The sequence below is a fragment of the Miniopterus natalensis genome, chromosome 20 (genome assembly GCF_054644295.1).
Source record: "Miniopterus natalensis isolate mMinNat1 chromosome 20, mMinNat1.hap1, whole genome shotgun sequence".
Classification (NCBI taxonomy): domain Eukaryota; kingdom Metazoa; phylum Chordata; class Mammalia; order Chiroptera; family Miniopteridae; genus Miniopterus; species Miniopterus natalensis.
The window spans coordinates 22,208,097-22,332,057 of NC_142100.1; the positions used below are offsets into that span (position 1 = coordinate 22,208,097).

A 123,961-nucleotide genomic window follows, 5' to 3' on the forward strand; every position below is an offset into this window, starting at 1 on the left:
CTCGCGTTGCCAAGTGAACATAAATCCAGAGGCCACAGCTCCGGGCTCTTTGAGAAACTCCGAGGAACGGACGTCGCAGAGCCTTTCCAGGGGGCGCACGGGGAAGGGAGGGGAAACAGGCCTAAGGAGAAAGTTCCATGTGGTTCCTTTAATCACCGGGTGGGAGGGGAGAAGGGAAAGTTCAAACAGAGCCCCGCCAGCCAGGCCGAGAAGCCAGCTCTGAGCTCCACTGTTTAAGCAACTGCTGTTGGCATCACCAGGGTTTGTCTTGGCCCAAACCTGCCCTGGGAAACAAGAGAAGCTCACGCTCTTGGAATTCGCTCCCTTAACGATTCACTCGGCAACTTGGCTTCGGTGGACAATTAAAAAAAATAAAGAAAGAAGGAAGGAAAGAGAAAAGAAGGGAAGGGAAGCCATCGAGCATTTGGCTGAGTGTGTGCTCCCCAAACTCATCAGCTCGGGCTGGACTCGGCCATCGGGAGACTGTCTGTGAACAGCGGCTTCCTAGAGTGATTCTCAGTGAGATGGAGGAGCGGCGACCTGGAAAGTTCTGGTCCTAATGCCGTCTGCTGCACTCTGCAGGCCTCGGAGAGGGGCCCTGGGGAAACAATAGAAGCACCAGGTGTCACTCAAACAGTTGTCTTTTATCTGTGGCCCCGTACCAGCAGGTCTCACCCCTCATCGCATGGGGTCCTGCGGGAGACTGGCCAGGGTGGCTCTCCAGCCCCTTTGTATAGGTCCAGTGAGATGGGCCTGGGCTTTTCATAAGGCGTGGCAAAGGTCAGTTCAATCTGACAGCAACCCCTGTGACCCCCACACCCCTCTCCCCTGGGAGATCAACCTGAGGAACCCGCCCTCCACACCCCACCCCTGGGGTGCAGGTGAGCCACCCCGGAGGGTCTGCGTCGGGGCGCACAGCCAAGGAATCAGCCGACGCGGGTCTGCCTGTAGGCCCCTTTCGGTGTCCCTGCCATAGCCCCGACGTCCCCCGCCACCTCCATGGAGAAGGCACCGTCTTGCCTCCGTTGTCCCCGGTGCGTGTGAGGGAGGGAGGAATGGACACTCAGGTGCCCCCGCCTCCGGCCCCCCAGCAGGGCAGGTGGTGCGTGAACCTGATCGTGCCAGTGATTGCGCCCCCACCACCCTCCCGCTCACGGGTTTGCTTAGAGGATGCCTGTGTCTAGAGGGCCGGGGAGGCCCGGAACAGCCTTTGAAGGTACCCAGCCAACTGAATTTAATTAAACGACAGTTGCAGAAGCCAGCAGCATTCTCCTAAGAAAGGAATACGACTTCTGAAAGTCCCCCGACCCTGCCGTGCAGCCCATTTCCTGCGCTTCAGACCACGTCATAAAGCTGTCTGTGGGGTGGTTTCCTCTCGCCAAGGATCTGGCTGGCAAGGCATTTAAAAAAAATTATTTTAAAGCCAGCATCACTGTCTCATCTTTCTTAGGTTAGGCGTGTCATGACCCTCCCCTTACACTGCGTTTCTTGCTTCCCAAAGCTGCAGTTGTAGGACCTTGGCCTTTTCAACTTGGTCTCGTGGATGGCCTCAGAGGCCGTCATCTTGGAGAGTCATCCCCCCACCAGCTGAAGACTAGGGCAGCACCCCCCCCCCCGAAACCAATGTTGGTTGTGTTAGCAGACGAGGTAGGGTACAGTGGTGGCTGAGAAATATTCCTGCTTCTAAACATACTTATCGGCCATTCACTCGTCAAGAGTTGAGCCCGTGTTGTGTGCCAGGGGCTGGGGAGATCACGGTGAAGGAGACAGCGCAGCTCTGCCTTCCTGGAGCTTTATAAGGTCGAGGGAGAGAGATACTAACCACATAAGCCAGTGAAGACACAAAACAGTTACAGATTGTTATAAGTGCTAAGAAGAAAGAAACAGATGGCTGGGGAATCGTGGAGGGATATTCTTAGATAAAGTCAAAGAAAATCTCTCTGAGAAAGTGACATTCAAGCTGAGGCCTCAAGGATGAGGCTGAGCCAGACATGGGGAGAGCCAGGGCAAGAATAGTCCAGAGCGGCAGTGCAAAGGCCCTGGGGTGGGAAAAGCTTGGCAAGAGCCAGGAACTGGCAGGAGGTCAGAGTTGCTGGAGTGTCACGAATGACGAAAGAGTGAGTGGCGAGGGCTGAGGAGAGGAGGGAAGGCAAGATGCGGGGCCCTGCTGGGGCACTGGGACCACTGTAAAGAGTTTGGATTTGACTTAAGGGGGTGGGGGTGGAGGGGCTGAAAGGTACGGGGAGGTGTCCACATACAAGTGTGTCGGATGAATGTGTGATTTGTAAATAGTCTTCCACTTGGAAGCTTAGGCATCAAAGTCTTCTGCAAATCTGAATTCTCAGGGGCCTCATTAGCACCGCCACTCCGTTGGCCCTTTTCATACACTCCTAGAAATGAGCTGCAAAGAAATGGTTATCAGAAGACCCAGGCTTGGGTCTGCCAGGGCCTGCCCTGCCTGACTCCACGGGGGTACCGTGTTCACTGTGTTCTCTGCAGATGGCCTTCCTTGGAGGACAGCGTGGGATTGGATGAAGTGGGGCCACTAGAGTCGTGCAGGGGCGGGGTGGGTCCGGTCCTGGTCCCAGCCCTGACACTCACTAGCTGCACAACCTGGGTCTCTTGTTTCACGGTTGTCCAGAACTTTCAAACGAAGGAAGTAAAAGCACAGTATCTGAACGTGGTAAAGAAGGGTCGCTAACTGGGGTCCTAGGATGGATGGGCTTCTGGGATCGGTGGACCCCCTGAAATTGTGAGGTGTGTGTTGTGTGCCTGCATCCACCGGTCAGAGCGTTTCTCAAAGGAGAGGATCCAGAACTCTCCCTCAGTCTCTCAGAGACTCAGGATCCGCCAGAGGTTAAAGGATGTTACACGCCCGGCATTGGAACTGCTGTTTGCCCTCGGAGTCGCTCTCTCGCTCTGAGGTCCAGTTAAACATTTGCTCGTTCGTTGGCGGCTCGTTTCCTCTCCTGAGTGTGTAAGCCGATTGGTGGCAGGAGGCTGTCGGCACTGACCCCTCCCTCTCACCTTCCGTCATGCTAACCCCTGGCTTCCCATGGACCCGGACCGCCCGGCAGAGATCCACCAGCCCAGGGCCGAGCCCCCACGCTGTGCACGCAGGAGGCCCTTGGGTCCCTGCTGTACCGGTGGCTCAGAGTAGGTGTAACGAGCTAAATCGATGTGAGCTTTTCTTGAGCCGGCGATTGCCTCACTCCTCCCAGGTAATCAGATGTCTTAATCCAGATACGCAGCATCTGCAGGCTGCCCCGAGGAGCAATTGCTAGTGGTGGGTGGGTGGGTGGGGGATTCTGGCACCACGTTAGGTCCACGGGGAAGGTGTTCTCGTTTGCGGGAAGAGCAGATCTGAGAGCTTTTAACTTCCACCCACTCACCCACAGAAGGTTGACCCCGGATGGCTTATGCACGTCTGCGCCCCACACACATCCAGCATAAGCATAGCACCCAGCGCACTATGGGCACTTAACAAAAGCAATAAATAAATAATGGTCATTTCCAGCCCATGCACCCGCCCCGCCCTCTGGGGGATCCTAACGCAGTGCACTCGTGCCTGACTGGTTCTCCCCCCTCTTCCTGACAATACTAAAGTTAATGACGTTGCATCTTTCTTCTCAAAAGCTCCAATCACTCGGCTGTAATTATCTCTTCAACCTCCTTTCTGAGCTAGGTGCTGGCGGGGTGTTCGACAAGGAAACTGAGGCTAGGAGAGGAAATTCTTCGACACCTTCCCTACGAATGGGTGCGAGCGAGGGATTCTGGGTGGGCTTGGATCTGCACGGCGGGCTTCGACTCATCTACTTTTCTTGGCTTCCAGAGCAAAGCCCACGGTGGAGAGAAGCTATACAATCGGAAGAAGGGTGGCCCCGGGAAACCAAGAGGCCTGCTCTTGGCTCTAATTAGCTGCGCTTGTCCGATGCTCCTTCGCAGATGCAACCCTGGGTGCACTAGGCGCAGCCAAGTAGGGCAACGGGAGCAGCAGCTCTTCTTGCAGGAGGCGCATTTGCAGGCTTTGCATTTGCAGGAGCCGGCACAGGTGCAGGAGCCACCGGTGGCGCAGGAGCAGTTGGGATCCATGGCGAGCTAAAGCCGTGGCGGGAGTCCTGGGACGGACAGATGCAAAATGGATCTCTGAGACTTCGAGGAGGCGTGGCTTGCGTGTTTATTTTAAATCCATCCCCTCCTTTACATCCTTGTTAGCAACTCTATAAAATGATTCCACTATAATGTGTTATGACTAACCAGGAGTAACGTGTTACAAGATGAGAGAGGCAGAGAAAGTCAGTGAGCTAGGTCAAGGCCACACAGCTTCCATTAAAGGATGAAACTCAGGAATCCTTAAACGTCGAGTTCAAGTAGACCCTTGCAACTAATAATAGCAGACACGAATTGATCTCTTACTATATGCCAAGCATGCGCCCGGGGTTCTGTGGGGGTTGTTGGAGTTAACCCCCCCCCCCGCAACCTCTCTAGGCTGAACTCTGTTAGTGTCCCCACCGTTTACATGAAGACACAGAGGCACAGAGAGGCTGGGACTCCTCCAGCTATTAAGTGTCAGAGGAAGGCTGTGAACTTGCCCAGAGTACAGAGCAGATGCTTTTAATTATGCTTCCTGCTTACTAATTTTCAAAACATCCATAGTCATTCTTAGCCCCATTTTGCAGATAAGAAAACTGAGGTTCTGAGAGGTTTCTATTTGTGACCGCTGCTGGGGGCGGGGGGGGGGAGGTGGTCAGGATTATTGGCTGCAAAAGTTAAAGGGGCCCCCGAAACTCACTGATCAAGATGAATAATAGTATTTAATGCAATATATTTTTTTAAAACTCAACATTAATGTCCAAAGTCCGCAATGAACAAAACATGGAACATTTAAAGACAGGAGTCCGCCTTGTGTTTGCAAAACCTCACCTACTGCACCGGAATCCCAGTCCTGTCTTTATTTAAAATTTTCATAATTGGTTCACCCATTTTTTTTGGCATTACTCTTCAGTTCTTAGAAATAGTGTATTAAACTTTTATTTCTCCTGATTACTGAGATTTTTTGGCTGGCCCTTAAAGTTTGTGCCCTGGCAGCTGCCTTACTGGCCTCACCCTGCACGGGGCTCCGCGGTGCTTCCTCTCACAGCTGGCTCCTGTGGCTGGCTGTGCCAGGCCCCCTCGTCCTGGGCTTCTTTCCTCCTCGCAACAGTCCTGGGAGGCCAGCTTGCAGCTACTGCGGATCAGAGAGGTCAAGAGCTTTGTTTAAGGTCACACAGCAGAGGGGTAGCAACCCAACCCACCCAGGCCCCCTGGAGGAAAGGAGGGAGGGAAGAAGGCAGGGAGGCAGCTCCTGGCGCTGGGAAGCCGGACTGGATGACCTCGGAGTTCCCAGCACCCCGAATTCCAGCTTCCCACCATCCCACTGTTTCCCAAGAAACAGCCGAGGACTCGGTGGGAAGCTGAGCCTGAGCCCCAGCCTAGGCCCAGACGTGGGCCTGGGGAACCGGGGCAGGGGCTCCAAGGACACCTCGCGTCTGGAAAGGGTGTCCGCAGGCTGGCGCGGGCCCGGCGCCCCGCTCCCCACCCACCGCGCCAGAGTGGCCTTGGGAGCAAGAGGCCTTGTGTGGCAAGAAAGCGGTTGGTAATAAGCAGAATTGAGTTTTCATGGGGTTCGCACAGATAGAAAGAAATCAAATTAGGGCCTAATTGGCATGCAGTAGGCGGCGCGAGCTGTGGCGGGGCCGCACACCTGCGCTGGGACACCTGTCCGGCCTGCGCGGGGCGGGGGGGGGACCCCTGGTGCGCAGGAACCCTCTCTGTAGGTGACACCTTCTCCCCCGCCCTTGCTCCCCCCTCCCCCTCCCCGGCCCCCGGAGAACCCGGGCACTGCCTGGGAACACGCATCTCACCGCACGCTCAGCACCAGCCCCTCGCGTTGACCCCTCTCCTTGGAAACGCTGGAGCAGGGCGCAGGGCTTTTTGGTTTTGTATTGATGGGAAAGAAAGAGGGGTGCAGGGGAGGTGACCAGGGGAAGGGACGCGAGAGAACCGAGAACGCCGGGCTGAATCATGAATCGCAGGCGCAGCAACGGTGACACTGGGCGCAGACCCAGAGCCAGGCCTCGGCTCGATGCACCAAGGCTCCGATTTACACCGTGACTCCTGGGGCGGCGGGTGCCCCCCTTCCTCTCCCCTTCACGCGGCAGGAACCCGACGCACAGAGAGGCTGGTTGGGTTGCTTCCCCGGAGTTGCCCAGCGAGGACACCATGGAGCTGACGCTCCAGCCCAGGGCTGCGGGAGGCGACTCCAGAGGTTATGCTTGTATCCGTGTCTGCCACGAACTGTGCAAGTACTTAAATTTTATTATTATTTTTTAATCTAGTTTTAAAAGCACAGGCTTCTCCTCAGAGGCTGATGGTGTTGCGTTGGTTTTCGTGCAACACGGAGAAAGCTATAAGATGACATTTTTTCCCAAGGCTTTCCAATTCAGAATTTTCTCTGTGTCTGATGAGTCTTACATCTGCCATGTTTCCTGGTGGTGTCCTTGGAAGTCCTGTCCCTCGGCAGGCCGCGTAGATCCTGCGCCAGAGCACGCCTAGCGCTGGCAGAGCGGAAACCCAGAGAAGCGAAGAGATCCCCGCCGCTGCACAGCTGAGCAGGGTAGAAGTGACTAACCCCGGGGGGAACCAATAGCAACTCTCAAGCGTGCCGCGTACAGTATGTCTTCCAGGGAGGCATTCTTTAAAAAAAAAATTAAAAAATAAAAAAAATATTGATTTCAGAGAGAGGAAGGGAGAGGGAAAGATAGAAACATCAGTGATGAGAGAGTCATTGATCGGCTGCCTCCTGCACACCCCCCACTTGGGATCGAGCCCGCAACCCGGGCATGTGCCCTGACCGGGAATCGAACCTCTGTCTCCTAGATTATAGGTTGATGCTCAACCACTGAACCACACCGGCCACGCCCAGGGAGGCATTCGTATCCCCATTTTTAAATGTGGAAGCAGGCTCAGCGAGGTGCGATTTGGTTGCCGGGTCCTGCTTGTTTGGAAACGCTTTCTAAGTAAGAGACGGGCAGGCTGCGGGTCTGCCGCGGCCAGAGTTGCGTAAGCGCCGGGGAGGCCTCGGGAGGGTCAGGCCCCCCAGGGCTTTATCCCGCGTTCTCTCCCGTGTTCGCCACCATCATTGAATCCATTAGCCAGTTTCGTGATTGTTTCCAAAGGCATGTTGAATCGCCTGGTGTGAGATTCTTTTACTTAGAAGCCCAAATGGTCAACTCGCGGACACACATGAGTGACTTGAGCATGTCACCAGCCACTTGTCCTGGTCATTCACACCCTCAAGGGGTGCGTTGTAGCTGCCGTTAGCTGGTTAACTAGCATTCGCCCGGCTCTCAGGAGTTGCTAAACTGTAGTAATGGTGGCAGAAGGGCAAAAAAAATTGGGGCTACGGAAGAGGGGGGGCCCCTTTGAGCATCCCCGGGGAGGCAGTGAGGGATGAAGCAGTCATGATTAGTCATCAGGATGAAGCGCGATGGAGCGAGTGTCAGACAGTCCTCCTGTCTCGATGCCGGGGACTCAGGCAGACAGCCCCTGTTTGCGTTCCGGCACCAGGGTTCCTGGCGAGGAGGCCCGGAGACTCTATTAAAAAATCCCCAACAGCCGAGATTCGCCAGGATCAGCAAATCCACACAGAAGCCCTTAAATCAGCAGAATCCGCGGGCTCTCGGCGTCGGCGTCTGGTGTGCAGCACTTTTCAATTGTCTCCATTCAGCTCCTCAAGTGGATCTCACGGCTGAATGAGACCTTTCTCATTTGTCACAGGGGCGACACACTCGGGGCCTGCCACAGCCGAGTCAATCCCCACCGCATAAAGACATCAGCCCCGAGGCAGGGCCCAGCCCCTGCCCTGGGATGTGTTGTCCTAGCTAAGGATGCTGGACACTCCGGGCCCACTGAGCCGCCCCGGAAGGGTGTCACCTCTTTTGCGATTTAGCCATAGCCCTCCCAGTGCCAAGTCCGAACCTTCGAGAAACGATGCGATTGGCTCCTTAGATGGGGTCATCACAGCCCAGCAGGCGGCTGGGGGTAGGCGGTGGGGAGGCACCAGGTCAGGGGCTGTCCCAGCTGTGCCCTTGGCAGGTCAGTAGAACGCCCAGAGCCTCGGTATGAACGGCGTGATAAACCTGGCGGGTTTGAGACGGTGAGTGAGTTAGGTGAAACCGAGTCTGAGACTGAACCGTGACTGGTTCAGGATAGTACGTCCCGTCTCTAGGAAAATGCACACCATTCAGGCTTCTGACGTGATAATAATAGTAGTAGCAGTAAAAACACTATTGACACAATAGTGTGAATGTGCACACTTAATGCCCTAAGTGCACACTTAAAAATGGTGAAAATGTTCCATTTTAGGTTATGCGTGTTCTTCCACAATGTAAAACAACACGTAAGTGTTTTACCTGCACTTAAGCGGCACAACTGCATCAGGCGTCCCTACTTTAAAGATGAGGAAAGGATCTCTGAGCCACCACCAGCTAGCAAATAGCAGAGTCAGGATTTAAACTGAGTCCACCTGACTCCAAAGCCTGTATTCTTAACCTGGACATTGCAATGTCTTGTTGGCAAAGGGTGGCACTGTCGGGTGCCTAGTCCGTGGATCATAGTGGATCACCACACAGTTCATCCATTCAGTCACTGGACTTGGGTGAGTACCCACCCAGTGGGTGCCAGCGGTTATGTTAGAAACCAGGGAGGCGAGGATAGATGAGGTGCCAAGGGCACTCCGGGCACAGGCCGAGGCAGGCGCCAGGTAGAGGAATGAACAAAATGACCCGAGCTGAGTTTTGCAGAGCACGGTGGCATTTTTCAGGGAGTGGAAGAGGGGATGGCATTGGCCAGGGCATTGCGGCTGAGGGTGCATGGCTAGGATGTGGAACAGAGTACAGAGGGGCTCAGAGGACGGAGTTTAAGAGTGTGACAGGGGTGACGGTGTAAGCAAAGGAGGCTGGAAGTACCTTGTAAGCATTGGGAAGCCTCAACGATTTTGGAGCAGGGGAATGACAAGGGCATAGTTGTAGAGCTACAGGGGGAAGGTCCCACTTCACCGTTGGTGTGTGTGTGAGGGGGGGTATCGTGGTAAAAACAATATAGGGGAAACAGCCCAAATGTCTACCAGCTGATGAACAGATAAACGAAATGTGGAATATCCGCATCGGATATCCCACAGGGGAATATTAGTCAGCTGTGAAAAAGGAACGCAGCACTGACACATGTTACAACATGGATGAACCTTGGAAACGTGATGCTGAGTCAACAAGACAGACACAAAAGACCACACGTTACATCATTTCACTTCTAAGAAATAAGCAAACCTGTAGAGACAGAAAATAGATTACTGGTCGCCTGGGGCCGGGTACGGGGAGGAAATGAGACTAACTGCTCATGGGTAAGGGTCTCTTTTGGAGGGGGTGACAAAAATATTCTGGAATTAGCTCTATGCACATATTTGAGAATATACTAAAAACCGCTCAATCGTAGGCTTTAAAATGGTGAACTTAAGAGTGTAGGAATTATATCTTAATAAAGCCGTTATCAGAAAACAATAGCATGGCATTAAATGAAAGTTTTAAAAATAGAGGTCACTTATAGTCCCCCCGCCCCGGCAGAGCGCTATCTTCGATCTGTGCGCGGCCTTCTCTGTGCCCGCACCTCCCTGCTCCCGACGTCCCACAGCAGAGAGGAGCCTCTTCTGTCCCCTCCTGAGCTTGGCATTCCTCCCCGAACATTTGTCCACATTCCTGTGAGGTCACCGGAATTGTCCTCACACCCGAGATTCAGGAAGATGAATGAATTCATCCCGCAGCTCATTTTCGAGCACCGATCACGTGCCAGGAACTGTTCCAGGCGCCGTGTACTGTTTTCGTGGAGCTTATTTCTTGGTTGGGGAGACAGATGACTAAAATAATCAATGAGCAAGATAGTTTCTGAGAGTGAGGCGTCTGATACGAGCAGAAATGCTGCCAGGAAATGAGACAGCGAGTGTGGAAGGTACCTTGCGAACGGTCGGGACACAGGTGACCTTTGAGCTGAGACCTAAATGAGAGAAGATGCCAACGATGTAAATATCTGAGAGGAGGCGCTCTAGGGACAGAACACAGCAAACCAAGGCCCTGAGGCGGCAGGGTGCTTGGCACCTTTTCGGAACAGGAAGAATTTGTGTGATAGTGCAAAGGGCAGATTTGGGGAAGGAAAGAGGGGGCCAGGGGGCCAGGTAGGTGGCCATGGAATTTAAATCACCTGAAATGACCACGAACGACGCATTGGCCAGGAGCAAGGGACCAGTGAGTCCTAGCTGTTCAAGTCCAGCCCTGGTGTAGCTGTCAGATTTACCTTTTGGCCTGTGCGGTGGAAGCAGCTCCGGGCAGGCCGTAGGTCAGAGCTGGAGCCAGCCCCCTGCTCCGCGCCTGCCTTTCCCAGGTACTTTCCAGCACAGTCCTCTGGAGCCGCACCCAGAGAGCCCCGCAGGCCTCCAGGGCCCGGCTAGTGTGTGGGCAGAGCCAGCAAGTGCCAACCTGACAGCTGATGGCAGCCCAGCCCCTCCCTGCCGCCTCACCACCTGCACATCAAAGTGGCAGTGCTCCTGGCACATCCGCTTCCTCTGGCCCTAACCCCGAGGAGCTGGCACGGAGCCCCCCCCCCCCCCCCCCCCCCCCCCCCGCTCGCTGCTCCCAGCGTGGGCTTTCTCTCTCCTCCCCCCCAACCCACAGGCTCCCGCTGGACAGACCCATCTGGGTCAGGTCCCCTGTGAAACCTTCGCAGCTCCCGGATTTCTGCTTTGTAACACTCATTATTCCCGGGATTAATTACTTAATATCTGACTTTATGTTTTGACCGTAAGCTCCAGGAAGGTAGAATCCCTAGAATTTAATAAGTCATACAGTGCTGTCAATAGAAATATAACGTGAGCATGTATATAATTTAAAGTTTCCCAGCAGCCACATTCAAAAAGTAAAAAGAAACAGGTAAAATGAATTTTATTAATATATTTTATTTCATCCAATATATCCAAAATATTGTCCTTCTATGAGTGATACAAAAAATGTTAATTAGGATGTTTTACATGTTTTTTTCTCATACGAGGTCTTCAAAATTGAGTGTGTATTTTGTATTGCAGCATATTTATCTCAGTTAGGATGTTAAATTTTCATTGGAAATACTTGATCTTATTTAGGTTTCATAAAATTCTTGGGGGAGAGTAGATTCATTTACCCAAGTTGTTTCAAACATACGTAAACATTTCCCAGCAGTTGAACGAGTAGTTTTTAACTTTAAATCTAAATGAAATAAAATTAAAACGACAGTTCCTGGGGCACCCTAGCCATACTTCAAGTGCTCAGCAGGCCGTGTGGCTCCGGGCCACCACAGTGGAAAGCAAAGACGGAAAAGTGTCCATAGGTGCAGAATCAATGGATCGATAACTCCCGATTTCATCACTCACCGGTCCCAGGACGTGGGCCTTGGGTGGTTTTCGAATACACACAGATTCTTGGATGCCCCTCCCTTCTAAAGGTGGAACCTGATTTTTCTACCCTTGAGTGTGGACCAGGCTTAATGACTCACTTTTGAGGAATGGAATGTGGCTAAGTGACAACGTGCGACTTCCAAGAGCAGGTCCTACAGTGGTGCATTGTGGGTCTGTCAGCGTCTGCCCAGGCGCCCGCCTGTTCTCTGTCTTAACCTCGAGGCCCCCCCAAGAGAAGGTCTCACAGCTCACCAGTCACCGTGCAGTGGGCGGAGGGCACCCCCTTTGGGCTGCGCTCTCACAGCAAGATCACCCCTCAGTCTTAGCCTTCGGGTCAAGCCCATGCCTGGTCGAGCGGGCTGTGGTCAGGGTGGGGAGGCCATGAGGTCACGAGGTCAGCCAACAGCCAAAGCACTGAGGACAGCACCGAGGACCTCCTCGGGGCCTCAGGGGTGACCCTGGCTGGGTCCACTGATGAACGTGGGTCTGTTTCCTTGTCTGTCAAATGGCCGGTGGTAGTTGAACTTGAATCACCCCTTCTCGTAGCTCCCAGGACCCAAGGAGGTGGCTCATAGAAAAGCCCCCTCCCAACAGAAATGTCTCATTTAAATGTTATTGCTGCGACAAAGGCAGCTTTCTACGTACATCACATAGGAAAATCTAATATTCTTACTCTTTTTCTTAAAAAAAAAAAATATTTTTATTGATTTCAGAGAGAGGGAGAGAGAGAAACATCAATAATGAGAGAGCCAGCGATCGGCTGCCTCCCGTGTGCCCCGACTGGGAATCGGACCGTGACCTCCTGGTTCATGAGTCGATGCTCAGCCACTGAGTCACCGGCCAGGCCTAATATTCTTATTCTTAATCAGATCTGTCCTATTCCAAGATGCCACAAAGACAGGACACCGGGCGCATTTTAAACAACAGTGAGATGAAGGAGACGGAGTCAAGTTTAAAAAAAAAAGCAGCAGCTATTTCTTGCCTGTGGCATTTTTAGCCGGCGCATATCGTCCCTGTAATATTTCTTCTTCCTTTTTGGTTAATGGCTTGGGGGTTTGAACACTGTTTTGTTCAGCCACACGGGGAAATGTTTAATGAATCCTTGTGAATATTCATTAAATGCTGTTAATATTTTCTGGTGGGGGGGTGGGGAGACCCCACTGCCCATCCGGCGGGTCTCGCGATGGTGGCAGGGGAAGCAGCCCCCCATGGATCTGTGCTATTTGTTTTCCGTTCTGATTGCCCTATTTTCCGAGACCTCGGGTGGTTTGCAGGGGCCGAGGGTGGAGGCAGAGATGTGGACTACACTGCGTGCAGGTAAAATATAAAGAAAGCCATGGGAATGAAAAACACTGAAATATGGACCGTGGTTCCCACTGGGGGTGAGGGGGGGGACAGTGTGCACAAGTGGCCATGTGGACCTTCCGTTACATGGGGTTTTTTAATTTCTTAAGCTAGGTGGTGGTTCGTGGAAGGTGTTGAATTTTCCTTCATCCCTTGCTGTATAGTTTCCATATTTCCTAATAAATGATTAGTTTACATTTATTTTTAGGTAGGACGGGTTGTTACAGGTGTACCCTTCTTTAAGCAAGCCCACTCCGAGGATCTCACAGAACTGGAGAGTTTCCAAGTTGGAAAGTCTTCTGAGGATCTGAGGTCAGCCTCACCTCCCCCGAACAATTTCCCCTGCCCACCCTGGCAGTGTGGTGAGGTGTCAAGAATATTGGCTTGGGGATCTTTTTTATGTAAAGAGGGCCCAACTCAAAATAGCTGTAGTGGTTTGAAATCCAAAACTTCTTTGAGGTGTTCAAGAGGTGGAGCTTAATCCCCCCCCCCCCCCGAGTGTTGCCCGGCCTGTGTGACCTGTTGCGAGTGAACAGGTGTGTGATTTTAGAGACGAGTCTGTAGAGAGCATTGTGGCTTCTTCCTTTCCCTCTTGGCTCACCCGTCCTGGGGAAGGCCGGCCGCCATGTGGCAAGGAAGCTCAAGCTGTCCTACAGAGAGGCCGAGGTGGCGAGGAACTGAGGCCTCCTGCCCGTCGCCATGAGTGGACCGTCTCAGGAAAGACTCCTTCAGCCCTAGCCAAGCCTTCAGGTGGCTGCAGCCCTGGTCAGCATCTTGACTGCAACCTCGTGAAAGACTCGGAACCAGGACCTCCCAGCAAAGCAGCTCCTGGGGTCCTCGCTCCCCAAACTGTGTGAGATCATAAACGTCTGTTGTTTGAAGTGGCTACGTTTTAGGGTGATTTGTTACCTAGCAACAGATGACTTAAATGATAAGGGATTTATTATCTCACATAACAGGTTTCTGGAGGGAGAGTGTTCCAGGGTGGTTAACGCGGTGACTCATCGATGTCATCAAGGACCCACATTCGGCTGCTTGAGTGCACTGGCTTTTGTCCCACATTCGGCTGCTTGAGTGCCCTGGCTTTTGTCCCTTCATGAGCTCAAGGTGGCTGCCACAGCTCAAGACATTACATCCCTAAACAGCTGCACTGAGGGGAAGCAGAAAAGACACCTTACCCACAAGTGCCCCCGGAGACGTCCCCATATCTCATTGGTCCGGGCACATCACTTACTCCTGCCCACGGCCAAGGGGAGTGGGATCACTCTGACTGCCCGGACCAATGCCATGCCCCTGAGGTGGCCGGGGAGGTGCGCCACTCAGCTCCCCCTTCCAGAGAACCTGCTCAGTGAGGGTAGGTCTCTGACAGCCCACGGGTGCTACAACTTCGGGTCCAGCACCGTGTTCGCGCTGACACCCTGCTCTCCCCGGGCTGCTCCCAGACAGTGACTGTATATGGCGGGGGTCCCAGAGTGGGGCAGTTTCTGCCCAGCGTGGGACTCGAACTCCATGTGTGCCTGGCTGAGACTTTCTCAGATCCGCACAGCCCTCAGAGGCTCCTCCTCCCCAATTCTCCTGCCTTCCCTCCGTCCCTCCCGGGTGTCAGGCCTGCACTGCAGTCAGAAGGCTCCCCCGCCCCCTCCTGCTCCCCTCTATTCTCCCGCATAAACCCCGTACGCGGGGAACATCGGCCTGGCATGTGCTTCCCGGAGGGCCCAGACTGCGCATATCCCTGTGGGTCTGGGAACAGACCCCACTCCCCGCACACGGATGGTGGACGCCCATGCGAAGTCAGGAGAGAGGGGGCCCGAGGAGTGGCTGCTGGATAGATAACCTGCGGGGCATGGCCAATGCCAGGGGGCCTGAGTGCCCATCCCAGCCCCACCGGGACTGCTCCTGGGACCCGGAGAGCTGCTGACCTCTGTGGCCTCCGCCTCTGTAAACCCACCTTCTAGGACTGTGGGCCACTTGAGATACATGTTGAAGCTCCTAGTATATAATGACAATAACCACCATTTGAGTGACTCCTACTTTAAGGCACGACATGTTATGTGGCTTTGTTTTGAGACCTCCGTTAAAGCCGTGGAGACCAGAGAGGTTAAGCAACTTGCCAAAGCCCCCCCCCGCATGTCAGTGGCAGGACAGGTCTGGAGCAGAGACGAGCGATTCGAATGCCCGAATGTGACGCCCAGGGCGGCACGGGGCTGCCCTGCACACAAATGCCGCTGCTGGTATCGCGAGTTCCAGCCCAGGGAGGCTCGGCGTGATGAGTGTGAACATTTATTGAGCACTAGCTGTGTGCCAGGTGCTTTAAATAAATAGTCTCGTCGAGACTTCCCCACAATGTGTTGAGGGAGGGTTTTTGCAGCCCATTTTACAGCCCAGGAAACACACACAGTGAGTGCGGGGGGAGCCGGGAACCCGGCCAGGCAGTGTGACCTCAGCATAGTCCTGTGAAGGGCCGGGGCTCCCAGGCGAGGACGGCATGCTCGGCATCCCCACTGCACCTCCCCGCTCTGTGACGCTGGGCCGGCTGCGAGCATCCCGAGCCTCAGTCTCCCCCACGCTTAAGCTGGAGGTAAATAGCACCTAACTCCGAAGTTGCGCGTGCGTGCATGCGTGCGTGTGTGTGTGTGTGTGTGTGATGTAAATGAGTGCGAGTCCCTAGGACGCTGCCTGTTACGCTGGGAGACACCTAATTAATCATCGCGGGATTCCGGGCGTCGTTGACATGTATCTCAGATTTTGATCTTTACAGAAATCACAAATCTGGTTCCGATTATCACCTCGTGTGCAGATTCCTCCCCAGGATTCAGAGTCTTAGTCTCTTTATCTGGTCTCTAAAGTACGATCCAATTTACGAAACTCTGACTTAACAACTTCTTTAGAAGCCCAGCTGGCGTGTAAAACGATGCCCTCCGCAGCCCTGGGCACCACAAAGCCCGGGCCCCCGGGGACCTGCAAGGAACAGGATCTTCAGTTCTTCTGTATAATAAAGGAGCCTTTTGTACACGAGTAACACAGATCCCCTATCTGCGGGGACAATCCAGATTTTCCTGTTTGAAGCAGAGCCCCCAGCGTCCGATTCCCGCAGGGGAGGCCAGCAGAATACAAGCCAGTGGCCACAGCTCGAGCTCTCATCCAGAACTCAAAGACACAGAGCTGGGGCCGGAGCCCCTGGACTCGGCCCCCTCTTCTGTTAAATGGGCGTGAATATTTTTCTCTAGGATCCCACGCCTGGCAGGATACATGGACCCGGGGAACCTGAAAGTACTTGGAGCAGTCAACGTGGTCATTCAGCATCACTCAGCAAGAGCTCGGGGAGCAATTCCTTGAATGCGAAAGAAATAAATCCAAGACACCATCGCTGCCCTTCCCCAACAGTTGCCCTCCCCCAGAGAGCACTCGGTGCAGGATGGGGAAGTGGAGGAAAGGCTTCACTCCCACCCCACCCCCTCCATCCCGCCCCACCCGCCCAGGGCTGGTGCTCAGGACCAGACAGCGGACCCTCCTCAGATCCTCGAGGGCGGAGGCCCGAGTCTAGGTGCTTCCGCCCACTCAGGCCTCAGCCCTCGGAGGTGATGGGCCAAGTGGAAAGGATGGGGGGAGAGGAGAAGTGACGGGCCCTGGTGGTGGGGGGAGCGCGCAGGGCTCGCCTGGGACACTCAGGGCAGGGGAGCAAGCGCAGCACCCACAGGCCCGGTGTGAACGGGCCGGGCCTGCCTTCCCGTGGCTCTGCTCCGGCTGCTCCAGGAGCCGCGCTGATCCGTGTACATCCCGAGGGGGAGCCCCTCGGCTCCATCTCTAATCAGGTCGCTACTCTCATTTAGAGGGTTTAATGTACCGTCCTTCATAGTGGGACGCGCCACGTCAACCCATCGCTGCTCAGAGGAGCTGCTTTTCTGTCTCCTCTGCTCCTTTCCCTCCGCCTCTGCCCAAGGCTCTCACCTGGACCCTGGACCCTGCCCCAGCCGGTCACAGGGCTCTCCCTTTCTCCTCCCGCTGCGGTTCTAGGGTGACCATCCTAAAGCACAGATCTGCCCCTATTTCGCGCCCTTCTGTCTCCAGGCCAGCACCAAGCTCCAAGCTCCAGGCTCCAAGCTCCAAGCCAAGGCCCACTTTGGCCTTGGCCAGCCCGCCTCCATGCCTTCATCTCCTGCCTTGACTTCCCCAGCTGTCCACTAGGTGCCCAGCAGAGGCAGACAGGCTGTCTGTGGACATTGGGGCTGGATAATGCTCTGATGTGGGGCTGTCCTGGGCATTGTAGGATGTCCAGCAGCACCCCTAGGGTCTACCCAATGGGTGCCAGTAGCATCCCTGTCCCCCAGTTGTGACAACCAAAGATGTCTCCAGGTATTGCCAAATGTCCCCTGGGGGCCAAATCACCAACCCCCCAATTGAGAACCACTGCTCTGTGGGCCTGGACCGAAGAAGGGTCAGGACCACTTGCTCTCAAGCCAGGTAGACCTGGACCCAGCCCTTTGCCCTCCGAGCTGCCCAACACTGGACAAGTCACTTTGTTTTGTTTTTAATTTATTGATTTTAGAGAGTGAAAGGAAGAGAGAGAGAGAGAGAAACATCGATTTATTGTTCCATGTATTTAGGCATCTTTGGCTGATTCTTGTATGCGCCCTGACCAGGGATCGAACCCACCACCTTAGTGTACTGAGAAGATGCTCTAACCAACTGAGCCATACCAGCCAGGGGCTGGGCAAGCCATTTTAAATAAAGATGAAATGGTGCCTGTCTTCTAGAACTGGGCAATCGTCACACGAGGGATCTATGAAAAGCGGCTGCATGGCCAGCACGCAAGAAACACTGCCCGGTGTTTTCGTGCTCTGCTGTGTTCCATATCTTGGCATCACCCTTCTTCCTCTCTTCTTAGCCAGCAAACTTCGGTTTGTTCTTCAAGATTCCTCCAAGAAGCCCCCCTGAACCTCTCCCCAATCCTGGCCGGGGCCCCTCTCCCGCAGCGCTTTCCTCGCGGTCCTGAAGTTGTGTGTCTAAGAGCCGGGCTCCTGCCCCCGCCCGTGAGCCCTCGGGGCCGAGGTCCTTAGGTCCATCCGCTCAGAGAACGTCACCAAAATGCTTGACCTCGTCGGTTCAAGGCAGCGACGATGCAGATAAGGTGCCTCACCCCCAGGCCTCCGACTCGATCTCCGCAGCAGACAGAGTCAGCTGACTGTTAAGAGTCTCAGTTTTTCCATCCACACAATGGGGATGATCGCAGCCGCCTCCGGGGTCATGTTGAGGATGGAAGCGACAAGGCGCCTGCAGCTGGCCTGTGACAAAGGCACGCAGCAGACGGGAGGCGTGAAGAGCTCGCCGAGGAAAATGATTCAGGCAGCTTTTTAAAAAATTATTACTGACTATCGAAGAGCGGCCAGCGGCGGCGGTGGCGGGCGGTGTGTGTTTTCACACCGGGGAGAGTTTCCTCTCCTTTGTTTGTGGTCTTAATCTAGGAGATGGATGGGTCACACCGCTTATTTTTTTTTCCCTGTTGCGATGTACAGAAAGGTCTCCGTGTCCACGAAGGATGGGAGCCAAAGAAAGCCACTTAAGTCCCGGTCGCTGGTCTCTAGCTCGGAACCCAGGAAGAATTAATTGATAACAAGGGTCATTAATCCCCAGAGCAGGATGCCACCAGCGCAGATAGTAGAATTTCAATTACTGGAGGGTTTCTTGTCTATTAAAGCGCTCCTGTTTCTACAAGGCAGTGTTTAACCGCCGCGGCCCCCGGGACGCCTTCCCTGCCACCTCGCTGCCTACAGCTCCCGTCATCTTTTGACCCCTGGAAGCACTTACCGCCTGTGTCTTTCTTGTTGTGTGTGTGTGTGTGAGAGAGAGAGAGGGAGAGACGTCCAACTAGATCGCAGAATCCTTGAGGGTAGGAAGCTGTGTCCTGTACTTTTCTCTGTTAAAATGCCTTTGTAGGGGTTTCCATCAATACCATCCCTCTCGCAATAAAAAGAACTTTTAAAATTGCACGTGTTCATTGTAGAAAAATCCCGGCAAGCTCTGAGAAATTAAAACAATCCCCCTCTACCCAAAAGAACCCAGTGTTCACCTCTTTCCGTGGCTCTTCTTTGTTTATTTTTATTACTATCTGTAATTCTCACCCGAGGACACTTTTTTTTTTAATTGATTTGAGAGAGAGAGAGAGGGTTGGAGAGAGACAGAGAAACATCAATGGGAGACAGAAATATCAATCGGGTGCCTCCCGCACATATCCCCACCGGGGATCGAACCCACGACCTGGGTCCGTGCCCTGACCGGGAGTCGAACCCCCCACCTTTTGGTGTCTCCCACCAACGGAGCCACACACGGGCAGGGCTTCTTTGTTTATTTTTAAAATCCAGCCCAGTGTTACGTGAATGCTCGCAAACTATTCAAAAAGAGGCGGAGTGGGAAAGAGAAAGTGCCCTTCTCCCTCCTCTCCAACCCCTCCCCAGAGGTTAACCCCTGTGATCTGTTCAGCGTGAACTCGTCCGGCATCTGCCCAGCCTTTGCAGTGTGTGTATAGAGAGATCTATGTGTAGTATTTTGGGGGGAAAAAACATGGATAGGATCATGCAATGTGTATGTTTCTTTGATTTGCCTCCCCCCCCCCCCCCGACAGTAGGCCTTGGAGAGCTTTCGGTACCAAAGCTAACGTCCCATGACATCAACAAGACTGCACTCCTTGGGCCACCCCCCACTCACGGGCACTTAGGTTCCCTCCACTTATCGCGACTACAAAGTGGACATCCGGGTCCACATGTGCGAGTATTTTTGTGGGAAAGAGTCACAGAAGTGGAATCGCACGGTTACGTGATTCAGAGTCTGGTAGAGATGGTCAAATTCCTCTCCAAAAAAGGGCTGCAACGAATTATACTTCTCTTTACAGTGCGTGAGAAAACTCTGATCCCCGACCCTTGCCAACACTGGAAATGATCAATCTTTAATATTTGCGGGGGCGGGGGGAGTCGATTTCACGGGTAAGCCTGATAGGTCATCTCCACCTGCATTTCCCGGGGACGTGGAGCTCGGCAGCCTGCCCCGTGGTGCTGGCCCCCAGCCCCCCCCCCCACGTGCGCACACAGACGTGTTGAAGATGCGGCGCCACGTCGGGTGACCCGCCTCTCTTCTCCGCAGTACATCAGGAACGTCTCTGTGTCGGCGACACGTCCGCGGCCTTCTCAGCGTCTCTCTCCCGTGTCCGTGTCACCCTCGTCAATCGGCCCCTTATTGTTGGGCTCTCGAGTTGTCCCCATCCTTGGCTGTCTTTGCCGAAACCGCGGTGCATGTCGTTAGAGCTAAGGGGCGCGTGGACCCCTTTCTCGTTTCCTTGGGGCGAGCTCCGGGGAGTGGGCCGGCTGGTCAAGGGACACACCTATTTTAGGGCCTCTGCTACTTTTGCCAAAGTGCTCTCTGGAACGGCTGGCCCGCAGGTCTGCCTTCCCGCCCGCAGCTCACGAGAGTCCCTAACCAGGCGTGGCCAGATGTCCCCTGGGAGGGCGAAATCACCCCAGTCGAGACCCTCTTTCTTAGAGATGGGGTGGCTCCAATGCCCAGGCGGCCGCAGATAAACCTTCCTTTGGTTCCCTCCTCTGGTCTGACTCAGTGGTGCTCAGACCTGACTCGTCTACACAATACCTTATATTCTCCCCTTGGCGGCAGGGAATTTTCAAGGGGATTTGACTCAACCCCTTTCTGCCTTAGGTACTGACTTGAGAACCTAACCCCGCCCTTAAATTGAACTCCACAGGTGCCCTGGAGAGCCCCGCCCTGGTCACAGAGGTCTTTCCAGCACCGAATCTCTGTCGCCCAGACTTCTTCTGTGACGTCGATGATGCTGATGGCCAGTCCTGAACGCTTCCCACAGCGTCGGGCCGCCTCACTGTATCGTCACGGCGACCCTGGGAGGTAGGTGCCATTCCCGCCCCATTTCACAGGGGAAACACCGAGGCTCACACAGGTGAAATAACGTGTCCCGTGCAACATGCCTAGCAAGTGGGGGAACCCATTTGACCCCGAGTGGTCCTGCTTTCCAGCAGGAAGTGTGCCCCAGCCCTGGCCGGTGCGGCTCAGTCGGTTGGGCGTTGTCTTGTGCACCGAAAGGTTGCCGGTTCAGTTCCTGGTCGGGGCACAAGCCCGGGTTGTGGGTTCGATCTTCGGTAGGGCCTGCGCAGGAGGCAGCCAATTGATGATTGGTCTCACGTCGATGTTTCCCTCTCTCTCCCCCTCCCTTTCCCTTTCTCTCTCTAAAAATCAATAAAAAGAAAGAAAAAGTGCACCCCAGCAGAGAAAGGAAACGTCTGTAATCAGCCCGTGCGTACTGGTGGACATTTCTGCCTCCCTGATTCCAAATCGAGAGGGTGGCAAGTGAAAGGCGCAGCCTCGCGGCTCCTTGCTCCGGGCACCTGCAAGGGGCAGAGGTGGGCGCGGCAAGGGCTCTGGGCGGCGGGAAGGCAGCGGTCTTCGCGGGCGTGGAAGTGCCCGGCCTTGAGACAGGACACTGAGCCCGAGAGCTCTACGAGTGCCATCCAAGCCCAAGAGGCCGCGCATTGTTGGAGCAATTGCCACCGTAGGGTCTTGTTAACTGTTGACGCCAGTAGGGTTGCCACTTGGTGTCGGGGAATGATGTTTCTCTTGTAACTTGAAAGAATGAATTATTTTTTGCTGTTGAGGGAACCCCCCCTTGCCCTCCTCCCTCACCCCCAGGAAGACTCTTGACCCTAATAAGTGAGGGTGAGGCCCTCTGAACTTCTTGCAGGAAGTTGTGCCCACAAAGCCAAGGGTGTGATCAGATTCGCCAGGACTTTCTTGTTCCGACCAAAGGAACCAATTAGGTGACCTAATGAGAACCTTTTTTTGTCCTCTGGAAATGATAGGATGTTGCGAAGATGCCCACTATTATGTCCCTTGATGATGATCGTGTCTCCGTCCAAGGTCACATAACAAAGTACAAGACATTCCCTTGACAGCCTAGGTGTTCGTGGCCCTGTGCCCATCTCGCTTCTGGGTGGAGTAAGGCAAAGCACGACCAGGGGCCTGGCCCTCCTTCCCTCGGCAGGGAGACCTGTCCGGTGGGCCCGTGGGAAGCAGGGATCTTGTTTCCCGTGCCCTCAGCCTGAAGTTCCAGCTACAGCAGAATTCCCCCAAAGTGTGTTTCGGGGAACACTTGTCTCACAAGGGACCCTGCGGTCCATTTAGAAAAATGCTTCATTTGTAGTTTTCCATTGGCTTTTTCCAAGGACATTAGCATATCAAAGCCTCTGAGAAGTCCTGCAGTGGAGGCATCTCTTTCACTGTGATTAACCAGGTATTTCCAAAACTTACTGGACCACGGAATCCCCCTTTCATGTAAGAGTCCTTCAGCTTCCCGGGATGCCCTTCTGAAAAGTCTGCGTCTGCAGTATTTAAGTGACCTCTGCCTTTTCAGACACTTTGCTGAAAGGCCCTTTAATCAGGTCGAAGGAAGCCGAGACCATCGCAGGAGAATGGGCTTGGTGGACAGGATAGCGGGACAGCTTCTGGGGAATCTTTTCCCCCTTTAACTAACGCCCTATGTCTGTGAATTTGAAGGCCCCCAGACCTCAAGGATGCCCTGGCCCGTGTCAGGTCAGACACAGTCGCAGCGTTGGTACATGCTAGTATTTTCCAGATGGCACAGAATCGTTGCCTGACCCTGAGTCTGATGGGCACGTGGCCTTGGGGACGGTGTTGGGTTGAACTGAGAAGGGCCCTGAGGAGGAAGGAAGTTGGAGCTGGGAAAACAAGGGGTGATGCTGTCCCCAGGAGTGGCAGGCAGAATAGGACTAAGGTCGTGAGGAGTCCAAGACACACCTTGAGATCACGCCAGACTGGTGTTGCTGGTGCGAAAGGAGCCAGGCGTCACCTACATCGAGGCAATGTGGCAGCATGGATGCCTGTGTGTCCGTGTGTCCACACGCCTCCTTCCACAACCGTCTAAGGGAGCTCACTGGGCTCTGAAAAATGCAGCCAAGTGATCTTAACTGGAAGGAAGCGAGTGGGGGGAGGTGGGACAAACAGAGATAGAGACAGAAAATGGAGGCAGAACAAGGCTGGTACAAGGACGATGAGCATCGTGCCCTTGACATTTGCTGTCTTGGATCCAGCCCCCTGCTGGCTCTCACATATTAGGCTTTTGTTTGCCTATGGCTGGATATAATTTATTGAGCACCTACTATGTGTTGGTTCCGGTGCTAAACACATCTTATATTTTGTCCAAGAAGGTGACTTGGCCCACTGTATATTTTCTCCTACAAGGAAGGCTTTTCATTTTCAATATAGAGTTGAGGAAACCAAGAGGCCCAGAGACTCAGCAAGTGGTCCAAGCTTGCACAGCAAGTAGGGGCAGAGCTGGGGTTTGAGCTGGAGACCTCGTGATGCTGAAGGCTGCTTTCTTCATCCTGTGCTGTCTTACCTGAGCCCCGCACGGACCGATGACCCCATCCCTCCTTCTGTACTATTTAATTGAGACGGACGACCTTCCCCTAGAAAAGGGCATGAAACATATATGTCAATATTGAAATACTTATAAACTGAACGCTCACGCGTCCGCCACCGAGGCAAAGACATAGGACACAGCGAGCACCTCAGGGCCCCCTTGTGCGTGCCTCTCGGAAGTCCCCACCATCCTGATTCTTTAGATAATTTATTTCCATTGTTTTGCCACATATATTTACATTCCTAAACGGTTTTGTTTTGTCTAGCCTGACTTGGAACCTGATATAAATAGACTCATGCTCATAAATTATCACGCCCTCTCCCCCTTGCTCCTCTGTGCTCAACCGAATGCTGGGGCGATTCGGGCGCGCCCCTGTCGGTGGCGGGGGTGCACTGGTGGTCACTGCTGTGTCGCAGTCCGTCCCGCGAAGGGGCAGCAGCCAGTCCTTCCTCCCGCTGGTGGGCACTGAGGCCACTTCCAGACGTGGGCCGTGGGAGCGGTGACGCACTGCGAGGCGTCCGTGAGTCGTGGGTAAGGGATTCTCTCGAACACGGAGTGGAACTGCCCGATCACAGGCTGTGCTAAGTGGCCGCACGGGGGCTCCTGTGCCCCCACATCCTCACCAGCGTGTTCTGCTGTCCCCTGTCTTTGACTCACTGCGGTCACCTGCCATCTCCATCTTTCACCCATCTGTTCCTACATTCGCCAAGGCAAATGGAAAAGGCTCAGCGTGGACAACGGCTGTGCATAGGGTGGCCCCAGTGTCCCCTGGTTCAGAATCACCAAGGCAGCTGGGCTTTTCACAGCCCCCCTAGTCTCTGAGGACCACTGACTGAGAGCCTTGACACAGTTCTTTAAGTCCTGGGGTTCTTCTTTCAAACTAAATCTTATGCGACAGGCAATATAGAAAATCGATAATGATAAGGGTCTCCCAAAATAGGCTGGCTCGCCACCAGGCCCATTCTTCCGCCACTGAGCCAGACTACGTTTCCCAGCCTCCTTTGCAAGCAGGCATAGCCATGTGACCGAGCTCTAGCCAATGCCCGCAGGGGGGGCATTTCCAGGCCTGGCCCCTAGAACGCTGCCCCGTCTGCAGGCTCAATGCAGAGGATGCCGAGGCCGAGCGGGGAGCCCAGTCAAAAGCTGGGAGAGACTGGCATTTCCAGGGCATCGCGCGGAAGGCTGCCTGCCCACCAGCAGCGCCCATTCGGGATTTCACATAGTGAGCCGCAAATGTCTGTTAGGTCAGATATACCTGGGGGTCCTTTTGTTATAGCAGCTGCCATCGCCTTAGCCCGTCCCTGCTGATTGCCCCCAGGGCACCTCTGCGGAATCTCCGCCCCCGGGAAGCCCACAGGCGCAGATAAAAGGGCGCTCGCCACGTGCAGCCACAAGGCCTGGACTTCGGCTCTCTGTTCCCCCAGGAGAGGAGGGAGCGAGGACCCTACCTTCCTCGGCTTTTGTATGGATTTAATGAGATAATATATTTGGAAAGCACTCCGGGTGCAGTGGAAGGCGCCTCAGATGTGAGTTATATTTAGTTATTGATACTGCGTTTCTGCGCGTGTTACTCTCACTACATCTGCAGCCAAGCTTCTCTCCAGTGGCTCTTCCGCCGCAACTGGAGGAGCATTAACGCAGTAAATCTCAGCCCTCAGCCCCTCGCTCCCGTCTCCAGGCAGGGCTGGGCGGCCGTCCCCAGAGCAGCTGACCCCGAGCATAATGCAAATACTGCGTTCTGCTCCGGAGGCTATTTTAAGACAGGCAAGGAACAGGGCTCCCGCTCTCCCCATAAGAAATGTACATCATTCCCTGTTCTTTAATTTCCTTTTGATTAAAAAAAAAATCAGCCTATCTGAAAAATATCAGCTATCTCTCCTCTATGCTGAGAGAGATGAGAAAGGGAAAAAAAAAAAAAAGACAAATACGCTTTCTGGCCCTTGAGAGTCACAGGGACCAGTTAGGACTTTTTGCTGTGAGAGTTGTGTGGATTTTTTGGTGAGTGATGAGGGTCTGGGGATCTGATTTTAACGGACTGGCACTTGGAATTACTTGATTCTCTGGGCCGGAGAAAGATGCAGGTTTACGTTTTTCTGAGATGTGTGATGGAGGCAACAGCCTTCAAATGAACCCATCTCTGTCTGATGCCTGAAGGAGAGAAAAGAGGGGTCAGCCTCTGCTTTTCTCCTGGCCCCCAAATCTCGACCCGGACCCCTTTACCTTCTCCCAAGACCCTCCTTTCCCTCAGTCTACCTCCGAGCTATTTACATGCCCATTCATAGATCTGCACCTAGTAGGGCAGACAGTTCCCCTTCCTGCAGGCACACCCAGAGCTCCTACTGTGTGCTGGGCCTTCCTACTGTGTGCTGGCGCCCTGAGCAGACATTGCTGTGCCTGAAGCCCTGTTTTCAGCTCTGAGCCACAGCAGACTTTCTAACTGGGACTCGGTCCACTGTTCCCTATTTCCCTCTCTCAGACCAACACAGAGAAAGACTGGGCCCTGGAGTCGGAATCCCAATTCTGCAACTTCTCTCAGTGTCCAAAAGACATATTACTTTCCTAGGGATACCATGACAAATTGCCACAAATCGGGTGGCTTAAGACGACAGAAATGTATGCTCTCATAGTTCTGGAGACCCGACATCTGACATCAAGGGGTCAGTAGGTAGGTTCCTTCGCGGGGCCAGGAGGGAGACTGCGCCCTGCCTCTCCCCTAGCGTCAGGTGGCTCCCAGCGACCGTTGGCCTTCCCTGGCCTGTAATCACATCTTCAGTCTCTGCCTCCACAGTCACATAGCCTCCCTCTCTTTTGTCTCTGTGCCTTCCCCTTTCTTATAAGAACACCAGTCATTGGATTTGGGGTCCACCCTAAACTCAGGACGATTCCAGCTTGAGATTCTTAACTAATCACACCTGCAAACACAGAGAAAGACGAGGCCCTGGACTCTGACTCAGGGCCCAGCCTTCCTTTGCAGATCCCATTTCCAAATAAGGCCACATTCTGAGGTTCCCAGTGGTCATGAATTTTGGGGGTACACCACTAAACCCACTACAGTCCACTCTCTGGTTCCCCCAATTCACCTCCATCCCACATGCAATATACATTCACCCCGTCCCAACATGTGGAAATGGAGGGCTGGACAGCAGAAAACAGGGGTGATCATAAAACCTCCCGCAAAACCTCCCTCTTATGCCTGCACACAACAAGAGGAGGCGCCAACGGGCTCAGCACAGCGCCAGGCTGGAAAAGAAAGGACAGAGTACACGAGGGTCGTAGTGGCTTTTATAATTATGAAGATGACGTCCAACTGGACGGGTTTCCCAGACACCGCCCTCTTATCACTCTCTCCCTTAGGAACCAACAGGGGTTCCCATTGCCGGCTGAACAAAGCCTGAACTTGTTCTGTTCTTTCATGAGGGCTTTGCCATCAGTCCTGCACCCAAATCTCCCCTTTCTCTCTCACTCCTGGCCCCGGAGCCCAACTGGCACCTGAACTCTCCCCGCTCTTCCTTTAGGTGTCCTGTCTCCCACCAGTGTCCCCCCGTGTCTGCCTAGCGGTGCCTCCTGGAAGCCTCCCCATAGTGAAGCCGGCCTCCGGTGGGCTCACCTCACCCGCACCGGTGCTCCCCGGGGCTGCGGACTCCCACTCGCGGTTCCTTTCTCCCACGTGGCTATTTAGCTGCTCTGCCTTAGACCGTAGCTTCCTGCAGGCGGGACTGTGTTTCTGCACAAGGGCCCTAGCGCCCCAGAGCTGAGCCCATGGGCCCTGGTCTCACAGCTCTGCCCCTTTGGCAAGAAACATCACGTCTCTGCACCTCAGTCTCAGAATCTAGAAAGTAAGGGTCACTCTGTCTCCCTGTTAGGGTTCTTGGGGGTTAAGCAAAGCCACACAGCTGAAGTAGCTGGTATACCAGGGAGGCAGACGGTAAGTTCCCTTCCACAGCTGGGTGTCCCCCACTGCGTCTGGTACCTAATGGGGGGGAGGGTGTAAATGTGGATGATGGTGAGCTCTGGGGGGGGGCGCATTCTGGGGTAAATGAAGGCATAAGTGATTAGCCTAAAAACAGCAGCAATGGGTTACTATGGATCAGGTAGGGCGCTCACGCTTTCCTGGCATTATTATTTAATCCTGTTTGTATGTCACGTCACACCCAGTGGAGGTCCTGCCTTGTTACCGTGGTCAACTGAGGCAGCCCTGGGAAAAACCGTCCTGGTCAGGGTTGGACGGGGGTCTCCGCCGTCCCATGCCCCCTTCCATCCGGCACAGTAATCTGGCTGCCCACCAAAGATCCTTCCCTGCCCCCACCCCAGTGCACCTGGGGAAGTGGCCTTGGACCTGTCCCCCAGGTCCCCCAGGTGCCAAAGATCTGGCCCAGGGCAGTGGGTGGAACAGAGGGGGAAAGGGAAATGCAGGAAGATCCCCCAGAAAATGGACGGGCACTGTCCCCTCGTTGACTTGAACGTTTCTGGAGCAACCTCTCTGTGTAAGGACCTCCCCAACCTTACGGGTAGGTAGTCTGGGGAGCAGGCGGGGAAGTGGAGACACGTGATCTAGGATCAAAGGATGCGGCGCCAAGGAGCACGAAGGGAGCCTCCACCCCTCCCGCCCCCCTGGGCTCCGTAATTGCACAAAGTGCTTTCCGGTGGGGGGCAAGGGCAGCCTGCCTCTTGCTCTGGCTACGCGGGGCCTGCCAGCCCCTGGGTTCCGAATTTGGAATGCGGGCGGGCCTGCTTAAAGCAATCCCGGCTGCCTGCCGGGTGGTGCCAGAGCCCTTCCCGGACAGTCCTTTTCACATCAGCCTGCAGGAGACAGCCACACGCTGCCTTGGGCCTGCTAAGGTCAGATGCGGGAAGCCCAGGCCACCTAGGCCAGCGGGAGGGATGGGGGGGTCAGGTGGCACCTGTGAGTTCAGCCGGAGCCCCGGCCTGCTGATAACCAGCCCAGCTACAATTCTCAATGTTAATATTTACGGTTGGCGGTGTTTGCACACTTTGCACAAAACACCCCCAACAGCAGACCTTTTATAGTGTGTGCAAAGGAAAATTATCACCTTTGATTTTAATAGCTCCCCTTTCCCAGGCAGCTCCAAGGATCTGACTTAGTAAATGTTTAACCCACGGCTCCAAGAATATAGGAAATGCCGAAGGTAGGGTTGCTCCCTTATTGCAGAATAATCCACTTAGGGGGTTGTGGGGAAACGTTCAGTTACTGGAGCAGCGCAAACCTGAGTTTGAAACCCCTCCCCGCTCGCAGAGCTGCCGCGAGCCCGTGCAACGCCACTGTGGGAATCGGGGAAGGGTGCCGTTGCTTTAGATGGCCTCGCTAATTCCGAGGGGTCCTGTTCACGTATTTTGTAGGATACCCCTCTATTGGGATCTGTCTGATGGTTTTCTCATGATTAACCTGGGGTCACAGGTTTTGGGAAGGAAGACCATGAAGGTCAAGTGCATTCTTTTTTTTTTTTAAATCCTTACTCGAGGATATTTTTCCCATCGATTTTTAGAGAGAGTGGGAGGGAGGGGGGAGAGAGAGGGAGAGAGAAACATCTATGTGAGGGAGACACATCGATTGGTTGCCTTCCCCACACACCCCAACCTAAAATTTGCTGACAGCTGTGGACTGATGGAGACAACCCAGAGTGGCTGACACAAGTCCCAGCTCGGCCACCTCAGGCGGGTGCTCTTTCCCCTCTGAGCCTCCACGTGCTCATCTATCGAATGGGAGCAAAAACCCGAGGTACCTGGGACTGAGCTCCATGGGGATCGTGCCCGTGGGACGCCTGTGTGCCGGCCGGCACGCCCAGCCTAGACACGAGCTGTCACCATGCGCAGCCCACCGACTGCAAGGGTCCGCTTCATCGATTTGCCCGTCCCGGCTCCCCGCTTGGCTATGTTTCGATGTGTCCACGCGGCCTGTGACCGGCTGTGAGCGCCCGGGGGGCCAAACGCACGTCTGTTTCGGCCCCTCTGGGTCCCTGGGGAGTAGCCCGTGAGCCTTAGGAGAACCTCGACCGGGAGGGAGGCGCGGGGCTCCTGCCTCACCTGGAGCAGGCTCCTCCGCTTCAACTCCATAAACTGTGAAGGCGACAAAGCCCTTTCTGTGTTTTGTGAGAGATACAGTTTGCAAATGATCTCATTACCCCCGCGGCCATGAGCAGAGTTATGTCGGGCCTTTCTAACAAGTGGCCGTAAAACATTTTATAGGCCCCTCCGCCCCCCCCGCCCCCGCCTCTCCCCGCGCCGGGTAATATGCTCTGTTTGGGGCCGGACCCCGCGTTTCCCTCTTTCCCTTAGCTTTCTCCTTGCACTTTCTCTCATGTTAATTATATTAGTTGCCATGGAAACAGTGATGTCATTGGCACGGGAGCGCTCAATGACATCCAAAAGCACAGTTTATAGCACGGCTTGAAATTTATTCCATGGCGCGAAGCCTTGAGGGTGGTGATACGGCGAGTATATCACGGGCACCATCTGGGCGCGAGGGTGGGAAGCGGTGGGAAAGCAGCTGAGTGGCGGGGTGCTCCCCAGAACCCCAGATACTGGGGGGCTGTTATACTTGGACACCGCGGAGGACACCTTGGGTACCGAGAAGACCTATCTCTTGGCCTTGACCAACACTCACTGCCTAAGAGCGCCATGCCCCGCGTTTGTCCCCAATTTAGGATTTCAGGATCCTGCGTAGAGTGGCGCTTACAAGTGCTTACCGCAAGGTGTGTGTGTGTGTGTGTGTGTGCGTGCACGTGAGCATGTGCTAAAAGCACCTAGGCCGTGCTGTTAGCATGCAAATGTGACCAGCACATGCAGCACATGCTGGTTCGCACACAGGCCCCGCACACACGTGCCCATCTGTCCTTCATCCTGGAGGGTGTTGCATCTCCCTTAGTGATCTGTGTGCCTTGGCCCCATTCTCCAGGGCTCACTCTTCAGTGAGGTGTCTTTGACCCAGCTCCAGGGGCGGTGGGGGCAGGGCTGTGCACAGAGACAGTGGGGTTGTGGTGGAAACTGGACACCTCCACCCCCCGCACATCCTGGCCGGGGGATGTGCAGGTGTGGCCCCTGAGCTCAGCCCCCACTGGGGCCTTCCGTTGTTCGGTGGGAGGCCCACGTGTCTCTATCTGACACCAAGCAGACAGGCCTCAAGGTGAGAGCCAGTCAGCAGCCCCTTTTCCTCCCAGGGGACCCGTGGATGCGTTCTCGGTTCCTTCTCTAAGTATCGCCTTGAGTTTGCTGAGGGACCCCAGCAAACAGCCCACGGGGCTGAGGACCCCCGGTGTTCCTCGTCAGCTCTGGAGCTCTTGTGTCTGAGATCAGAAGGAAGAAGAGCCCTCAGCAAGGCTGCTTGGAAGAGCAGGGCAGGAGGGCACTGGTTTGGGAGTCAGGGGAGGGACAAACTGGACAGAAACTCCCTCTCAACAGCTTCAGTGAAGTAGGCAAATCATTGGCCCCAGAGCCCACTTCTGGGGGTTCAAGGTGGAAACTTCCCACACCACCTGCCCTAGAGCCTCAAATGGTGACACCTGATCTCTTGCTCTCTCTCGGTCTCTCCTCTCTCATCTTGGATTCAGTCTCCTGGTGTCAACAAGGCTGCTGGGAGCCACAAAATGACTTTTAAGTTCATTTTGTTCCCAAAAATGACATTGGACCAAGTTGAGTCGGGTGCCCATCCATGAGCCAATGACTATAGTGGGGCCATGGCTTCCCCTGATTGGCTAGGCCTGGGTCATGTGGCCACCTGGAGCCCCCTTAGGAGAGGATGGCTGGACCATTTGGACCAAGATGGGGTTAGGGGAATTGGGGTTCGGTAGGCAGAACCCAGAACTGTCCCCATATTGTGTTCTGTATGAGCCCCCGCTTTTAATCTAAACCCGGCTTTCCCACCTCAGACATACTGACATTGGGTTGGGTAAATCTTTGTGGTGGGAGCTGTCCTGTGCACAGTAGGATGTTTAAGAGCATCCCTGGCCCCTACCCACTCGATGCCAGTAGCATCCCTCTCCCCAAAAATATCTCCAGACATGGCCAAAGTCCCCTGGGCTCTGGGGTAGCCAAAGACTGAAAGAGTCTCCCTCCCCTGCTCCACTCCCTGCAGATGCCGGGCCACAGTGACCTGCCCTCCCGCTGTGTGTACAGCTCCCGAATCATAGCCCCAACACGTAGCTCCAGTGGGTGCAGATGTCCTGCATCGGGGGGCCACTTGTCACTTGGAGCCCCCGGCCTGGAAACGTGGGCCCCTTGCCACTCGGCTTACAGATCACAGAGCCCGGGCAGCGGGCCTTCCCTTCAGTCCTTCGAGTCAGAAATGTTGATTTGTTTCAGTAACATGAGCACAGGGGAGAGAAGAGAGGAAAGTGAGAGAGAGAGAGAGAGTCAAAAACAGTGAAGCTGAACGAGACAGAGACTGGGAGAGACAGAGACTCAGCAGGAGAAAGAACCACTGAGAAAGAAAAACAGAGACCGAGACTGAGAAAGAGAGATGGAGACGGAGATGGAAGGAGACAAGAGCGAGAGTCCTGGAGACACAGAGAGAAATCAGACTAAGGGAGAGCCAGACAGATTGAGATGAATGGAAAGAAAAACAGATCGGGAAAGAGCACAAAGAAGGATTGAGGACAGGGGAAGACGGAGGGTGCGAGCCAGAGAAAGATTTCCTTGCACGCCCCGCGCTCGGTAGCTCTCCAAGGCTTTGCCATATTTTAGCCTCGAGCCCCGGGGACCGGGGAAGTTTTCTCGTTGCAGGCCCGGGACGAGCAAGCATTGTTCCGATTACTGCTGGCATTCCCTGCTAACTGGACATTAGCCAACAGGAAATTCCTGGGACAAATCTTTCCACTCAGAGTCTTTTAAAACTTTTATTTATTTATTTTAATTTTCCTCTTTTCAGGGACCAAAAAAGAGAGAGCCGGAGAAAGGAAAAAAGGCGGGGGGCAGGGGGAGATAAAGGAATGAACCACCTGGTATAAGAAAAAACATATCTAGCAACAGCCCCAGCCAGGCCGGGGGAGGCTCAGCGGCCATTGTGCCCACCCGTCCCATTCTTCCTCTGGAAGGATTTATGACCTCACACTCCCATGACATCACAATGTGTTGCCATGGCCCCCGCTTTATTGTCATAAACAAAAGGCTGTTCCTTGGGACATTGGCTGTCTGAGCAGGAGGGGGAGAGGGCTCTGTGTAATGTGTTTTCTTGGGAAGGCAGCTTGTTTGGAAGTCTGAAAAGCTGTGAAAATAGTTGTACACTCAGTTCCCTCTGCATAGCCCCGTAGCGTCTGGACAAGGCTGGGGACAGGAACAAGAGGGCTGAAGTCGGCTCCCTGCAGGAGGAGCCTCTGGCTCGGAGTGTTCTCACTGCCAAAGAACAGCTTCCCTGGGCTTCCGTCGATGCTCCAGACAAAGTTTTCATTCATTTAGCAAGAATGCATTGAGCGCCTACTATGTGCTAGGCACTGGCAGAGCCGTGCTATGGATGGATGAAACACACAGATGCAGGCCTTGCCCCCCCCCCCCCCCCCCCCAGAACCTGCCATACTCAGCAAGTACTCACATAAATCAGCAGGAACATGCCAAATTATAGTTCGGGTTAAGTGTGCTCAAGGAAGCAAACCGGAAACGGAGGGCAGATGAGCAATCTGGGAGGGCCTCTCTGAGGAGGTGATGCTTTAGACGAGACCTGAAGGAAGAGGAGGAGTCGGCTGTGAAGAGTGGGAGCGGGTGGCAGGAACTGAGTAGGGGCGCCGGGCCAGGCAGAGTGGCCGTGGAAGAGTTAAGTTCCCACCAGGGGTCTCTTCCCACATGTTTGCAGTATTACCGTGTAGCTGACTTAAATGACAGGGCTCGTAAAGGGGAGTCGTTGCCATGAGTCTCAGCTGAGCAAAGCCTGTGGGCTCTGTTGCAGCGCCAGCACCTCCCATCTCCAGCTCGCAGGGAGCCCCGCAGACCTGCGGATCGGCCTGGGTGACAACAAATTAGCCAGGAGCAGAAACACCTGTGGGATCCCAAGTTGGTTGTGCAGGATGGAGGTGATGCTTTTAGGCTGAAGAAAGGAGGGAAAGGCTGAGAGGGAGGCGGGAGGGAGGAGAGCCTCTGGGACAGTTGTGGACACTGCCAGCCATTCAGGAGGCCGGTCAAGAGATGGACCTCCCAAGGGAGCTGAAACCCTGGGTATAGCACAGTCCAAAGATGGGGACAGGTGGTGACACAAAGGCCTGGAGAGGGCAAAGGCCTGGTGTGAGGTGGCACAGGAAGTTAAATGCAGAGCTCTGTCCCTTACCTGCTGTGTGACCTTGGGTAGCTCACTTCACATCTCTGAGCTCCCATTCCCATTGTCAAATGGGAAGGATGCACATAAGGCACGTGGCGCAGCTGCAACATAGAGGGTCGCTCTTTTCCGCATCTACTTTTCCAAGAACACAGTTATTAAATCCTGCCAGGCACAGTGCTCGGGACTTCTCCTACATTTAGCTCATTTAATGCTCATGGAAGCCCTGAGACACTGTGTCTGCTTTGTAGATAAAAAAAAGTAAGGCCAAGAGAGGCTGAGTAAGGAGCCTGAGGGCCTGGGGGCCAGAACCCTGACCTGACCTGTGGATAGAAGCGATCCAAACATTGATTTCGGTGCCGGTTGCATGACCATATATATTTACAAAAACAGATTATAGACTTAAGACGAGTGAATTAATTTATATAAATTATATCTCAATAAAGTTCTTTAAGGAGGGGGAAAGCAGGCAGCAGGTTGGGTTTGGCCCACAACCCGTGGTCTGCTGATCCCTCGTCTGAATGAGAGCATATCAGGACTCTGGATTCCCAATAGGCAAGCAGCAAGAGTGAAGTTGGTTTGGACACAATGAGGCGTTTGTTGATGCCCACACCTGAGAAGTCTAGAGAAAAGGTGGGCTTCAGGCACTGTTGGATCTAGGGGTGTAAACATCACCAGAACTCTACATTGCTCCCATTCTCAGTCTCCAGGAAAAGGCTGCCAGCAGCTCCTGTCATATTTTCCCAGGTTCAAGTCCAGAAGAAAAGAGAGTAACCTTTTTTTAAAGGCTACAGCAAAAAAAGGCACTGAGTCCCATTGGTTCTGAATGGACCGTTGGCCGTCTCTGATCCAGTCCGTGTGGCCAGGACAATGCAGTTCTGGTTGGCCACTCCTGAGTCACACGGCGCCTGGAGCTGAAGGATGCGTTTAGTGTTACCCGAAGCTCAAGGGCTGTGCATGGGGATGGTGGGGGAGCGTTAGCTCCCTAGAGGAAATTGGGGTGCTAGGCCACGGGGACCCAACAACAGAGTTCAGGAAGCATTTCCTAGGCCAATATTTTTGCTTAAGCAGTTCCAAACACCAAAGGAGTTAAATAAACATTGTTAGTCATGTTCTGTCAATGACAAATTGGAGCCCCCAAGAGTGAAGAAAAGCCCGCAGGTCACTGGCAAAGCAAACCCCGCCCCCCCCCAGCCCCCGACTATTTCACCTTTGCTCTCAGCATGAGGTTTAACTACCTGCAAGTCAAGACAGAAGGGGTCATTTATTCAACAGACGGTTGTTACAGCCAGCCATGCACACCACGTCTGTAAAATTCTCTTAGATCAGGAAATTGAAGGGCCTGGAAATTAAGGGGCAGACGTGAAGACTGTAGCAGAGCCCAGGCTGGCCCTGAGCTCTGGGGGCAGCGCCCCGCTGCCGAGACGTCCCCAGCCTTTTCCAGGGTAGCCGCAGAGCCTTGAAAAGTCTCCCCCGACGCCTGCAGAGTGGCTGTCTTCGCCTCCCCAGAAGGGGAAGCAGGGTCAGATCAAGAGGAAATCGGCAAGTCAGGGTCCTGGGTCCTCGCCTCAGCTCTGACGCTAACAAGCTGTGTCACTATGAGCAGCTGGTTTCTCTGGGCCTCTGTGTCAAGTGAGAATGAGACTGTTTTTGTCCACCTTTCACCTCTGGCAGGCTGGCTCTGACCCTGGCCCCTTTCTGTACCTGCATCGCCTCCCACGTGCCCCGATCTCCCACCCCATCCTACCTGGCTTTTCTGTTCTCACCTCTGGGCACTTGCACGTGCTGTTCCCTCTGCCTTGAACACTCTTCCTCTCCCTGCATCTTCCCAAGACTAGCACTTCTGCATCGCTGGGGGTCAGCTCAGGAAGACCTTCCCTGACCACCCCTGCCCCCTTGCTCCCCCAGGTCTCTCTTCCTCCCAGTATCTGGCTTTGCTTTCTCAGCAGAGGAGCCCAGCTCCAAGATGCTCAAATAAGTATTTATTCATTGGATGGAAACAGTTTTAGGATAAGTACGGCCACTGTCCATCTTTGACGCTCCCTCCTCACTAGATTTGAGCATCTCGAGGGCAGAAATGATGTCATTTTGTCTTTGCCTCCACTACACCTAAGGGTGCCTGGCACACAGTAGGTGCTCAATAGATGCTTTCTAGAGAGAGTAGGTAAATGTGTGCAAGTATGCATGTGAGTGCTATGGGGGCCGGGGCTGTGGCCGGGGTCACCAGGGCCTAAAAGAGTCTGACCTACGGTGAGCTCTCAGTAAATGTTTAGGGGATGGATGGATGAATGGATGAATGGATAGATGGAAGGATGGAAGGATGGAAGGATGGATGGGTGGGTGGATGGATGGATGGATGGATGGATGGGTGGGTGGATGGGTGGATGGATGGGTGGATGGGTGGATGGATGGATGGATGGATGGATGGGTGGATGGGTGGATGGATGGATGGATGGATGGATGGATGGATGGATGGATGGATGGATGGATGAATGGATAGATGGAAGGATGGAAGGATGGAAGGATGGATGGGTGGGTGGATGGATGGATGGATGGATGGATGGATGGATGGATGGATGGGTGGATGGGTGGGTGGATGGGTGGATGGGTGGATGGATGGATGGATGGATGGGTGGATGGGTGGATGGATGGATGGATGGATGGATGGATGGATGGATGGATGGATGGATGGATGGATGATTTCTAGAAGTTGCCTCCTCCACATAGGATGACCCACTGGCCCAGTTTGCCCGGGATGTAGGACTTCCAGTGTTTAACCTGGGCGCGTCCAGGATGAGTTGGTCACTGTAGTCATGATACCTGTAGGACCTGATCCTTGTAGGGCTGCACTGGTCCTACTTACTTGCTCTTATCATGTATTTTATGGCTTCCTAATAGTTTCATTCACTTGTGTCCAGTCTTCCAATGTTGCCAGAGGACAGCCCAGGTCCTGTGGGGCCTGGAGGTTTCCTGAGCCCCCCACTTTAGCCCCTGAATGCATGGCTGGTTGAAAGCCCCCCCTAGAGCCCTCTCCTCCCCCTGCCTGTCCTAGGACCTGAGTTCCGGAGAGAATAGAAAAAACATGGCTCTCAAGTGGAGAAAAAACAAGCCCCTCTCGGGCTCTGGAGATTCGACAGGACCAGGTTTGAGGGCCCGGAACCCTTCCTGGGTTCTCACGTTCCTGGCATCATCATGTCAGACCCAAGAGCAGGCAACGTGGATCCCCAAGGCCAAGAGGTTGTAGTAGTGTCTTGGGACCCCCGTAACAAATGACCACAAACTGGGTGATTTAAAACAGCTGAAATTCTCCTGTCCCAGTTCTGGAGGCCGGAAGTCCAAGTCGGCAAGGCTGGTTCCTTCTGGAGGCTGTAGGGAAAGTCCGTCCCATGCCTCTTCCCGAGCTCCTGGTGGCCGAGGCAGTCCTCGGTGTCCGTTGCTCTGCAGCCCATCACCCTGACCTCTCCTCTGCAGTCACATGGCCTTTCTCTCCATCACCTGTGTCCTTTCCTCTTCTTATAAGACACCAGTCATTAGGTTTAGCACCCACCCTAAATCCAGGATGGTCTCACCTTGAGATCCATAACGATTTACATCTGCCAAGACCTACTTCCAAATAAGGTCACAGCCTGAGGTTCCGGGTGGACATGAATTTGGAAGGACACTTCAGCTCCATACAGAGGTCCCTGCCTTGGGTCTCCCCTGCGTCTGCTGAGCACCCCCCCCCCCCGGCTTTCTCTTGCCCTTCCTCCGCAGGGCAGCCCCGCAGCCCCACGCCTCCTCCCGCCAGCCCCACGGACCCTCCCAGGCCCCTGGGAAGCCTGCGGGCTGCGTGACACCCCCGCGTGCTCGCCGGAGCCCTGCGGTGGGGGGTGGGGGTGGGAGCCACACTTGCAGAATCCCAGCGTGAGAAACAGGAGGAAAGTGCTGACTTAAAAATTGAAACCCTGACAGATGTAGCACTTTTTAGCTCTGCGATGGGCCTGTTGGCACTTGTCAGATCCCAGCACGTTTGTTAATGTGCATTTTCATCAAAGCGAGAGTCCGCTCCAGCCCAGCGCCCGCCTCACCTTGCCGCTTCTGCTGCCTTCGCTTGCTTGGGCCCGCCTGCTCGCCCCATGCCGCGGAGCCCCCCTTTCTTTATCCGACTCTCCTCGCTCCCCCCCGCCCTCCCCTGCCCCCTTCCTCTCTCTCTGTCTCTTCACATCACCCCGGCCTCCCCCCCAGCCCCCCACCGCGGCCTCTCTCCTCCTGCCTTCTTTCCTCCCCGGCTGCCCCCTCTCTGCTTCCTTAGTGCAGCGCAACAAGCGTCCGTGGAGCCACACGGGGCACCAGGGGCTGTGCCAGCGGAGAGATGTAAAGAGCAACAGGAGGGAGCTGGCACCCCCTTCCTGCCCCACCTCTGTACTCTGTTCCCCGTATCTCTCCTCTTCTGCCCCCCTCCCTTCACCTTCCTCCTGCCTCTCGGCACCTTCTCTCCCCCCATTTTTCAGGCCAGTCCACCCCGCCCCGCCCTGCTCTAGGTGCCGGGATCCGCCAGTGTCCTGTGCGCTCTGCCCCTCTCCTCCTCTCCCTGTCACCCCCCCCCCTCCGGGACCCTCCTCCCCCCGCCCATCCTCAGGCTGCAGCCTCCTGAACAGGCCGGCAGCCCCCTCCGCGTCCCCCGCTGCCCACTGCCCGCTGCCCGCTGCCCGGGCCAAGCCTGGCCCTGCTGCCGGGCGCTGCTGGAGCCACGGGCCGGAGCAGCTGATGCGTGTGGACAGACCGAGGACCCGAAAGGCCCTCGCCCGGGCGCCCCCGGCCCAGAACTGCTGATCAGCGGTTACGTCTGACCGAGCAGGAGCCGTTCTGAGAGGCTCGGCCCTGGGGGGGGGGCCAGGAAGGGCTGATGCGGTGGACGCATGATCGGGAGCAGGAGGAGGACTTCTCGGGCCTGGCCCCGAGCCCGGCCGGCTGATCGGGACGGACCTGCAGGGTCACTGGTTAGCCGGACGCGGGGTGGGGTGGGGTGGGGGGACAAGAGCACATAGAAGGCAGGGGACGCCCAGGCGCTGAAGGAAGTAGGGCGCAGGGGGCCTGGGCTAGAGGTGCGCAGGACAAGCCTTGCCAGGGCTGCTTTCCGGACTCTCCGGGGGTAACCGGGAAAGCAGCTCTGGGCTCTGGGTTCAAACCCCGGCCTGTTCATTGTGGTTGCCCCCCCATGGCCCAGTATCTATTCTATGCAAATGATGACAGGGTCACTGGTGGTCACATGGCCCGGTGCCTGCCAAGGAGACTCCTCGGAAAGTCTGTTGGGGCTTCTGGGGAAATGCCTCCTCGCTCCTAAGAAGGAGATGCTGGCCGGTCTTGCTCTGTGTCGATGTGACACGGGGACCAAGGACGTCAGGTCCCGGGGGGGGGGGGAGAACTCTCGAGGCTGATGATGCCCTGAAGCCGTAGGTAGCACACCTAGAGTGCGTGCCCTTCCTCAGATTTCTTATCATGTGACATAATGACTCTTGTCATTGTCTAGGGCCACTGGAGCCCGTCTAGGCCCTGTTGTCTGTAACTAACCCTAAGTAACAGGCCAGCATAGAACTCAACATCTCGGAGCGTCCTTGGAGACCATCAGGCCTGTGCCCCAGGGCTGCCGTGAGAATCCGTCACCCACGGCATTGAGCACGGTGCCTGGCACACAGGAAGCGCTCGACCCACCTTCTCGTAGTTAAGTTTTACGTATCGATAGGTTGTGTCGATACCTTCTCCACAGTCAGCCATCTGTGGAAGTCATCAGCGCTGTTGGACAAATATTTCTGCGTCTCTCCTCTTCTGAGCACAATACGATTGTGCTTCTCGGTCCCTTCGTGGGTGGGAGACGCCACGTGACTATTCGCAAGGCTGCTCCCACCTCCTCCTAGGACCCGAGTGCCCTCTCACTGTGTTGGCCTTGCCCGCTGCCAGCTCACCCAGGCCAGCAGTGCTCTGGCCGAGTGGCCCAGCGCTGCCTCCCGCCTCGACACTCAGAGGTGCCTAGGGCAAAGCTGCCCGGGCTCCAAAGGACCAGGTTCTCTCTCAACTCGCACACGGCTATGTCACCCCAAGGCACCCACGTGCCACCCAGGGGCAGCTGCCGATGCCGGAATCATCACCAGGCCCTCCAGGATGGTGCAGCCTGGAGCTGCTCTTTCTACGCAGCTCTTCCGACGCCATGAGTTCTTTCTGGATGATCCCTAATGACCCCTCCAGCAGCCTGGCTTTCCTAGGTCTCCCTGTACACATGGGAGGCCTGGCTGGTTCTGGTTTGAGCCCCAGCGGCAGGTGGGGCTTGCCTCGGCCCCCATGAAAAATCAGTGATTACTTAAAAAAAAAAATCAGTGTTGGCAAGGATATAGAGGAATCGGAACCCCTGTGCATTGTAAAATGGTGCATACAGCTACTGTAGAAGACAGAAAAATTCAGTCTAGCTTTCCATGACGCCCAGCAATCCCACTCCTAGGTATATATGCAAGAGAACTGAAAACATGTATGTTGAATTTGTGTACATGAAAATGTGTACACAAATGTTTATAACGTATTCATAAAAGCCAAAAAGCGGGAACAACCCAGTGCCCGACAGTGGCTGAATGGATAAGCAAAACGGGGAACATCCAGGCCATGGAATATTATTTGGCGATGAAAAGTAATGAGGCATCAATACATGCTACCAGGTGGATGCACCTCAAAGACGTGAGGCCCAGGGGAAGCAGCCAGGCCCAAAAGGTCACACAGGGTATGATTCCATTTACAGGAAATGTCCGGAATAAGAGAATCTATACGGACAGGAAGCAGATTAATGGTTTGGGGGGGGGGGTGGGGGGGGTGAGGCCCCATGAATAGCAGGTACATGGTGTCCTTTTCGGCTGATGAATATTTCAGAACTTGATGTAGGTGGTGGTTGCACAAGACTGTGAATGTGCTAAACGCCATTGAACTGTACACTTTAACCTGGTTAGTTTTATGTTACGTGAAGTTCACCTAAATTTTTCAAATATCATCATTAGAAATGTGTGTGGAGCAGGAGAGGAGGGAAGGGCAGGCAGGCAGGGGAGAGGAACTGCGTCCCCAGAAATGCCCACCTCCTGCCTGGCCCCAAAGCCCTTTCTCCTAATATCAGTCAAACACAGACTCTGACGCATAGTAGGTGCTGAACACCCATAGTAGGTGTTAAACAAATGTTTGTGCCCCCCCCCCCCGGGGAAATTCTTTTAACCATCGTAACCGCCGCACCTGACCCTTCGGACCGAAGCCTGTCTGCGCTCGGGCAGGGTGGTGTTTACCTCTGGGCCGTGGCCACAGCCTGCACTTTGGGATCTGCGCTACCAACCCTGCCCAGCTCCAGTTCCAAGCGGCGTAATTACACGTTAGGCCGCCACTATTTACAGAGCCAGCAGCCTAATTAGCTGTTTATTAGGGTCTTTCGGGCCTGCCTGGGATTTCCCCGGGTTGCAGAAGCTACGAGGTCTCCCGGCTGCACCCCCCTCTCCCTGCCATTCTGGAAAGACCTGGTTTTGGTGACCGCGGGCCAGAGTCCCCGCGCACGTCGGGAGAGCTCCCGTCTCCGAGCTCCCTAGGTTCCTGGGGCTGAAAGCTCCTCTCCAGGTGTGAGGGGAGGTGGGGCGGGGACAACAGCCGTCCCTCCTGGCCACCGATGCCCCTCCCGGCCCAAATGCGCACAGCTGCTCCCTGCCGGGCGTGGGCCGGGTGGGTGGAGAGATAAGGGAGCCGTATCCTAGATCTTAAGCTCACAGGCTAGGGCGGGCGGGGGGGAAGGCAGGGAAGTAGGTTCTGTAAGATTCTCAGCAAGACCAGCTGCGTCATTTTCTGGGCCCAGTGCAAAATGAACAGGCAGGGCCCTTGTTAAAATAGAAAAAAATCCCAAGACAATAGCAGGAGAGCATGAACGTGCGTCATGCGTCTGAGCGGCAGGCCCCGTGTGAGTGCAGGTCGGACACCCGTGACATGGCCCTGGCCGGGAGCCCTGCTAAGAGCCGACGTGAACCGAGCACCTGCTGTATGCCCGTGGCATAGAGCTCCGGGGTTAGGAACGCAGGCTCCTGGGGCACACTCCAGCTCGGGCCCTTCCTCGCTCTGTGGTCTTGGGCAAATTATGCAGCCCATGCCTCAGCTTTCTCACCTTTAAAAATACATCCTGCAAACACGGATACAGCATTGTTATCTAATCAACAGACTTCATCTGTCTCTGCAGTGTCCTTTATGACAAAAGGCAATTCTAGGTCACACGCATTCCATTGTCGTATCTCTGCGGCCTCCTTTATTCTACAAGAATTCCTCCCTTTGTCTTTCATGACACTGACTTTTTTTTTTTTTTTTTTAAGAGAACATGTTAGTTATTGTATGAAATGTCCTGCCGTTGGGATTTGTCTGATGATCTTCCCGTGAGCACATATAGGTGATACACTTGGCACATGCCGCCTGGCTGGATCGCATCGTATCGGAAAGGCACTGTGTTCTTCTCGACGCATCCTCGCACGTGGCGTGTGCCATCAATCTGCCCCTTTCTGATGATGCTGATTTACTACCTCAAAGCTAAAAGCAAGCAAACAAACACACAAAATCAGAAAAGCTTGAATTATAGTAATAGCCTCTCTAACTCCCAGCCTCAGAAGCCACTCCCCTCCAGCCATTTTTTTGCTCATACAGAAAAAAAGTCAACGGATCAGCTAGCTGGTGCTGCGTAACAAAACACAGTGGCTTCAAGTGACAGCCGTTTTATTGCTTGTGGATCAGGAACTCAGGTGGGGCCCCGCTGGGGAGTTCAGCCTGACGCGATGTCAGTTGGATTCCGGGATGTTGGCTGCGCTCTGAGGCTGGAAGACCCGAGGTGCCCTCGCTCACGTGTCCGGGTGCCAGTGTTGGCTGTCAGCTGAGGTAGTTGCTTTTCCTCCGTGTGGGATAGCTTGGGCTTCTTTACGTGGTAGCTGGGTTTTAAGAAAGTGAAAACAGAATCTCTTAGGTCTGAGGCCTCCCTTGTGCTGCATTCTAGTGTTCAAAGCAAGGCACAGGGCCAGCCCAGGAGGGGAGAAGTGGCAACGTCCATTGCAAAAGAGCATGTGAGGTGGGAGTGATTTTCTCAGCCCGCTTCGGAAGCCATCTGCCCCAGTTCCTGGAGAGAGAGCGCACCAAGGGTGCCTACTAAAGACAAGGGGCTGGGTAACTGGCCTGAGCCAGGCCTTCCCTGCAGGACTATCGGTCCACGTGCTCAGAATGTTTCATTACCGCTCTTCCATTCTGTGCACTTCCAAATGCCTTCCTTAGGTAGTTCTTGAGCACCTACTGTCAAGGCAGGGCCGACACTGCCCTCGGGGAGTTCACAGCCTAGAGGTAGGACTGACTTATAAACAGGCCATTGGAGATGTGTCAGGAACTTAGGTATGCAGAGGGTGGAACCAGAGGGAGGCATGGCTAAGTGTGCCTGGGGGCGCTGGGGATGGGAAACAGAAGGGAAATGCGGGAGCTGACTCCCAGGAAGGCGTGAAGGGGCCACAGGCCAGGCTGCTGTGTTGGGTGGGGAACCACCCCACCTGAGAATGGCTCTCAGCGAGGGAGGGAGGGTGGGACCCGGGAGAGGTCAGGGGGTAATCATGGGCTGGTACTCTAATGGTGCAATGCTGGTGCTTCTAACCGCCTCCCCTCTCTCCCCCAGGAGGCAGCCCAGGTCTCAATCCTTAGCATTGTCATCTCCAGGTAACCCCCATACAATACAGGCTAGTGAGGAGCCCGGTGAGAAAAGCGGGGAGGACCCTGTAGAGAAACTTCAGCTGGGCTAAAGAGAGGGGACGTGTTGCGTGGGAGTTTGGGGGGGTTGGAAAGGGGGAAAGAGAGAACAGGGAACCGGAGGCCAGGCTCCCATTTAGGATGCTGCCGGGTCTGGACGATAGTCCTGTGTCACAGCAGTGTTTCTGTCAATGACCGACCAGTAGAGCGGAGCTGGAAAATTCCTGCCGCCTGCTGACGTCACAGCCACCCTCAAGTCACAGAGCAAAACATTCCTCACGGGCCCGCGGCAAGGCCGGCGTAAACGAACCCGCCGCGATGCATCCTCGGCACTGTCTGCTGCTGATAAGAAATGACCGTGCCACTGGCTCACGTTTCCCACACGACGCTCTTTATCACTAGCGTAGTGCACTCTGCTTACGGGGCAACTTTGCTGGAACACGGAGGGCCTTGCCGTGCCTTAGACGGCTCGTGTCTGCCGTGTCTCTCGGTTGCATGTCGCTCTCTCGTGTCTGATTTAATCTCATGTTTTTTATACGGTAACATGCTGTGCAGATCTGGAGCCCAAGAGCAATGGGCGGCACCCTGTGCCACCTCGGCGGGTAGCGGGCCAGGCCGTCGAGGTTTGCGTGAGCGCTCCCTGTGATGTTTGCACGAAACCGTCCAGCGATGCATTTCTCGGGACACATCCAGCATGACGTGGCCCCGACGGTACAGACGGCGAGCGTGGAATTACCACTGGACGGCAAGCCCGCTGTTGTTTGCGTGCAGCTCAGCCCATAGAAGGAACCACATGGGGAACCCATCATTTATATGGCCTACATATTTTTTATACACATGCGCAAGCAATCACAAGGGAGGGCACAGTTTCAAAAGGAATGTATTCTGGGAGATCTTTACATAATTAAACCCTCAAATAATCTCAGCACACCCCGAAAGGAGTGGCGAGCGTGTCTCTCTCTCCATTAACATATTGCGAACACATGGCGGCAACGCACCGCTGTTTAAATGTCACTCGGGCCTCTCGGTTTCTAAACGATGCAATTACCGACGTCTCCTTTCAAGCTGGGGGGATCCGCATCCTTCTACGTCGTGCACCGAAGGGGGGTTTTGTTTCAGACACGTGTTCGCATCGCACGGTTTCAAATGTGTAGCCCTCTCTTATTTCGTCTCGTCTCTCTCCCGTGTGAGACCCGCTCGCCCATAGGAAGAGATTCGTTGCAGGATGGGGTGTCTTGGGGTTGAGATGGGACCTCAGGCTTTTCTGGGGAGGCCGTCCCTCTTCCTAAAGGAGACAACAGAAGCTCTGAAGGGTTTGGTTCTGCCCAAGATGCTGCAGAGGGGACACCCGACCTCAGCCCCGTGGCCCTGATCTTTTTAGTTCTGGCCAAATAACAGAGCAGTTGAGTGTTTGGGTCTTGGAGTCTCTGATTTAGCTTTCTGACCTCCAGCAAGGCATTTTTCACCCCTTTGAGCCTCAGTTGTCTCAGCTGCAAAAAAACTGGTTACTGATAGCCGCCTCGATAAGAGGTGACATTTTTAGCACAGGGCCTGACTTGTGAATGCTCCCAACAGGTAGCCATCACAGTGACGGCATTACCTGGCCCCTCTGTGCCTGGCATATCTCATATCTGTTTACGGTTGATAAGCTGTGAGACCCCCCCAGGGTAGGGCCTGATTCTGGGTTTACAGGCCGGGTGACTGACTGCAGGATGTTGGACCCCACACGACACCGAGCAACTCAATATGCCCTTGGGGCTCTTTCCTCTCTTCCTTCTGATTCTAATTCCAGAAGTCTTCTCTCTTTCTCTCCGGGGGGGGGGGGGGGAAGGAAGGGAGCCCCTAACCTCTCCCTCCTAGCAGAAGGTGTGCGGCCCCATTTCTCTGTGCCCACCCTTCCACTCGGGGTTATGCTGCTAAAAGTCCTTTACCCCCGGCACGGGTTGTGCAAAGGGGCAGGTTTGCATTTTTAAAGGCCACTGAGGAGCAGGGGCAATGCTAACCACCCAGAAAAGACTCGCTGGTGTTCACACGAACCAGGGGATTGTGGGGACTTGGTCCAACTATCCACAGAGACTTTCCAAAATGAGAATATTCACCTCCATGCTCAACTCTGTCAGCACCCCAATTCTTGGTTTCTGTGCCCTGCACAACAGCTGACAAGAGACCAGAGCTTGGAGAAGAAAGACAATTACTTTTACGATTCCTACTGTGTCTCTGACCTCGCATCTTGCCAAACCCCCGACCCCCAGCATAACGGTGACCTCCATTTTGCAGGTTAGGAAACTGCTGCTCAGAGAGGTTAAGTGACGGGCCAGAGAACACACAGCCTATGGGGGGGGGGGGGTTGCAGAGCTGAGATGCAGGCCTCATCTTTGCTGCTCCCAGGCCAGTGTTCTCTCGAATCTTTCCCTCAGGCAGAGGCTGCAAGGCCAACTCAGAGGAATGGAATGTCTGACATTCTCGGGCCTCTCCGACTCCCCCAGAAGCCCCTGGGGGATCTTGATTCATGCGCAGGAAACCGGTCCCCTCGCCCCCAGCCTGCCAGCCTCCTCCCGAAATCCACCAGATGTCCCAGCATCCACCGAACAGAACTTGCGCTCCTCTGTGCTCTGGTACGCGCGGTTCCTGAGTCTGGCTTTCCCTTTGCCTCGAAAACTCCTCCACCTCCTTAATGATCCAGATCGAATGTCTCCCTAACCCTACGAGCATAACTCACGTCTTTATTTTCTCCCAGAAAGCCAGGCTGCCACATACCATGGAGCAGGCTGTGCACCGCGTGATGCTAGAGGTGGCACTTGCATTGACCACGGTGACATGGTCTAGTTGTTCCTTTATTAGAATTGTAGCAGTATCAGTTTATAGCCACAAACCTGAGGGTGGGGATGACGTCATGTTCAGCACCACACCCGGTCTCAGCCCTGGGCCTAATGCTCAAAAACCACTAAATGAATGAATGAATGAATGAACGAACGAATGAATGAATGAATCCTACTAGATCTGACCACAACCTATAGAGACTGCAAGTGGCCCAGGACTTGCCCTTCCGAACAAATGTTTCCCCTGCTGTAGGTCGCCCCTCCGGGGACTTCAGTCACTTATCCAGCAAAGCTCCGGCTGCCCAAAGCCCTCTCAGAGCTTCTCTCCAGGGACTTCCTTGGAAGCCAGGTTCCAAGCCGCACGAGTAACCCTTGCCGATTATTTCGCAATCACAGGTCCTTTCTCACCCAAAGCGAGCCCGGCCAGCTTCATCGCCTGCCCCGCTCGTCAGGCCTGGTTCCATTTAACGCTGGGCTCTGTCCAGAAGCCAAGTCCACTCTCCAACGATGAGAAAAGTCAGGAGAAACTGCCAAGGCACCAAAGGCTAAGCGGCGGCGCCTTCCCCAAGCGGCCTGCGCTCGGCAGCTGGCCGGCCCGGGGTCTGGCCTCCCCGGCCTCCTGTGAAGGACCACGCTTGCCTCCGCGTATGCGCTCTGGCGTGTGGCTTCCAGACCTTCAGCCCTAAGTCCACACTCAGACTTGTAAGGAGCCGAGCGTTAGTTCCTGAGCGGTTACGAGGTGCTGCATCTTCTGTGAAAACAGTTGCATTTCATTCTTCTAACCGCGCAGTGCGATGGATCTAACTCTCCCCATTTTACAGATGAGGAAATTGAGGCCGGTGCTTTATGGGGCTGCTGGGGGTCTGAGACTCGGACCCAGATCCGTCTGCCTTCAGGGCCAATGTGGTTTTTATGACAAGCAGTGGCATCACCCTTTTGCCTTTCAGACTCGGTTTTCTTTGCTGTTTTACAGTCTCAGAAGTGGGAATCCGGATTTCACGCGATGCGCCCCTCATGGAGGCGGCTGCTAGCTCCTCTCTTTGCCAGCAGGACATGCTGGGCATCTGCCCCCGCTTCTCCTCTGATGGCTTTCACTCTCCCCTGGTCCTCCCTGTGACCCTGGGCACCGGGTCTCTGCTGGGTCAAGGGTGTTGTCACTAGGTAGGAAACCAGGGATCAGAATTTGGGCCACATTAACCCTAGTCTCAAAACTACGTAAAACTCATCTCACAAACTTGATTTTTATTTTATTTTTATTTTTTGGTTAGACACCACAATTCTTTACCCTTGTTTCATTTTTTCAGGAGTGTGGGTCCCAGAACAATAGTGATGAGTTTTAACTATTTATTAATTTAAAGGGGTGGCCACACTCACTGCCCACAGTAGGAGCTGAAAACCCAGGTACTCACTGCAGTGGGTTGAATGGTGGCCCCCAAAATATATGTCCATGTTCCAAACCCCAGAGCCTGTGAATGTGACCTTATTTGGTAAAAGGGCCATTGTAGATGTAATTAAGATAAAAATCTCGAGATGAGATCTTCCTGGACTATCCAAACAGGCCCTAAATCCAATAGGCAGTGTTCCTCTAAGAGACACACGGAAGAGAGTCAGCGAGAGAAGAGGCCTGTGAAGATCGGGACAGAGATTAGAGTGATGCAGCCACAAGGAATGCTGGCAGCCACCAGAAGCCAGGAGGGGCCAGGCAGGATTCTTCTCTAGAACCTCCAGAGAAGTACAGCCCTGCCAACGCCTTGATTTTGGACTCAAGCCTCCAGAACTGTGAGAGAATAAATTCCTGTTGTTTTCAAGCACCTGGTTGCTGGTAATTTGTTACAGCAGCCGCAGGAAACTAATACACTCATTTTCCCTGCTTCCCTTGCAGCAAGGGCACAGACATGTGACTCTGCTCTACCCATCAGATGCATCTTCCAAGACTGAATGAGAAGCTAATGCTGGGAGAACTCAGGAACATTTCTCTTCAGCAACTATGAGGTGTTTTCAGAGATGTCCGTGGCTGTGGCTTTAGTGGCATTGACCAGTGTCCAGAATTGTCCGTGATGACGGAGCAGATTACTGTACCTGAGGCAAAAGGGACAAGCAGCAGTTTCTTCAATGTTGGACAACATCTGGGGTGATTTAGGGTGTAGCTCCTGGCTGCACAAACTCTAAATCTAATTTGCCAGCTGGGAATCCTGCAAACTATGCCATATCCTTTGGGTACATTTCTTTCCTGATAAAATTAGCCAGACGTGGTGCCTGTCGTTTTCAGGGCTGTGCTGGCGCCGGCTCCTCTCAGCTCAGGAGAGCCAATTGTTCACTTCTCTTCCCAGCTCCTCCAGTGATGTCATCATGGTGGTAGCTTAAAATTGGCAATGAAGGGAGTATTTACACCATGGGAATTGGTGAGTGCTACAAATCAGAGCCTTTTGTTTTCGAAGAGTTAATTTATCAGCAATACCACAGGCTGTTTCCAAGCAAAATTCTGACTGATAGCCACAGAATATTTTGTTTCATCCTTGTATCCATCTTGCTACAGTGAACCATCTGAAAGAGATGAAGGGATTGTTCAAAGTCACGCATCTCCGAGGTGGTAAATCAGGGTCATGAACTGCTGATTTCACATCCTCTAGATCAATATAAGGCTAATCACTACTTTTTTTTTTTTTTTGAAAGTGAAGACTTAAAGACAGACTGCACCAAAAAGCAACAGAAAAACCATACAAACCTCCACAGTACCCGAGGGACACTGTCCATCTGGCCTAAACTGGTCCAGATCACCTAGCGTCTTGCAGAGGAGGGGTCTCCCGGGCAGATAGGGGGCAGGTCAGTGCTCAGGTTCAGAGGCATTTTGATGGGATCTGAAACACAGCCTGCTCTGCAGTTAAGCCTCCCTTGGTGCTCTCAGCGCAGAAGGAGACAGCCGACGCATTTGGAGGGGAATAGATTGCAGGTGCCATGAACAGGCGTGAGGGAGGCAGGCAGTCTCACCTTGGCGCTCTCCGAGTCCAGGGCCCGCGCCGTGGGCACTGACAGATTTACCATCCGCGGGACAGGTCGGGAGCCTCTGCGCCTGGTCTCCAGGAGGGAGATTTATAATCCCCTCACAGATGTTTGAGCGCGGCCCCAGCCAGATACCACATTCCGGGAAGCAAGGCTTCCTGTCTGAAGACACATCCTCGCTCCCGCCTGAGCCGCCTGGGAGCCTGGGCCTTGGTGACAAGAGAAGGAATCCTGTGGACGTCCCCCGGCTGGAATCACACGGCTCCGTGCCCTTGGCTTTCTCTGGACACATGCTTTTCTCTTCTGGGGGATGCCGTTTCCTGACCTCTGCCCAGAGGGCAGGCAGGGGCACCAGGGAAGCTGGCAGCAGGAGGCCACGCATGGGAAGGGTGTGCGGGGGGCACTGGTGTGTGTCCGGGGGGACAGCAGCTGCAGGGGGTGGGCAGATCCAAGATGGATTCGTACAGTAATAAAGATAAAGACCTCTTCTGTTTTGTGAGACCTTCTACGTGTTCAGATACATCAGTTTGAACCCTTACAAGAGCCCCGCCGGACATGCATCGCCCTCAGGTCACTTTCGTGGGACGCTGGGGGAGTCATTTCGCCTCCGAGGGGCCCAGTGACGCCGTGTGCTCGCTGGGCTCCTGAGGAAGTGGCCTGCACTTCACTGTTCCTAAAATGCAGCTCGAAGTCCAGGGACACCCTCCCAACCGACAGCTTGGCAATGATTTTCTCCTGTTTTTTGTTTGTTTGTTTGGGACTGGAAAACCCTCTGTTGTCACCCTGTGACATCTCCGGGGACCACCACAGTAGTTCCCGCAAGACTCTGTGGCCCATCTGCCAGGGAAGCACCTGAGAGGAGCCTGTCGTCCTCGGCTCGAGAGAGCCTGTGGGAGAGGCGTGGTGATCAGGTTCCTGAGTCCGTGCAGTGGCCTTCCCTCCCCCTTAGACAGTGGCCCCCTTGCTCTTACCGTTGAGTCCCCAGGATCGGGCATATAACAGGTTCTCTGTAAATGTTTGGGGACTGACAAAGCCCCACCTCACCGCAGAGAATCATTGCGATTGGTTGTCTCAAAAACAGTGCATTCACTGAAGGAATTGACCCAACCAACAGAGCCGCCACTTTGGACCTCCTACTACGCGCCTCATTGTCGTTCCAAGAGAGTGTATTGCTATGACATTGCTTGCTCGAGCCCCCACAGCTGAATCGTAGCAGAGATGGGATTTGAACCCAGGACTGTAGAACTCTGGGTTCCCCTCCAAACCCAGTCTCTTTGCAGCGCGCCTACTACCTCCAAGCCCATCATCTGTCTGGGGACTGTGGAGACGCAGCCTTCGTCCAGATCTTTCAGCAAGTAAATCGGAAACGTTCCATCTTGAGGTCCAACATTCTTGATACTGGGTCTCTTGGAACCTCTTCAGCCCCTGGAAGCCAGGGGACAGCGACCTCCTACCAGGAAGTCTTGTCATTGCTTCCGTAGCGCAGGTCTCATCCCTCAGCAACGCTGACTGCGAGGGCCCGGAGAGTGGGGTGCGCTTCCTTAGGTCCGTGAGCTTTCAGATTCTCAGGATGTCTGTTGCAACGAAGACATCTTTTCACGGGGAGATGACAATGATGACGACATCATAACCCTAATGACGGCCGCTCCGAGGGTCTGTGCCACCATGTGTTGGTCCTCAAACGATGCCCCTGGGCAGAGGGACCCCACCCCCATTTCCAGACAAGGAACCTGAGCTCGCTCTTGCAGGACCCAAGCCCCGTTTGACCAAGAAACCGCCTTTTATTCCCTGACGATCCGCTGCCTCCAGACAGAACTGACCTGAGAAGGGCCTTCGGGAATGTTCTAGAGGTAGCCTGCCTCCTCGGCCTGCAGACACCGACAAGGGACTCAGTTCACTTCTATCTAGAAACCAGCAGGGCCTCCTTGTGCCGTGGCCCCAGGTAAGCGGGACCCAGTGTGGGGTCGCTTTGACCTGTCAGTGGAATTCCCAGGCTAATCGCAGCTAAGCAGCGGGAAGTCCTGGCCTGAAAAGCAACCTTAGTACTTGCTGGAGGGTCCTGGCATCGCAGGGCCTCAAGAGAGGAAGGAAAAAAGAAGCCCACGTTGATTTCTAGTGCAAACCAGGTCTGAGGAGGGTGGCTGGGCTCTCGGAGCCCCCAGTCACCCCCAGAGGGGGGCGCACCCCAGCGGGGACTGTTGCCTTGGGCAAAGAATTTCCTCTCATCAAAACAAAACCCAGACCCGGTCATTTTCATCCATTCCGGCCCCAGCAGCTAGAATGCGAAGCGCGGACCCCGGTCAAAGCAGAATTCGGGCTCTGGGCCCCGGGGTGCAGGCTGCCCTTCTCTCCCTCCTCCCGCGTTTCCTCCCATCCCCTCTACCTGGGACACATGTGTGCACGCACACATGCCCACACGTGTGTGCTCACATGCATGCCCAAAACACATTGACAGGCACTCACAGACCCACCCCCGCCCCGCCCCTGCACACCCAGACACGCGTGCGCACAGGATGCTCTCGCAGACGCACCGTCCCCGTGGGTCCCGCTTTCTCTCCGCATCGTTCCCCTCGGCGTGTCCTTTGAGGCTTTGCCTGCTCATCAATCCCGGTCTCCAGTCCCTGGGACCCTCAGCCAAGGTGTCGAAATGCCCGGTGCGCCCTGAGTCTCAGAGAGGTGGAGCACGTGCCCGTCGGGTTTCGGGGACATCTGCCCCTCTCAGGTCGGCTCTCAACTTCGGCCTGCGCCCCGCACGCCGCCGAAAACCAAAGCGGAGGGAGTACATCGCGCCCGAATTACGCCCGCTGTGCGCAACGGGTCAGTCAGCCGGCCTCTGTCCCTAAAGACCGGTTCCCCTAAACACCCGTCCCCTCCCCTTAAAAAGCAAGCCTTGGGACTATTCGTCATCTCCAAGAAGCGGAAACACCCAAGTATCCATCAAGGGACAAATAAACCAAAGGTGGCCCATCCATACCGTGGAATATTGTTCAGCCATAAAAAGAAACAAGTATTGATTCGCGTACAACATGGATGAGCACTGGAAACATTATGCTGAGTGAAGGAAGCCAGGCATAAAAAAAGACACGTATTCTATGATTCCATTTATATGAAATGTCCAGAACAGGCAAACCCACAGCGACCGAAAGCAGATTGGTGGCTGCCAGGGGCTGGGGGCCGGGGGCCGGGGAGCGACTGCGGAAGGCCACAGAGTTTCCTTTGGGGGGTGATGACAGTGTTTTGGAACGAGATAGAGGTGATGGTTACACAACACCGTGAATGTGCTAAATGCCACCGAACTGCACATTTTTAAACGGTTAATTTTATATTATGTGCATTTCACCTCCGTTGAAGCAAAGTAACAGTGAGCTATGGGGTTTCCCTCACCGGCTCCCTGGAGACTCTGGATGCGACCGCAGGCCTTTCTCTCCAGGTTTCCATTCCCATTTCCTCCCTCCGGGGCTTTTCTCTTCCTCCTGCCATGTCATATTTCTTCCCTTGTCCTTTCGCTGGCTGATGGGAAGCACCGTGGCCCAGAAAGCCCGGCCGTGCTTCCGACGTGCTGCGGGGCCACAGGCCAGAGATTGCGCACTGGTGACCCCTGGGCCGAGTCTGGCCTGTGGACATATTTTCCTTGGCCCATGCAGTGTACTTAAGATATTCCGGTTGGTTGCCAACATTTCAAAACGGGGAGATTTCACGTGTCACGCACAGATCTCCAGCTTCTCTGGAGAATTTTAAGAGGCGCCAAGTTACTCTGGGACCTTATTCCCATGCGGGTGTGGGAACAGGCTGCCCCATTGGAGAGACCCCTTCTCCCCAGTTTGCCGTAGTCCCTACCATTCCTTATAGTCTCAGACAGCATCTGTTTCTCCTGGCTGGCCCCTGTGGCCCTGCAGTTTGTGACCCCAGCCTTAGGCAAATATCAGAACCTCTCCAGGCCTCCTTGGAGGGGTAGCTTAGGCAATCTTCAAGGGTCTTTTCAGCGGACACTGTGATTTCTAGCTGCAAACTTGATTTCTCTACCTGTCACTTTGCTGGTCCTGGCAGCCTACCTGGTGTGACGGTTTGGGGTTGGGGAATGGGAAGCTGCTCAAGGGTGCTATGGGTGTCTCACCTAGAACCCCTTTATAAAAGGCCCAGTGGGCCCCCGCTCCCCCTGCTCTGGGAGCGTTGGCCAGAAGAACCCCTGACTGATAGCTGGTTGGTCAGAGACACAGGTGACAACCTGCATGTGGGCTTGGTGTCTGATGTTGGGGAAGCCGTATGGAACTGAGCCCTTAGCCTGTGGGGTCTGCACTAACTCCAGGTGGACAGTGTCAGAACTGAATTGCATTGAATTGTAGGACACCCGGTTGATGGCTGAAGAACCAGGGAATCGGTTGGTGGCATTGGAAAAACACCCCAGAGAAGTAAGTCACTTGCCCAGAGTCACGTGGCCAACGAGTGGCCAAGCCAGGATTCAAAGCCAGGCCCTTCTAACTGAAACCCGGGCAGTTCAGTCGCCGAGAGGCCGCGTTGAGTGGCTGAGTGCGCCTTCTAGGCGTTGGCGTGCCATCATCTCTCTGTGCAAGACCCCCTCCTGTTTTGTTTTTATATTATTATTATTGCTCCTCTCCACCCGTCAGCTCCCCTTCAGCTGCCACCCCCAACCTCAGCACCCGTTTACTTAGCACATGCTCTTCCAGTCCCTCTGACCGCACCTCAGAGCCCAGCGCTCTGTGCGTTTCCCTACCTGGGAGTGAAAATCTACACCGTTTTGTGTGCCTTGAATTTATGTAGACGTTACTGAGCCACGAGTCCCGCTCTGTTGCCTTTTTCACTCAACGCCACGCTCTCGAGAGTCATCCACCAGGAGCTCTCACAGTCTCCCCTCCTAGGGTTGCCCGACGTAGCGAAAACCCGAAACATCAGGGCCCCGTTCAGCTGGAATTTCAGAGGAACAGCGAGTACTGTTTTCTTTAGTATAACTCTACCCCGCGCAGTGGCTGGGATACACTTACCTTAACGAGGCATCTCGTGTTCTATCCAGTAGCACTGCTTTCACCGATGAGGGAAAGGGGGCCGGGAAGGGTGAGCCACTTTCCCCAGCAAGTGGCAAAGCCAGGAGCCAAAGCTGGGCTAGTCCGAGTCTAGGAGACTCTTCCACCCTGTGGCTTCTAAGGCTTCTGGGAGAATTGAAGGAGTTGATGCACAGGAAACATTATTTAAACGTAGTAAGTCCACCCGGCCGGGCGTGGCTCAGCGGTTGAGCGTCGATCTAGGATCCAGGAGATCACGGTTCGATTCCCGGTCAGGACACATGCCCGGGTTGCGGGCTCGATCCCCACTGGGAGGCGTGCAGGAGGCAGCCGGTCAATGACTCTCGTCATTGATGTTTCTCTCTCTCTATCTCTCTCTCCCTCTCCCTTCCTCTCTCTCTGAAATCAATAAAGATATATTTTAAAAAAAGAAAAATAGTAAGCCCCGCCCTGGCTGGTGTTGCTCAGTGGTTAAGAGTGTTGGCTCACACACCAAAGGGTGAAGGGTTTGATTCCCGGTCAAGGGCATGTACCTGGGTTGCAGGTTCAATCCCCGGCCCAGTCGGGGCACGTGCAGGAGGCGACCGATTGACGTGTCTCTCTCACATCCATGTCTGACTCTCTCCCTCCCTCCCTCTCTCCTTTCCATTCTCTAAAATTCAATGGGGGGAAAAAAATCCTCATATGAGGGTTAATAAAAATAAAATGAAATAAAATAGCAAGCCCTGCCCGGTGGGAGAGGTGGCTCCTTGTTTCTGCACCTGTCCCGCCCCCCAGGCTTTCCCGTTGCCTTCAGTAGGTGCAGAGCCAGCACTTCTTCCCGGCACAGCCCTGGCCTTCAGCACAGTGCCTGGTGCGCGGTGGGTGCTCAGAAAGTGGGTGATGACTGGGTGACCATTTCTACAAGGACAAGCGACACTTTCCTCCCTGACCGCGGGTCAGAGGCCACGGCACCACGGGAGGCCCACGGCGCCCGCCCGCTGAACCCCATGGATCTGCTGGCCCCTCGGTGGCAGTGCCACCAGCGACCCGCGGACCTGCTCTGAAGCTCGCCCACAGCCCCGACTGCGAGCGCCGTGCTCCCCATTTCCATATTACTAGAAAGAGGCGGCGCTCGCCATAAATGATTCAGGGCCTGTCAGTCAACCCACAGCCCAAATGACGCGTTTATTTATTGTCTCGTCTCGGCGCGGGCTTGCCGGTGCCAGCCCCCCCTTCCGGGGCTTCCTCGCACCCTCCTCTTCTCTTTGAAGCGCGTCGGCTAATATTTTATTCATTCTCGAGTTTAACAAAGCCCGCGTGGCAACAGAAGTCAGGCTGGTGTCTCTAAGAAAAAAAAAGTGGTTGGCAGAGCCGTGCGGAGACCTTAGGGCTCCTGTTGGTCCCCGAAATGTCTGGTTCTTCTGAACGGATTCCGTCATCGCGGGGGCAGCGGGGACACAGCGGCGAACAGGACACACGCCAGCCCTGCCCTCGTGGAGCTGACATTCTCGTGATGACGACGATCGCGTCACCCTCCTGGGCCTTTCCTGAGAGGGGAGGCCTCCCAGGCCCTGGTTCCAGGTCCAATTCCTACTCCAGCAGCGGGCCCAGGCCAGAGGGCCCAGGTAGCGCATTTAAGCCTTGAATACCTTTTGAGTTTGTTCGTGTTTATGGTGTAAGAAGATAGGCTAGTTTCTTTTTTTGTTTTGTTTTTTGCATGCCCCCGTCCAGCTCTCCCGGCACCGTGTATCGAGCAGACTGTCTCTGCCACGCTGTGTACCTGTTTCCTTTGTCATAGAAGAGCTGACCACTAGCTGTGGGTTTATCTCTGGGTTCTCTATTCTGTCCCATTGACTTGTGTGTCTGTTTTAATGCCACTCCCAGTACCGTGCATTCTCGACACCCAGCTTCTAGAAAGGCCTGGAAGGATTAGGCCACAGCTGTGTTCCCTGATGGTTGGACTACAGGTGGTCTGATTGGGGTTTTTTTTGGCCTACGTGTATTTGGAGTTTTCTGCTAAGACCGTCCATAACTTGTATACCCAGCCCAAGGTAAAAAATCAAAAAGAAATGTCACGAATTTAAGTCAATCCATCGGCCGCGCTGTTTCAGCGTGTCGTCTGTCATGAATGAGTTACCCCAGGTGCTGTGGCCGAGGGGTGTCAGCCAGGGCGCACATCTCAGCTCAAGTCCTCCTGATGCCACACGGGGCTTGTGAAATCAAGGTAGGTTGCGTAAGAGCCTCGCGCCCTGGAGATGTGGGGCCGTTTGTCACCCCGAGTTGTTTTTATTGGCGTGTAAGCCGAGCCATCCTCCTTGGGAGCTTCCTGGGGCTGTAGGGGATCCCACGGCCTCTGCAGAGGGTGGACGGTGCCGGCCAGAGCAGGGCAGAGCCTCAGCCTGGGGTGTGCAAGGGACCTCCTGTCCCGAGTCAGAAACGGGTGTCAAAAGGAACTTGACGCCCGGCCTGGCATCCTGGGTGTTTGGCAGACCCGCCTGCTGGAGGTGACGCTGGGGGGGGTGATGACAATGATATTGCTGACGTTACACATCAGACAGATAGTCCTTGCTGTGCACAGAGGACGAGAATGACTGTGACGCTGAAACTGTGCAAAAACAACCTTAAAAACCAATGGGATCAAATAAGATTATTCTGTGACCTTTAACACGTGTTGTCAAAACACTGAAAACTCTCTTGCTGTTGGTTAGAAATGTTTAAGGAAATGAAATAATAGTAAAGCTAGCATGTACTTTGGTAGGCTTTAACTAATACGCTGGTCACGTTGAGAGTCGAAGTGTTGTATTTCTTTGTATAGAAACAACCAAGGATAGTTTGAGAAGCACTTGCCCTCCTCTGGTTGTTTAGCTGCTAACACAGAGGGAGCATCTTTTATACGCCTTGGCAAACTGTCCCGCTCCTCTCTAAGACTGGATCGGTTTCCAACATTTTATCCTTTGTATTTGCAATGTCATGAAACATCTTCGAGAGTCCCTGCCGGCCTCGCTTCCTCTGGGACACCTTCATCCTTTTGTCACAACCGCTCCTCTCACTGATGTCAGTAAATCTGCCTTCCCTTGGCAGCAGATCCTCGGGCGGTATTTTATGTCAGCTTGGCTGGTCTACGGTACCCAGATATTCGGCCAAACCTTATTCTGGCTATTTCTGTAAAGGTGTATTTTTTCAGAGGCAATTCACATTTAAATTGGTGGACTTTGAGTAAAGCAGATTACTCTTCATAATATGGGTGGGCCTCATCTAATCAGTTGAAGGCCTCAATGGGAAAAGACTGATCCTCCCCTGCCCCCTTCCGCAAGGAAGAGGGAATTCCGCCAACGGACGGTGTTTGAACTCAAGCTGAAGCGTTAACTGGGTCTCCAACCTCCCACCCTAGCCTGCAGGTGTTGGACTTAACCGGTCTCCACTATCTCTCTGTCTGTCTGTCTATCTAGAGAGTGTGTATACATATCCTATCTGTGTATCATAAATTTTATGTGCATCATAACTGGCAGAAAGAGGGATGGATGGATAGATAGATAGACAGACAGACAGACAGACAGACAGACAGATAGATAGATAGATATAGGTTCTGTTTTTCTGGAGAAGACTGACTAATACAAACCCCTTGACCTTCAATTCAGATCTCATTTCCGGCATCGCTTTTTCGTTTCTTTGCCGCACCGCACTTTCATCTGTGTTGGCCAGTCCCTCCTTTTCACCATCTAGCTGTGTAAAATGTCACATGGGTCATCACCGAGATAAGGAGACAGTGCAGCTCACACTTAGCTGGCCATGTGTGAACTGAATAGCAGATGCTCAGTGACCATTTCAGCAGACTTTGAAAGAAATGACAAGATCGGTCACTGATCCTGACGCGTGTCTATTATTTAAGCAGTGATTTGTGGACTGAAGAGCCAGCAGCCGAGTTTGTACTTCGTGTGAGTGCTCAGGCTTAATACACCGAGGTGAGTGAAACTGGAACCGTGTTGTTGGGGGCCAGTGCTACTTTGCAAACACGGTCCCTGACTTGTCAGGTCCATGCAGAGTTGAGGACACAGTCGCTAACGCTCCCCAGGACCGCTTCTTGCCAACCTAATCCTAAAGCCAAGGGCTTCGTGTCTATTAGCTCATCTAATAACTGGGAGATGCTCAGGGTCGGTCAGATGTGAGGCCAGAACCACTGAGTCAGCGGCTCTGCCTCGTGACCGGCCGGGGGCCACAGATCAAGACATTTCTCTGTTCCACCCATTCTGACTCCTCCATGACCTCGCGAGCCTCCAGAGCTCTGTTTCCGGGGCACCACTTGGGGAACCCTCAGCGGCCCTGGATTGGAAGCCCCGACTTGCCGCCTACTGGCTGCGTGACCTTAGGCAGGCGCCCTGGCCTCTCTGAGCCTCCGCTTGCCCATCGGTAAAAGGAAGGGTCGAGTCCGACCTCGTAAAGATCATATGAGATAATAACACGTGTAAAGTGCATCGTAACTGGCACATGGCAAGTGCTTAATAAACGTTAACCGGCCTCGCCGCCGCCGAGCAGACGTCCGGGTCCTTGCACGGAAACGGGGTTGTTTACCCGCCTCCCCGATCGAGCGGGAGCTGCTTAAGGAAAATGAACTTTGCCGTCTCTGGCCTCGGCTCCCCGCGCGGTGCCTGGCACAGGGCAGGTGCCCATTAAATGCTTGTTAAGTGAATGGATAAAAGCCAGGAAGAGCTTTGTTCCCAGCCTGCCCATGTTGAATGTAGCAGCAGATAATAGCCAATAACATTTATTGAGAAGGAGCCATGTGCCAGGAACTAATGGTGCCAGGCCCTTTATGCGCATTATCTCGCTCACTCTCCGAGCGGCCCGGAAGGTGGCTGTTAATATCCACGTATTTAAGTGGCAGAGAGTGAGGCTGGGTGTCCACCAGGTCTGGGGGACTCTCCACGTAAGGCCTCTGTCCAGCCTGGGGCCGGCGGGCCAGCAGGTGGTGTGGGGACACCGCAGGGGGGACGGGAGGGCTGGGGCCAGTGACTTTCAGAGTCCGAGCGCTCATCTGTGGGGTGCAGCCGGCCGCGATCGCGGGGGGTGCACCTGGCCTCGCTGCTCTCCGTTCAGAGAAGCTTGTCGCCGCAATCCTCCGCCTCGCCGGTCCTTAGCCACCTCCCACCGCGTCCCTTCCAGCCTCCTCCCTGCCCAAACTTGCCGAGCCCGGGTTTCATCCCCCCGGGCTCCTGCTCCCTGTTGCTGATACTTGGGCCGCGCTGGGTTTCCCAGCTGAACGGATCTGCCTTTCCCTTGACCACCCAAGTCACCGCTGAAACGATAAATTAGGGAACCAGGCGGGGACGCGGGACAGACGGCTCATCGGTCGCTGGACTGAGCTGTTATTTAATTTTATTATCATGCTTCAAGTTTCCACAAGTGGGCTGTTGGCAGGCTCCTCCCCCGCCCCACGCCAGGCCCGATGCACAACAGGCATTCAAGAAATTCTTGTTTGGCCTCGCTGTCACCCTGTCTCCCCTGGCAGACTGAGCGCTGTGCACCTCTGGAGACAGAAGGAAAGGGAGAGAGTCTGGCCGAGGCCTGCCGGGCGTCCAAGACCCGAGCCACTCACCCTGAGCCACTCACCCTGCCCACTCTCTCCCACCTCCCAGCCCCCAGGGGACCCCTAGAGCACCAGGGAACCAAGTCTAACAAGCCCTTGGCCATTTTCTCCATTGGCCAGCTTGTCTGTTTTCTGTAAATTTCTTGCGAGGAGCCGGAGGACCAAGGAAATACCCAGAACTTGGAGCTGGACCCGGGCTGCTTTCTGACTCTGCCACTTGCTGCCTGCTCGACCTGAAGTCAGCCCCTTCGCCCTTAACCTCTCTGGGCCTCAGTTTCACCCTCTGCAAAATGGGAATAATCGTAAATCCCTACCTCGTAGCGTTGTTGGGGTGATCAAATTAGCTTTTAAGGTATCCCGTCAAGTCTGAGCCACACCCGTGTGGGTCTTTTTCCTGCAAGGGTCTGTACACGTTACTCACCACATGGATGTTGGTTGGGTGTGAGAATATTTCCTGGGGCAGGTTGAATGGTAGGCATCTCAGGCTCAGTGATAAGCCTGGGCGACCGGGGGCACATCCCTCATGCCCCTCCAATGATCTCCATTGCACAACTCCCGCCCTGTTGGCACATCAGACGAGTCCTGTCTGTAATAAGTCTTTGGGGCTGGGCGTCAGTAATCCCCTAAGAAAAAGGAACCAGTGGCCTCTTAGCATCACCCCACCCCACTGCCCGGGCTCCCCTGACCCCAGGCTTCCTCCGGTTTCCCGCATGTGTTGGGCGGAGCCAGCTTCCTGTGGCCCCAGGAAAAGAAAACAGGGCGCCAGCCCCCAGGATCTCAGCTGTCTGGGGCTCGCCAGCTTACACACAGGTGATCTTTTCACGTATGATTCTCGGGAGAGGCATTAACAGAGCATTTACTACCTATTAAGTATGTGACATGTGTTCATAAATCCTCACAACAACCCTGTGAGATAAGTACCATTATTAACCCCATCTTACAGATGAAAAACTGAGGCTTAGCCATGAAAGGGATCCAGGAAGCGGCCGAGTCAGGCTCTTGGGCCCTATCTCGTGGGTACCAGAGCCCTTGCGCTAACCACTGCCCTGCACTTGCCAAGGGGCCCGGAGTCCAGACAAAGCTTATCTTGGCCCCCTGCTTAGTGGCTCTCGCATGGCTGCCACTGAGGCCAGCGGGGGCTGTGATCCCATCTGAGGCTCAACCAGGAAAAGATCCTCAGCTGTGGAAGGAGAGGGGCCGAGGGGCCTAGGGTCTGGCCTCGGAGGGAAGGGCTAAAAGATACACTTTTCGCCCAGAATAGCAACTCCCCCTGGCTTCTCTCCACCTCTCCAGGCTAGAAGGGTGTCTCTCTCCTTCTTAACCTTGACTTAACCTCACAAAATATCCTCCTGGAAATGCAAATGAAGGAACAGTGAGATACCCTTTCATGCTCATTAGATCAAAAATGGGCAAAATCCGATGAGTCCAAGTGTTGGCAAGAATGTGAGAAAATTAAAACTCATTCGTTGCCGGTTGGTGGGTTGGCCAGGGCTGGTGGATTAGAAATGTGGAAATAGTTTGTGAAACTAAAGATGCATTTTACCCCAAGCCTCAGCAAGTCCATTCCTAGAGGTGTGCCCTAGAGAAATTCTCACCTGTGTGCGCACAGACGGGCCCAACGATGTTTAGTGTTGGTAACAAACGTTAGGAAACAACGGTCTCCCGCTAAGACGGCAGATTAATACACTGTGGTTTATTTACAATCAGAATACTATCCAGCAGTTAACGTGAATGAATAGAGCCTCAACAAATAAAAAGGCAATCAGGAGGGAACAAAGCACGTTGCAATACAGATATTTTCCAGAACGGGAAAGGACCTCTGAAAGTCTCTCCTCATTAAGGCCCCGAGAACACGATAAAAAATCGTCAAAACCCACTTTTTTAGGACTCTGGAAATTAACTGACGGTGTCCGACGACTCAAAGATAATTTCTTTCCAAAAAATAGCTGAGTCTTAGTACTCTCAATGGCGGTGAGGGTTGTAGCAAATTTTTGTTCAGGGTACATCTCACTCAATTTAACACTCCACGGGGAAAGGGTTTTGTTTGGTTTGTTAATTAAAAAAAAAAAAAAAAAAAAGGCTTAGCCCCGGCTGGTGTGGCTCAGTTGGTTGGGTGTTGGGCTCGATCCCCGGTAGGGGGCGTGCAGGAGGCAGCCGATCAATGTTTCACTCTCCCATCGATGTTTCTCTCTCTCCCTCTCCCTCTCTCTCTAAAAAATCAATAAAAATAGATTTTTTAAAAGTAACAACAATGGCTTATTTTTGAGCCAGCGCTTGCTCTCTCGCCAAGGGGACCCGGTCGCGCGTTTGTGGTCTGAGCCAGGCCGGGGGCTTGTGGCCCTCGGCACCGTCTGCGCTGGGATCAAAGGGCGAGTCCGTGAAGCCTGTTTGGTCGCAGGCGGCCGGGGGCTCGGCCACGCAGCGGGCCCTGGGCAGCGAGCTTGTTTCCTTGAAATGTTGAAAATCTCCAGGCTCCGAAGGCCCCGTCACGGGGAAAATGCCTTCTTCTCTGGCTTATTTGCTCAGGGTTTAAAAGGCATTTCTGGGCTTTGGCTGAGAGGAAATTTAGCTTTCGAGCAAATCCTCGCGCACCGGCGCTCTGTAAACATCTGAATGCAGCCTGTGCGGCGAGGGGCCGGCCCCCCGGCTTTCCAGACTTGACAGCCGGTGGGCTGGAATGAAGTCAGCTTGATGTTTGTATAGCGAAGTTGGGTTTGACAAGCAACTTCTAGATGTCACTGCTGGGGTGGTCTCCCCAGTGCCCTACCGGGGGCCTGCAGGGAGGGGCACCAAGGTTAGTTGGCGTCAGTGTCGGGAAAGGATGGAGGGTCAGGTGCCGTGATTAAGACCTTCCTCTCGAGTCACCATCCAGGCGGCTTCCCTGTGAGCCAAGGACTTCTGAGATGGGAGGTTCATTTGGTCATTTCTGCAAATGTTTACTGAAGACCTATTGTGTGCCAGGCCCTGCATTCGACACGGGGGACTCTACCTTTATGAAGCTTGAGTTCTAGGAAAGGGGAGCCCTTTCCTAAGGAAACCCTAATACCAGAATTTCATAATGGGGGAAAAAAACTCTTCTGAAAACATCTGCATGAGTGAAGATAGGCTAATTGCTGTCACAACAGCCCCATTTCGCTGGGCACCCCGCTAAAGGTTGAGGTCCATGTCACAGCCCAGCGCAGCTCAGCTGGGAGGTTGGAAGAGCTTGGCTCCATGCAGTCACTCAGGGACCCAGGCATCTTCCATTTAGTGGCTGCACCACCCACGAGGGTCTCAGTCTTCCACGGACCCTCTGCATCTGACCAGCAAATAGAGGATCGTGGGCTTTTCTCAGGGCCAGGCCTGGAAGCCACCTTCCCCTCACAGTCCACTGGTCAGAATTCAGTCACACGAACCCTCCATCTATCTGTGTGCCTCAGAGAGAGGACATGGGGTTGGGTGAGTGCACAACACCATCTCTGTCACGGGATCTATGTGCCCAGGACCATGTGGGGACACCCCAGGAGTGTCCCTGGTGTCAATGGTGAGCATGGCTAAAAAGAATGGGAGTCTCACTCCCTTGGCAGTGTGGCTCAGTTGGTTGAGCGTAGACCCATGCACCAAGAGGTCGCCGGTTCGATTCCCGGTTGGGGCACAAGCCGGGTTTCGGGCTCCATCCCCAGTGGGAGGTGTGCAGAGGGCAACTGGTCGGAGTTTCTCCCTCTCACTGGTGTTTCCCTCTCTCCCTCTCCCTTCCCGTCTCTCTAAAATAAATAAAAACATTAAAAAACTAGACAACAAAAAAACGGAGCACTCGCACCCTAAGTGCCAGGCTCTCTGCTCGCATGAGCCCAGTGCCCTCCTGGCCCAGACGGCCCGCTCTGCACCCAGCTCTGTGGAATAGCCACGCCTGCTCTGGCACGTTGCCTCCCTCCTCCAAACTTCAGTTTGCTCAGCTGGAACCCAGAGATGCTAATGGCAGTGCCCACGTCACAGGCTCCTGGGAGGGGGGCGGAGGAACAGGTTCTAAGTCCAGTGCCTGCTACGTGGTCAACACCCCGTAAGCGTGCGTCATGCTAAGCGGAAGCAAGGCTTGACTTCCCTCCGCCACTCACCAGCTGGGTAATGACCGTGGCCGGGTCACCTTGACCCCTCCGAGTTTCAGTCTCTGAATCTCTGACATGAAGATAATGACCTTCCTGCCCCGAGAGTGGCGGTAGGGTTGGAAGGCGATATAGGGGGCAGGTAAAGAGCTCCCCAGGCAGCCCAGCACGTCAGGGCTCAGTGAGGGTTAGCTATAGCTGTTATTATTATTATTACTATTATTATTACGTAAACACTTTTACATGCATTACTTGGGGTAGTCCTTGCATCTCCTCCCTGAGATAGGAAACGATGGGGGAGGTTTCCCACGTGTGCATGGGAAAGGAACAGTCACACACCCAGAGAATGAATGAATGAATGAATGAATGAATGAATGAATGAATGAATGAATGATATAATGAAGGCAGGGAGGGAGGGAGGGCGGGAGGGATGAATCACCAGGACAGCGGCGTCTTCTGCGGCAGCCGGCACACAGTCTCCATTTCTCGGAGCAGCGCAGAAGTCTGCCAAAGTAAATCTGCTTCCCCACATCAGTGACTCATTTGGCAGGAGTAACCGCCCTGCGCACTGGATAGAGCGGAGAGGGGGGAGGCCACAGGTGGGGGGGGCGGGGGCGGGGGGAAGAGCTTTGCAGTGACTCAAGATACAAGAACTCGCTTTTTTTTTTTTTTTTTAAACACAAAATTAGCTTCTTATTGTTTCTCTCTGTCCTGCTCTCCCTCTCTTTTTTAACCAAAAGCGTAGCCCTGATTCACACGTGTAACCTGTTGAAATGGGGAAGTAGAGGCTCCAAGCTATTAAGTGGCTTTGGAGATAGGACCAGAGAAGGGACCTTAGAGACAGCATGACAGCCCCTCGCTGGGTGGTGGTGGCAGGGGTCCAGGGCTCACCATAGTCACGTTGTGTGTGGCAGGGGCAGGAGGTGGGGGGTGGGGGAAGAAGGGGGGCCCAGGCTGCCTTGCCTCCAGCCAAAGCTTCTTTGGTATTCCACTGGCTCTGGGTCAGTCCCAGGTCCCCTGGGGCACTTGCCCTGGCCCAGCCCAGCATTTCTCACACCCTGCTCACACCTCCTTCCCTGGCTGGGGAAGCTTCAGGGCAGAGAGGGGGAAGATCAAAGACTGAGACGTAGGTCCTAGAGAGGAAGGGACTAATTACCTACTTCTTGTCTGCAGGGGGTTTTATGAGGAGGCCTCTAGGAGGGGTTCTGTCTGTCTCCTAGAAACCATGCCAGAGGCAGTGAGCCTGGAAGAAAACAGGTTGACAGCAGACAGGGGGAAAAGGAACTTTTTGATCTCGGAAATGATGACGCTGATGCTCCACCTGAAACATGGCTCAGGTGTGCTTACTCTCCCTCTCAGACTTCCTTTAGCAGTTGACCTTGGGCAAATGACTTAGCAGCCCTGAGCTTCAGTTGCTTCACCTGTTCAAAGGGCAGGTGATAATACCTCCCACAAAGGTTATGATCAGTGATGTGAAAGTAAATGTTTAGTAATTGGCTCTCTGGAGGAAAACCCCGATTTGTAGCATTTGCCAATTACCATGGTGTAAATACTCCTGCCACGGCCAATTTCAAGCTACCAGTGTGAGGTCACTGAACAGAGTTGGGAAAGAGATTTGCAGCAGCACACACCATTATATAGTATCTTTACCATACAGACGTAATAGACATAAGTCATCTCAAGAGCATAGATCATAGAAAAATGTGGAAAATTAATTAAGAAGTGAGGAGTTTTAAGTACTTATTTTCTTTGTTTTTAATATAATTTACTTAATTGTAAGTTTATATAATTCTTTTTTAAAAAAATAACAGCAGTTATCCCTGCTCTCTCAAATCCTATACCTTGGGATACACGAGGACCCAAAGCTGAGATGGAGGGGACGAGTCTGCAGGTAACTAAAGTGCGATACAGCTTGTTGGTAAGTTTAGGGCCCAGAACATGAAGTTGAGCAAGCTTGTGTTCAAACCCCGCTTCCCCAGATGGCTCAGCTCAGTCAAGTAGCTCACCCTCTCTGTAAAATAATCCTCTTGCATAAAATAATTGTTTCCTGCTCATCCGTAAAATAATCCTCTTCGGGTTGTTGCCAGGCCTAATGAGGTAACATGGGAAAAGCTTTTAGCACAGCGCCCCGGCACATAGTAACAGCTCAATAAATGGTAGATGCTCTCAATGTTAATGTGATAATTGCGCTAATAGAGAAGCGTGAATGTCACAGGGGGAGCCTGGCACCGGGACAGATGAAGGAGCTGGGTTCAAGCCAGGCATGAGGAAGCAGGCGGGGGCTGTGTTGTGAGCTGGAAAATTGGGGGGGGTGTGCCTTGGGCAGATAAGCAACCACACCCTTAAAAAAAGAACCCCAAATAGGAACTTTGAGCTTTCCCCTTGAATTGGGTGTAAGCCCCTCTCTCTGGGGTGAGAACAAGGGACAGGAGTGTGAATTGATGAGCTTAAAAAATAAAAGCAGGTAGCCCCGGTGGTTGCGGGTCAGTGGAAGAGCATCTTCCCATGCACTAGGAGGTCGCCGGTTCGATTCACGGTCAGGGCACATGCCGGGGTTACGGGGCTCTGTCCCCGACGGGAGGGGGTGCAGGAGGCAGCCGATCCATGTTTCTCTCTCATCGATGTTTCTATCACTCCCTCTCCCTTTCTCTCTCTGTTGAATCAATTTTAAAAACCCCACATATTTAAATAAATAAATAAAAGCAGGTAAACTGATGTGAGGCACTGTCTGCCCTCTTCACCCAGCGGGCATCAGGTGTGGGGCCTCGGCCTGCAGAATTGTAGGCTCCTGGTGGTGGCACAAGGCAGAACCACCCGTATGACAGGGGACCGGACCAGAGCTGCACTTTAGAAACCATCTGGTGCTTGGGTAAGGAACAGATTTGGTTGCTCAACCCAACATGTCCTTATTGCCAAAGGCCCCACTCAGCTCAACGGCAGACATGACAGGACACTGGGAGAAGACCAGCTCATGTCCTCAGATATGAATCTGGGGGCAGCCTGGACTCTGTCCCCAGTGCTCCTCCACCAGGAGACCTTCCCTGCGGCGCCTGCAGGAACGTAAGGGCTCCTGCGAGGACAGGAGGGTGGACCGAGTGACGCAGATGGCCCTCTCCTAAGCGCGTGGGGCCCATCCAGCCCCCGAGGGCAGGAAGAGTAGAAGGAAAAGTTAGCAAGAGGGAAAATGTACTGTCCTTGCCGGGTCTGAGCTGGTGCCTCGGCCTCCGGGACGGGCACTTACCCCACCGGCTCTCCTGGGTCCAGCTTGCAGGTGCGAGATCGTGGGACTTCTCGGCCTCCACGATAGCGTGAGCCACTTTCTTATAATGTTTCTCCCTCCCCCCCATAGATATAGGTATGTGTGATATCGATATAGATCTAAATCTTCGTATAGATTTGTCTGCATCATCTATGTCACGTCCATATCTACGTCTAGAACTATCTTTACAGGTATAACTGTCTATACAGAACCCTGTCCCTGTGATGCAGACGGTCCTGCGTCTCTGGAGAGCCCTGACTAATACAGAGGCGCTTTCCCCCCTGGAAAGAGAAAGTCTGCGTCCAAGAGCTGCGTTCATCCCCTCCCGGTCCACAGGCTCTTCTCGGGTGTCTGAGTAAGGGCGGGGAGGTTGAATCAGGCCACATTCTCCGCTCGTGGGAACTGGACTTTCCCGAGGAGGCTCCTGTCCCCTGCAATTCTTTGTCCGGGAGCCTGAGTCCACAGCAATGCCACTCAGCCCAGGAGAGCCAGGGCCCGGGGGGGGCCTGCTCGCGTGGCAAGGCATCCAGTCCTCACAGGCCCACCGGGAAAGCCTGGCGACGGCAGCTTGCAGGGGGAGAGCTGAGGGTCACAGCAGTGCAGTAAGGAGCCCGGGGCACACAGCGTTAGGGGCAGCCTGCGACTGGAGGCTGTGCCGCTTGGGCGGCACCCCAGCCGTAGCACGGACCCTTCGGGGTGAGCGCGCTCTGTGCCAGGCTGGGCACCGGGAAGTGCATCGGCTCACGTCACCCTCAGGCCACCTTGCGAGGCTGCTGGCCCCAGTCTGCAAACTGGGCTCAGAGAGGCTTGAAGGGCAGCCGTGCCGCTGTGGTCCCCAGGCCGGCCGATCCTGGGTCAGACCCACGGCCGCCATCCCCAAAGCCCTCCGTTTCCCTCTCCCCGGACCCCTCTCCCCTCTCAAACCTCTGCCTTCCTGGTCCTTCCCAGCAGGGGGGGGGGGCAAGGGGGGGAGGAAGGTTCCACAGGAGGGGGGGCAGACAGGTGGGCTACCTCCCTCATCTGGTCTTCATTGTGCAGGGACCGGGAAAGAGCCTGAGTGTGTAAATGAGTGTGTAAATGAGCGTTGGTGCATATGTGACTGTGAGCATGCGTGTGTGTGAGCGTGTGTGTGAGCGTGTGTGTGGTTCTACAGGGGGGCAGGGAAGGGACTGGGTGGGAGCAGACATTCCTTGGAGGTTGGGCCAGGGCTGGGGGACCCCCTCCTCCCCTCCCCCTCTCCACACCCCTTTCCCAAGGACCCGTTAGGCAGCCAGGGACAAATGAAAGGAGTGGACGTAGGGCGGGCACGTCGCAGGGGGGTCGGCAGGGGCTAAGCAGGTCAGGGCCCTGTCTCTGCCTCCCCGGGTTCCTGCACGCCGAGGATTACAGCCCCGACTTCTGCTGTTTAATCAGCTGGTAGCAATTTAACCATTACAGCCCAGCGAGAGAATCCGAGTCATTTCCTACAGGAGGGAAGGGAGAAGACTAAGGTGGGAGGAATGCAAAAGGGGTGGGCGGCGGAGACACAAAACAGCTTTATTAAAAAGAAAAGGGGGGGGGGGGGACATGATCTGTAATTGTGTCTCAGTTGGAAATAAAGCTCCCTGGGCTGGGTGGGGAAGCAGACCCCTGGGGTGCTTGGGAGAGAGAAGCTGGGGGGAAGGTGGGCGCAGTGGGGGCGGGGGAGGGGATCAGAGGCGCTCGGATGTGAGCCGAGGGATGTGGGAAGCAGTTTTGTCTCCTGCAATGAGGGGCGGCCTGCAGACCCTGGGATGCCCTGCCCCTTGCAGGCTGTGCTGGATGCGGCCCCTCTGAAACTTGACACAGCGGAGCAATTGAGCAGGGACTGAAGGGCTCGCTCTGCAGCTCTGGTTTATCTCCAAGTGCTTGGGAAGCGGGACATTCTTTATCAAATGTGTTCTCATGCTTTAAAAAACAACCAGCACCTTCCCCAGCCCGCTCCCTTTTCTCTGGGTCCCTACTACGCGCCTCATGTGTCCGCGCCTGCACCCAGGCAGCTGCTGCCCTCCTCCAAGCCAAGCAGGAGGGAGCCGCCTGGGTGCAGAGCCCCGGGGAAGGTCCTGGAAGGACGCGAGGATGGTATTTGGGGCATAGAAAGAGCCCCCGCCTTGAAGTCCGGGGCCCTAGGTTTGAAGTCCAAGATGCCAGACTTTCAGGGCTAAAATGGGGCAGAAGCCGGAGGCAAACCCAGGGTCGCCCCCTTACATCTTGGGGTTCTGAACACCAGGCCCCAAGCCCCTGGCCAGCCAGGCCCCTCACATGCCATTCGGACCCCCTTTCCCCTGTGCCCTGCTGTGTGTGGGTACAGCCTTCCACCACCCGGACCCCCATCCCCGTCGACTTTCCGAAGCGAGTCTCTGTGAGTCACCTGAGGGCACCACGCGCCGAAATTAAAGCATTAGTTAAAATACATAAAACACGAAGCAGCGAAAGCAATGGAAACAGCTGAAATCGTACAATAAAACATGTCATTACAGCAGATTAGGGTGAAAAACAGCCCTTGCGTCTTGCCCCGGAGGTTGGCAAACTGGGACTTCGTAACTACGCCAGGAAATGTGCACACACGTGCACACGCGCAGATCTTTACACACGAAAATCTCAGCAGCGGCGGAGCTGCCGAAATGGGGGGGGGGGGCTGCACCTTTTGCGCGTGGAGCATGCGTGTCGCCCGGTTCTGGGATCGCGCTGGGGTCTGTACTGAGAGGAGGGGACGGGGTTGCGGGGTCGCAGGGCCCGGACTCTGCGGTTCTTCACGGAGCGCCCCCTGGGAAGCTAAAGGCTCTCTGTGCAAGATCAGCTTTCGGACCCGGCCCCCCGCCCAGCAGCCGTCCCTCTGGACCTCACCTCGGTTTGCGGGGCTCCCGCGGGCCCCACGTGACGCCACATTCCTGCTGTGGGGGGAGTAGGGGTTCTTCAAGGCAGCCGCTGGCCCGCTCTTCCCCACCGTGACCCCGCTGGGATGGACACTCGCTCTTGGGGTCCCCGGGGAAAGGGGCATAAGTAGGGTGACCAGCCATCCCCGTGTGCCCCCGGCTGTCCCAGCTGTCGCACTGAAAGTCCTACATCCCGGAAAGCCCTAGGTGTCCCGGGGTACACAGGGGACTCCCAGTCCCGTGGCTGTCATCGCTCAGCTTCCTCCTCGAATTAAAGATGGACAAAGCCAGTGAAACCACCTCCGCCCATTCCTGAGAACTTCCCCCCACGGGGTGCAAACAGGAGCATGTGACTCAAGTTCCAAGAATTAGCAGAAAGACAGGAATCGCCCGCGCGCCTCGGAGCCCTGGGCCCGCCGGCCACCGCCGGCCAGCAAATGAGGCGGCTGCTCCGGGCCCATCTCCCCGGCGGGCCGGGGTCTGTTTTATTTAACCCGCGGCATCTGTCTCTGATAGCGGGGCTCTCCCAGTGATAAATTGCGTCCATATTTACTCTTCTTCCTAAAGCTAATTGTTGGGGGGTTGTGTTTTAAATACCTTTTTGATGTGCTAAGGGCTCCCTGTGAGGTAAATAAACAGACCTCTAGGTTCAGCCCAGAGACGTCTGCAGCGGCCCGAGCTCCTAATTCGAGGTAGTTAATGGACATTAACCTCGCAGGCCTCCCTCCCCAGCTCACACCCGCATCCGATAATCATTGTCATTACTTATAATAACATTTTACACTCGCAGGTCAGCTTTCCTTTCTAAGTGCTCGAGTCTCGCCTAATGAGTAGCTTTTGAATCTAAATAATGAAGTATTTGCCCTTCTCAGGTTTCCACGTCTGCAGCAGGCGGAGAATGCTCTTCTCCCGACCTTTGATTGATTGGAGTGTGTGGGCTCACACACACACACACACGCTCACACTTATCCAGCACAGACACTCACACATGTACACACACATGCATGCACATTTATACTCACCAGCGCATACACACACACACGCACGCTCACGGGCACATGCACACACATTCACTCTCGCCAGCACACGCACACACACACCCTCTGAGTTACCAACGGGAGCTAATCTCTCTCGTTTTCAAGATGCAGAATCAGAATAGCTGCCGTTTTTTGAGCGCTTGAAATCTGCCCAGTTCCTGTGCCGACGGCCCTCAGCATGGCGTTCCTTTTCACAGCAACCCTGCGAAGTACCTAATCAGCCCATTCTACTGACAGGGAAACTGAGGGTCCCAGAGGTGCAGTCACTTTCTCAGGGCCACACAGCTAATAAGTTACAAAGCACCGTCCCAACCCATGACTGTCATCAGGGTCCACCTCCTTAGCCACCACCGACCCAAATGACCTCAGCTGACTCTGACCCTTCAACTGCCCTGGCCCACTGTCCTTGGGCAAACCCCAGGGACGGAAGAGTGCCCGGCAGCCCCTCTGGGTGGGTGGCATTTTGCAGCCACAGAGCACTGGATTCAGGTCACCCATTCCAGGAGCCTGAAATGTCACTGTCCTGTCTGGACCTGGCATAGTGCTGAGACCGCCTGGACCTGGAGCTGCCATCCTCAGAGGAAGCTGAGACGGGGCCTGGCTGCACCCCAGAGGCCAGGGCCCAGTCTGCTTCTCGAGGCCTTTACCTCCCTTTCTGGATGGATCCAGCACTTTCCCTCTTCTCAGCCAGGTAGGGGAAGAACGTGATTGTGGCCAATGTCACAGCTGCCACGTCAAGGCGAGGGACCCCGAGGGACAGAAGCCCCAGTGCCTGTTCCTTCTGGCCCTCAGGAGACAAGACCATGGCAAAGAGAGGAAGAGCCGGTCCCCTCGGCCTCCTTTCTGCTGGCAGCTTGGAGGTACTGGAGGTGTCGAAGTCCCGCCTTTGGTTTCGATGCAAACACCACTTGGCTGGTGGGGGGGGGGGGGCACTTCCAGCAAGTGTTCTAGCAGAATGACAGAGACCCAAATTATCCGCTTTCCCCTCATGGCTTAGGAAGCGTCCTTCCAGGGGGCTCTGCCCATGTATAATTCAAGGAGCGCCGGAGCTGGAAACTGCAGACACGGATTTTCCTTCCCCGGGAGGATCTTTGTCTCCAGTCGCAATTGTTTCAGATTGCAGCGTCGCGTGCGTGGAACAGAATGGCCCTGACCCCTTGTCCGAGTGACACTTGCCGGGCCTTCCTCACTGAGGAGCCTTCAGGGGGACACACAGCGAAAACCTGAGTGGCTTTGGTCTGAGTCCAGAGTTCTTTATCTCCCTGTTTCTTTGCCCTTTTCAAGAACACAGACGCACAAAGCAGATGGCAACCTGCACTACTGGACTCTGGTGCTCAGCACCCCAGAGGCTCCACCGACACTGTGCTGCCTGGAGGTGGCAGCTTAACCGCCCAGAGACTCTCAAACAACCAGCCTGAGCATGTCACCCAGCCCCCACCCAAATGCGCAGGTGACCAAGAGGCCAGGACACTGGGGTCCTCTTGCTGGTCACTTGCACCTTATGGTCCTGAACATCATCGAGGTTTCCGAGACCCAGGGACAAACTCATTCGCGGGTTGGCAGCTCTCCAGATTATCCCCCTACCCAGGCGACGGGAGGAGGGCAGACTGCAGAAGCAGGTGAACCTGGGCTCAAATCTCTGCCCTGCTGCTCACAGGCTGTGTGACCTTGAGCAAGTTGCTGAACCTCTCTGGGCCTTCTTTCCGTCATGGATAGAATAGAGCCTGCCTTGTGGTGCTGTGAAGGTTAAAAGATTGAGTGCTTGCCTGTAACGCCCAGGACCGGCCTCTCTGCTGGACACTGTAGATATAGCGCCTGCAGCCATACTTTAAGAAGCCCGCAAAAATATTTTACCTCTTGCAAAAAAATATTTTACCTCTTTGTTGGTGGAAAAGTGTATCACTGGGGCTGGATTTTATTCATCGAATGTATGCGGTCAGAAAACATCATTTTTAGTCATTTTTTATGGGGAAAGGGGACCGTGACAGTCATGATGCTGATCCCTGCTCAATGCATTATAATCAGGTAACGTGAGCCCCGTTTCAGAGGCGAGGAGTTTGGGGCTCAGAGAGGGTCGGTGACTGTCAAGGCCACGCTTCTGATAATCCCACGGTCCTTCTGGTCAGGTACCTGTTTTAAACCAGAAGTTGCCTTCATACAGCGAGCGAGGGACAGAAAGGAAAGGGGTTTGGCCCCATTCACACACCTGTGCTGTTACTTACTCAATGAATTTCTTTAAATGAACCTGGTTCTTTATTTATTGCAATTAATGTGTTTTAAAAGAAAACTGTTATATCCCTATCATGAATGGAAAGCTGAGATTACTTGTCATTAAAAAAAAAATTAAGTATTAAAATTTTTATATGTTCACACGTGAACCCCCTAAAATCACCTTACGTCAAGGCTGGGACTATAGTGAGATGGATGAGCATTCGGATCATGCGAGTGAGGGTCGGGTCATGTGAGTACAGGTCAAGGTCATGCAAATGGGGGCCAAGGTCATTCAAGTGACGGTCAGAGTCCGATGAGCGAGGATGAGATCTGTCTTTATTATACATTTTGAATATTGTTTTATCATGGGTGTTGTTCAATAATCTTAAACTTTAAAAACATTGTGTTAAATATTTTATCTTGATTACTGAGTTTTTCGGCAACCCCTGAACGACTGTCCCAGCCTCGCCCCAGCCCTGTGTTGCATACCGAAGAACTGCGTCCCCCACTTTGCGAAACCCTGTCCTAGGTCCGTGACTCCCTGGGCTGGCATCTTGGAGGGAGTCGGGCCAGGCGAGGGGCAAGCGGGCACGGAGCTCGGTGTGGGCCAGAGTGGGCCACAGCTGGATCTGGAGAACTGTTTTCAAGGCGGAATTAACTCCCGGGCCTGGAGGGAGCATTCGTTCTGCTCTCAGGCTCCCCTTAATGGCCTGTGCGCTCACCCCCCACCCAAGGTAAACCGTCCCGCCTCCTCCCTGCTGGCCCCGGGCCTGGTGTTTATAAAGCCATTTGCACTCCCAGGAGAAGGGAGAGTGTATGGTGATTGTTCCGTCATTAAGTTAACTCTGCGTGCGACAACTCAGAGGTGCCATGGGGGTGCCCCCAATCCTGTCTTCCTGCGACCCACGACCCACGAGTGTCCGCGGTCTGTAAACACGGGCCAGGGCGGGAGCAGGTGTAAGATCCAGCCGAGCGAGCCCGCGCGGCCCGATGGCGGGATCGCACCTCGAGCGCAGAGGGTTCTCGGGCGCAGAGTTCCAGGCGTTTCCCAGGCCCTTCCCGGCAAAGCTAATTAACTCCCCGCTCCCCCGGGCACCGGTGCGGAGCAAGGCCTAGGAATTATTGATGTGACCGAGTTTCCTAGCAGCTGGTGGGCTGGGGCAGCCTTCTTGCTCCGATCCTAGGGGGCACTAGGCCTTGGAGGTGTACACACGTGCCCATGAGCATTGCCGCCATGGGCCTGAACCCCACCATTTGATATCGACGGCTTGGGGGGAAGGGGAACCTTTGAGTCTTTGAATAGACAACCTCACACGGTTGGGGTACATCCTCAGAGCTAGGGTTTGGGATGAATGGGGCACCAAAGGAGGACAGGAAGTCTGGGGAGGAAAGAGGTGCTCAGTAAACATATGGGGGATGTATCGAGAGTGTATGCAGCGGTGTGAGAACAGCCAGTACTTACTGAGTGCCTGCTACGTGCCTAGCAGGGGCTAGAGTCTAGGGATGCAGACAAGGTAGGTCTCTACCCTCATGGAGCTCACAGTTTAGTTGGGAGAGAATTCATAAGCAATGAACCGATTCCTTATCTCAGCCTTTAAACCGGTCTAAAGCCTTCTAGGATCTGGCCCCTGGCCTTGTCTTACCTCCTACCACGCTCCCTCGGTTTGCTTTTATCTCTTGAACACCATATGCATTCCTACCCCAGGGCATTTGCACATGCTGGTTTTGCTGCCTGCAGAACCCTTTTCCTGGATTTTCACATGACTCCTTCTCAACTCTCGGTTCTCATAAAAGCATCTCCGCCTCCAAAGGCCTCCTCCGACCACCCCTATCTAACTGTCCTTTCCCTTCTGTCACTTTCTAGCTTCTTGCCGTGTTTTATTTTCTTCTCAGTCCTTTATCACCATCCCTGGGAAACGTTTTGTTTCTGGGTTCGGCGCCTTTGTTCTTCATGTAAATGTGAGCTCCTTGAAAGCAAAGCCCTTGTCTAGATAAAGGAACAAACAAAAAGTTAATGAGTGATTGTAACTTGTGACGCAGTGAGCAGCTCCGTGAGAGAAAATAACGCTGACAGGTGTGGCCTGTTTAGCAGAAGGGTCACGGAAGGCCTCCCTGAAGGGCAGGGTTTAAACTGACGCCCGCAGGACACGGGGGAGCCAGCCTGGGGAGCGGCTGGAGGCCTGGGGAAGGTTTCAGACAGAGGAGCGGCGCGTGCAAGAGAAAAACCAAGACAGGCACACGGTGAACACTTTACAAGGAGCTGGAATGACACCCAGGACAGTCAGGCCTGCCTGGGTTTGAATTCTGGCTCTGCTGCCTCCCAGCTGTGTGACCCTTGGGCAAGTCACCTCCCTCTCTGGGCCTTCATCTCCTGCTCTATAAAATGGGGATTACAATGCCTTTTTTGAATCGTGTTATAAAGATTACACAAGATAGTATATAAAGAGTTTAGCAGGGGCATAATATATGTTCATTTTTACCATTTTTCCCTTCACAAGGTTGCTAGGAGACACCCCAGGCTGCTAGCACTGGAGAGGACCCTCTCCATCCCTATGCCCTATGCCCACTACCTTTGCCACCCTCCCAGATCTGAATCCTCACCTGCCCAGCTTCTTCCATGTGCACAGCCTGCCAGGCCCCCACAGGCCTTTGTCTACAGTTCCCCCACTGACAGCTGTCCAGAGATGGCTGTGGCTACTTGTCGCACATCAGCAGCTGAGCTGGAACCAGACCCAGATCATCTAAATTCAAGACCGGCGTTCCCTCCTTTACACCAGATTAAGGTTTAGAGTCGACAGGTTGTGATTGATCAAAATCAAGGGTGCCCCACCCTTCAGTTCAAGACCCAGGAAGCAATAGCGCTGACCTGCCGCTCAGGCTGACTTGGCCGGCAGGGTAATAATTACCATCGGCTACCCAGCGCTGTGAGGAGCTAGAATGCTGCTGAGTTCCTTACAAGCATGATCTGATTTTGCCACCCTGGAGGTCAGGATCGTATTCCCATTTTATAGATGAGCACATAAAAACTCAGAGGTGAGGCGACGTGCCCAAGATCCCGTAACTGGGAGGACACAGTTTATGATCCAAGCAGAGGCAATATTAAAAATCTACAGTAACCAGCACGGCGTGGCCTCTGGCCAGTCAGAGCAGACACGCGGCGTGGCAGACAGATGCCTGCCAGTTGAGCCTCGGCCCCCGAGAGGCTGACTGTAGTCCATTCTGCTGGGGGCACCCCCTGGCACAGTCACTGTCCTTGGGGTAAAAATGAGGGCGCTTCCTGCTAGGTCAGACAACTTGGGTGCAGACAGGAGCCCTGGCCCCAGCACCAGGGTGCAGAGAATGGTGGTGTGCAGCCAGAGTCATCTCCACGGGGCCAGTTAGCCCACCCGTGTGGGGCAGGGATCGATACCAGACATGTGGGCGCAATGGGGTAATTAATCTAGGCAGATGAGCTGAGGTTTGTGTTGGAGACCCACGAGGGCCTGGGGGCACTAAAGCGAGCGAGGTCTGAGCATCTAGGCCAAGGTTCACGTATCTATACCCAGCCCAAATTCCTTCACCTTATTTGGCCGTAACTCTTTTCCTTCCACTCAAGGCAGCAGCCCTTTGTGGAGCTTCCTGGACTTGAAGCCCAGATCCACTTACCTGTTACGCTTTGCAACCTTGACCTAGTTTTTTAATCTTTCGGTGTCTCAGTTTCCTTGTCTACAAAGTGATTACGTAAATTACACTTTTTAAGCCCCGCGAGCAGCCCTGAATGAACAAATCATTTTTCCCGGGATGGTTTTATCGAACACCAATCGCACGGAACTATAAGCTTTCCTCCTGACACTGTCACATCTTGTATTGGTTAAGAACTGGGCTTGGCTGCTGTAGTAACAGGAGACCTGGAATAACAGTGGTTTAAACAAAGTAGGGGTTTATTTTCTTCTCACTTAAAAAGAAATCCAGGACTGGAATGGCATGTCCCCCAAGTTATCAATGCCCCATGTTTATTTTGTCTTCCTCCGCTATCCTTAGTACGTGGTTCCCATGATCAAGGTCACAAAAGTCCTGCTGCGGCTCCGGCCATCATGGGCTCATCCCAGGCATGCGGAAAGAGGAAGCGGGAAAGGCCGAAGGGTGTCTCAGCTGAGTCAACCCCATTTTTTTAAAGTACTTTTCTGGAAGCTCCACCCAACTAACCTCCCACAGACTGGTGATCAGAAATGGCTTGGCAATAGTGTCTGCAAAGGAAACTGGAAAATGCAAGTTTTTTAAGTGGGCTTACTGGGCACTCCTAACGAAAATCAAAGTTTGGTTGCTAAAGAAAAGGGCGTATAGAGATTGTGTGGGCAGCCCGCAGAATCTGCCTCTTTCCCTGTTAAAATCATACTGATCCTTCAAGGCTTGGCTCCAATGCCACCACTTCCCCAAAACCTTACCTGGAACCCTGTGTCTAGCACGATTCTTTTCCTCCCGTGCATTGCTCAACACGGTAGCCAAGTGCGACCACCGAGCACAGAAACGTGGCCAGGGCGGCTACGTGAATTTTTAATGTTATTTAATTTTAATTCATTTCAACCTAACTTACAAACACTAATACTGCATTTACTTCTGGAAAAACTTTTAAGCGTGCTCGGAACAACCTGGATATGCAAACTTACTTTTTCAACCACTACCAGCTCCATGGCTGCCTCCCATCCGCTTAGCGATCCCCGTGAGAAAAGAGAGCAGCTCTTCTCAGGGCTCCCATCAGAGTCACCAGACTGACCATCACTGGCCCACGTGTGTCACACGCCCAGGCCCACTCAAGTCGCCCTGTACCAGGAGAACGGAACACGCCGATTGCCCGGGCCTGGGACGCATGCCCACCTCTGGATCTGGAGGCGGGGGATCGCCTGCATTCAAACAAAGACTGACAACGAGGGTGTGATGACTTCCCAAAGGAAAAAAATGAATCTGTTTTCGGGAGGTAAAATGGTATCTGGGCAAACCAAACAATGTTGTGTGTCACCCCGCGCCACCCCCAGGAAATGCTTCGGCGGACCCCATCTCTGCCTGTGCCAACCTGGGGAGAAGGGGTTCTCTGAGGCGAGAGATGCTGGGAAGACTCCCGGTGGCTTTAGGAGACCAAATAGGCAGTGTCATAGTTGCCGCAGACATTTCCAGGGCAGCTGTTTGGGAAAGGCAAGCTTGGGGGGGGGGGGGGTGAAGCTTGACGTTATCTATTTTGTTATCTTTACATGAGCTTTCTCTCGGCTCTCGCGGACGTCAGTTCTTCAGAGGCATTGAAACGGGGAGATTCACATTGAGGGGCGATTGTCAGAAGCTCACGAGTCATTGAACTTGATTCCGTCTTTGCCTTGAGCCTGGCAAAGAGAGGTAGGGAAACCTCAGGGAGGTCCCCAACCTCCCATGACTGCTTTTCTGTAGGTTCGGGGTCAAGATCACAGCCAAAGTCTTCCACCAGCTGCCTCACAGAGCTTGGGTCAGCCTGGAGCTCCTTGGAAACCACTCAGCTGAAGAGGTTCACGAGGTCCCCAGAGCTCGTTTAAAAGTCACAGCTTTCTCCTACGCCATCCCCCCCCCCCCCCCCCCCAGACACAGGTCAACCCAAAGAGCCACTACACACGAGAGCAAAATGCTTCTCGGCCCTGAGTCCTTCAGCTCCGGCTGTACACGAGCACTTTTTTTTTCCCCCCTAACACAGGAAATGCAGGAAACCAGCACCAGCTGATTTTTTAAAAAAAGGGGGTGGGGAGGCGCACACACACACACACACACACACACACACACACACACACACACGCACACACACGCACACACACGCACACACCCCACACAATAAAAGCTTTTCAACTCGTCCAGAAACTTGCCCGGGGCCCTTCTGGATACGGTTGGGCTGGGCCTCTGTGACATCACGCCGGCAACCAACCAATGGGAGGGAGGCTCCGACTTCCTAATCTGCGTGCGGCCCGCCCGCGGTTCAATGTCAGGGTCATCTGCGCCGCGGTGGTTTCGCTATAGCGGAGGTCACGCACCTCAGGCACCGGGCAAGCTCCGCGAGGCCTCCCTGCCCAGCTAGATTTAAGGGCCGGGAGCTGGCACTGGCACCGCCAGTCCCTTCTGGGAAAGGGGCCTCGTGGGGGTTGCGAAATGCCCCCGGGGCGTGGAAGGAGACAGCGATGGTGACCCAGAAGGGACGGAGGCAGGGGTTGGCCTCAGTGACCCCACCTTTCCCATCTCCACCCCACCAACACCCTTCCCCCCTGCATTTCTTAAGTGATTTAATTATCTATCCAGTTTGGGTGGGGAGAAATCAGACACAGGTTACTTGAAATATTATGCTTGATTTTTTTTTATCTTGCAGACGGGTGGCTCAGGCCTGTGAATTGAACCACATGCGTAATTTAAGACTCTCAAATTAGCAAGGGGGAAACAACCGGGCTACTTACTGTTTTCTCTGAAGCACAGTTTTCTGAGAATGCCGTAACTTTTTTTTTTTTTAAGCTGTCCGAAAGGAGGGCTTGGAAAATAGAAGGAATTGAAGCAGAAGGGTGTATGTAGCTACTAGCGCGGCAAGAAAAATGTAGGGAGAGTGTGATATTAAAATACAGCCTGATTTCACATGTTCAGGTATCATCTAATTTGGGTTTGGTGTACCTCCCCTCAAACGAGCTTCCCTCGACCTCCGGACAATCGATAAATGTGGCATCTATGGGAGCTTTGGTTCTCAACGCCCAAGCTTTTGATTCAACACGTCGGGACAGAAATAAAGACATTTTAGCAGGTGTCCCAAGTGTTTCTGCCAGAGGGGAGCCATCCTTGAGAAGCTCTGTCTTGATTTTTAAATATCCACCCCAACGTCCTTCACAAACCATTGGACTATCTCAGCGACTAAAATTTTTCAGCACGCACACTTTATCTCCTCCGTTGCCTCCCAGCCCCAAAAGGTGTGCAGAAACAGGCCCCTGATCCAGACATGCACGGATTTGAGCTTGAAACGGGAGCCACCGTAACTACGAGAGAGCCGGGGCATCCGTGACAGCGTGCCTGGAGGACCTCTTACCGCAGGGGCTGCAACCGATCATGGGCCTGGTGTCGCCAGGGCTGCTGCTCCCAAGGTCCTGCACGACCTTCCTTAGGATGCTTGTTATCTGGGATGCTTCCCCTGGACCTGCCTTCCCTGTCCTCTTGGCCCAGGGTCTGAAGGTCCTCCGAACCTTCTCTGCCTCCCTCCCTGTCCCTTCTCACACAGATCTTTCCCCTAATAAAATCCTCCTGCTTTTAAGTCCCACTCGCCTCTTCTAGGAGAGCCAGGGCCGATCGAAAAGGTCTTGACGTAGAAACTCATAGCATCCAAGCGTAACAGGGATCGCACTGGGGACCTTCCCTTGACGGAGAAGCCACCTCTCCCCTTGCAGGCGCACCACCTTATGTTGGGAGGGACAGAGCCAACGTTATCTCCAGAAAGCAGGGCATGTGATGTAGGGGAAGCCCATCTAGGCAGGAAGGGGAAGGGAAACCACTTTTTGCCGTCGTTGAGGACATTGGGCATCATCTGCAGAAAAACAATTACGTTCTATTACCAAGCCAGCCTTCTATTCCCACCCTCCACCACGCCCGACCCTACCTCTTTTGCTAGTCTACCTTTTTTCCAGGTAATTAAATAATTTCCTTCCCAATACATTCTATCATTTGAACCACTTACTTTTTTAAGACTTTCCCTGCTCACCCAGTTCACATCAGGGAGTTCAGATTTCCGGGTGCCATGCTGCGAGTATTAGCTAAAAATACGTACGCGGGGGAGAGGGAACAGACCTTACTTTCAGTGCATTTATTTTGCTCTCTCCCCTGACGCTGTCCTCCTCCAGGACTTCCCTACGGCGTGGGTGTCTTGGTTTCTCTTCTCATGGAGACAAGATCCCCGCTTCCTTTTCATTTTTATTTGGAATCAGAGAGTTCTTTGAAAGCCCGTGTCCCCGTTATCTTTGGGCAGAACTCGCGATCATTGCGTTTTCAGTAATTCCTCCAACCCTTGCCTTTCGGGCAGAAGCACCGCATTTGCTTTGGCGCAGTACTGCTTTGGGGGGGGGGGGGCAGACTGCAATGACGTCTCCCTGTGTTCAGAGACGGCGTGGCTGGCCCTCCAGAGCTTGGTTATCGCAGCAGCGGGTTGCACTGCTGGTGGCTAAAGGCAGGGAAGGCCTCTTGGGCCCTCAGAGCTTCCCCCCAGAGGAAGAAGTAGGTCAGGTGGCCTGGGTGGGGACTTGGGGTCAGCAATTCCCTGGGGCTTCCATTTGGAGCCCACTTGGTACCTGGTACCGTTTGTGTCTCCGGCATTGCAGACCCGCCTTCTCCTTGTCGGGGAGCAGAGCGATGTGTTCACCGAGCTCTCATAGCTGCTGTCTGGCGAACTCCTCTCCAGCTGCGTTCACGTGTCCGTCTCCCTAAGACGCTGCAGTGCAATGGCTGTGGATGTCCAGGCTGCCGGCAAGTCCCCAGTGCCCGGCAAGTGGCTGAAACACAGCAGGTGTCGAGTACGTGTTTGATGAATGAAAGCTGCCAGGATTGATCAGGGAAGGCTGGTGTTAGTGATCTAAGCGGATCCACAGGTATAGACATCCTGCTGTGGATCCTGAGCCAGATGGACCCAGGAGACAGAGGCTCCTGGATGCTGTGGACTTAGGGCCCGGATTTGGCTACGTGTTCACCCTAAGCTGCTGCCAAGGGCGGTGTAATGAGAGGCATCCGCGTGAGCCTTCATTGAGGAGGACAGCGGGTCTCACTTCGCTTTCTGACCCATGACTGTGGGTTAGAAAGTCAAGCGAGACCCATTGTCCAGGAGGGTACCATGAGATTACAGGGGTTCGTTCATGAATGCTGGCCACGTGGCTGGGCTGGGGTGAAGCCTGCCAGCGTACGGACAGGTGGCCAAGCCAGGCCCCTCCGATATCTAAACATTGGGACAAGCCCGGGAACCAGGCGTCCAGGCCCAGGGATCTGCAGCTGGGTTGTGTGCTTGGGATCCTTTCCAGGGGGAAGTAGAGCCTCTTAATATCCAAGTGAACCCCAGCCCCGGCCTGAGCAGGAGGGTTAGTCAGCGGAGATCCAGGTGCAAGGATGACACAGGAGTCAATACACAGGAGTTATCCCTGGAGAACTGAGATTTGAGATTGGGACCCTATTGTATGAAGAATTCATCACCCCTTCCCTCCCTCCCTCCCTCCCTCCCTCCCTCCCTCCCTCCCTCCCTCCCTCCCTCCCTCCCTTCCTCCCTCCCTCCCTTCCTTCCTTCCATGTGTTGGGCAAGCAGAGAAATAGTGCAATATCCAGTATCTGGTATACTAACTTGGGAACCCGGTCCCTGGCGTTGAGGCCCTGAAGTCTGAGCAGGGCCAGGTGTAATGTCGCTCATTGCTGGGTCTTTGAAGCTCTGGACTGACTACCTGGTCACTCTCAGAACCAAACCAAGGCTGAGGTGGTAGGTAGGGTATTAAGTGGACCCAGTTTTTATGGGTTGGCTAATGCAGAAGCAGGACAGCAGGCACACACACAGACACACGCTTCAAACATTAGTCTGGTCGACCTTCCTGATATAGACGACTCTTGACTGCCAATATATGATGGATCATCTACCTAATGATCCCAACACCTAGCAACCCCCCCCCCCCCCCCCCATCGCTCAATCTGGGCAAAGGAAACTTCTGTGTTAGCCAAAGAAGAACATAATTCGGAAGGTAAGTTTGCAGAATTCAAATTACGTAATGCTTTCCAGAGTCCAATAGAAGGTGCTGTGGGTCAGCACAGACCGCAGCAAGGCGGAGTCTGCGGGACCCGCTCATTCACGCATCAGTCGCTGGCTTGGAAGATGACTGTGCGTGGGGGTGGGGGGGGGGAGACGGGGCCACAGCCCCTTGGAGTTTTAAGCCTGCTGCCCTCTCAGCTTTCTACCTTATTCTGAGCAGCAAGTGAAGAAAGGGAGAACGTTATAAAATTAAGGCCTCATAAGAGAATCAGAGAAACAAGATGCCTGTTGAGGAAGTGGGGGGGCAGGGCATGTAGTGGAGTGAGAACCCCAGATCCAGTCAGGTGTCAGGCTGGTCGAGCCCTTCTTGTCCCTGCAGGAGACCCATTCTTCTGGCCCCCACGAGCCCCAGCTGCCAGGTTGGATGGAGGTACTTCCTCCCCCTCCGTCGAATCTGCCGCCGTGTTTGTGGCTTAGCAAAGGGGGCTGAGCTCTCCTGTGTTCCAGTCCTGCGCTCACTCCCGGGACCCGAGCTCTAAATGCTGAGCCCGCCTGGCAACCTGACTCTGCAGACTCCAGACACCCGTGACTCGGTGCTTTGGTTTGGTGCTCTTGGCCCTGAGCCGATGCCTTGTCTATGATCAGTCCTGCTCAGTCAGTCAGGGATACCTGTGGTGCTGTCTGTAACTGAAACCATCACAGTGGCTAAACATGTAAGGGTTTATCTTTTCGTCGAACAAAATATTGTGGCGTTGGTTCAGTAGCTTTGTCATGACACGACTACTGTCTCTGTGAGTCTTTTGACCGCTTGCTCATGATCACAACGTGGCTGCCACAGCTCCAGCCATCACTTTCCCAATTCAAGGCAGGAAGATGATGGCAGAGGCAATGCCAGCTGTAACCTCATTTGTCAAGAGAGCAAAAGTCTTCTGCTTAGGCCTCGTTGGCCAAAACTGGGTCAGATTGGCTTAGACCCATCACGGTCCTATCTCCGAGGCTGGCACATTGCTGCCCCAAACAAAACTGCATTCTGTGAAGTGATGGCCTGACGTGAGAGGTTGAAGTGGAAGAATTTGGGGGCATGAAAGACTTGGAAGGGGAAGAAGGGGAAAGGTCTTCGTCGGTGAGAATGAATGAAAACTGGAAGGCTAAGGTGTGAGGGTTGCCCCTAAGGGAGCGGGTGGGTAAAACAGGAGCTCAGATGGTAGAAATTTCAAACCCTCCGGAAAGCAGCAGCGAGTACAGAGGCAGAGAAATAAGGGAACAGCAGAGCCACAGGCTTCGTTGAGTCAGGGGCTTTCGGTCACGTATGAGGCGTTCGCTGTCCAATATTTGTTTGTATTTCCTGGCATGGTTAATTATTGCAGCCGGGGTCTGATAAGGCAGCAGCCCTCCTGCCCAGAAAGGCAGGGTTATCTGCAGTTTCACAGCCCTGTCACGCAGCAATGCAGCAGATAAGCTGGGAGGTAGAGGCCGCTGGGACAGTCATTACAAACCCTGCTGAGAAATAGGAGCCAGGGGTGAGGACTGTGGACGGCAGAACAAGACCGAAGAGTGAGGGACCAGAGGTAGCGATCCTGCTGATCCAGCAGCCCCCGGGCCTGCAGAACCAGCTGCCTGGCGCCTGGAGAACCTAAATATTGACACCCCAAAGGGAGGCTCCTGTCCTAGGCGTGCAGCCCGCATTTCCTCAACATCACCCCAGGTGACAGGTGCCGGCCCATCCTCTGCCGGAGGAGGCAGCCACGAAGGGGCCAGTTAACTCCCTTTGAGCTTAAACTCTTGCTCGTCTGGTTCCGTGCAGGCACTCCCTGGGTTTTAACTCAGGATTCGGCAAATGACAGCCCTTGGGCCAAATCAGGACTGCCACCTGTTGTATATGGCCGGTGCACTAAGGCCGTTTTAGACACCTAGAAACGGTTGGGAGAAAAGTCAAAGGAAAAATAATATTTTGTGATACATGAAAATTACAGTAGCCACAGATAAAGTTTTTACACAGCGTCATTGAGATCTAATTCAGTTTATGTAAGTGAGGTCACACTGGGCGTGCTATTTAATTATAAGGTGCCTTTTCACCGCCAGTATGTCCCAAGCATCTTCCCATCTCAGTTAATACAGACCCACAGCACTCTTTTTAATGACTGCATAGTACTCCATCCTAAGAATGCAGCATTTACACAATAAACTCCCTCCCCAGGAGTACACCTGGGTTGTTTTTGATAAGAAGGGCTTTTTAAAGGAAAAATAAATCATTTCAAATGACTCCCAGACACACAAACACTTCCTGCCTGTGAGCACATGACATATTTTTACGTGGTTGACATCGTGGCGAACATTCCATTTATATTCTGCAGAGCTTGATGTATTGTAAACATTTCCCCGTGTTGTTTTATAGTTTTCATTCAGTGTTCTCTTACTCCAGGGTCAGCGAACTTCACATATCCTTTGTTTGCTTGTGGGTTTTAACAATCTGTCAAGAACGCTTTCAAAAAAATCATTCTTAGCCTGTTGGCCGCATCAAAACAGGCCTCGGGTTGAAGTTGGCCCACGGGTTTGCGAGCCTGCAGGTCACCTTGCCACCCCGTCTCTGTGCTGCGGGGAAGGTCTCTATGTATACAGCTTTTTCCTTCTTTTGAACCGTTTCCTTTGGATAACTTCCAGGCATGAGATTACCAGATCAATGGAGAGCAATGTTTTTAATGGCCCCTGACGTATGTTGCTGTATTATTTTAAAATTACGCCAACCAGCAACTTGTGAACATACAGGCCTCTTACAAACCTCACGGGCATTTGCTATTATCAGCTCACATTTTATGCTAATTTAGTAGATAGAAAATAGCTTGTTTTTGTTTCTATATCCCATTGTTCTCAATGTAGGGATCCCCCCCCCCATGTTTGCTCTTTGTTGACTAACTCTGGAGAACCTGAAGGCTTGAATTAGCTGAAAGGGAGCAACCCTGAGCCCCTGTCTTCAGTTCAGAGGTGAGCTAGACGCTCCTTTGGTTCAAATGCGAGTTTGCATGTAACTTCTTGGCGAGTTCTGCTGCATTAAAACGACAGAGAGAAGCCCAGTGAGGCCTTATCGCTCTGTGGCAGCAGAAAGGACTGGAAAGTAGGTCGAGGAATTAATCCTGCTGGTTCCAGTAATTAGAGTAGACAATGGGGTCGAAAGTTCAGGCGGAGCTGGGGAAGGCCGCCGGAGCGTCTCCTGCCAGGCCTGGACACACTGCCCCTTGCCCTCGGCCCCGCCCGGGCCCGGGCTCCCCGTCCTGGCAGCCTCGGAGAGCATTTTCTGCACCCCCCTTCTAGTTTAAAGAGACATTTTTTTGACTTTTCCTCCCAGGAGAAGCCAGATGGTCCCAGAGGCAGAAATGATCCCACGGAGAACCTCTTCCCCTCCAGGGGGAATTCTCGAGGTTATTTTCCTCCTCGAGCTGCAGCAGCTGGTGAGAGGTATTAGTTCTCTGTCTCCCGTGGAATCCAAAACCCGCATTGTTTTCAATGCGGGTTTGCACATCAGATGCATTAAAACAATGCTGATAAGGCTAATGAAGGTGGGACTCCGGTAGGAAAATTTCAGCTGCGAGGTCGGGGTTGAACTGGGCGGTAGATCCTTCCTAACCCCTTCTCACCAAGGGTTTTACATAAAGACAGATGACAACCTCAATTGGCTACAGAAGCCAGCTGGGCAATGGGACGAAGTGAAGGAAGCTGTTGGATGTGTGACAATAGGGAGTGGTAGGGACTACGGCGCACAGAAAGTGTGTTCTTGCCCCAAAGCATTTACACTCAAATTTTTCAAAATCACGGGTCCAGCCCAACAAAGCATGTCTGTCTTCAAGGCCAAACTTGGCCCCCAAGGACCCAGCTTGTGAATTCCAGCAGAGCCAGCAGCTTCTTCCATCCCTCAGTCGTCCTCTAACTTCGTGTTTCCATCTCTCCACTTCCCCATCCTTCCTCAGCTCCTCTCTACATAGAATCACCTTGACCCTGTGAAAAAAGCCAAACCTTCGCCCAAAGGATCAACTCGAGGCGGGTGGGCAGCCCTTCTCCAGATAACCAACCATACGATGGTGTCTGCGAGACAACTGTGGGCAAAATTCAGAGCAGGTCTGCACACCTGTTGCAAGGAACAGAGATCCACTCAGGTTCCCCCGAGCAAGACAGGATTTATTGTGAAGACACAACCCTCTCAGAAACCGAAACAGGAAATCAATCAAGAACTGAGGAGCCTCCTGGGTAATGGAAAGCCACTGGGAAGCCTTCCAATAACACAACTGCCCGCAACAGCCTAAAAAGCGGTTGGCTGCAAGTAACAGCAGAATACCTGACAAACAATGGCTTAAAAAAATAAAATAAAATAGAGCTTTATTTTTCTCACAAAACGAGATCTCAGGTGATTCCAGAGTTTGTTCAGACGCACGGCAATACCCAGAAGAGTCTATCTCTGTAATTCTCTTGGGCTCTCTCTCCTGGTTGTAAGCAGGCTGATAGCTGCCATTCTAGGCTTTACATCCAAGTTCAAAGCGGGAAGAAGTGGGAAGTGGTGGTTTTTCCAGAACCCCCTCCCCCGCCCAGCCCACTCCCATCCCCAGCAGCTTGTCTCCCTGGCCAGACCTGTGTCATGTGGCCACCTCTTTCTGCGAGGGAGGCTGGGAAGGCGAGGATTTCATTTTTCTTGCCCTTGACAATGGAAGCAGGCAGAAGGGAAGGAGGTGGAAATTCATATTGGTTCGGCCAGCCAGTGTGATCTGCCGTAGAATTCCTATTTCCTCCATTCCATGTGGTCTTGGAGCGACTGTCAATCAAGGCGTCCTGTCTGCCCACCCCCTTCTTTAGCAGAGAGGGGCCCTTGAACGCAATGAACCAGGGATGGGGAACCTCTGGCTTTGATAATCCTGTGTGTGGGACATTTAACACCCTCTACTGCTTGCTCCGGAGACGCCTCGAATTTCTCTGGTTCCTGTCCTTCCTGTGTCTTTTCCAGTTTTCCCATTGCTTCTGCAAGCCACCCCACATCATTCCCGCCAGTCTCCAGCATCGTTGTCTGTTGCTTGCATCCACAGCACCCTGGCCGACACACCTTCCTGAACCTGTTTAGATAGGGCCTCCCCTGCTGCTCTCAACTGCGATGCCTCGGTTGGTTTTTTAAGCACCTAGAATTGTATAGTTGCTTCGCCTGTTTGCCTGGGTCGTGTCTTTTTCTGACAGCAGACTGTAAGCTCAGTGCAGGCAGGGAATGCGCCAGGACTAACCCATGCCTGCTACATGTTAGAGTCTTAAAGAATAGTTATTAAGTGTGCGAAGGCAGTCTTCAGCATTTGGAGGTCAGGACGGGAATTTTAATGTCCCTGATGGGCGCTGGTTGTCTAAAGCCTGTCGTGTGAGTGACTCATTGTGGTTTAACTAAGCGGAGTCAGGCCTGACATAGGGGCGGCTGGAAGTGTCAGGACTATTTAAATGAAGAGGGCGGGTGACTAACCCACCCCAGAGAGGAGATTTCTGAATCTGCAGAGCCTAGAACAGTGACTCTCAAATCCCTTTGACCTGTGGCTCACTAAGACGAGGCCGAAGGCCCTTCACCCCGCCTGCACCCCCAGTTCCCACTGTCTGAGCTGTGCAGTCGGCGTTTCACAGCGTCGGCAAACATGGAGCAGGAGCCAGACTTCCTGCAGCTGAGTTCGTGGTAAACGCTCGTAACATACTAATTTTAGTTATGACTAGTCAACCGTAGTAACTCAGTAGTTTCCTAGAAAGTGGCACTTAGTCATGCACAAAGCCGGGAACCGATGGATGTGCGGGAATCAGAGCGAGGGGGCTGTGGCCTTTCTGGGACCCGCTCGGGGGGCTGCGGGCCCAGAACCGAGAGCGGCTCGCGGTGACCCGCAGGCTGCGGGGGCCCGGGGGCTGGGCTCCGGGGCCCCAGCGAGGGCTGCACCCCCAAAGTGCCGCTGGGGTGTCCATCGAATGAATCGACAATACCTCCTACTCACACAGATGACTGGATTGTCAGCGCTGGTGCAATGAGAGGAAAAAAAGCGAATTTCTTTAAAAGCCGAGAATAATTCGTAGTGGGTTTCTGTCCTTACGGCTTTCCTCAGACAACAGGTCCATGTGCAGGCTGGTGAGATTTTCGGAGGGCTTTAAAAGGCCGTCCTGGTGCTGAACAGTGGGTGGCTGGGGACTGTGGCCACAGGGAGGAGTGTGGGGCTTGGTCTGTGCCCCCCTCAGCTCCAGGAGCCACCAAGGAACAAACTCAGTCCCCACCTGCCTGATGGCAACTCCTCCTGGGGACTGCGCTCGCCTCCTTGTGACCAAGGCAAACAGGAGGAGTCCAATTTGCAGACGTTAAATGCGTGTAAAGTTATTTTTTTTAAGTTACATTGAAAAAGAAAGTCATCAGGAGCCCCTTGCTGTCCCCTCTCAGCTCTGCCTGCTTGGGGTTGGCTCCCTTGGCAGGCGGGGCTCCCTCAGATGCCCAGCGGCTCCGGGCTCGCGGTCCACCCGCCTCGCTGGCCTGCGGAGGAAAGAAAGCCTCTCTCCCCAGGGCGTCGGGCAGAAAATAGCCGCCGTTCTCCGAGCGCTTCTTCAGAGCCCAGCCCACCTCCTGAGCACGTCGCCGATGCTCTCATTTATTCCTCGCAACGACTGTCTGATGTCGCTGCTATTATTACCCCACTTTAAAGGGACGAGACTGAGGTTACACAAACGAGCCCAAGGTCGCGGGGCTGCTGAATGACAGCCGGAGCCGCCGAAGCTCTTAATAGGGCACAGTCTACGCACCCTGGCGACCTGGGCCTTCCCCGCAGCTGACCCATAAGCCTCTGGGACTGGACAGGGCCCCGTGTTGAACAGCGGGTAGTGAGTATCAGCTCCGCTGCATCTGCTTCGTGGGTATGATCTCACATTTAGCCCCATTTCCCAGATAAGGAAACTGAGGCTCAGAGAGGTTAATTAACTTTCCCAAGCTCACACAGGAAGAAAGCAGAGAATTAGAGAATGGAAGCCAAGCTTGCTGGGTTCTAAACCTCCTCACTCAGGGCCTTTGAACTGGGGGTCCCTATGCCTGGAACACCCTTTCCCCAGGCACCCATTCCTTCCTCCAAATTTCTTCAGTGCAGACACCCCTGGGTAATCTCTTTAAAACCACACACACACTCCTTCACGTCCTCCTAATCCCCCGTACCTGGCTCGACTTTTTCCTCTAGAGCACTTACAACTGTTTTGTTTTGAAATATATCTTTATTGATTTCAAAGAGAGGAAGGGAGAGAGAGAAACATCAATGATGGGAGAGTCATTGATCAGCTGCCTCCTGCATGCCCCCGACTGGGGATCGAGCCCACACCCGGGCATGTGCCCTGACCGGGAATCAAACCTCTATCTCCTGGATCCTAGGCCGATGCTCAACCACTGAGCCACACTGGCCGGGCGCACTTATAACTATTAAAAGGTTTTGATACACGAGATCAATTGCTTAGTTATAATGATTTGTTACCTATTGTTTATCTCCGCCTGCTAGACTGTAAGCTTGAGGAGGGCAGGCATCTGATATATCCCAATTTTGTAGAATAGGTCAGGCACAGTAGGTGCTCAAAAAATATTTGAATGACTGGATGATGCTACGACATAGGTCCTGACAGGTGGCAGGTCAAGAAATCTCCCCAACGTTGTATCTTCAATTCTGTATCGAGTCCGATCAGAGGGGACAGAGATGGAAGCAGAAATACCCTGTACTTGAGAAAGAGCTCAAGGGACAGGAAATACAGGGCACGTCCTGGGCATGGAGCTAAACCAAGGAGGAGCTGGAAGCGTTAGGGGCAGGGAGAGAATGTTGGTCACACCACGGAGAGGACCCAAGAGCTGCGGAGTTTATACGTCACCTCTCAGTTCAGGCAGATCGAGTGCACGGTATCCGTTCCCACAGAGTGGCCCTCTCTTTCCCATTCCTTCAGGAACCTGCCTTCCCCGTGCTGGAATTATACTCTAGAATCGTAATTCCCATGGGAATTCCCGAAGGAATGGGGTGCTGAAGAGAGTAGAAAAAGAGAGAGCCACTGTCATCTAATCCATCCACTCATTCAACAGCTATGGGCTGAGCACCTACTATGTGCTAAGCCTGTGCTTGACCTAGAGCCATGGGATCTTGGGCTGCAGAATCTTTCCTCCAGTGCTCCCCCTCCCACTAATGGACTCGACCACTCTCCATTTCCCTTTGATTGTTTCAGTTCTTCAAGTTCAAATTCCTAAAAAAAGCCTGATTTCTCTTTTGAATCCAATTCCATCACAGGCCATGTGGCCTGTCCAATCAGGGTCCACAAAACAGCTGACCATGGTTCCCCAAAGCACGGTGGTTTCCATATAAACAGAAGTTGGGTGGGACAGGTTCCATGTCCACAAAACCACCTATAGTCACAAGTTAGGATCACTCTGCAGGTCAGCCTTGGGCCAACTTGTACCCAGAGTGATCTTCATGGTACTGGCTAGAGTCCTGGGCTGAGGTTGTAGATTCATTCTCGTGGCCTGGGGAAAAAAGGTCATGATCTCTCCCAATCTGGACAGTGAGAGTTATAGGGATGCAAATTATTACTGACAAATTTTTACCACTGTGTTTGCATTAGACCGTTTGAATGCTGTTGAGTGATGTATACTTTGAAAAGGACCCCATTCCCCATTGCAGGGGATGGGAGGCACAATTAGCTAATGACTAGTAATTTCTGAGAAAGAGGCGGAATGGGACAGAGAGGGGAAACAGGGATTGTACCTTGGGCCTGCTTTTCTGAAGAACAATTTGGAAATAGGTATTAAATGCTAAAAATACACAGCAATTTGATTCAGCAATTCTAGGAATTTTCCTAAGGACATAATCGGAGTAGCATGTGAAAATGTCCCTCCAAGGTGGTTCGCTGTAGCATTAATACAATACTGAAAAATTAGAAGCAACCTAAATGTCCAACAAAGGGGGATCAGTTGAGTCAATGGAGGCAGGTACATCCATATGAGAGATTCAATACAACCCAAAAAAGTGACATAGAAGTGTATTAAGTGACATGGGGAAGTGTGGTATATGAAAAAAGCCGGTCATAAAACACTATGGACAATCTGCCGTTTTTGTAAGGTTAGTTTTGGAAATCTCTCAGTAGAGTGGAGGAATAACAGAGTTGATAAGGGCAAGTTGCTTTGAGGGCAGACAGACATGAGTTTAACTCCTAGGTCCACCATTTATCAACTTGGATGCTGCAAGCCTCAGCTTCCTCGCCTGTGAAATGGGGCTAGGATAGTGCCTGGACAACACCTAGGGCATGGAACTCATTAAGTTGATATTTCTAACTAAAATGTTGGGCAATGCTGTGTGTGTGTGTGTGTGTGTGTGTGTGTGTGTGTGTGTGTGTGGTGGTGCTTCCGGATGCATTCAGCTCTGTCTGAATTGGGCAGGTATTGCTTTTGTAATTAGGAACAAAGTCATCAACAGTTTAAAAAAAAAGAGAGAGAGAGGCAGAGAGGAACCCGGAGAATATTATTCAACATAAGAAATGTCATCAGGACAGAAGGAATGTCAACTGTGCTAATTTGCCATCTCCGCTGCTCTCCGAGTCGTCTGTTTCGAATCATTCTGTGGCATTTCTGTTCCTCTTTTTCGTAAGGACTTGTTCCAAGAATCTGAAAGAGAAGAAAGATAGAAAGAAAGAAAAATCCCCGAACTTCGAGACATGTGGGTGAGTGCAATTTGCAGAAAATATTTCCAAAATGTTGTAGCCAATACAGGCCATGTTTTAAACCTCAGATATCTAAGCAAATATCTAAATTATGCTTGTAAACCACATGAAGCGCCTCTGCTTAGTAACACTTTGCCTGTTGGAGATAATTTAGAGAGAAGGTTCCAAGGACTTCTACCGGTTTTGCCCGTTCAGCATCCACCACCCCTTACTCCCTGCCCCCACTGCCTGGCATCAGATCCTGGATAGTCCTCTCTGGGAAAATGCTCTCCCTCTTAATCCCTGTGGCTCACGTGGGCCTGCTCACGTCTGAGTTTTAAACATAGGCCTGACCCAGGCCTGACCAATAAGAGTGCCTCATTGTTCTGGCCGCTACTGGGATTGGCCCAAGGATGAGCATGTGACCCCAGCTGGGCCAACCAGAGCCAAAGAGTATCTCAGCCCTGGGATTTTTGCTGGAACGATTGAGAAATAGGTGCTGTCTTTCGACTGGGATGCTGAGCTGGTAGAACGCAAGGCTGAGGCTGCCAGGAGGCGCTTTCACGCCGTTTAGGGGAAGCCTGCTTGAGAACGGAGCGAACACTGAGGAAGAAAAGCCAGAAAATGGACAAAGTCGGGATCCTGCTGACACCCGCTCAGCGCTGGGCTTCAGCCACGCCTGACGCTGGCGAGCTCTCCTTTCCGGTTCAGCTCCTCGGAGTCGGTTTTCTGTTGCTTGCCACCCAAAAAGACCTGCCGACGACAGAAGATCAGCCTGAGGGGGCAGATACATTCGTCTCATTACAGATTTTAGGGGTTTGTAGTGTTCATGGTCTCAGGCGCCAAGGGCTCCTTCACAGTGTTTCTTAAGTGGAGCGGCCCCCGGACTAGCTGCAGACGACACCCCGGAGCCCTTCGTGATGAGCTCATTGCAGGAACCCTGGCAAAGAGGCTGTCAACCTGCTTGAAGACAGTGGCCTCGAGGAGGCCAAGCCTGTCCCCCGCTACCTCACCTGGAAGAACTGGGCTTCACAAAGCATTTTTCAGAGTTGGGACAAATACAAGCCTGCCTTCAGGCCCTGGCCCAGTTGATGGAATACTCACTGGAATATCTGACTTTCTGCTTGTAGTCCTTTCGCGCTAATGAAAAGCCGCACGAACAAAACATCGCAAAGAGGTCGAGCTTTCCGCAGAGAGTGACCGGGCCCGTTATGGGTTATAACACCCTCTGCAGAGAAGGGGGGGGCTGTTTCTCTCCCGTTTTATCACCCTGTTCCCACTCCCTTTGGTGTGTTTACCAAGCCGTGGAATCCCTCGAAATGCTGAACTGTTCCTTTTTCCCCTTGTCAAAAAATATCTTAAAGGACTGTCAACAATCTAAGAGGTTGATTCACATCAAAACAAGGCTTTACTGACTTCCCAGTGTTAACGGGACAGGGTTAGGTCGGAGGGAGATGGGAAGGTGAGGACCTCTGATCCAAGTCTCCTGGGGATTGCCACCTGGTTGAGGAGGTAAGAATGTGGTTTAGTGTAGAGAGGCCCAGCCTACCCGGGTTCAACTCCTGGTTCTGCCACTTCCTAGCTATGTCCTTGGGCAAGTTACCAAAGAGGCGTGTTCTGATGATTAGATGAGTCAGTATGGATGAACTTCATAGAACCATGCCTAGCGCCCAAGAAAAAGGCAAAGTTGTTTTTCTTCCTTAATTTATATCTTCATAAATTAAGGTTTCGATGTTTTCCCAATAATTTCCAGATATATCTTGGGATCCAAAATCAGCATGTTTGGTGATAGTCACACATATTTCCCCAAAAATCCCTTAGGAAGCAGCCACGTTGGTTATCCATAGACCATCTCTCAATACATTAAGCTCTGCCCAGCCCGAATCCTACATCACCCTTTGGTTGAGAACCAAAGAAGCAATTTCCTTGTATTTAGGGGACCCGTTGTATGAGAAACGATGGTCCTTAAACACTTTAAAAACATTTATAAACACTGGACTCCCGCTCAGGGCAGCCAAGGGCCACACATGAGAAGAGGGGAGTGACTGCTGAGTCTGACAAGGTACAGCCAACCTCGGGTCCCACCCAAAACTCACCCTGGACACGCACACCTGCCACCGCCTGGGATGGGAACTACCTGCTACTCATTACATAGTTCCTCTCTCTCTCCAAGCAAACGTGGCTGAACCCTGTACGCTCAAGGCCTGTAGGACGCAATATTCCTATATTTTATGTGCTTAACAGTAAGAGAGTTCAGAAGTGTTCGACACCGAGGCCAAATCTAGCACCTGAGGTTCCCAACCCACCTTTACCTCGGAAGCCCTCGTGGTAAAAGACGTGGGATCTGGGGTTCAAAGCATAGAGACCTGAGTTTGAAGCCTGGGCCCACAGTTTCCCAAGGGGTGACCTTGGGCCAGTCACTTCATCTCCCTCAGCTTCAGCCTGTTCCTACGAGAGAGAGGATAGCAAAAATACAGGCCACCCACGGTCACTGGGAACCGGGACAAAGTCTGCCCGAGGGTTAGTTTCTAAGAAGAGCATTCACGTAATAGGGTCCGGTGATCATGAGCAAGCCGGCCCCTGACCTCAGGAAGCACCCGCCCACGTGGGGAAATGCACCATCGCGGCGAGTGTGTCACATACGAGGATGTGGCAAGTAGGCCTGCGATTATTTCTAGTACCTGCCAACACTCCGGTCTTTTCTGAAGCTCCAAATGAAATGATCTGCTTTGTTTTGACAGCTAATGACGTTTGGGTAGCTTCTGTTTTGTGTTTTGGAAGAGAAACACGCTTTGGGGTAGATGTGCATGTACTTCCCGAATCTCCGTCTCCTCCCCAGCCTCGGTGCTGGGAGGATTGGCCAATTCCATCAGTCTTTTTTGATTTGGGGAAATAATTCTGAATAACTGTTCATGATCAAATTAGACAGATTTGTTTCCCGCTAGTAAACAGTTGCTAATAGTTATTGAGTGTACGCTGTGCATATTTTCTATTGAAAAGCAAGACAGCTTGGCATCCGATGGGTTCCACTATTTACTAGCTATGTGATTTGTGGCAGGGTTTTGTTTTTTGTTTAACCGGGGTGATCCTCAGTGTGTCCTCTTGAAATGGGGCGGGAATAGCCCCTACCTCGCTGTGTCCACGCGGGGAGGTGTTCAGAGCCGGTGGTCAGCGGCATTGGCTTCATGGAAAAAGCCCAGGCAGGAGGGAGATTCGGTGCTGGAAAGACCTTTGTGGCCACGGTGGGGCTTTCCAGGGGACCCGTGGAGTTCAATTTAAGGGAGGGGTTAGGTTCTGATGCTGGCACGCAAGGCAAGAACGGATGGAATCAAAATCCCCTTGAAAATTCCCTGCCCGCCAAGTGGAGAATATAAGGTATTGTGTAGACCGCTCAGGTCTGAGCACCACTGAGTCAGACCAGAGGAGGGAACCAAAGGAAGGTTTACCTGCGGCCGCCTGGGCACTGGAGCCACCCCATCTCTAAGAAAGAGGGTCTCGACTGAGGGTAATTTTGCCCTTCTAGGGGGCATTTGGCAACGTCTAGAGACATTTTTTTGGTTGTCATAACTAGGGGGTGGAGGCCAGGGATGTGCTTAAACATCCTGCAACGCACAGGACGGTTCCCAACCACAGAGAATTATCCTGCTGAGGCTGAGAAACCCTGCGCCGGCCACTGTCAAGTCCACGCTTAGGGAGGAGGGAGGGGAGGAATCTGCTAGGATGCTCCTGCTGGTCACGGGGGTTTAATGAGATGCCCTATGCGAGAGCCCTTAGGGCAGAGCCCTGGCACATAGTAGGTACTCGATAAACGTTTGCTGGGTCTAAGGTTAAGTTCTGCCTGATGGGGCCCACCCCACATGCTCTATTTCTGGGAGGCGGTGGAGAAGCGGGCCACCTGCTTCCTGTCTTTCCAAGCTGGCACTTCCTCTGCGGCCCCGCTCACCGGCCGTGGGTCTCGTGGTGGTGTCCCCCGCGAGGGGGAGGCCCTGACGCCAGCGTCGAATTCAGGCGGGATCCGGCCGTCCCCCGATTGCCAAAACTTTCTAATCGAGATTCAAAACCGCTGACCTCTCAGCTCCACGCGGAAGGCCTTCCCTTGTAGCCGCATGATTTAAAAAAAAAGGAGTTCTCGCAAACACAAACTCCACCCCACCCCCCCAAACAGGCTGAATCCGAAATAGGACCCCCCCCCCGGGAATCCAAAACAAAGGAGGGGGGGCTGGTTGTCACTCACAACCGAGGAAACTCCTGGGGGGACCGCAAAGGCAAGGAAATTGCTTTTAAATGGAAGAAGTGTAACCGTTTCATTTCGACCCCTAACGTGTCACGTAACCAATATCGGTCCTTGTCTGTCGGACACATTAGAACCCAAATAATTCTGAAGTCGTTTGGACTCCATTCAACTGTGAACTCATCTCTTTCATTGTCCCTCTCCTTGTCTTTTGAAATAAAGACGAATATTGAAAGTCAAGAGTCTATTTGTGGATTTTTTTTTCTCTCACTTTAAGTTGTTTCCCTTTTTTTTTTTCTTCTGGTCACCGTCGCTTTCCCCCCACCACTACTTACTCATCAGGACCTCGAAGATCCTAAACTGGCCTTTTTCTGTTGTTTTTTTTTTTTCTTTTTTCTTTTTTGTTTGTTTCCCTTCATTTAAATATCGTGGACAGCAAGCCAACCCAATAACTATGAGTAGGATTAAGGCTGAGACTTTATACGTCCTCGGAAAAGATCTCTTTATTCCGAGGATGTGTGGTTTGGGCGGCAGGAGATGCCGCGGCGACAAAGTGCCGAGCCGGGAGCCTGGGTGGCTGTGAATCGCACTCGCCCAGACTCTTGTAAGAGGAGAGAAGAGGGAGCCGGCTTCATTTTCTACAGAGCAACTGGGTCTGAAAACCCATCTCCGAGTCCCTGAGGGCGCAGAAACGGGCCACTGGAACGGATTCAACTTATTCCCGGGTGTTATCCCTACACGGGTTTTTAAGATGTGAGTCCCCGACGCTGCTTCATCCCTGAGGCCTCAGGCCGAGGTGTGGAGTTTTAGGAACACAATCCAGAACCAGAATGAATCCCGCCGTCTTCCAATTTGCCCAGTCAGATGCAAAGAAGAAGAAAAGTGTATGATTTTCAAGTACTTTCTACCCTTGAGACTGAAACCAGCAGGTTTTTTTTTTTCAAATTTTCTTTGAGCAAATGCAGTCCTCTGGGTACTTACAGTAAGAGGATTTTAATCATTGGAGACAGTTTTAAAAAGATCTCAAGCAAGAATCTATCTTTGCATTTCTTTTTTTTTTTTTTTTTTTTCCTTCCCCCAAAAGGGTATTTACTTTGGAAAATGCTCCATTTAGGAAAATTGTGCCTTGGATGACAACCGGCCCGCGAGTTTGACTTTTTTTTCGAGGGGGGGAGTAGGGCGGAGGAGCGTGGGGGCTGTGTGGGTGCAGTTCTGTTCCCCCGGGAGTCCATCTCCATTCACTTCTTTTCGCTCATTCATTTATTCACGCGCATGCTGAGGGCCTGCCACCCGGGGAGCGTGTGCCGGACGGCGGGACTACAGCCTGCGACAGAACACCGTCTTCGACCTGCCACCCTTCTTAGCCGGGGATGCTAAAGAAGGGCGCCCTAATGTCCAAGGACAGTGGTTCTCTCTGGGGGAGTTTGTGTGTGTGTGGGGGGGGTTGTCCTTCCCCAAGCCACACTGAGCCGTGTCTGGAGACATTTTTGGTTGTCACAACCGGGGGTGGCATTTAGTTGGTGGGGGCCAGCATGCCCCTGCTACGCACGAGCCCTGCGACGCACAGGACAGTGCCCTCCACAAAGGATTACCCGGCTCCAGGCGGACACCGTGGGGAGGTGGAGGAACCCGCCCTAAGGCGTCTAAGGCGCGTGATGAATTAACTCCCGGCGAGCGGTTCTGGTGAAGCTCCGTCTTTAGGAGAACTGAGGGAACAGCAGCCCAACTCATCCTCCGTCGGACCTCTTTTCCCTCTCTTGGAACCCTGAGGGACAAAGGTTGGTAGCACTGCCTCAGGGTGTGGTCCATGGCCTTCGGGCATCGGCATCGCCTGGGAGCGGGTTAGAAACGCAGAGTCTCAGGCCCGGCCCAGACCCCCTGAACTAGAACATGACCGGAATCGCCTGCATTGGAAGGTGATCTCCGGGCGATCTGCGTGCACACTGCAGTTTGAGAAGCGGTGTTCTGATCAGACGTGAAGCAGACGCTTTGAGTGACAGTTGTCCTAAATGCTACTTCTACGGGTTGAATTCCCTCAAATTCGTATAGTGAAATCTTAACCCCCAATGTGATGGTATTAGGAGACGGGGTATTTGGGAGGTGATTAGGTCATGAGGGTGGACCCCTTGTGAATGGGATTAGTGCCCTTATAAAAGGGACCTCAGAGCCTGGCTGGCGTGGCTCAGTGGTTGAGCGTTGACCTAGGATCCAGGAGATCACGGTTCGATTCCCGGTCAGGGCACATGCCCGGGTTTCAGGCTCGATTCCCGGTGGAGGACATGCAGGAGGCAGCCGATCAGTGACTCTCTCTCATCATTGCTGTTTCCATCTCCCTCTCCCTCTCCCTTCCTCTCTCCAAAATCAATAATAAAATAAAAAAAGGGGGGGGGATTCCAGAGAGCTCCACGTGAGGACACAGGGAGAAGATGGCCTTCTAAGAACCAGGGCTCCCACCAGACACCAAATCTGCCAGCGCCTTGATGTCGGACTCCCCAGGCTCCAGAACTCCGGGGGAAAAAAAAGTTTTGTTCGCCACCCAGTCTATGGCATTTTTGTTATAGCAGCCCATGCGAACTAAGACAGAGATCAGGCGTCCGTGAAAAATCAGCAGAGGGCTGGAAGAGGAGCCGGACACAGTCAGGAGAAGAGGGTCCCTGGCAGGGGAACAGCATGTGCAAAGGCTCAGAGGCAAGAGGGACCTGGTCCACCGGAGGATCTGAGAGGAGAGGCTTTGTGTCTAGAGCCCAGAGAGCACAAGGTAAGTGGAACCGAGACCGGCGAGAGGAGCAGAGCGCGTGGGACTTTATCCTAGGAGCCAGCGGGGGTGGTTCCCTGGGCCCGATCCCCAGGCCCCTGTGCGGTGCGGCACAGGCAGGGATGCCACTCGTGGCCACGGGACGGGGCGAGGCTGACCCCTCAGCCCTTCCACGTGGTGTTCTAAGCAGCTGAGCCAACTGGTCAGACCAGGGTAGGAATCCCATGAAGGCTAATTGTCCCAGGTGACCCACATCGGTCCCGCAGCCACGGAACCCGAGAGCGACGCCCCTGGGAAGCGCGGCTCCCCGCCCCCCCCCCCCGACCCCTCCGACTCGAGGCTACGGAACCGTCGTGTGGGTATATTTCTCTGCAGATCTGGTGGTTTATGACACACTCTGGCACCGCGGGGATGCAGTTGCAACGAGCCAGAATGTAGTACCGTAAACCTAAAACTGGATATCCCTTAAAGCTGCTAGAGCCTGGCAGAGGCCCCGCTCCCAATTACAAGCACAGCATCCAACTCCCCTGTTCCCGCGCCCGAAGCATTGAAAACAAAACCCTTCTTTAACGAGGGACTACTAAACACTTCGCATTTCCGTGAACGTCCCCCCCCCCCCCCCGGGCCCCCGCGCCGCAGGATGCCCCACACACAAGAAATGACCCCCGCCAACCGACTGCCAGGGCAAGGGGTCTCCTGGGGGGGGGCGGAGGACGGTGGTTGCCAGTGCAAAGGTGGCCAGAGAATAAACGGCCACGAAGTCCTTCTGTTCTGGTCCTCGCTGCTTTCCCTCCGCCGGTCTCTCAGGCTGCCTGGGAAATGGGGATCAAGAGAAGTCCTTTTATCCTTGTCGACGGGATACACTTGGCCGCAGACTTCTCATCCTTCGCGTGTTGCGAATCTCACAAACCATCCATTACCCACTCGGCAACCGGCAGACGTGAACTTGGCCCGCGTCGGCGCCGCTCCAGGAGATCCAAGTCAGAGGAAGCGGGAGAGAGAGGAGAGAAAGCGCAGAGATGAGCCAGACGGTTCTCGAACCTGCACGAACACGCCTTTACCAGGCCCCCCCCCAGTGCCCAAGCCCAACGCCGTTCCGGCTGCCCCTCTCTCGCGCGCCCCGGGCCCGGGTTAGGCGTTTGCGGCAAGCAGGTCAGCACTCCCCTCACGTCCATCTGCCGGTTGGCGTATTGTTTAGAGACGATGAGGGACGGTCTTGTGCTCTGGAGGAAGCTGGCAAGAAAGTTTCTTTCTATAAAAAGCAACGCGCGGTCAGGATATGGTTTCCTATTCTGAGTCAAGGCAGAGAAGAGAGTCAGAAATTCCAACCCAGAGGGTCAGGACGGGCTCCAGGACCTCCTGAGTCACATCTGAAACACGTCGTCCCCCCCCCTCCGCTCCCTTCTCCCTGTTCCTGCAGCCGGCCAACCGGGATTACACAACGCTCGCTCCCTTTCTTCCACGCGGGGCTGGTTCTCATTAGGCGCCCGGACCCTGTTTTTTCCCGGGGCCATGTCATCCCTCCCGGCGCAGGTGAGTAATTCCTGCACAGGGGGATTCTGTCCGCGTTCCTGGCCGGGCTCGACGAAGGAAAAATGCAGACCCGAAACCATTTTCTTAAGGTGACCACCTTTTTAATGTGCTGCTTAACCCCGGCGTCCCCCTTCCTGCGCCCGGCCTGTCCCGTTTCCCCGTTTTGAGGGGCTCCGCTCAACAGCAGCCGAGGGAAAAGCGGATCTTTGAGTCAATCAGTGCAGTGGTTCGGGTCACCCAACACCCGAGAGCGGGTTTTGTTTCTCCCCCACCGGACGGGTACCTTTCTTTCTTTCGTTCGTTAATCCTTGCCTGAGGATATTTTTCCCCATTGATTTTTAGAGAGAGCGGGAGGAAGAGAGAGAGAGAGAGAGAGAAACATCGCTGTGAGAGAGACGCGCCGATTGGTTGCCTCCCGCACGCGGGGACCAACCCTGCAAACCGAGGCACGTGGCCTTGCCGGGCAATCAAACCTGCGACACTTCGGTGCGAGGGCCGACGCTCTAACCACTGGGAACACCGGCCAGGGCCCTTTTCATTTTTAAACTGAGTCTCACCAGAGGTTTCGGGGTGCAGAAGCCCACTTTCCGGTCTTCCAAGTGGGTGAAACAAGACTCACTCGGACCACAGCACGTTGCCTCGGCTTCGCCCACCAAGGATTTGGTGGTTCTCGAGAATAACGAGAAGTTTCCATCCGGTTTCCTCGAGGCCTTGGGGCTATCGACTGGATCCAGGCGTTGGCATTTTTTTTTTGACTTTTGAGGCCTCAGAATGGTTCCAGGGAAACCCCAGAGTCGTGAGTGGGAGCGGACTTCCCCAACATTGCCTTTCTCTGTCCCTTTTACTTTTCTGGCCACGCATCGGAGACTGTAACACCGCACCCGCGAACCCCCGACGCGGGGCGGACCGCAGGAGGGGCACGCGTGGGATTCAACCGCACCTGGGGGGAAAACCATTGTGGGATCGCCCTCGGGTCTCTGCGGCTCCAGGCCCCCCTGAGCCAAAGCGAAACAGGACTCCCACCCCGGCCTCCGGCCTCCCTCCGCCTCCCGCCCTGTTTTGCTAGAACAAGCCCGAGCATGCCATGCCACCTCGCCAGGCCCTGCCAAAATCCACGAATGGCACAGAGCGCACATTAAACAGATGGAATGCAACATACATGTAAAGAAATAAGAGCTCTGCCAGGAAAGTTGGCAGCAGCCCTGGAATGCTTTAAACAGCGTGTGTGTGGGTAGAAGAGAGTGAGCCCGGAGTCGGCTGGGCTGCCTCGTACTCAAGAGCTGTTTCTTTTACAGCCATGACCTGTTTTGCCAGTCAAAATAAATACGGTGTTAAATGCCCCCTTTTACTGGCTCCCGATACCTTGGCGATGCAGTTTGAAATATGACCCGGTCTCATTGGAAAAAAAAAAATGTCCTTTTAACAGAGTGGAAAGGATGTGCCCCTTGCAGGCGGTAAGGAGGAGGGTCACGGATGGCGGAGCCTTGTGCACGCAGACACACTCGGGAAGACGAGCGGGACCGGCCACGGAGTCATGACCGCCTGGTTAGAAGTCGCTGCCGGTCAAGTTTCATTGCAGACACAGAGTGATGCCTGGGGAGCAGGGGCCTGACGTCCCCAGCTTTCTAGCCCCGTTGGCATCGGCGAGGAACAACAGAGCGGCTGCCGGGAATGCCTGGCCGTTTCACAAGGCACCTCGAGACAGCCAGGCCTTTCCTTCAGAAGGAAAAAGCAGTGCCAGCCAGGCACGGCCCGCAGATTTAACCCCGCACAGGCCATGGAGCCACAGGCCACTCCATAACCCCGTCCGCATCCTGCCACACGTGTGCGAAGCTGGACGGATTTGCCCCAAAGAGTCGGTCCAGCAGCCGCTCACCAAGCATTTTCTGCATATCAGGCCCATCGGACGTATCTCCTGAATCACCCCGTTATCTCAGGAGACAGGTCGATGGCTACTCCCACTTGATAGATGAAGAACCTGAAGTTCAGAGAGGTTGAGTTACGCTTGTCCAAGGTTGCACGGCTCTTAAAAGGGAAGCTGGATTTGAACCCAAGTCTGTCGGCTCTTAATGAACAGGCCGTACGGGCCCCACGCTGGCTTCTACCCAAACAGTTTAAGGCAAGAAACCTGCAGAATCATCTTTTTCGTCATCAGAACTGTCCGGTGGTCACATTTGCTATTGAAGATGCCCTGGGATATGTTTGTTTTCTGGGGGTGGCTGTAACAAATGATCACAAACTGGGGAGGGTGGGCGACTTTAAAAAAGCCAGAAATTTATTCTCCCGCAGTTCTGGAGACCTGACATCTGAAATCAAGGGCTGTGCTCCCTCCAGAGGCTCTAGGGGAGGACCCTTCCTTGTCTCTTCTGGCTTCTGGTGGCTGCCAGCTCCCCTGGCTTGTGGCCACATCCCTCCTGTCTCTGCCTCTGTCTTCACGCGGCCCTCCCACACGCAGGCCTTCTCCCCTTCTCTGGTAAGGACCCTTATGTGGGATTTAGGTCCCACTCTAATCCAGGATGAGCTCATCTCAACAAGATCCCTGAGTTCATTACATCCGAAAAGATCATTTTTCCAATAAGGTCCCATCCCCAGCCCCCAGCAATTTGATTCTGGGCCTTTCAGGGGGCCCCGGCAAACCATCCAATGAAAGTCTTTGCGATTTTGCAGGTCTGCAGGGCTTATTTTAAAATCTAAAAATATCTCTGCCATCTCCTAACCTCTTCTTATAACAATGAGTTTAAGAACAACCAACATTTAATGAACTCTCACCAAGCTCTGCCCCTTGGCCACGGCACTTGGTCCTCACAGATACTCTGCGATGTAGACACTATTTTTTCCTTGCCAGATGGGGTAGGAAAGTAACATATGAGAGGTGAAGAGCCTTGTCCAAGATCTCACGGCCAGGAACTGGTAAGGGTGGGCTTGGAGCTCCACTGTGTCTGTTTCTGGGGCCCTAGCTCTTAGGCAGGATGCAAAACTGACATTTCTTAGAAATTTAGGATTTGGTTGGGAGGCCGGGGTTTAGAAGGAGGTGGAGGTATAGGCCAATGGGACCATTTCTGCCCAAGAATAGCCAAGACTTATTCTTGGGCAGAAAACCCAGAAAGGTTGAAAACTGAGCATTTTGATCGGGAAGGCAATCACGGAGTTGGTGCATCTAGGAGACTGAAGACCCCTGGCCTCTCTCTCACGTGGCCGAAATTCCAGCAGAGAAACAGGACGTTGGAGGCAAAAACACACACACAGAAAAGCCCATTTTATTGTCTTCCGGATTCCAGTTCAGTAACATCTGCCAGTGGTTAGGTTATTGCGGGGAAATTTTCACTTTTGTTGTGTGGCCGTGTGGCCCGGGAGACCGGGTAGATCTCGGAAAATCAGAGCCGGAGCTGCGAGGATGGCAGCGAATGACAAGCGACTTCTCCTGCCGTCCCTCGGCCGCGTCCACTGACGCGAGCTCCCTGGGGAACAAGACCCAATTTCTTTCTCCGCCGGAGCCGCTGCCGGCTAAGTGCTTTGCGGGCGCTGTCTGCTTTGAGCTTCTCAACAACCCCGTGGGGCCAGATCCATAAGGACCTGATCGGACGCTCAGGGACATCAAGTCTCTCTCCCCGACGTGCCGACCAGCAAGTGCTCGGGTCTCCCCAGGTTGCCTGCGTCCAGCGTCTGAGATCTTGGCTGCTGTAACGCCATCTCCAAACCATGTCCCCAAAAATCCACACTGTCTCACGGAAGGAAACATAGATAAAGGAGAGAGGAAATGCACTCATTCATTCGTTCATTCATTCATTCATTCATTCATTCATTCATTCATTCATTCATCCGCACAGGTCTATCAGTGTCTATACCACATGCGGGAAAGCCGACCGGAAAGGCCCTTCCCTCCTCTGTGCGCACCCGGGCCCTTCGCTGCGCTTGGAACAGGGAGTCGGGTCTCAGCCTTAAGGAGCCGGAGAAGACGGAATGTGTATCCGGTCACCCAGGACAGCGTGGCACATGCTGTTACAGAGACACCAAAAGAGGGGTCGGGAGGGTCAGGGAGCAGACCCTTGGACTGAGATTTGCGGGTGGAAGAGGGAGGTGTCCCGCAGAGAAGGAAGGGCTGGCCTGCGACGTGGCCACGCTGGCTAAATATTCGATATTGATTGGTGAATAGCCAGGGCCTGGGATCCCCCCAAAGGCCCCCTTCCTTGCCCTCTCTCACCTGGGGTTCTGCCCATTTCTCCATAAGGCAGAAGCTAGGGGGTTAACACCTGGGGCCGCAGGACACTGCAGGGCCGGGCTCCTTCCCAGCTCCGCAGTCCTCCCCGGTGGGTGCTGTGGTGCTAGCCTGGTTGTTAGGTATTTGGTTTTTCACGCCTGGGCCAGGGAGCCGTTGAGAAAGCAGTCACGGCGGCCCGGGGCGCGCCGACGGCCAGCGGGGCTGGACGCAGGGAGCCACGGAGGAGCTGGCGGTGAGACTGCAAAACCAAGGGTGGGGCTCTGGGAAAGGACCCTGGGTGACATGCGACAAGGAGTCGACGTCGTCTTGAGGGTACCGTGGAGCCACTGGGGTTTTCTTAGGCAGGCCGCGCTCTCCCGCATTCTCCTCACGCCTCCAGTTTGATGAGTTTTCACAAATGTTTACCCCCGTGTGACCACTCCCCCCGCATCGACGTAGAACATTTCTGTTCCTCCAGAAATTCCCTCCGCTCCGTCCGCAGGGGGGTTTTAAGCAGGGGAGTTGCATGGTTACCCTTCGCGATTTTCAGGCTTGCTTTTGGAGAGTCCTTTGGCTCACATCTCAGGCCCCTCTCGGGTGCCGCAAGCTGTTCTGGCCGTAGGGAGGAGGGCGGGGGACGTCCTGGTGGGAAGCTGCCCTTTGGGGAAAGGGAGAAGGTAACCAGAGGCGTAGGAGCTGGCCTCCTGGGCGCGTGACCCATGCGGTCACCCGGGCCCCGTATTCGGTTCGGGCCTCCCTGTCGCCATTTGAAATTCTTAAATTTTGAACAGGGGGATTGGTACAGCGGGGGCCCGATCGTACCAAGATCGTTAACGGGGAGCTGAGAGAAAGAGGCTATGGGGGGCCTTACAGAGAAGACCCCCTTGGCAGGAGTGGGGGAAAGAAGCTAGACGGGTGAGGAAACGCCACGAGAAGGATCCGATCCCCCAAAGTTCCCTTTCTCGGGACCAGCGCAGGGTGGTGGAGACATTTCATATCTGCCGCTGTGCCTATAGCTCTACCCAGAGCACCAGCGAACGTAGACGGGCTCAATTAATTACAATGACTAACACATTTGACAAGCCAAATATTAGCTCTCGAGACCTGAGCATACTTATAGGCATTAAGTACAGATACAAACAATTAACAATAAGCGCCCTGGCATTATTATCTTCTAATTAACTGTAAAAAAAAAAAAAATCACACCTTAATCCAGAGGATAATGGAAACAAAAGGAAAGTCAGACCTCTGGCAGCTCTAGAAACGCGGGTGGCGGAGTGCAGAGAGATACGGGTCGCTGGATTTTAATTTGCACTAATGATGCCTTGAACCCGCCTTCCTTTGCTGACGTCAGGGCCCAGATGGGCGCCTGGGCCCCTGCTTCTCCCCGCTGGGGCCAGATGTCCGACGGGAAGGGCTTGGCAGAGGGCTGCCGGCCGCGGCGGGAGGGCCACGTTGGCACGCCCCTGGAAAAATCCATCTCTTTCAGCCTCAGGAACGACCTCTCGTCTGTCTCCCCTCTGGAATTTGGAGCAGAGAGAAGGAAGGTGAGTGGAGAAGGAATGGATTGTCTCTTGGCGGCTGGTTCGCCTTCCTGAAAGGAATTCTGGAGTTGAGCAGCCCATTGAACCCCCCCCAAGTAAATACCTGGGCTGCGGTGGTGTCACCAGTAAATACTCCCAAAGCCGGGGATTCTGGAAACGAACCTTTTCCCCACCGAGGTTGCTTTTCCTACACTATGAAAAACGCTTTTGCAATTAATTTTTTTTAAAAAAGTGGCCCTAAAATCTCTATTCTGACCTAACTTGATAGAGTTAGACCGCGATGCTTTGGGCTTCCCAGCCCTCGGGAAGGTGCAGGAGCCCCGGCCTCCGTCGTGTTAAAGCCTCGTTACCTTGGGTGGCCTCAGAACTCACGGCACCTCCCACGGGGACCCTAATCGCTTCCCTCTCGCTCGCTCGCTCGCTTTCCCGCTGCCGATCAGCCCCTGCAGGGGAACGCACCATGCCCGCCTCGATAATAATCGTGACTGTCAGTGTTTCGCGCTAACTACACGCAGGCTCGGCGACAAGAGCTCCTCCCGTATTATCCTGCCTCTACCTCCCGCACGTACTCAGAGCCCAGACATTTCTCGCCACCTCCGTGGTCCAAGCCCCCTCTCCCCTCGCCTGGGTCACCGAGGTCTGCTCTTCACGGGCCTCCCTGCCACAGCCCTTGCCTGTCCGTGGTCTATTTTCATCACAGCAGACTGAACGATGCTTCTGGAATAGAGGTCAGCGCAGGTTAAAACCCGTGAGGCCTCCTCATTCGTCTCAGAGTAAAATCCAGGGTCCTCGCCACGACCCCCAAAACCAGCTCCTCTGTTCTCCCTCACGTGCGCTCTGGCCCAGGCACACCCGTCTCCTTGCCTTTCTGGGGGCGTGGCAGGACATTCTGGCCTCAGGGCCTTTGCACATCCCGTGTCTCTTCCTCCCACATCTCCACGTGCCTTCTCCTCTTGCTCCCTTCAAGTCTTTGTTCAAATGTCACCTTCTTCGTGGGGCTTCTGTTGATCCCACCATTTATAATGCAGCTCTTGCCTCAGCCCTCCGATTTTTTTCTCATAAAACTTGCAAGCGGCTAACTACCTTATAATTATTTATTATGTTTCTATTTATCGTCTGTCTCTCCCCACAAGGCAGGGATTCTTATCTGTTTTAGTCAGTGCTGGGAAACAATATATGTTGCACAGTAGATATATAATAAGTGTTTGTTGAATGACTAAATAATCCATGAGGAGTGACCGATAACCAGCCCTGTATCACCGAGGAAGAGACTGAAGGAGTCAGAGGGTTAAGTGACTTTCCCAGGTAATTTAGTTAATGGCAGAGTTGGGAGTTGAACCCACGTCCTACTGACCCAAAGCTACTTACCCACTATGTCTCGCTGAATCCAGGCTGTCCCAGCGTAGGACAGGCTGGTTATTGCTGGCAGCCATTCAGCCAGAGCCTGCCTAGAAGGAGCTGGCCTGCACTTGGACAAGTCGGGGTGAGTGTCCTTGTGGTTAGGAACCGCCAGAACTGTAGGACTGCTGCAAGTGTAACAGAAAGTGAAACGTACATGCGAAATCCCAGATGAATCACTTGATTAATGTATTCTGAATAACAGTTCCCCCGTTGCTCGTGTAATAGCAATATTCAGAATGTTCTGGACGAAGCAGGATCTTAGCAGATGATCTTTTAAGTCTAGATAAGGCCATTACAGCTTATCTATGTACTTAACTGCCTAGACCCAAGGGACGTAAGAGAGAAACTCAGGGGAAGATTTCCCTCTTCGTGGCATGCCCTCCACGGTCAGGAGACTAGCCTTCCGGGGGTTTCAAAGCAGACCTCGATAACGTTAAACGTAGGCTTACCACATGACCCCACGATTCTACTCCTATGGATATGTCCCAAAGAACTGAAAGCAGGTGTTCAAACAAAAATGTGTACGGAAATGTTTATAGCAGTGTTATTTACAATATCTAAAAGGCGAAAGCGTCCAACATGTCCATCAGCTGATGGGTGGACAGACAAACTGTGGCATGTCATTGTCATGGAATATTTCTCAACCATAAAAATGCATGAAGTACCGACGCATGGACGAACCTTGAAAACATTGTTTAGCGACAGTCACAAAAGGCCACGTAGAGTATGGTTCCATTTATGTGAAATGCCCAGAACAGGCAAATCCATAGAGACAGAAAGCAAATTAGGGGTTTCCAGGGGCTGGGGTGGGGGTGGGGGGTGAGGAAAGAATGGAGGGAGATGCTAATGGGTATAGGGTTTCCTTTTAAAGTGATTAAAAAATTCTGGACCCACATAGTGCTGTCTTAACACTGTGACTGTTCCCAAGGCCCCTGAGTCATACACTTTAAAATGGTTAAAACGATACATTTTATGTTACGTATATTCTAACATAATTTATTCAAAAAGTAAAATTTTAAATTCTGGTCTTGGCCCAAAAGATGGTTTGGGTTGGTTCCGATTGGGTAGCCAGGGAGCTGAAGATGAAGCCCCTCTGGGGCAACACAGACTAGAAAGAGCTATGCTCTGGCCTGTCCGGCTGGGTGACAGACACAGCTGTGACTTGACCGGATTGTAAGCGCTGTGGCATCGACCCCTGACCTCCCTTAGCCTCAGAAATAGTGGCAAGTCCAGCCCAGTGCTGTTCACACATGCCAGAAAGCCAATTCTTTATTTCCTTTCTCATCACCAAGGCCCTTGTTGTAAAAAATCTAAAGAACACAGAAAGTTTCCCCTCTCACATGCACCATCCCCTCCCCTGGGTTTTGCCACCACCGTCTACGACTTGGTGTATATCCTTTCAGACCCTTCTCTACTCACGGGCAAATATCCACATGGAAATATGCACATCATTGTCAAAGGATTTTTTTTTTTTTTTTATAAAAATGAACTTATACTGTATACATTAATCTGCAGCTTGCTTTTGTTCTCTCAAGACCACATCCCAAAAATCTTCCCATAGAAATACACACAGATTCATCTCTCTCTTCTTGCAGCATGGATGCACCACCATTTAATGAAACAATCTCCTTTTTTCATGTGTTAATCTTCACCTGAGGATATATTTATTGATTTTGAGGAGAGGGGGAGAGAAAGAGAGAGAGAAATATCAGTGTGAGTGAGAAACATCGATTGGTTGCCTCCCATATGCCCCCCGACCCGGGATCTACCCCACAACCTAGGTATGGGCCCTGATAGGGAACTGAACCCGCAGTGTTTTTGGTGTAGGGGACAATGCTCCGACCAACCGAGCCACCCGGCCAGGGCCAGTCTCCTCTTGTCGGACGATGACCTCGCCTCCAATGTTTCGCCATCACAAAGCGGATTGCAAGGAACACCCCGCTCTTACGTTCTTGCATACTCATGGGAGCCTTTCTGTGGGAGAGATTCCTCGAAGCGAAATCGCTGGGTGGAAGTCAAATCCTTTCTGTTCTGGGACTTTTTAAGAGCACGTCAGCTTGGGGCACGAGTGTATAGCGTCTCTGGCCTTAGGACAAAAGAGCTGGGACATAGGGCCTGCGACGGGGCTTTGCTTAGCTTGGCGTTCCACCCCGCATCCTGCAACCGTAGCTATTTTCATTCATTTTATGGGCTCGCTGTCTCCAGATTGACTCCAGCAGAGGGAAAAGAAATCAGGCCTTTCTGTGCCATTCCTCAAACATTTAGAGGAAATTGATTTTCCACATGGGCTGTAGCCAAGCGAGGGATGCGCCGGCACCGAAGTCCCGGCGACGGGCTACGACTACTAGCATTTGCAACAATTAGACTCAGCCCAACCTGAGATATTTTATTAGCGAGCGTAATTCCTCATCAGGCTAATGTTGCCGATTGCCAGCCGCAGCAGCAATTCTAAAATAGGATTTCCTTCCTAATCCCTTGTAAAGGGGAGACCTTATGGAGACTTTGACGTGTCTGAGAGAGAAAGCGTTTCTCCTGAGCAAGGACAAAAGGCCCAAGAAGGGGGTAGCTTTCCTCCTGTTTTTACCTTTCTAAGGTGCTTTCTCATGGCCTCAGCTGGGATGCTCTCAGCTGCAACAAACAGAAATGCAGCCTCACGCTGGCTTCGATACTACGGGAATGTCATATGCCTCTTACACCTGGAAGTCCCAAGGCGAGGCAGGTTTAGAGTTGGTTGACTCAGCGTCTCAACAATGTCATCGGGAATCCAGGTTCTTTCCCAAAGCCACTGGCTCTGGAGCCAGACGGGTAGTGAATCTCAAGTCTACCTCGTAATAACTGTGTGACCTTGGGTAAATGACTTACCCTCTCTGAGCCGCAGTTTTCTCCTCTGTGAGAAAGAGTGTGCTAATGCTACCCCAACTTTAGAGGGTTGTTGTGAGCACTGAAGCAAAGGTGGGTGAACCTTCTCTGTAAAGGGCCAGACAGGAAACATATTAGGCTCTGCCCTTCGCAAGGCAGTGGGCAGTCTCTGTCTCGGCTGTTGCGGCAGGAAAACACCGTGGACAACAGGGAAATGAATTTCATATCATTTTCATGTGTCGTGAAAGAGTATTGTTCTTTTTCGTCTTTCGTTCCACCACCAAAAAAATAAAGAAATAAAAGCCATTCTTAGTTCACGGGCCACCAGAATAGCTCAGGCCACCCCCCCTGAGCTAAAGCGTATGCTGCATTTTAGAACAGCACCTGGCAGCCCGTAAGCGCTCGATAAACGTTTGCTGCTATTAGAGGCGCCCCCGGTGGCATTAGCACCCACCAGGCTCCTCTCTGCGCGCATCCCCTCCGTGTGCTCGCTTCATTCCCCCCAATCTGGTAGTAAGGTGGCTGCTGCGGTTCAAGGTGGGGCCCCCAACGGGAAAAGGAAACATCTCTCTTTCTATGCTACTTTGTTGGGTGCGGGATCTTTCCCCATCTGCCTCTCACGGCCCACGTCTCGGTGGTCAGAATGGGGTCGCATGAACCCCATCACTGGCAAGGGGAGGGATCACCCTTGGACCAGTCAGGCCCACCCCTGGAGCTGAGGGTGCAGTCAGTTTGCTCCGAGCCACATGCTCAGTGGGGACCCGGGGGGGGATGCCTGACCCAAACAGGGCTTCTGTTAGGACCAGGGGAAGTAGACGGTGGGTGCTGGGTTGGCAACCCGCAAAGCCTACACCCGCTCTTTCCAATCCCCGTGAATCTATCACAAGCACGGGACCCGCTGGTCCAGTTTTTATATATCATCTTATAAGAAGAGCCAACCTTTTAAAGGTCTGGGCCGGAGGAGGCTGGCTCTGCTCACCTGTAAGTCCCTTTAAACAGCCACTCACTGGATCGTAAGAATTCCAAACAGCCTTACGGCACTTTTGAGTTTACGACGCACCTTCCCGGCCTGGTCCCTCCTTTGACCTTCACGTGCTCCCTGAAGGAAATACCATTAGCACCCCTTATCCTCGGGAAAGGGGGGGTGACCCGTCCCGGGGCACATAGGTAAGAACTGAAGCTGGACCTTGAACCTTGGTCTCTGGCCTCTGGGCCCCTGGCCCTTCCCCACCCGGCCTCCTGGTTGCCGGGACAGCTGCTGCCTCAGGGAGGGCTGGTGGCGGAGAAGGCGCAGGTGACAACCCAGCCAAGCGGGTTTTGCTGAGCGTCAGCACAGCCCCGAGACCTGTGCTTTGGGTGAGGACACTTAGGTTATATAATTCAGGGTTTTCTCCAGAATATCCTCAACTTTTCGTTTATATTATGAAATCTCAGGAGACGTGAACGTCATAGCAATAATTATTCGGATGGAACGCGGGCATGCCTTTTTCTGATCTTGAAAGGGAGACGAAATTGTCCGTGCGCCTCTTCGTATTTAAGTCTTAATTGTCTGCGTGCCTCCTTGCATTTAAGTCCTGACTTTGGCTTTCTAACCTGCAAGATGCAAAACAGGGAATTCCCCCCCACCCCCTTCAAACAAAAGAAATTCGGTGGCGTGAACTGGGTATGCCCAAGTGAAGAAATATTATGCCACCATTAGCTTACATAAGAAAAAAATTAAATGCCTGGAGAACACTCTTAAGAGACAGTGTTCAGGGATAAAAGTGGGACACAAAATTATATACAGTTATGACATCGAGCCTGCTTTATGATAGAAAAGATTGGCAGTAAAGAAACCAAAGCGTTAGCCGAGTTGCCTCTGGGTAGGAAGGTCACGTGCGGTTTCCCCCCAGCTTCTTTATTCTTTCTACACTTTTCCAGTCTTTCTACAACACTCATTTTTATGATCAAAGAGAAACCAAGTAAAAGCCAGAGGAAGACTGGGCAGCTTTGCAGGCCAGGGTTTCTTATTATGGAGACAGATCCCGGCCTCTCCTCCCGAGGCGGCTGTGCAGCTTCAGCACGGCTGGCTGACTGGGAGAAAACGGACAGAATCCTCCCCACGTGCAGTTGGAAATTCACAGGCTGCGCGGCTTCGGGCGGACTGACCACCCCGACCTTCAGCAGCTTCATCTGTTACATGAGGACAGTAATGCCGAGTGCATAGGGTTGAAAACCTTTCAATCACATAACGAATTTTTATTCAGTGCCCGCTGTCCTGCGGGCTGGAGATGCAGCGGTGGTCAAAGAGGGAAGGTCTCTATCCGCCAGCACATTCATCCTAGTGCTGGGTTTGGGTGGGGAGGTGAGTTGCTTATTGGGGGAACAGCAAGTGCAAAGGTCCTGGGGCAGGCTGAAGCTTGGCACTTTATGCCCGAGAGGGGTCTTACGTGTCCGGAGCTTCGCGCGAGAGAGCAGAAGCAGCCAGGTAGGCACGGGCCGAGCCTTGCAGGCCAGGGCAAGAGACTTTGATTTTATTCTAAGGATAATGGGAAGCCACTTATGGGTTTTTAGCCACAGACTAGCACGATCTGATTTAGAGTTTATGTCTTAAAAAGGCCACTTCCCTGCCATGCAGAGAATGGATCGTAGGACTGCGTGAGACGATCAATACACGAAAGCACTTAACATGGGGTCTGGCACGAAGGAAGCGTCTTAATAAGTGGTGACTGGTTTTCATTATCATCATCATTGTCCTTATCGCTGCCACCGCTCCTTTGTCTGCCTACAGCTGGCCCACGGTTCCCGGACGCTCGGCTTCACGCGATGTTCATAAAGCGTTCCGATGAGCCAGTGCGTTTTCTCACATTTGTCTCTCAGGTATTTTCACATCCTCAGATAGGCCATGGTTAAACGCCAAGTGCAAGCCGATACCTGCCGCCCAAACGAGCAATGGACACATTCCTGAACCCAGTGTCCTTTCATCCTTTCCGGGGCGCGCTCTGGTGATTCTGGAGCTCAAAGGAGACCCTGGGGCCTTGATTACAGGTTTCAACCTCCAAGTGCTGGCTGAGCACAGGCCCTGTTGTGAAATCCAGCGTATTCGGGTAAATTTAAAATTACCTTCCCTCCTGCCAACTCCTCCTTGCTTAAGACTCCCCTCAGAGATGACTGTCTCTGGGAAGGACACCTCCTGCAACCTTGTGCCGGGCCACACCCAACACCCGGGCTGCTCTGCAGCACAGCACTTGCTGCCTCGATTGATTCAAGTGAATGTCTTTACCTCCATTCTGAATTCCTGGAGCTGTGCTCCTTAAGACAATAGCCACTAGCCACGTGTAGCTGTTTAAATCCACAGTGAAAGTAACACAAATACAATTTAAAATCCAGTTCCTCGGTTGCACTAGCTGCATTGTAAGTCCCCAGGAGCCCCCCGTGGCTACCACGTGGACAGCGTAGGGATGGGGTATTTCTATCAGTGCAGAAAGTTCTAGTGGATGGAACTGCCCCAGGGTGGGAGGGGGCAGGAGTCGTGTGCCGTTCATTACTTTAGAGCTAGCAGAGTGCTCAGTTCCAGCTCCAGCTCCCAGTCCTTCTTTGCCGTGTGACCTTGGCCAAGATCAACGCCTGCACGCCCACCCCGCACGGTGCGGCCGTGAAGCTTGTATAAGCTGATACATACGAAGGGCTGAAAACAGAGCCCAACACATGGCAAAGCCCCAAGCCGGCGATCGCTCCCGTCGTCCTCGCCAGTAAAATAGCCAGCGCACAGTAGGGCCGGTCGAATGTTTGTCGACTGCCTGAATAAGCGAGCGAAAGAACGATGACCTGAATGGACTTGATTTCCGGCGTTAAGGGAAGCAGTCTACCTCTCCTGAAGCCAAATACAATGACCATTCATCAAAATAGCCTCTAGCCCTGCCCGGGCGGCTCAGCATCAACCTGCGATCCAGGAGGTTGCGGTTCGATTCCCGGTCAGGGCACAGGCCCCAGCTGCTGGCGATGCCCAGCGGGGGGGGGTGCGAGGGGCAGCCGACCCATGACTCTCATCACCGATGTTCCTCTCTCTCCCTTCCTCTCTCTGAAATCAATAAAGATATTTTAAAATGAAAAATAATAATAATAATAGCTTCGACGTCCTTAGCCCTGACTGCACACCAGGTGGCTGTGCTGGGAGCTTTCCACACACACTCCTCCCCACCGCCCAAGAGCGAGGCGCTGGAGCTGAGGCTCAGAGACACCAAGGCGAAGATCGGAAGCTGCACCCTCCGTCCCGGTGGCGACGCGACTGCTTCTGGTCTGGGCTGCCTCGGTTGCTCCTAGAGGCCTTTGGGCCCCGCTCTGTCTGGCTCGGCTTGGAGAGCAGGGTTGGGGGCTGCGGGGCTGTGATGCGCCCAGGGGGTGGGGGGACCGCGCTCCCCACGGCGAGGGCGCACCTGCAGAGGCAGGCTGCTCAGCTTTCTTTCCTGTTCACAGACAGACTTTTGACCCCGGCTTCTCAGATTCTTTTCTTCCCCCATGCCTCCCCAGGGCGCGGGCCCTCTCCGGCCGTGCCCACCCCTCCCCGCCGCCCCACGCGCACCGCCGCCGAGCCATGGCCAGGCCCCGCAGACAAGGGCGCCTTTCTTCAAAGGGGTTCGCCTTCTTCTCATAAATTCTCAGCCGGGGGGCCTGATTGGCCGCGACCGAAAACGAGCTAGGCCCCCGCTGGCTCCTCAGATACAAAGTGAGTTGTGTGCAGTTTGCCCACGTGAGGCCGAGCGCAGGGGCCCGCGGGCGCGCAGAAACCCCAGAGGGACAAATGCCAGAGAGTCCCCACGCGGTCACAGGATCAAAATTATCTGTGGCAGGACAAAGGAAAGCGGATAGCTGGGAAAGGCAGGACAATGCGGAGGCCCTGTGACTCGATCTCAGAGATCCGCAGGCAATTTCGGACCAGGCAGGCTGGAACGACGCTTAACCCTTTCCCCGTCTGCAGACTTCCAGCCACACGGAGCCCCTGCACGGATTGGGACAGGGTCCCCAACGTCAACCAGTCCCGAGGGCCCCCTTTCTGCCACTTGCGAGAACTCGCCTTTCTCTTGAAGCCTGTGTTCAAATGTTTCCAATTTCTAGGCACTAAAATTAGTCCAACTGTGCCTTCTAATTCTGTAGACACAACCCAGTTTGTGCAAATGTCCCTCTCTTCCATTTCTGGGCGAGTTTTTGCATAGCGCGCAGACTGCCAATTTTGTGGAGCGTTCTCGGGGGAAGACAGAAGTTTAAAATCATCTCGCCGCTTACCGTGAAACAAATGCTGAGGAACCCAAAGTTCTGATTTAGAGAGAAGGCTGCACACGGCTCGCTCGTGAAAAGAAAAACGCAGCCCAGCGTCCCACACAGATCACTGCTGAACGCAGCAGGAAAAATAGGAACCGTAATTTATTGAGCATCTACTATGGGGCCTGTGCAATCTCCGGGCTTGTATTTATTTGAAGGGATTTCATCTGTCCTCACAGCCACCTTCCCTCTGAGGTAGATAACATTGTGTCCCCATTTTACAGACGAGAAAAATCAGGCCCAGCAAGATTAACTTGCCAAAAGACGCAGCTAGAAATTGAGCTGAGATTCGAACTCGGCTATTTCCGATGGCAAAGGCTGAATTCTTAACCTCAGCGCTTAGCGAACAGAAGTCGTTATTGTTAGCGTCATAAAATGAATGCAGTGTATTACCTGTAGGAATGGACAGATGCCCACAACATAGAAATGAAAATATAGGCAACGAGATTACACCTGGTGCCTCCCTTTGCTTTCCAAGTTTTTCATAACTTTTAAAAAAAATTTTGGTTTGAGAGAAAGAGAGAGAGAGAAACATCGATTTGTTGTTCCACTGATTCATGCGCTTGCTGGTTGATTCTTGCATGTGCCCTGACTCGAGATCGGAACCCACAACCTCGGTGTATTGGGACAACGCTCCAACCAACTGAGCCACCCGGCCAGGGCGCTTTCCAAGTTCTTTCGTGAAGCATGTATAACGTTTGCCTTTAGGAACGAGGCGTGTGTGTGCGTGTGTGTGCGCACGCTGCGTGCTTGCTTGCTTTCAAAGCAAGAGGGAATAGAGAAAGTGGCAAACTAGGTCAAGGAAGCTGGAATCTCAGTTATTTAAATCCTGCCCAAAATTGCAATTTGGGGAGTTCAAAGTTAGCCCAGAATTATGAGTCACAAGTCCAAAGCCAGTGGCCCCTAGACCAAGAGCAGCCACATGCCAGTGACGGCGAGAAAGCCCTTTAAACAATGCCCCGGAGGGTGTGCTTAACGGAGGGGACATGGGAAGAGGGGACGCCACGGAGCTCACCTAGGCGGAGATGAAGGGGCGCCCCCCTCCCCAGCCCGCAGCCACGGTGCTCGCTGCTCCGACAGTCCGCTCGAGCTTTCTCAAAAAAGGCAGAGCAGTCAGGGACAGGGGCCAGAAGACCTTCAACCTGGCCCCCAGGACAAACCCCGATGAGCCTGGCAGGAGGCAGCCTCCCCGATTCCAGGCCTATATTTTTCATTTCTTGTTTTAACAGTCATAAACGCCTTCCGATGCCAAGGCAGAACATGACTTTAATCCAGATAAAATAAAATTCCTAAACCCTGAAAATTATACGGAGATTTACAAGCCAATTTTTAAAAAGCAAGAGCCTTGGTTCCAGGAGCGGCACATTCCACGTGGCCTGCACTGGGTGCTGCCCCACGGCCCTGCCTCCCGGGGACCAGGTCCTGGGACACGTCGGTCACTCACCCCCCGAAACCCACAGTCCCTTGGCAGAGAGAACGCTGGCACACGTTGCCCTCAACGTGGACGCTTCTCAGATTCCTGGGCCCTGGGGTCCCTTGGCTTTCTGGGAGCCCTAGTACGTTCCAGCTCCCCTCTCTCTGCCTCCCCTCCACCCCCAGCTGTTGCAGAAAACCACAGCCAACCTCTTCTTGCTCTCAGCAGCCAAGTTTTCTCTAAGTAAACACGGAACGGAGCGGATCAGCTCCGCTCCGCTCCCGGCCCTGTAGGATGGGTCAAGGCTGGCCTGGTACCGACCTGGAGAAGCCAGGCCAGCGTGGGTTCTGGGGTAACCACGGGCCTCTGCACTAAATGCCGTGAGGACGTGATCTTGGTTAATCCTGTGAGGTGGGACCCTTATATATTGGGTTGCCCCTCCGGGTCCTCCCTCTGCTTTCTCCCTGCGCTCTGAGCCCAGGAGGCTGACCTGGGGGACAGCACCCATGGCTCTGGCCCCCGGGGTTGGGATCGTCCGAGAGGAGATCCGAGGAAGGAAGACAGCGAGAGGACCTTTGGTGGCCCAGGCGCCTCCTCGCAGTGGTGGGGTGGGCCGGCTGTGCCGCCTCCAAAAGCCACAGCTCCGGCGGGGTGAGCGTCTCCATGAAGCCCCCTTTTCAGGTCCCCTGCAGCCCCCGGGCGGGAACAGCGCCCTCCTCAGGCAGACCCAGGTATTGCATGCTACCCTGTTGATCTCCCCAAGCCCTGCCCACACCTGTGCAAATAATCTCTTTATTAAACTCTCCTCAAATTACCCGGCTTGAATGTGCCCTCTGTTTCCTGCCAGGCTCCCGGCCGATGCATTTGTTATCATCTCCGGTTTATAGAGGAGGAGACTGAAGCTCAGAGAAATTAAGTCACTTGCCCAGGGGCGATTCTCTGGGATTTGAATTTGGGTCAGCCCCACTCCAGAGTCCAAGCTCCTAACCTCTTAACTACTATATATATAAAAAACACAAAACCATCTCTCCGCCTCCCTCTCCATCGATACCATTCAGTGACCCACCCATCCATTCACGTCCTACAAAAGTGAACCTGTTTGTAAAGACGGTCATCACCGCAGTTGGAGGTAATATAAGCAGGAGCACTTACAGCAGCCTCCAAGCCTGCCGGTAGGAAAGGAGCCCGTCGAGCCTGCACAGCCCCGCGGTGGAATGCTCCGCAGCCGGTCAAAAGGATGGCGTCACCCCAAGGCGCCGAGCCACCGCTGGCCGTCCGGTGGCCAGTCTCCACACGGCGTCACGTTCCAGAGGATCACCAGCCGCCCTCCCCAAAGCACCGACGCCTTCAGCGAGGCCTCATGAGGAAATCTTTACGGTTGTAAGCCTCCCTCATCACAGCAGCTACTTTGGCAAATGCTTCTCGGTACTTCCTCCCAACCTCAGCCTGGGTCCCTTTTTTCTCAAGTCCTTTACTCTCCCCCACTTTGGTCTACTCTGTCCTATCCCAGGGAGCTCAACACAATAAAAATGTGTACTCTTGGCTTGTTCCAGTCCTTGGGGAGCCCCACAAAGGCCTAGGGATGAGGCAGGCGATGGTGAACCCCCTTTAGAAGATAGAGAAGGGGAAGAAGATGGTAAAGCTGTAAGAAATATTTTTATTTCTTACACACACACACACACACACACACACACAGGAAGATGCCCACAACCCATTGTTGAGTGCAAAAAGCAAGTTACAAAATATTCATCACACTTGTAATAACTTGTTTAATTTGTTTCCTCGGGCCCAGAGACTGTAACTGTATTTTGTATCTCCATTGCCCGGTACATGATAACTCTTCTTTCAATATATTGTTTTTATTGCTTAATTAGGTATTGGCCAAATGTTACCATGAATGTCACTGACTGATGGAATCATAGATCATTTTCACTTGCTCATTAATATCTTTCTATATTGCTTGATTTTTTTATTTTTATGAAGAGCTGTGTGAACTTTTCTCTCTTTTTCTCTGATTTTATCTCACTTATTTAATTTTTTGGTATTGTTTTTAGGATCAGATAAAGCAAAAAAGTTGAATTTTTTAAAAAACTGGGAATGGAATGGTAGGAATTTGAGGCATTTCCTTCTGGAAGGAGGAGGAATTTGGTACCCATTAAATGGCATCCATTAAGGAAAACCGTGGTAGGAAAACCAAGCTCAAGCACCATGGGATCAAACCAGGACCTCGTACTTGGCACACACGGCCGCCCCACTGAGCCTTCCTCCAGCCTCCTCGGCAGGTTGGGGGCCCGGCTGCTTGGTTCCTCCCATGGGTTCCCTACAGCCCTGGGACCGTGTCAGGGGAGCAGCAAATACAGGGTTCTAAGCCACGTTGCTGTGATCGCCAGGAGGGCTGGGTGCTCTTGGCTCACAGCTGGCTTTCTAATGTGCCCTGCCACAGTTTCTGACTGGATGGAGAGAAAACCCCTCACCAACACCTGGCTAGCATGTCCAAGTCCCACTGCTCCCTGTGTCTTTGCTTTGTGTACTTTTTCCATCCATCCATCCATCCATCCATCCATCCATCCATCCATCCATCCCTCCCTCTACTCATCTATCCATCCACCTATTCATCTACCCATCCATCTACCCATCCATCCATCCATCCATCCATCCATCCATCCATCCATCCATCCATCTGTACCTATCTATCCATCCATCTGTACCTATCCATCCATCCATTCATCCATCTGTATCCATCCATCCATCCATCCATCCATCCATATCCATCCATCCATCCATCCATCCATCCATCTGTACCTATCCATCCATCCATTCATCCATCTGTATCCATCCATCCATCCATCCATCCATCCATCCATCCATCCATATCCATCCATCCATCCATCCATCCATCCATCCATCCATCTGTACCTATCCATCCATCCATTCATCCATCTGTATCCATCCATCCATCCATATCCATCCATCCATCCATCCATCCATCCATTCATCCATCTGTATCCATCCATCCATCCATATCCATCCATCCATCCATCCATCCATCCATCCATCCATCTGTACCTATCCATCCATCCATTCATCCATCTGTATCCATCCATCCATCCATCCATCCATCCATCCATCCATCCATATCCATCCATCCATCCATCCATCCATCCATCTGTACCTATCCATCCATCCATTCATCCATCTGTATCCATCCATCCATCCATCCATCCATCCATCCATCCATATCCATCCATCCATCCATCCATCCTCCATCCATCCATCCATCCATCCATGCATCCATCCATCCATCCATCTGTACCTATCCAGCCGGCCAGCCCTCAGCTACTGACTATTTCTTTATTTATGTATCTTTTCCTCCTTCTTTACCTGTCCATGGATGCCAATGAGGTCGATAGATGGTAATGTCCTCCCATAGCTGGAAGAAGATACAGGATCCCTTAGCACGAAATGTGACCATCTACTCAAGACCTATTGGTTGCCAGGCTCGGGATAAAGAAATCAGAAAGTGCTCAGCGCACGGCCTGATGCATATGTGTCATGGAAAAAAACATGATTTTGAGTTCCCTCCTTTGTTAGTGGTTGTAATTACAGATCTCTGCCGCTGCTTCAATAAAACCTCATTCATTCACGACAGTCGGCATGAAAGGCAGGTTAAGAGATCCGTCTGCATTAAAGGGACTGTTTAGAGCCCTTAAACAAAACGAACCTTTATTTCTTTTGAGTGCAGAGGAGAATTTGACAAAGAAAGGGTTCCCAAGTAGCATTGCTTCCTGTCTGCTCTAATCAACATTTAAACCTCATCTGGATTTGGCAGGAATTTATTTGGGTAAGAGCGAGGTGCTAAAAGCCTTAAAACAGTTTATCCTTTGAAAGACGGGTAACGCGCCTTCCACGGTCTTCTTTACGGGGCGAGGACGCTGGTCAACTTTCCTTCGCAGGTAGACAAGAGGTAAGCGTCGGCCAGGTTGAATTATAACAAATTCCATTATTAGCACAGTTCAAATTAATGAGATTTTCCTTTCCTTTGGTTTCAAAAGAGGCTCAAGGCCACTTAGTAACTTGAGACCTCTTGTGAATCTCATTACTCGAATAGTTTTTAAAACGCAATTTGGTCTTTGGTTACCGTAGGAAATTGCAAAGGCCCAGCGACCAACCGTGTTCCATTTCGGATCCAAGTTTGACGTCGGGCGATTCATTTAAGCTCTGATGATTTTTTAATTTAAAAAATTCCCCACCAATGCTCAAACAACAACAACAACAAAAAACTATTAGCACACGGTGAACACAGGAAAGGGACATTGCCGAGTCAAGTTCATTGTCTAAGTTCTATGCCAAAAAAAAAAAAAAAGTATGAAAAGTCAACAAAACTTTCAAACTTTACAATATTTATCTTTAAGCTCTTAGTAGCCGCAGATGCAAACGTTTTTCCTTGTGTTTTATGTCTGGCAGCCTCCTAAATCAGGTTGGATTTGTCCCAAGGACCAAATAAGAAAATTAATTCGTGAACTAGAGCCCTCCGGAATCTTTTTTTTTCCCCCCTTTCATTTTGTTTAGTCACTTTTATAGTCCTTTCCTTCTCTGAAGTAATTTGGATTTAATTGCTTCTTCGTGAAATTCTAATGCCGAGACTGTGTCTAATTTCTGTTTTATGAAGAAATCTGGAAACTATACAAAGGAATGAATTGAGATGCGGAGTCGAATACAATCTGTAACATGATAACTCCATCAACTCCGCCCGTATTTCAATTAGATCTTGAGACATGTTCTTACATAAACTGACAGCATCGGATTGACAGCGTTCATCTCCCCAGAAAACAGGGCGCACCAGGACAGAGCGGCTGCTTTCGGGGCCGGATTCCAAGGCTGCGCCGGGGCGTTGGGCGTCTTGCCTCGGCCCAGCCTGAACCGAGCACGACTGAGCCCCCAGGCTCGCCCCCAACGTTAAGTAAGAACTGCAAACGTATTAAAAATTCCCACCAAAAAAAAAAAAAAAAAGTATTTAACATTTAAGATAATAATAATAATAATAATACTTAGCATTTAAACAGTACTTCCATCTTCAAAGCACTCGGTAAACATTGGTTTCAATTCTCCAGGCGTGCAGCGGTCTTTGATGTGGAGAGAACTCCACGCACAGTGGGGAAGATGCGGCTCCATCCAGAAGGACTGGGCCCAATTACCTAATTGTAACACTTTCATTTCTTGCCCCACCTCCCCCTTTCAGTTTCTTCCCCCCCCCCCCAGCTACCTTCTGCTGTGCCCGCGTTGAGCCCTGGCGGGGTCACCCACGCAGGCCTGCTGGCGGCAACCAGGCTCCCATCCAAGGCCGTCCTGGAGGCCCGCGCGGCGTTCTTTCCCCCAGGTCACAGTGAACTGGAAACACCGAGCCCGAGTGCACCCCAATTAGGTTGATTTCATTCTCGGAGCTTGCCTTTCACAGTTCTCAGCGCAGCGAAATGTCCTTTTATTGATAAGATCGTACGAGGTGCTGTGTTTTGTAGATCGTAGATTTGTTTCAGGCTTTCTTTTGGGGGGGGTTGGGGGTTCCTTTCTTAGAATAACAAGAAGTTGGCAGTCCGATGCCAGTCTCCACCATTCTTTCTGGAGATTGTACCCATTTATGAGATTTAAAAATCGGGGAGGCACGGGACTTGCTGCCCCTGACTCCAGCACTGTGGACTGAACACTTACCCAGTTGGTAATTCTCGGTGCAGGCAATCCCTCACAGCGGGCTCTCCCCTCACTTTTCGTGGGAGTATGAACTGGTATAACCTTTTGTGATATCCATGAACCTTGCGATTTTTCATATCCTTTCACCCAGGAATTCTACTTCCAGAGCTTTGTGGGTTGTTTTTTTTTTTTAAATCCTCAACTGATGATATGATTATAGTGGGTTTATTTGTAATGGCCCCTCAAGCTGGCAATTATCTTAATGTCCTTCAGCCGGTGAATGGGTAAACAACCTGTGGTACATCCACACAATGGAATATTATACAGCAATAAAAAGGGACGAGCCACGAATTTATGTGACTACATGGAAGATCCTCAAAGGCTTGATGCTGAGTAAAGAGAACCAGAAACAAAGGG

General features: G+C 53.3%; 1 long non-coding RNA gene and 1 pseudogene across 1 annotated transcript; one reads left to right on the forward strand and one right to left on the reverse strand.

The window, feature by feature from the left end:
• Positions 1–3,914: 3,914 nt before the first annotated feature.
• On the reverse strand, positions 3,915–4,092 carry LOC148090814 (metallothionein-II, hippocampal pseudogene; annotated as a pseudogene).
• Positions 4,093–20,625: 16,533 nt separating this feature from the next.
• On the forward strand, positions 20,626–118,768 carry LOC148090815 (uncharacterized). The gene is made up of 3 exons (XR_015716221.1): positions 20,626–20,764; positions 92,576–92,647; positions 118,707–118,768. It is a non-coding gene; the product is annotated as an uncharacterized LOC148090815 (long non-coding RNA).
• The last annotated feature ends 5,193 nt before the right edge of the window (positions 118,769–123,961 follow it).